Consider the following 101,389-nt stretch of genomic DNA (forward strand, 5'->3'; position numbering starts at 1 on the left):
ATGAAAATCGCTTCAAATTGCCCCGTGCTGCGCAATAGATACATGGTTGAACCATAGACTGTATAGGGTTGAACTAGCATATCTTGTTAGCACTCTGGTATACATGTTTACCTACATTTATCTATAGCATACAAACGCTTTTTAAAATGTATTCATACATTGTGTTATACGGTTTATAATGAGATGAAAAGGAAATCTGTGAAAATAGTTTAAAACAAGTAATTTATTCACGATTAAAGAAGTGTGGTTTGAACTATTGTAGCTATACCATCAGCTATGTCATTATTTCTGCAGATTTGTAAGTAGTGTTTCTTTGGCGCCACAGTAGTCGTGTAGATGGAGTGCGTACGAAAAATTCCCTTATCTGTACAACGTAAATGTAGCACTCCAATAGACACTAATTTGACAGGAATGTCTGTCTTCGTAGTTCATTAACTTCCGCTGAACCAGAAACAATTACAGTAGCAGGGTGTCTCTGCTGCAGTTGCCACATCCGCCGTTTTCATGTGAAGTGGGCAACTTTTCATAGTGTCGCGAGTGAAAATGTATTGGTCGTGAATGGCGGGGTTTTGGGCCACTTCTGAACTTCACCCGGCCGCGCCACATCTATCTGTATATGCTGTAGCGTTTGTTTCTATGCTGTTATCAGTCTTTGTCCTGAATATTTTAGCTTAAGCTGTCAACACTGTTGATACTTAAATTATTACCTTTTTGACATTTTCTTTTTTTGTCTATATAAAATCAGCGCCAAACAAGATGAAATACTACATAATTACGACTGGCAAGACTCTGGATTGTCATTATCAGTTAATAAGAAGGCTAAAAGATTCCAGAGGATGCTTTACGGAAGTTAATTCAGCAGAGGAAAGTGATGTCGTCCTGGCTTTCTGTCCCATTGTCTCTCGCGCCGGGACGGATATTGAAGCGGCACTGAACATGATTCCAAGTATAGTAATTTGACTCCCCTAGCTACTATGTTAATGTTGGATTAAAGCCTAGTTTCCTTCTATGCTTGTGTTTTGTCAATAATATTTATTACTACATGAAAGTTTGTTGTGGTGCATTTTCTGCCCCTTTTTGTCCCTTATTCTCTTGACAGGGGATTCTTGTGTCATCCTGGTGGTGCTGCATTACATCTTCAACCCTGACTCTGTTGTACCTGAGAGCAGATTCATAGTCAGCAGAAGTGATATCCTTACAGTGGACTGTCTGTTCCATGAGAGCCAGGGAGGACTCCTTCGGTGTCCTCACAATGATGCAGCTGTCAGCATGATTCTGAAGAGATTACATGTACAGGTGATGGTAGTTATCCCTAATTACATGTTCCACCACTGCAACCATTTATTGGAGCCATTGATTCCAATAAACAGCACAACATGCTTTAATAATGTAATAGGAAATGCATATTTGGGGTGACGCAAAGTCATTGCCTTGAGGTACAGCTGCATCTATGCAGCAAGATGTCAGTATTCCAGCAGATACCCACAGTGCTTGGCGCTCCAGCAGAGGGCAGCGCAGTGATGCCGGGGTGAAACTGAAAATGTTCGGCAAGGATGCCTTGTCTTGACCCAATGTAGCAAATCCTTGGTCATAGCAAAACTTCCCGTTTGAGAGAGCAGAGTGATGAGAAGCAGGACAGTTTATCAACATGTCTTGATCTTTGCATCTGGTGTGGAGTGGCTGTGATGTGGCATGGCCATAACGGCAAATTGAAAAAGAGTGGGGAAGAATAATGGCAGGGCAGAATAATTGGTACCAAAAATTGAAGTATCTGATTTATTAATTATGAAAGTATTACTATTTATAATTAACATATTTTCATAGGGGGGAGCTGAAGAACATACCCCGATGCATCGGAATTGGCTGGTAAGAATATGAAAAAATATTCAAAACTCACAGGTGAAATAATTGTAGATGTCAGACATACACTCACCTAAAGGATTATTAGGAACACCATACTAATACTGTGTTTGACCCCCTTTCGCCTTCAGAACTGCCTTAATTCTACGTGGCATTGATTCAACAAGGTGCTGAAAGCATTCTTTAGAAATGTTGGCCCATATTGATTGGATAGCATCTTGCAGTTGATGGAGATTTGTGGGATGCACATCCAGGGCACAAAGCTCCCGTTCCACAACATCCCAAAGATGCTCTATTGCAGTGGTTCCCAACCAGGGGTACTAGGACCCCTGGGGGTACTTGGCCTCTCCACAGGGGGTACTTGAAAACACTCATGACACCATAGACTTACTAGTGAAATTAACATGAGTGGGTACTTCAGGGATACTGAAAGCAGTGCAAAAAGATTTTGGGGGTACAGTAACTGAAAAAGGTTGGGAGACACTGCTCTATTGGGTTGAGATCTGGTGACTGTGGGGTCCATTTCAGTACAGTGAACTCATTGTCATGTTCAAGAAACCAATTTGAAATGATTCGAGCTTTGTGACATGGTGCATTATCCTGCTGGAAGTAGCCATCAGAGGATGGGTACATGGTGGTCATAAAGGGATGGACATGGTCAGAAACAATGCTCAGGTAGGCCGTGGCATTTAAACGATGCCCAATTCGCACTAAGGGGCCTAAAGTGTGCCAAGAAAACATCCCCCACACCATTACACCACCACCAGCCTGCACAGTGGTAACAAGGCATGATGAATCCATGTTCTCATTCTGTTTACGCCAAATTCTGACTCTACCATCTGAATGTCTCAACAGATGTCGAGACTCATCAGACCAGGCAACATTCTTCCAGTCTTCAACTGTCCAATTTTGGTGAGCTCGTGCAAATTGTAGCCTCTTTTTCCTATTTGTAGTGGAGATGAGTGGTACCCGGTGGGGTCTTCTGCTGTTGTAGCCCATCCGCCTCAAGGTTGTGCGTTTTGTGGCTTCACAAATGCTTTGCTGCATACCTCGGTTGTAACGAGTGGTTATTTCAGTCAAAGTTGCTCTTCTATCAGCTTGAATCAGTCGGCCCATTCTCCTCTGACCTCTAGCATCAACAAGGCATTTTTCGCCCACAGGACTGCCGCATACTGGATGTTTTTCCCTTTTCACACCATTCTTTGTAAACCCTAGAAATGGTTGCGTGTGAAAATCCCAGTAACTGAGCAGATTGTGAAATACTCAGACCGGCCCTTCTGGCACCAACAACCATGCCACGCTCAAAATTGCTTAAATCACCTTTCTTTCCCATTCTGACATTCAGTTTGGAGTTCAGGAGATTGTCTTGACCAGGACCACACCCCTAAATGCATTGAAGCAACTGCCATGTGATTGGTTGATTAGATAATTGCATTAATGAGAAATTGAACAGGTGTACCTAATAATCCTTTAGGTGAGTGTATATCCTCAGGTACTGTGACAATTATTCATCCTTCTGAATGTGGAATCTACATACTTCATGTATTAATTTTTCTCTTTGTTTTTAAAGACAAGAACTCTTAACTTACCACCTCTGATAACGAGGATGTTCAAGGGCACAATGGGTAAAACCACTGTAAGTGATCTCAAGGCAACAGTAAACATTTTATCAACCTATGAATGATGCATGGGTTCCCCTTGGACATCAATCTACTCACATATTTCCTCTGCGAGGCACCTACTTCCAAGTAAACTAAGATAAAGAGTAGGTCCTTCTTGGCTTCTGTTCCTATATTCTCAAGGGCTGGCGCCCCCCAAGATCTTAGACCAACTTTAGTGTTGACATAATTCTGAAAACATGTAAGCACAATAGAATCCTTTCCTCAGTCAGGCACTTTGTGGTTGAGCGTGCTGTAATTAAACCACTTGAAAATGGAACAGTGTTTGCACTGTGCTGTGATAGGTAGAATTGCATCACGGATGCTTATCAAGACAGGTGTTTTCTTCAGGGATGTGCATGCGGCTCGGCAAGGGAAAGATAGTATGTATTACTTGGAACACCAAACGATCTTCCTTTGGGTTCTGGTACAGGACACATGGTGGAGGCTTCATTTATTATTATGTTCCCTTTATGAACATACATATAAGCAAGTACGACACACACAAAATACTAAACAGCAGTGTCCCATTTATGGATAGCATTTTCAAATGAAGCCATTTTAAGATGCATTTTGAGATGTTTAGCCACTTATTTTCAAAGTGGAGCTGTTGTGCCAAAATGGTTCCTGTAAGATTGTGTACTATGTCATGTACAGGTGCATCTAAAAAAAAAATCGAATATCATGGAGAAGTAAATTATTTTCTGTAATTCAAATCAGAAAATGACACCTACATATATTCCAGAATCATTATACATTAAGTGAAACATTTCAAGCATTTTTTGTTTCAATCTTTATGATTATGGCTTAAACTCTTGAAATATTAGAATAGAAATGTATAATACAGAATTGTCGACCCGAGAAGAGCTCTAATCAGCTAATTAACTATCTGGACCTTCAATCTCTCAGTCTGGTTCAGTCCACACAACCACAATCATGGGGAAGACTGCCGACTTGACAGTTGTCCAGAAGACACTCATTGACACCCTCCACGAGGAGGACATGACACAGAAGGTCATTGCTGAATGGGCTGGCTTTTCAAAGAGTGCTGTATCATAGCATATTCATGGAAAGTTAACTGGAAAAGAAAAGTGTGTTAGGAAAAGGTGCACAAACAATAGGGATGACTGCAGCCATGACAGGATTGTCAAGCGAAGCCGATTCAAGAACTTGGGAGAGCTTCACAAGGAGTGGACTGGCTGGAGAGGCTGGAGTCAGTGAATCAAGAGCCACAATTATTTGTCATTCACATATGTCTCAGAATGCATCTATAATCTTAAAGTTATTCATGAAAAAGGGTTTTCATGTATTTCTTTTTCTTAATTTTTACAGATTAGAATATGTCAGGCTTCCGTGCAGGTATGTCAAATAATTCCAAACAATAAAACTTTATATCATTAACTATACAGTATATTAAAGGATAATTTTGCAATTGTACATCTTGATGTTGGATGGTTCCTCAATATTCACCTCAAAAGTAGTCCTTTGGCCATGATTAATTCTAATCCCTGGTTCAGTTTTATTTAAACAGCCACTACAAACCTGAACTAATTTGAACCCCTCCTAGCTAAAACTCAGTGGAAGTGAGCACATTATACAGTGTTCACCATGAAGTCTTTATTTAATCCCAACCAGTCTTTTAATCTGACATAACAGGTTTATAATGACTGATTCCATATGTTGTTTTAGTAAGTAAGTGATCTGGACATTTGTAGAAAAACATACTTGAATGCCTGCATTACTTCCATTTATTTAAGTTAGTGGAAGTTTGTAAAGGCTTTTTGAAGGAAGATGGATAGGTTTGTCTATTTTAATTCAGGTACCATCTAAAGTCAAGTTGGAAATTATAAAAACATCTGTGAAGGTAAAATCCTGTCTATCTCTGATGTACAAGTGAAGTCAAATGTATGTATTGCAATTTCATCCATATGCCAATAATGGTAAACCCTTTCTTTTCAGGTTATTCTGCGTGCGTGGTGCTGCCTCCGCAACATTTTTTCAAATTTTTTGTGGCTTTTCTGGAGATAAAAAAAGGCTCTGAAGAAGGTGGTGTTAATTAATTAATGTTGTCATCATAATTACAGTAATCCTAATGAATCAAATCCAAAACTTAACATTGTGTTTCATCTTTCCTAATATTTTCAAGATCTCAGATCTCTCTGAAACATCTTATTTCAGTGATGGAAGCAGTTCACTTTTGGAACCACAATGAACACGTTAATATTTGCCTTGATTTCTATGAATGTGACAATCAGTTACTTGAGATAAAATCTTAGGAATTATATATTTTATATTATGTAATTTAGGCCTAGATTACAGAATGTGTGGATAATTTGCAATAATACTGTAAAGATTTTTATCAAAATGTATATAAACTGATCTGTGGAACATCTTGCCTCTTCAGACCCAGTTCCACACAGCATGAGAATAATCCTGCAGCAGCAGGAAATGTTTATCTCTCCGCGAATTATAAACAAATGTTTTTGTAAGGGGTGATTTGTTTTTGTTAGGAGACTAAAGTCTGCCATTTTAAAATGGAAATTACAAACTTAAGAAGCCTTTGCAAACCTTGAATTTCAAACAGGTTTATCTTCCTTGCATCACAGGAAAAGGGCTGCTACAGCAAGATGATAATATTCAGGCACAGCATCTGGACATCATTGGCAGTTTATATTCTACGCATGTATAACAATTCTGACAACAGTGTAGTGAACATTGGGAGGACCATGAGATGCCTGCTAGCCATAAATGCAATATGAAATGCATAGTATGTGACAGTGTGCAGACCTCAAAATGATGGGACAATGGGTTTGAAGTGGTTTACAAACCACAGCTAGCCTTAGCCACCACTAACTAAAATAAATGGAAGTAATCAGGGCGTTTGAGCATGTTTTTTCTTTCTTCATGGTTCAGTAACATAAAATAAATATGTAATTGATTTCTGAAGCTGATATTTAAAGAAAATGAAATCATGGTCTGTGTTTGGAAGGGATAACTAACGAGATAACCTGAGAGAGGATATGGTTTGAAAGTGAGAATGCTTAAAATGTGCTACAATTTACAAAATTATATTTTTGCTTCTGAACCGGAAATGTTATCAAAATCATCAATAGGAGGTGCGAGTGCAGTATTTGGTACATTAAATAGCTTGAAAATGTATTGAATGACAACAATAACATACAGGATTTTTAGTTGATAGTGCCTGTGTTGTGTGCAGAGGAAATATACTGTGAATTAAATATTTCCTAGACACTGAAATTCAACACTACTGTTGTTTACTCCTTGGGGTTTAAGGCCGGGTGTCTCTGTAAAGCACTTTGTGACAACTGCTGTTGTAAAAAGGGCTTTATAAATAGATTTGATTGAAATTTGATTGAATTCTATTTCGAATTTGAAATACATTGAGTAAATTTTCAGTGTACTAAATGCTAATTCCAATCATGTGTTATAAGTATACTTAATTAGGAAATGAGTGGGTCCATTGTAACACACTGAAGTATACTTATTACTATTTACATTGTACATAAATAATAATGTAGTGCTATTTAGTGTACTATAGTACAACAACTGGTTCCAAAATGCTAAACTTTAAATATACTGCTTTTTGGCTTGTGGTGGATTAGCTTTTCTCTTGGCCAATTCATTTTAAATTATCAATTTAAAAATAGTTGGAAAACGTGAATTTCTCCCTTAAATGTATAGTTAAAAAAAACAAAGATTGTGCATTATTTAAGATATTCTACTCAGGCCGATTACCTTCTTTTGTTTTTACGAGTTCTGGCCTAACTGGTGGCTGGGCACTTCTGCCGTGTTAACCAGCAAATGGAGCAAGTGGGATGTCTCGCTGTCTCTTCCTTCTCTGGTCAAGATGGCTGTAAACATTAAACGGAGGATAGAGAATGAAATAGGCCTTAAATTAAGTTCCTAATAATAAAAACCGTCCACCATCGCCCAGTGTGTTTACTTGTGACATTACGAATAGCTGAAGTTGTGTCCAGCTTGGGGAGGAAGTATACGTTGGTACAGTTATACCCAAGATCACCAACAACTGAGGGATAAAGTCTCGTATGAATTCCGACGAGAAAGAGGACTGTGAGTGTGCGCCACCACAGGCCGAAACATCCCCTGTAGGAGGATACGACAGGTCGGCTTGGAGATAAATGTAGTGTCGGGATTTGGGGAATGGTGCATGTGTTGGTTCGGGCTACTAATGAAATGTTTCCCAAATTGTGATTCCTGGTAAATTATCTATCAAATGAAATTGTGCAACTGTTTTGCACGCTAACAAGCTAGGCCTGAAAAGTGAATGTAACTGCAGGCTGAAGCTACCTAATGCGTTAGCTAGTTAGCGACCCTACTTTGCTAGTAAGATGGCTACTTAGAGCTAGCTAAATATTACAGATTGTTAGTTAGCTAACTTCTGATTAACTATTATAATCTGCTTATTACTTAATTTAAAATGTATTATCGAGTAGCTAGCTATGTTCGTTAACAAATGGGATATTAAATGTTAGCATTTTAGCAAGCTGCACTGTCATCTGTGGACTGCGTTCGGTAACGGTACTACTGAAGCTAAATCATTTTACGTTTGTGACTGTCTTTGGCTTTTCTAGATTAATATTCATTCTTGCTGTGACGTTAGCGATTTAATATAGGCAGGGGTTTATTTACATCAAGAATAGCAATTGTTCGAATGTTGTTAATTGTTTTGGCTATTTTAGCTAACGTTAGCTAGCTAGTAACCTAGGTTGGTAAATTGGTTTCACTGGTACTGATAGTTGATAAACTTCAGTGGTTAACTGGCTAATCACTCCGGGTAGGGTAACTAACTATTAAATACAATATTCCTGACGTATGTTTCTTGTTTAGAATACACGAGGAGTCTGACATAGAAAACACCGAAGCAAGCCGAATGTAAGTCTTTTTTCTAATTTGTCAGATATTTTTTTAAATTTTAAATTCGACTGGTTTATTCAAAATCTAATTGATGATTGGCCGAAATAGTTGGTATATGAGATCAATTACTGGGATGACAAGTACTGTGTCCACTCATTCCGCGTAGCGACGTGCATAAGAACAGCTCTTAGTTATGGAATATTAGCTGTATAACTCACCCCCTTGTGCAATACGTGCATATTGGCTGATTGTGTAGCTGGCTGACAGCAGATGCTGAATCCACTATTTCCCGCTGGATACTGACGTCTATATACTTAAAACTCTAGGCCACTTTTCCAAGGAAAAACACAATTATTTTAATTCCTGTTTAGTTGACCTTCTACATTTTTCACTTTGTGGAGATTGATGAGTGATTTTAGTGCCGTTTTGATTTAGACTCTCAGGTCAGCCATGTGTATCGTAACACTTTATTCTTCGCCTCTGTACGTCTTTATGAATGCAGGAAGCGAGCAGCTGCCAAACATCTAATAGAGCGCTACTACCACCAGTTAACAGAGGGCTGTGGAAATGACTCCTGCTCAAATGCGTGGTGTGCCTCGTCCCAAGGCTTCCACCGCTTGGACAACAACGCAGCCGCTGTCAAGGCCCTGGAGTTGTACAAGATCAATGCCAAACTGTGCGATCCACACCCCTCCAAGAAAGGCACCACAATGAACCACAAGGACATGCATTCTGTAAGGGATGACTTCAAAGGTGAGCTGGCCTTGGGGACTTGTTCGGGTGTCGCTACTTTCCTGAGGATTTCAATTGTGGAGCTGAATTTCAGGCTGGATCTCAACTGAAGCCTGTTTTCGAAATTTACACCGTGGTAACTTACAGCTGTATTTTATGTCATGTTAATTAACTGTGTCTTTGGTTCTAGATGTAAATTACTTAACTGAAGAGAAAGTGTATGAGATCCTGGACATCTGTGGTGAAAAGAAGGACTACTCCCCTCTGATACGGGTTATAGGACGGGTGTTCTCTAGTGCAGAGGGTCTGGTGCAGAGCTTCCGCCGGTCCAAACCACATACCAAGGAAGAGCTGAAGTCCCTTCAGGGCAAGGACGAGGACAAAGACGAGGACGAGAAGGAGGCTGCCACCTCCTCCGCCTCGGCGATGGAGGAGGACTCTCCTGGCTCCTCGTCCCGGTTAGATGGCGCCTCCTCCGGGGACAACGACGTGGGCAAGTTGGGCCCCGACGAGGTATCCGTGGACATCGACGCCGTCAGAAGGGTCTACCGGAGACTGCTGTCCAACGAGAACATTGAAGCTGCCTTCCTCAACGCGCTGGTTTACCTGTCGCCCAACGTGGAATGTGACCTGACGTACCACAATGTCTACTCCCGGGACCCCAACTACCTGAACTTGTTTGTGGTGGTGATGGAGAACAGTAACCTCCACAGCCCAGAGTACCTGGAGATCGCCCTTCCCCAATTCTGCAAAGCCATGAGCAAGTTGCCCCTCTCTGCGCTCGCTAAGCTGGCCCGCCTCTGGTCGCACTACAGTGCTGAGCAGATCCGGCGCATGATGGAGACCTTCCAGCAGCTTATCACCTACAAGGTAGCTACATTCTTAGTGTATTTCAGGTCTATATTGCTCTTTTTCACCTGCATAAAACTAAGGCTCCGTTGTACCGTGATAATACATTTAACTTGTATGCTGCTGTTGATTACATTCTTCAAAAGTTATTTATTTTTTGCCGTCGTTAGGTGATCAGCAACGAGTTCAACAGCCGCAACCTGGTGAATGATGACGACGCAGTGGTTGCTGCTACCAAGTGCTTGAAGATTGTCTACTATGCAAATGTGCTGGGAGGGGACGTGGACAAAGAGCACAATGAGGAGGAGGACGAGGAGCCCATCCCCGAGTCCAGCGAGCTCACCCTGCAGGAGCTGCTGGGGGAGGAGAGGAGAAACAAAAAAGGCCCCCGCGTGGACCCCCTGGAGACGGAGCTGACCGTCCGGACGTCTGACTGCCGCCGGCCCCTCATCCCCTTTGAGGAGTTTGTCAACGAGCCCCTGAACGAGGTCCTAGAGATGGATAAGGATTATACGTTCTTCAAAGTGGAGACCGAGAACAAGTTCTCCTTCATGACGTGTCCGTTCATACTGAACGCCGTGACGAAGAACCTGGGCCTGTACTACGACAATCGCATCCGTATGTACAGCGAGCGACGCATCACCGTGCTCTACAGCCTGGTGCAGGGTCAGCAGCTGAACCCGTACCTGCGGCTCAAAGTACGCCGGGACCACATCATCGACGACGCCCTCGTCAGGGTATGTCCCAGGCCCGGTTTAGTTTCTCCCATCCGCCCCATGCCTCTGGGCGCCCCCTAAGAATCATTGGGTTTTTACCGCTGGCGCTAGCCCTTTCCTTCAATCCCACTGTTTGTGTTTGTGTAGCTTGAGATGATCGCCATGGAGAATCCAGCGGACTTAAAGAAGCAGCTGTATGTGGAGTTTGAAGGAGAGCAAGGCGTGGACGAAGGCGGAGTTTCCAAGGAGTTCTTTCAGCTCGTTGTGGAAGAGATCTTCAACCCAGATATTGGTGAGGACACAATTGTTGTTTTGCGCTTTTGGTTGCACTTTGTATTTTAGTATTTTATTTATAACACTATTTGCTGTCAGCTTCTTCATTGAGTACTTAGTATTACTGGGCTGTGTGATGTCCCATCTATGTAGCCTTTTTTGAGATTATTGTTCTGTATAAGAGCACCCACTAAACTTTCAATTATCATCATTGCAACAGCTGATGTGATTGCCTTGTTTTTAAGAACACAACATTTATGTTTTGCATTTTAATTTCAGGAAATGTCCATGATATATCTACTGTGCTAAAGGAATTGTGTTTTTTCGCAGTGTTACTTACCCGTAAATGTTGTGATTAACTGTGACATCGGCCTATTGCTTTTCTATCTGGCATCGTTGCTGTAGATTAGAATGTGTTCTCAGTCAACTGATCTGGTAAAATAAGGGTTGGAAATAAATCATGGGAGTTGAAATGGAAACGCTGGTTGGGTTTGGTTTGGTTACCTGTGTAGAAATTATAGTAATTTCCTGATTTGTCTCAATCTACATGGTTTAATATATTAGTATTTTACTAATTTGCAGAGAAAAATATTGTATAAGAAATGCAACCGTTTTTACATCTGGTGGAGGAAACCGAAAGTTTAAAAACTCAGTGCATGAAGGGGGAGAATAGTTTAGTTTAGATATATTTTTTTTAAAGGTATTTTCTCCCCTGCTTTCTTCCCCCCGATTTAGGAATGTTTGCGTACGACGAGCACACCAAGATGTTCTGGTTTAACCCATCCTCGTTTGAGAATGAAGGTCAGTTCACACTGATCGGGATTGTCCTGGGCCTAGCTATCTACAACAACTGCATTCTGGACATTCACTTTCCCATGGTGGTCTACAGAAAGCTCATGGGCAAGAAAGGAACCTTCCGGGATCTTGCAGACTCCAATCCGGTTAGTATTTCAGTTTATAAATAAAGATAGCTTCATGCTGTTGGTATTTAGACCTTGTCCATGCGACAGGGCTTTAGAGCGTTGGTCAGCGGCTTCGGATAGTATTCAGGCCCTTTTACTTTTTCCACATTTGTTATAATTGCTTAGATGCATGTTCTGACGTCAATCTAAACACAATACCCCATAATGACAAAGCGATAACTTGTTTTTAGACATTTGTGTTGTTTTATGGAAAAACTGAACTCATTAAATTATTATCCCGACCATTTGCCATGAAGCTCAGATGCATCCTGTGTTCCTGTGGCTTGGGGGAAAATGTGTGAATGTCCTTGAGGGCCTCTGTCAAAGCCCTGTGGGGAAATCTGAAGATCACAGTTCAGAGACACTCCCTAGCCTATCTGGAGGAGCTTGAGAGGATATTCACAGAGAAATAGGAGAAACCAGGTTTGCCCAAATCCAGGTTTGCAAAGCTGGTAGAGGCATATCCAAAAAGACTCAAAGCTGTGATTACTGCCAAACATGCTTCTACAAAGTACTGAATAAAGGGTCTGAATACTTATGTATGTGAGAGATTCACATTTATATTTTCAATAAATAGACACTAACATATACAACTTTTTTGTTTTTCAATATGGGATGTGTATGTTTGATGGCTAAATAAATAAATGTTATCAACAAAATCTATAACCCCAAAAAAAGGAAAAAGTGAAGGGATCTGAACACTGTCTGAGGGCACAGTATGTTGCGACTCACACAGCAATTTATTTTAGGCCTATAAAGACCTTCACAGATAGAACTCTTTTAGAAAGGCACCTATTGATTGTGTTTCTGCAGGTTCTATACCAGAGTCTGAAAGAGCTGCTAGAGTATGAGGGCAGTGTGGAGGAGGACATGATGATCACGTTCCAGATCTCCCAGACAGACCTTTTCGGAAACCCTCTAATGTACGACTTGAGGGAAAATGGGGATACAATTCCAGTTACCAACGAGAACAGAAAAGTGAGTATCAAGAGTTTATGTGAAAAGATACTCTAACTTTATATCTTGGTTTTAGCTGGGGGTTATTTATGTATTTAAGTTGATGAATGCGCTTATTTTACCAGCAGCTTAAGTAGGATGGAACAGTCTTTCCAGCAAATGAGGCTGTTTCTGCTTGTCATTTGCAGGAGTTTGTTGCTCAGTATGCAGACTACATGCTAAATAAGAGCGTGGAGAAGCAGTTCAAAGCATTCAGGAGAGGTTTTCACATGGTTACCAACGAGTCACCACTGAAATATTTATTTCGGCCAGAGGAAATTGAGCTGTTAATATGTGGAAGCAGGGTAAGCTCCAAAGAATAGCATTTTATAGAGCTTTTATTTTTTCCCAAACACTTTGTAGCTGTGCTTCAACTCTCAATGTGTCTTTTACACACAGAACCTAGACTTTCAAGCACTTGAAGAAACAACAGAATATGATGGCGGCTACAGCAGAGATTCGCGAATCATAAAGTAAGGAATTGCTTTATTTTTAGCAGTGCGTGAAGGGGATGAACCATTACTTGAAACGGGACTTGAAAGGACGTTCAGCCATTTGATCTGCTGCTGACACCAGAGACAATGAGCAGAACACTGAATGTGACCCTAATGCCGATCTTGGTCTCCACCCCAAACAGGGAGTTCTGGGAGACGTTGCACTCGTTTGCTGAAGAGCAGAAGAGGCTGTTCCTGCAATTCACCACAGGCACAGACAGGGCCCCTGTCGGAGGCCTGGGCAAGCTCAAGATGATCATTGCCAAAAATGGCCCTGACACAGACAGGTTAAGGATTTCCTCCCTCTGCAGGCCCACAGAGTTCACCCTCCCCTTAGTTTGCAAACACGCAACTAGCTTATGTTAAAGAAATCCGTCATTAAGAATAAGAACGTACTTTGCTTGTGTTTTGTTTGGGGGAATTTTGAGTAAAATTCCAAAGGAAAATGTGTTCTGTACCAAATAAATTGCGTGTTGCCTGTAGCGGTTTGAATGAACTTTTGACACTTTCCTCCCTTATGCCTCTTTGTGTAGGTTACCCACATCTCACACCTGCTTCAATGTTCTGCTGCTGCCTGAGTACAACACCAAGGAGAAGCTGAGAGAGAGACTGCTCAAAGCCATCCTCTATGCCAAAGGGTTTGGCATGCTCTAGTCTGAGGCCCTGGCACTGCAAAAGGACACCTTTTCAGAATATCCACCTTCCTCGTTCCCCTGATATCAGAAAATAAACACAAGATGACCAACCAACACAACATTTTTGGAGATTTAAGATGAGGACAACTGTAAGACACCATGGTTCGTATAAAGGTTGAGCATTCTAGTAGTCCAGTTTGTCCGGTGCCTGCATCCCAATCACTTGGATCAGCTTCATGGAACTTCATGTCATCAAACTTAGGTTCCCTTCCCGGCATTTTGTGAATGTGTTCTGAACACACACCTTTTTCTTTTTTTCCCATTGTTTTTATGTACAGAGGATTTTTTCCTTACTATTTATTTTAAGGTTGAAATCAGTTATTTCAGTTATTCTTTTGGTGGGAAAGGGGGACGGCTGGGATTATTTCATATAATGGATTGGGGGAGTGAAAATAAACCCCAGCCTTTTTGCCATGTGTAAAGAAACAAAAGGCTGCATTTGTATGTGTATTGCAGTCCTCAGCTCTGTGAATTTGAAACCTTGACTGGTTTTATCCCTGTTGTCGAAGCTGGTTGTAGGTAAATGGTAAACTGTGTGCAGAACTTAAATCTTCCTGAAAATTAAGCAAATGGGTAAGATCTAAAGTCCTTCCAAAATGTTTGCCCTCTATAACCAGACTTATTTTCCTATGGTTGTGTCTCGAAATAATTCCATTCAGCCATCTTCAGAAAAATGATAAATGCATGTTTACCATTAGCATCTGCTTCCCGAATAACATCGTCCTTATACACTGTACTACTGGGCCTTGTAGGCTGCCAGTGCAGCCAGAGTTATTGTCACCAATGGTAACACAGAGTAAAGACTGAAACCTCGTCAGAGCTTTTGTAAGTGCACTTAGACATTTTCAGAATGTTTTTTTTTTTTTTGGTTCTTTTGTTGGTTGTAAGTTGACGTTGTGCTCAATCCATTTCGTCTAGTCTTCCCATGTTGCCCTTGTCTAACCAGTATTTTATTTCTCAGTTTACATGAACAGAATAGCGTTTTTATGTATATCTGGATGACTCCAGATGTAGAACAGCAATCCCAAATGTATCCCAGGTTTAGCTAGAGACCTTTTCTTTAGAACCCAGGCTTGTGCGCTAAATACATTTTTGGGGGATTTTGTCATTTACCAGGGGTTACTGAGAAAGTGTTGGCCTCTAGTGATTGATGACATTTATCTGTTTGAGAAAAATGTCAAAAGCAACTTAATGACCGATCATTTTTTCCTTATTAGTACATCAAGTCAAATGTGGAGTATCTCATCTCTGGCACGGTCAAGTTATTTCTATTTTATGTTTTGGTATTTGTCCAATTCATTAGGGATGTAATCACTGCTTAGGGAAGTTGATGAGGCCTGATGCTGTCTGTCATTCAATTAGTTGGGATGTATTCTGTCAGTCAGCTCAGCTCCTATTAATACCACTAAACCATGGTGCTCAGGGCTGCTGGTGAAGAGCCTGCCCCCACCAACACATCAGTCCTTGAGCCTCCAGCCTTCCTCCACCATTGCTTCTTCTGGGTTTTTGCAGTCCCTTGTTTCTTTGAACCTTTTATTTTGTACTGCTGAAGATGCTGCTCACGTGAACGTGTAAAAGGACTCTAGGGCCCAGTGAATGGAAAATGTGACAGTTATCCTGACGATCTTGGAAGGAAGGCAGTTTGTCGGTTGTTTGGGAATTGAAAGGTATGTTTTAAAATAATTAAATTGATAAAAGGCATAAAAGAATCAAGTGTTGTGAAAACATGCTAAATAAAAGTGACTGCTTTTTTTCCAACTTGTACATGAAGAGTTTATTGCAATCTATTGGAACAGATAGGTTTGAATAGAGGTTTTCCACAGTTTTACTCATACCCTCATATGAAGTTAATCCAAATACATGTAGTATGGAAAATGTTAAATATTCAGAAACCCACATTATGTATGAGTTGGTCAACCTCTGGGGAAAAACTTACAGAAATGTTACTTGGGAAAGGTGGTAAACCAGAAACATACTATTTCATTGCAACTTTATTTTTTAAGTGCAACCACTTGCCACCAGCAAGTATCACAGTATGATTAACTTCTGAATGTTTTTACTGCATTATTTACATTTCACTCTGTAAATGTACTATTGAATAGTTCCAACAATGCATCTGGGATTATTATAACCCCCCTCGATGGAATACCCTTTCCTAACAGATCTAAAGGGTTAGTATAGGCAATAGATTGACACATTTAATGTATGTCAAGTGTACTGAGTGAACTACTGCACAAGTCTGCAGATTTTTCCTTCATCAGCTCCTCTATCCTACTCCCTGAGGGTTTTGACCCTGGCCTCTATGTTGCTGATGCGCTGCTTGACCTTGGCCTGGTATGTTTCGTACTCTGCAATCATTCGAGTGAACTTGAGTGTCATGACTTCCATGTTAGTCTCCATCGTAATCACTTTATTCTCCATTTCTTTGGGGTCAATTACGTCTCCCGCGGCCTCGTCGATGAGGTTGTCCTTCATCAAGATGGCTCTGCCTTTCTCCTCCAAAGCACCCTTGGCGTCGGGGTACTCGATGAGAGCATCCATCAGGTCGTCTTTAGACAGGGCGAAGAGGTCCGAGTAGCCCACGCTCCTGATGTTGGCCGTTCTCCGGTTGCCGGCCTTACTGCCCTTAATACCCAGGATACTGAGATCTCCGAAGTATGCGCCGTCGCTCAGAACACACCACTGTGTGACCCCATCATCCGCCACCACAGCCAGCTTCCCCTCTTTGATAATGTACATCTCTCTGCCGATGTCGCCCTTCTTGCAGATGTAGTCTCCGGGACTGAAGACCTGAGGCTGTAGCTTGAGGACCAGCTCGATCAGAAGGCCTGCTTCACAATCCTGGAAGATGCGCACTTTGCTCAGTGTTTCCATGTGGACGTTGATGGCGATCTCCGCCTTCAGCTTGTCTGGCAGGTTCTTCAGGACCTCCTTCTCATCGCAGGTCTTTTTCTCTGTCCAGAGGTAATCAAACCACTTGACCACCCTAGCCTCCAGGACCTTGGAAACCTTACGAAATTCCATGTACTGTTTGATGGAGTCAATCTTGGCTTGAAACTCGGCACGTGCAGCATTCATGTTGGAGATCATGGCACCCACATTGCCGACGATGGTGGCGAAAATCAGAACGCCTGTCAGGAAATCGCAGACCACAAACAGGTACTCAATATCGTTGACCGGTGGTGGTGTCTCTCCAATTGTGGTCAGAGTCAGGGTGGACCAGTAGAGACAGTATACGTACTTCCTGCTCAGGCGGCCAAACTCGGGGTGAGTGAGGTTTGGGTACACCCAGGTGTCTGAACCAAAGCCCAGTAGTTTGGAGAGAGCATAGAAGACGCAGGCGTTCCAGTGGATGATGATCAGGATGTAAAGCACAAGGTTCCCGATTCGGAAAATGTTGGGGTAGTTCGTCCTGGTTTCTGTTCGGTCAAAGAACTCAAAGAGCCGTGCCATCTTGCCAAGGCGGTTGAATCTGAACTCCGGATTGTCGAAACCATATACAATATAAGCGAGATCTGTAGGTATCATCGATATGATGTCCCATTTAAACTGTGAATGGGCCCTGTAGTTTTCTTTTAGTTTCACTGGGTCCTTGACAAGCAATCCTTGTTCCAGGAAGCCTGTTGATGAGATTTGGAAGATTTTTATGACGTTGCATAAGAAGAGACAATGTAGATAATGTTATGTATAGAATTCAACAACTTCAACCCCACACAATAAAGATTTACCTGTTCTAGATCTCACAAAAGTGTCAATATAATAAATGACATCCGAAGTGTAATCAAGGACCACCCACAAATATGTGTAGTTGAACTGCAGGTCATTGAAACTGGCCCTTGGAGACAAGCAGAAATGGGAGTATCCATAATTCACAATGACTCATCAGTATTGTGGTAAGCCCTAAAACTGTAAGACAACCGCACACATACCTTGTCACCAGAAGCATCAGGTTGTAAAACGTTGGTACAGCCATTACTGTCAGCCAGTTGTAGTACATGTCTGTAGCGGGGTCAATGATCCATACCTCTTTCCTGAAAAAGACAAAACACAGTTCTCTTGTTCACTTGGTTCCATTTTTCATTTATAAGTATAAAACATCTACATAACTGAATATTCTTACGGCGGTTCTGGTTTCTTATCATCTGGCTTTTTATCAGGAGGCTTTGGGGGATCCGGCTTCTTCTCATCCTTCTTCTCATCCTTTTTTCCATCTTCCTTCTTGTCATCTTTTTTGCTAAATACAAAATGTTTATTTGTATGCCAACTCAATGTACTAACAACAGCACATCACTCTACTGATCAAGTAAGAAAAGAGCAGGACATAATTGAGGTGTAAATAGCTACCCTTCCTCCACCACTCTGATTTCATCAGCTTACATGCTGTTTCTTTAAATTAAGTGAAATGAAGCAAGAGAGCAATAGCTGGATGGTCACTCCAACAGATTCCTGGGATCATAGTTGGATGGTGTTATTTGGTTTCAGTAAAAATGTTCATTGCACAACATTTTGTGCAATAATAACTTACAACCAGAGGGAGGCAACATGGTACAGTAAGATCAGTAGTACTCCACCAGTATAAAAAGATGGATATTTGATCACAATTACCTAATGTAAAAATACTTTTAATAGTCACAGGGGGACTGTAAATAAACAGCTTTTTATTTAGTAACTTATCACTGGACTTGGTTCACTTACTCATTGTTGTTGCAGTTGTTCATATTGTACACCGCCAAGGGCCACTGTCCATTGCTTCAAAAAGATTAAAAAATATGCGTTAATGTCAAAGATTCTAGTTCATTTTGAAGACATAATAATTGCAACAAGAGAGAGATTGTGGGACACACACACAAACACACTACTCACGTTCTCCTGTTGACCTGGTCAGAGAGTCTTGTGTTAGACAGCCTCTCTGCCCTCCAGGCCTGTCTGAACTCTGTGTGTGACTCAATGGTTGAGTCTGAAGGCCTGCCAATATGAGATGACCAGCCCTTCACCAACCCTTCAAAGCGAGACAGCCTGAGAGAAATGTATACATTAAGCGTGACCCCATAGTATACTTGTTAGAATTCTAAAACATGCGTGTGGTTTGGAATGCTAAGTGAAGGTGTATAATTCCTAAATGAAACCCTGGCTGTTAAATCTGTCTTACCTGCTGCCACTCTTAATCTGGCCTTGGTTGTCCGCTGTATTTACAGACCTGCAGCCATGGTTAGGATAAGATTGCTCCGTGCAGATCTCAGGCATCTTGGCTCGCTCTCAGGTCACCACTGCATGAGGATGGTGGATGACTGAATAGGTCAGAATAGTGAGTGAATACACTGCAGGGTCAGAGAATGTACTAAGATACATTTTTGAGAATGTTCAGAGTCATGTTTCTCAGATTTTACACGTACCTACAACTAAAAAAGTAAATGTTTACCACTGTCTCCAAAGTCAACAGCTAATCCTTTTTGATGTAATGTGAATTGTTTATTATTTTATTCATTAGAAATCGAAAAAACTGGTTATATAAAACTGACCTATTTATGTATAATAAATTCATTATATCTGTACCGGAACATTGTATTTTTCTGCTACACGTAAAATACAGTAGTGGTGTAAAGTGACTATGCAGTTAATATGCAGACTGTCAGCTTAAATTTGAAGGTAATTTCATCCATATTGGTTAACTATTTAGAAATTACCTCACATTTATGCATAGTCCCCCAAATTTAGGGTCCCAAAAGAATTTGGATAGTTGGCTTCACAGCTGTTTCGGGCAATGTGAGAAATTACTCTAGAGTTAGAAAAATGCAAAAATGTTGACACCTATGCTGTTTAAAATGTAACAGATTTGGGAATAGATCTTTGATACATCAAGATTATGGAATCGTGTCAATGAGCTGATATATAAAACAACAATTAAGACATCAATCTGTGCATTATCATTTAAGATAATATATAGAATACTCATTGCAAAAAGATTGCTCAGTTTTGGAGAATAGACTGACTGCAAATTGCCAGGATTTTTTTTTTAATTTAATTCTCTCTTGTACAACCCATCGGTGGCGTATTTCTATAATCAGGTCAAATAATGGCTTTCAAATCCATAATATCAGGTGCAATTGAAATTTTTGATTATATTTTTCGGCGACCCGGGGTCCACAGTCAGGCATTGGGAAGCTTTAGGAGCAGCAAAACAGTGTTACATGTACATGATAGAATATTGAACATTGGAGGGTGGAAGATTGGGCTACCTCTGGACACAATACTAGAGAACAGTGGATGTCTATAGAAGAGGTGTTTTGGTTCAATGGGGTGCGATGGGATGAGTGGGCCACCGTGGAAGAAATATAAAATGTCCAATACATTGAAATAGAAAATCCATGTCCGCCATCGGATTAACTCATTAAATTCATTACATTACATCGCTCACCAACTGTTTAGGATTACAAGAGATTTTCATCGGATTTAAATCCAAGTCACCTAACCATTCTTCTGTCAGAATGTTTGATGCTTACACTCTGACTAATGTAGAATCTTAACATGTCTTTATAATTTAATTCTAAATAATTTAATGAGATGACAATAATACAACCTCTGTTAAAAAAAGTTAACATGACATCCTACTAAATATTATTTTCTAAATTACTTAAACATTGAGAAGTCAGTGAACGGGTTAGTCAATAGGCTAGTTGTTAAATTGATTCATGTAGTTCAATTGTTATTATTCAGAGCTAAAACTAAAGCTAGGCCCACTATTAACTTGAATTTCTCAAATTTCTAGGTTTTTCATAGAATTCCATACTTAAAGCCGACTAGAAATATTATGCCGTCCTACCAACTTAATGATAGAAGAAAATCCGCAGCTTTGTTAATGCTCCAAAACATTTATTTAATAAGATAAAACGCACAAATTGACAACGTTTCGATCACAAACGGAATGATGACCTGGTGAACATCCGATTGTGATCGAAACGTTGCCAATTTGCGCGTTTTATCTTATTACATTTCTTTGTTGGAGCATATAAGTGTTGCGGACATTCTTGTATCATTACCACCATGTTTTGTCCTGCACCTGAGGAGTCGGAACTGCTCGTTTACATCTTCCCACGTCCTACCAACGTAAACATTTGTGATAGTTGATTTGTGATGGTTTATTGAGTTCATTCTATTTTTAAAAGGCCTAGTCCGCTTAGTTGGATCCAACCAGATTGTCTTCGCAAATTGTCTTAGGAGCAGCCTGGTCTGGATTGTTGGTCAATACGAAGTTCACCATATTCTTTTATTTAGCTTTAACAGTCGATGAATCCTACGATTTGTGTTTCAATAACCTACGGATAAATCAGCAGGTTTCATAGGCCACAGCACAATCTGTATTCTTATATGTAAAGTTAGCATAGGCCTACCTGAATTAAGTGTAGGATCGTCCTCAACCAAACGTCTTCGGCAAAATAAATTGTGATATAATCCCATATTTGATTCGCTTCATAGGCTACACAAACTTTTTTTAAATAATGAATTAATCGGTAGACACGACCCTACATTACTTTCAAATTGCCAGCAAGCCTACGGAAAACAACCTGGAAAATCTATTTCAGCACCCAAACCGAAGGACAGCTCCTCTGTCCTATATTAGCCAAACAGTCTGTCCGCCACGCAGTCCGAGGTTGCAGATCCACAAGTAACCGCCCTGCTACTCCACCTTCATGAGTAGGGTTTCTTAGCTGAGACTGCTGATTTGTATGTTAACTGCACCTCCCCGTCCCGCCCCCCTGGATCTCTCTTGCCCAGAGCTGAAATACCAAAAAACGTTCTGCGCATGTATTTCTTTTTTACTTTAGGCCTTTCAAGCACACATTGTTGTGGGTTTACTCCACACTTCATACCGTTGCGTTACAAAATATAAAAAGTGTTGGACCCACTGGTGAAAAGTCCATGCAGTTAACATCTGCATACCAACCACTGATATGCATTTAGTTATCCAAAAGTTTTATATTATTGTTCAGAAATATTCTTTAATGCATAATAATAATAATGAATAACTGTATTTTAAACTATATAGAGTTAGCTTACTTTAGAGCAGCAAGTGTACTAGGCTATGGACTATAACATTTCAAAGTGAATATGACATGGGCAGTATTCCTTTTGTTTCTCTTGTTTTTTGTCATTAGCTTACAGTTAGAATATAACTGTTTTTTTTTTTAACAAATGGGAGTAGTCTCATTGTAATCCATACAATGAGAAATGTATGTCAAGTCACACCTGGACCAGTTGACCAGCTCTTTGACAAGCGACAATGCAGGGTTCAAAACCATACCTGCTCATGGTCACATGAGCAAAATATAAAGGCAGCTGGATTACTCTTTATCTCCAGTTATTTATGAAGCAGTAGACAAGTGGGAAGGCTCAACGGGGCCCAGAAGCTTGTAAGTCATTAGAAATGTAATGCATAGCTCATCCCTTCACCCTGACTAATCTTCAGACTCCCACTTTGCTAAAACATACGTCCTTATGGATTGGATTAGTGTGGAAGTGTGGAATAAGATTAAATAAGATGATCATTCTAACCTGTCGTGTCACATTTCACAATATTTCAGAAATTGTTTTAGACCTACAATAAACTCTGAATGGATTTGGACACTGGTGCCTTTTTGTGGCTGTATTCCAGCTTTCGAGTGAAATTAGGGGGAGTGCTGTAATTTCTAAATGATTAATCCAATATACATCTGCATTTTAAACACAGTCATTGCATCATTTCAAATCCTAAAATAATAATGTATCTCTTTCTAAATACTTGGAGTTAACTGTATAAATTACAAAAAAATAAAATAATTTAAGATTCTCCAGAAGGTGAAAGGTGGGATAAGTTAAAAGAATTCACAGACAGTTTACATATACTGGACAGCCAAGTCAAGTACCCATACAGCTAATGGAATACAATTGGCATTTTCTTTCCCTCAGTGCAGCCTTACTGACTGACCATAGACTCAAATGATGGCCTGCTGTGAGATGTCGCAGATATTTTCAGAACGTCCCACCCACTAGGCTACTCTGGCCACAGAAGCCCCACCCTCCTTGAAAAAGACAAGAACATCCTCTGTCCTCCATCTGCAGAATAGGAGCTCTATTCTTAGAGTTAAGACTCCGGCGCATCCCCACATCCACTGATGCGTTCTCCTGTTAAGTTAATGTCTGTCATGAGGGATTTAAGGAATCGTAGAAATGTTCACATGAGCATAAGAGAAAGGAAATATAATAGGTTGTTCAGTATTATTCCTCCACTACCACTGCTAGTAATACATATTAGTGGTTCAGAAATAGACATTGTATTAATGGTCAGGTGTGAACAAAGGTAAATTCAGTCCAACAACTATACCAAAGAACAGCATGGGTAGTCCTGCTGGTTGTTATCTCGCTATATAATAAGACAAAAGTACTTGTGTGACTGTGAGAAAAGCATTTGTACAATGTGCCCTCATAGAGTTGTGTGCTTTATATAGGCAGCACTGTATTACAGTTTTAGGGGGGGGGGTGGAGGTTGAGTGTCCATAGACTGTAATTGTCTTGAAAACCTTTCCTTGGTTTTTATTTGCTCTCAGTTTAGTTTAAAACTTGTTTAATCCTAAAAAAGCCTCCTTGAGGCCAGACTGTAGCCCCTATCGCTGTGGGATTTGTACCTTCAAATAAGATTCCCTTTAATCTTTTGATGGCATTTGGATGATGACGTTCACAAGAGAGGCAATTATACCTGCATTTGACTGGACAGATGTTAAATAGAAGAGTCAATGCAAGAAAACAAGAAAACATTTACTTCTAGTGTTCTTCAGGGTTTCCCCACAATAAAGCTGATGGAATTATCCAAATGTGTTCTAATTGCTTCTCTGTCATTGTGAGTGTATGTAACCATGCTTCCAGCTACGCCCTTTCTCAACAGTCAGCAGCGCTAGCTTGTACTTTCTGCATATCGACTTGGCACTGGACCTTAAATGAGCCATGGTATTGTTCTTCATATCACAGTGTACGTGTTCCAGGTGGGCATGTTTAAAAAAAAAAAATAAAAAAAACTTTAAAATACTTGGCAGTATTTAAGTAAATATCCTCACTGCGTCAAGGAACAAAATCTACCTGAATATGGGTTATAGTCCCTGTAGCTACTTGTTTTAGTATGGGTGTATTCACGTTCCCAGACACTTTGGACCCAATAGCCTGGGGATGAGGTTAGTATGGCCGTGACTCACCACAAAGCCTTTCAAAATGGTTCACTCTCTTCGAGTTGCTTTGTCAGTGTGCTCTGGGACCAATTAAACATCTCTCTGCGTTGAAATAAACAGATTAACACAAGTCATATGCTGGGCTGTGATTAACAAATGTAGGACTATGACCCATTCTTATTGTTTTCCCAAGACAGTTATGTGCCTATATTTGCTATACATACAGTATGACCAGTATATGTGAAGCAAACTACACATTCAAAGACTCATCAACAGGACACACATCCGGACACAGACTTTCATAGTAAGTACTTGTACAGCCGAACACTCCAGTCCTTGGCCAGATCTTATCAAGACAAGTAACATCAGAGAGTGGGTGTTGGGATTGGTGAAGAGGGTAGAGCTTTACCGGTAGGTCTGTATATATCATCTCCATGTCTCAGTCCACCCTACATGTCAACATCAATGTTACTTAGACATTAAACTGTAATTCTGGCAGACAAATGTTCACATATGTCATACAGTCAGTTTGTCATACAGTGGTGTAATACTCCTTGTTATTGAGAACAACAAATGTTACCTTTTAGTTATTGAATATGTACCTACATCAGCAGTCATCTGTTATCTACTGGTTTGTATCTATTTTCATTCTGCGCTGTAAGCCCTAACCCCTCATCCTGTATGTCTCCAGGCACAGGTTGTGGGTAAGCCCAGTACTAATTACTGAACCCATGTGCATTTCTAATTGCTTAACCACCTTTTACTTTACTCGATTCCATTCACACCATGGGTCCCTGATTTCCCCTACTTACGCTGCAGTTGTCAAGGTAGAGGAACACTGTTGTGTCCTAGAGGGCCTATGTTATATCCCCTAGCTCCCAGCACTAGGACGGGTGGACCTTCCCAAGAAAACAATTGGCGTATCAACAAAACTAATTTATTGTCTTCTCTGTGGTTGCTGCTTAGTGCCACAGAGATCGGAGTGACTATGATCAGAATGATCTGTCTGCTGCTACCTTCATAGGAGGGGCATCCATATAGTGTACATTATTATTTGTTTGTTTTAATCTCATTAACAACATTTGGTATTTCTTGCATAATTTGTTCTCACTTCGTTTTCAGCTTTTGAAATGAGTGGAAAATTATTTAGCAGGACTGCCCTCTGCAGTTCACTTATTTGTGTGTACAACAAACTGTAAAAAATAATATATTGAACACGGAAATGCTAAAACGTCAATGAACACAAAATGAAAAAAAGGTCTTGAAATACTGATATTACGTATAAACCTATAATTTATATATATATATATATATATATATATATATATATATATTTAAATATATTTTGTTTAGTAGAAATTCGATGTTTAACAATAAAATGTATAAATACAAAATAGCGATATAAAAGCAACATTTTCGAGAATGTTGGTGAGGGTAAAGATACAAGGTCTTCTGTTGTTGCCCTTCCAAATGCAATTGCGAGGTCCAGTGTGTCCACAACGTTTCTTTCCTCGTGTTACCGCTTGCCAGTTCTTGAGCTCAATGTTTATTGGAGACACAACCGTAGTGATGCAGTCAGGGCAGAAGAATGGCGCAAGCAGAAAGAGCACCGAGTTTTCTCCACTTACCAGTGAAAGCGAAAACATCATGTTTCGGATATCTTCGGGTTTTATTTTTTGCACTTTTTCATATAGCTCAGGCAAACAAACAAGGTTGGTATTATTTTGCATGGTTATGTTAATTTGTTCGCTACAGTTGGCCAGCAAGTACCTAACATAAATGTTACTGTTGCTAGCTGACTGGTTAGCCAGCAAGCTAATAATGAGCGACCCTGTGTTCATGACATGAGCCAGGTGGTCAGTGAATTTCATGATTCGGGTTTGTCAACTTGTTTTTGGACTCGTAGTATGTGAAACGACTCAAATAGCATTATGATTAAACAAATATTAGCTTGGCTAACGTTTCTAGCGACTCGAGTCGCTTCGTGTCAGTAGTAGCCAAGCTAGCTATGGCGCTTGCTGGATGTAGAATTCAAGCGAATTCAGCAAAAAGGTAACCCAGCTAGCTAGCTCTGTTTTGCTAACTAAATAGTGAGCTGTTGTAGGTCATATCATGTTTTTTTAGATTATTGTAAAGTTGGATAGCTACCTAGTTATATAATTATTAATGAGTAAGTTGTATGTAGCTTCCCACTACAGAATGGCTAAGTTGGCTAAAGTTGATTATTTTACTGCAGCACTGTTATTTTGAACCAGGAAATTATACTTTGTCTTACTCATTGACACACCTCATTACAGGTATGTTCATTTAAGAGGTTAGATTTACTACCAAACCAGCTAGCCTTTCTTAAAATAGTGCTGGAGCCTTCTATTACTGTATTATGGTGAAAATGAGAACTGTTTCCACCAGCAGTTTTAAGTTCTAAGACTTTTTTGGGCTGAACGTAATGGCCATAACACTCTACCTCCTGAGTGTAGTGAGGTGCCGGTTTCTGAATTAAAGCATTGCTTTTTTTTTTTTTTAAACAAATGCACAGACAAGATTGATTTACATGTTAATTTAACACATTTGTTGCCAATAGTAGAGACATGGGTAATCTGAGCTGTCATCTGCTCTGTTTACTGTTTCACCTTTAGTTTAGTTGCCATACCACTTCCTTCTGAAAATGATCATGGGCGGCCTTTAATAACTGTTGGCAAATGTCTCCACAGCTTTCATCCAATCAGACACAATCTTAGAGGTACTTCACTTTGGTGAGGGAGGCCTACTGCAGGTAAGACTCACCACACATTGGTGTCCTTTATCTCCCCATCTTGTAAGCCCCCCCCCCCCACACACCCACACCCCTCTCAGTACATTAATATATGAACATGCTATCATGTTACTAAGTAAACTAAGTCGAATAGTGGTGTTGTTTTATTATTAGTTTATACTAGCAATAAGTGACCTTAGGGGTTTGTGGTATATAGTTGATGTACCATAGCTCAGGGTTGTGTCCTAGCACTTCTAAGAATTTCCCTTGTTGTAGTATATTTGCCATATAACACGCAACCTCTGGTCTTGCTTAGTCTTTGTTTCAAATTTTTTTTAAACACCACAAATAGGCAAGTTTTTCCCTTACTCCCGTTTCTATTAATGCGAAGGCGTAGAATATAATCTGAAAAGGTTAGGCAATAAAGATTTGTGGTTAGCTTTTATCAGAGCTCCTGTTGTTTTCAAGTGGGATGTTCAGCAGGCAGATGTTCAGCCAGCAGGATACTAGCCAGTATCACAGTTTTCGAACATGCTATTGCCACAGAGACTATGCTAACATCTGTACATCCACTGTCCATCCCTGATGTCACTCTGTTCTGAAGTTCAATCACCCATCCTCTATCAATCATTATTAATCTGAGCCACACACCCACCTCAGTTAATTAGATCTTATTTGATCTGGGGAGGGCTTGACTAATTTGAGGCCACTTTGGACTGTTTGGACTCTCCAAAGATAAATTTTTCTGTTAGTTAGTTATGCTAGCCCATGCTAGTCCACTGTACCAAAACTCAGGTATTTCTGAACCTATAACCTGTTTTTAAATGGTGTGCCAACATGTTTTTTAAGCCCTTCTCCAAAACGGGTTTTCTCATGGCTCGCTCATTCTTCTACAGCACTCATACAGTATATGGAGCAGTAAATAAACAGAATCACAATCAAATCCAATAGCATACACATATGGTATCAGTCCCTGGCAATTTGTTGACCTAGAATTGTAATACAAATCAGCAGGTAGGCTTCCCCAGGTTCAGATTGAATGTCCCTAGTTGACTGAATGTGTGGACACGGGCAGTATTTGTAAATTGAGATAATGGATGGGCTAGGGCTGCTTTGTTTCCAGTCCATAACTTCGTAAAGGTCCAGCTTATGCTTGTTCCAATGCTTGAATCAACATAGTACAAATATACCGACTGTTCAATTAGCATTCAGGTAAATGTTGAGTTCATATAGAAAATTTGAATACTAGGCAAATTGGGCAGCACTGTTGGGTTGAATGGGCATCAGACTATGGCTAATATGTCCACGTGATTGCTGTTGTAAAGTAAAACAAAACGACATATTCATGTTTCATCACTGCTACAGTTTGCATGCACCATCATGCATTTTATTATTTGCCTATTACCATCTTCTTCTAGGCCTATTGTGAAGACAACAAGCTGCTCATCTGTTTCGTTACCTAACATGGGTTGTATTTGTTTTACAGACAGAGCCTGACCTTCACCTGGGTTCATATCATCAAAAAAGGTAGGCCTTTTTGGTTACTTGTTATTATCCGCACCCTGCTGCTAGCACCTCTGCATGGTCCCTCACAAGCGGAATATCTGGTTTTCAGGCTACACGGATAGAGAGCCAGTGGTGCGGCTAACACCTTTTAACGTTAACAAGGCAACAGTCTATGTCAGGTTTTTTTTTTTTTGCAGGTTGGTCATGCATGAGTAGCCTTAGAAACAATTGCACATGCTGTTTTTACTTGGTCCGCTTTGAGCTTTCCCTAATGTCTTCTCCATACAGCGAAATTCATTGAAATGGCAATTGTTACGTATGATACATACGGGTGTGCCGCGTCCTCGCAGAGAAGTGTAACTAAATAAAGTAAAAATGAAAAAGTAGACATTTCTCCTCCACCCCTTCCCGTATATAGTATTATATAGTATTGGCTATATTAATGGGATTAGGATGGCTTGGTAGTACTGTGAGTGCCTAAAGCAAGCATGAGTTTGACTGACTGGCTAGAAAGTTTATATGGCTAATATCTAAGGCGCTTAGGAACATTTTATTGAACAAGAAAGCAGGCTCGCCTAGTTCAGCCGGCCCGCAATAGTGACCCTTGCGAGAATCGAACCCGGGTCGCCCTTGTGATAGGCCGTGTCATTAACCACTATACCACAGAGCTATATATTTGGCAGTATAGCTACTGGCTGTTTTAAAGGGCAACGTGCAGGTTGAATTCATAATTGAATTAATACATAATGTTGTCTGAAGAGGTCTTTTAAAAACACATATGTAGAAATTACTATGTTATACAAACCCTAAAGCAGAAATTTTGATGAAAGAGTGCCCATTTTAAGATGGGCTCTGAAATACGCCTTTTTCGCTAGCAACGCGTCATATGACGTAGGCAGAGGCAAACAATAGGTTGTGCTCCCGCTCCGCTTCTCACAATACAGAGAGCGAGATATAGAGAATGTTTTATAGAAGTCAAGTCATAATGGTAAATTATTGTTTTTGTGCTGGTTGCATAAATTTCAACCTGTCTGGAAATCGTGTACATCATTTTCCTTCTAGGAAAAGCAAGGGCATTCGTTTTTGGGTGCGTTTTGTGCAGGTGAAGAGAGCAGACTTCACTGCCGCGTCTGTCACCACACACTCGGTCGTTTGTGGCGCTCATTTCACTCCGGAGAGTTATAGACCTGGAGATTTGTTGGAGTCTCGGATGGGATTTCGGAATAAGGACCATGTGAGGCTTATTACCGATGTTGTTCCCTCTGTGCACTCGATGGAATCAAGTCCACCACCATCAAAGCTTTCACCTGAACCTGGCGCGGGCAGGACTGGAGGACCAAGTGCTAGCACTTGCAGAAATTCCATGCACTGAAAAAGAGCTCTTAGCAGAGTAAGTCTTACTTTTAATAATTTTAACTCTTAATTTGGCTGATTTCGTAATGTTTTAGTCTAATAATTTCAGAATAAAGAAGTGATTTGAGCGTGTATGTATTGGGCAATCCACCAACTAACTAGTAAGATAGCTACATGTTAGCTTGACTATTGCATTAGCAAACATTTGGTAGCTGTTGATTGGATGACAGGAGTAGCTAAAATTGTGTCTGAAAACATTCCCTCATCTGGATTAAAAATGCGCTGACTGCAAGTTCCTAGCATCAGAGCTTCAGTATACACAGAGAGGGAGAGACTGAGCTTTAGAACATTGACATCAATGCAGTTTGCACAAAGTTATAACTATGAGCTGTGTTACGTCACTTCCGGTCAGTGATCGATAGATGCGGAAGTTATTTTATCACAATTCTATCTCAAAATATTGTTTATGGCGGTTATATATTCCTCCAGTTTTTTTAAATATAGTTTTTTATCATTAATATACACTTTGCTGTATAGGGGTGTCCAACCTGCAAGTTGCTCTTTAACAGTTAATTGTCCATTAGTGAATGACATTGATACAGTTAAAGTAACTAACGTTTCTTACTAAGTTAATCTCCGCCGTTTTAACAGCGTATTAGCTAGTAATAGGCATTACCGGTATCTACTAACTTACTGGAATAGTCATAAGAATTCAGGAATTGCTAGCGAGTCTTCCAACGCTATTTCATGTCATGGCATAAGAATGTATTTTTTTCTTTCACGGCATAGCAACATACTTTTTTCTTTCATTCGTGAATGACATTAATACTATAACCATCAATAAAAGAGATGATAACTAACCTTTTCATCAAGTGAAAAGATGAGAGAATCGTAGAATCCACCAGAAATAATAAATAAATTACGTTTCTCTCAATTGATTCGAACTGAGGTCTTCCCCATGAGAGGCACTGCCCTTAACCACTACGCTATGGCATTACACATTTGAGCAGTCGCTAGACTCCTTTGAGGATTGTGTTAAACTGACTAAGGTTTCTTATTAGGTTCACCTCCACCATAGCGTCTATGGACTGTAGCGAGACTGAAAATGAAATTTTTCATGCAAGAAACAGTCGCAATATAATTGTATACAGTTTCAGTTAAGGCTAACGTAGCTACTGTATGTTGTAGTAAGCAAATATGTTTGTCTCTCCCGACCCAAAACGCATGCACGGGTGGTGCGTACCTCGAAAATCTACCAGAAACAGTAGAAATATAACCGTTAACTTCCAACAAAGTTTTCGTGTATACAGAACAATTCATAATGCGTACTTGGCTTCACCTGCGAGGAGATACGAACTTGGGACCTATAGTTTGTAGGTCCGCTTCTCTAATCACTACGCTATTTAACAAGGTATGCTCAGTCAGTCACTTAGTAAGAGACAATCGCTCTTCTTGGCTTGCTCTGCTTACGCGATCCGGCAAAAAGCAGGATTTGAGACATTGATTCAAAACATTCCCTGTAGATGTCTGCTGGTCAATAATGCTAGTACTACAGTAGAATTCTTAAAATGTCCCTTTTTAAGTAGCTCTGGAAAAGAGACTCCTGTGCCCTTTTAACTCCTTCCCCACATTTACTGGATTGGTTGAACGTGCAGAATAGAACCTTTGTTGACACTTTCCAGTCACAACCATGCATGTCGGAAAAGCCCCTTTGGTGTATATTTGATTGTCTGCAAAGTGAGGTTAATGTCTCTGTGAAAGAGCTTTCTGTTGTTGTAGGCCACAGTGACTGTCACCAGTTCATTTATTAATGATGACTACGTAATGAGTCATACCTCAAACCTCCAAATGGGGAGGAAACACTGGCTTCAGAATCACAACTACTCATCTCATTTATGCCTGCGGAATATGGCTTTGATGGCGTCTAGCCAATTTAATTATCATTTTACCAAGGGCTTGTTTACATTACAAGAGAGAGAATAACGCAAGAGAGTTTTTGTTAGCAAACTAACCTCCATAGCGTTTGAATTTACTCCGGCATGTTCGAGACATACCACGCCGGATTGTGGCTGTCAGTCGCATGAGCATTGCATGGGAACTTAATACAGTTCCAATAGAATTGTCTTCACATTTGCAAAACTCTGGAGGGGTTCTTGTGAGAATGTGGCACAGGCTTCCTTGGAAGTTGCCGTGTCTGTCTGCAAGTTTGCCCAACAAAATAATCGGGCATCTTGAGTCTTCTTCGATATGTCTCAGAAAATGTAGCGTAATGTAAACAAGCCCCAAGTTGAGTGTCTTTGAGATTACAAATATTTTCAGGAAGGACCGGTCCAAAAGTTGCAGTACATAAGTAACTGAAAATAAGGGCATCAAATATAAATAACTCTAACTCCAAACCATACCTACAGCAGGTATGGGAAGTACAGTGTGAGCTATAGGTCAAAATGTTTGCTGCCCCCCTCTTCATTATCCACCATAGGTTTTATCATGGTTTTAAAATCGTTCAGTGTGTCATATGTTGTAACTTGGCCTTGTTGTAGACCGTTTGTCGGTGTGCCACGCCCTGTTCTCCTTTCCAACAACACTGTCCTGCTCCAAAGTTGTGGCTGGCTGGCTGTCGTCCAGAGTCTTTGGGGATGCAGTAGAGAGGTGCGGGTCTGTGTGTAACTTTGGCCCACACCTGAAATCTGTCCCGCCTGTTTGCTGAAACTGTATACTGTAAAATAATCATCATGTATTCTATTTAGAATGTGCTGTTTAGTAAGAATGGATGTAACACTCACGTAACACACTCTGGAGGCATTTGTACTGAGTTCCTCATCTAGGCTGATGTGTAAATTCATGGTTTCCCATTAGGGTACACTGTGTCACTCATAGCTACTCCTTACCAACTGACTATCAGCTGGTGTCACGCATGGATATGAACATCAATAGTATGCTGCATGTATTCTAGATCAAGGGGTGCTCAAACCTTTGGGCTTGGTGGGCCAAACTATATGTATGTTGAAATGTATGTCAAAATGTAAAGCTTCTTAAATAATAAGAATCACTGTATTTTTAATAACACTGCTTGCTTTAAAAATGCCACTTTTTTGTTACAACTGTATTCAGGAGTTATGCAGGTCCGCTTATCGCAGGTTTTTTAGAAAATGAACACCGGTGTTATGAACAATCTCTTCAGCTTGTAGCATGTGGGCTTGTGCTTATCTCCAGCAAACTTTGAACTGTTGGCTAGTTAACACGGTAGAACAGTTAAATTATTATGAACAGACCTTTCTTTCTGGTTTAAACAGCGTTATTGCCAGTCCACATTCTTTAGATCTTGAAATGAAGTAACCAACCTGGAAAGGTTGATTTTTTTTCTCAGCATGAGAACAAGTTGCCAGTTCCTTCTTGGTGTCATCCTCCTTTACAAAAACACAGCTAGTATATCATGATGTGGGTGCTGAGTAAAATGATTCTAGCGTTCGGTTATAGGCTACCAAACTGTGACACACTGATTTCATTAGTACTCCTGTATTTAATACGTCTATGTACAATTGAATGAGAAGACACCTTTTACAAATAATGTCCCAATGTCTTTTGGTGGCCATATTTTTTATTTTTTTGTTGTGGCCAGCCTAAGGCACACCTGTGCAATAATCATGCTGTCTAATCAGCATCTAGATTTGCCACACCTGTGAGGTGGATGGAGTATCTCGGCAAAGGAGAAGTGCTCACTAACACAGATTTGTGAACCGTATTTGAGAGAAATAGGCCTTTTGTGGACATAGAAGAAGTCTTAGATCTTTGAGTTCAGCTCATGATAAATGGGGTCAAAAACAAAAGTGTTATATAATGTCTATATGGTATACTGACACACTGCAAGTGTTCGGCTCTGTGGTGTTGTTGTTAAAGACACAGCCTTTCACGTGGGCGACCTAGGTTAGAACCTTGAGAGGGCAGCCATGATTAACACTTTCTATTGCAGGCCGGCTGAACTAGGCTTGCCTGGTTTCTTGTTTAAATATGTATTTGTTCATGCACCAAACCATTCAGGCAGCAGGGTCCTTGATCTAGGAGAGGATTGACTGTCTCTGCTGTACCCTAGAAGATAGACACTTCACAATCCATATGCCAAGCTGACACCCTGACCTGGATACTGTAGATGTTATGCTGCACAAGACTAATGCAATGTACCAGTGGTATTCAACTATTTCCCTATAAGGTCCAAAGCCTGCTGTTTCTGTTGTTTGACATCATCATTAATTGCCTGGTGTCAAAGGTCTAAATAATGCCCTGATTAGAGAGTTGCAATGAACCGGAGTGGAATGGCTGTCGAGGCCCTGAGTTTAGTTTGAGATTAATAGACATTTATTTGAGCCTTGTGGAGAAATGTAGAACCCTCATACATACATACTCTCCTGGTTGGCATTCAGTATGCTCAAAGTTAGAAAACCTCTAATATATACATAAGTGACTTTTTCAGTTGCAAGCTGGAACAGGAAGTGGCTTTTTAGTCATGATGCTGATTGGTGATCTTTTCTTTTTAGATGCTAAACTTTACACCTTCAACCTCAAGCTATATAACAACTCCAAACTTCTATCTACCACTTCGTCTGCCCCTTTTGAATACTTCCTGTCAAAAAGAAAACAAACTCTTTTGAATTTTCTCATCCACCATTTCTTGGAAAAATAAAATGGCCAAGTAATTTGTAATATTGGGTGAGGATTTTTTGCAAAACATTTTTTTTTTTTTCAGGGATTAAATGTTTTCTTTTTTGTTGTAATACATTTTCAGAATTAATCAAAGGGGGCTATATCGGGCATGTTGACCACCAGTTGAATAGGCACATTTTGAAAGCTGCTGAAAGATTTACACTGATTGATTTGATTGGCCATTTATGTTATCTCAACCTTGGGATTAACATGTTATCTCATTTTTGTAGAAATAAAATAAATGCACCTCATTTAGTTGCTATTAAAGTAAGATGTTTTAAGAGGAAGAAAAACTGTAATTTCCTTTAAAGAAAAGGTGAGGGCCTTATTGGACTCTAGAATATAAAAGAATTAACTGCAGAAATAGTTTGATAATCTGGGATGACAACAATAAGTGTTTAATTCAGCAGCCATTCAGAATGACTTACAGTCACTGCATTTATCCTAAGGAAGGCTTTATAAGAAAGCCACGTCTCAAAACAACTCTTGGTTCATGTTGAACCTTCTAGTCCCAAGGGGTTAGAATTAGGGGTGTCGTGATATACCGGTATTGACGATAACCGTGGTATTTAAAAAATGAAATTGATATCATGTTAATAATACACATGATAATATCGTATTTACTTGGCGACACTGAAGTTGTATTTTTCCAAAAAACCCTCTTGGTTTTTCAATACCTTATTTATGTCTTATAGACAAACGATGCATGTGCTTAAACAAGGAGACTGGACGCTGGTTTTGAAATCAACTTGTTAGCCCCACTATAACCCTCAGGAGAGATCTGCAAAGATGCGCCGTTTTAATAGCCCATTCGCATGGAAAAAAGGATGTTGTTTTCTTCCAGAAACTCCTCTTGGTTTTTCCAAAGCTTATTCATGGACAAACGATGCATTTGCCTAAACTACGAGTCTGGACCTATACACTGGACATATAGACTAGTGTTTGAATTTTCGCTCTTTCGACACTTATTCACTAGGCAATAAAAAATAAAATAATAATCCACACACAACAAATCTTGGATTTAGGCCTTGTGGATCTTTTCAGTTCATCTGGTTGCCTTTTCACAATCCATTAAGTGTAATTGTACTTTTTGTATGCTTTTTTTTGTGTGTACAGTTAGTTACAGACTCTCTCCACCTCCATACACTCAAGTTGAGTGTGATTCATTTGCCCCAAAAAATTTAAACATTAAACGAAGTTGAATATGACTGACAGCATTTCTTTCGTAATATTTTCTATAGATACCGCAATAAAATCGTTACCGTGAATTATTTTGCCCACGATAATTGTGTTGTGAAAATCTGATATTGTGACAGCCCTAGTTAGAATGTAGACTTTTCAGTCAGAGTCAGTGATCCATTAGGCTTTTAAACAGAGCAAGATGAGACCTTCTTTGTACTGTCGAGCCATAGATTCCTTGTAGTTTTACTCTTATACTTTAGTTTATGATGTGAACTACAATCCATATACGCTAACCACAGTTTGATATCTAGGTATCAATGTGCAGGTGTGGAGGGTTCTGGGGGCAGTAGTTCTGTAACAGGCCTGAATGGTTATAGAGCATCTCTGTAAACCTATGCACAGAGTGGTGTGTATAATTGACCCTGCTGATGGTCAGTCTCACCTAGCCTTGTAAAAAGCATGCAGTTGTTTTCCGCTTCACTGTCTTAGAACACGCTAGTCGATAGTAGCAATGTTAGGTTTTAATGTAGAACTATGACTTCATCCAAAGAATTTGTATAAAAGTCTTAGGCCTTGCAAGTGCTTAGAAGCAAATGATCCCCTAACAATGCAAAACATTGGGTCATCGATCCACTTTGGGACTTGACTGTGTGCTGTCGGTATATATATGCAAAGTGTGTTTTTCAGTGAGGTCATACTGAGTAAAGAGAGCTAGGCCTGTCTTTCCCTTTTGGTTGACCTGTTCACTAGGTTCAGGTGTTGTTAGTTAAAATTGAACATAATTCATATGCAATGCCATATCTATAAAATGTTTAAATATGACATTTGAGGGTACTTAAATACGTGATGGTCAGTGATGTGTAGGGAAGCAATTTTGTAGTAGATCACCTGTTTTTGCAGCATGTTGGTTGCATCGGATTTCGATCACTTTTCGACCATAGTTGCCCATTGTCCTCTAGAATGTTTGAAATGCCAAAACATTCAGGAGATTAAGATGGGAAATATTTAGCCCCATATAAAACCTGTGATGTGGAGAATGCGGACACAGTCAAGTCATTTTGAAATGGGCTTGTGGATGTCTGTAATTTGCACATTAATATTAGTACGGTATTTTAAAGTTGTGGAATTTTGTGTCCAATATTTTGCATAACTGTAAGCAATGAAGCTAACTATAATGATTTCTAGTGAATGAAAAGTTATTTTTTATTTTAAATATAGCCTACCTGCTAGAATGGTTATTTGCATCAATACAGTGGAATTGTGTTTAGCAAAGTCAGCAATCCTATGCCCAATCTAGAAACACTGCTAAGCAAACAGTTATTTTGCTAGTACACACTTTAATTCAAGAGAATCTTTACCAAAAACATTTTAAAGGACATAGATGTTAGATGTGTTTAAATTGATCCTAGTGGGTTTTATGCCTTGTTGTGGAATGTGTTTTTTTTTTTTGAATAAAGATTTTATATTTTTAAAACCTGCAAAATCAAAAAGATTGCCCTGTTAATCTCAAGGGCTTCACAGCGAAAGTCTGACATAGCTACCAGGCAAAATAAACTCATTGTAAAATCCCTCATCGTAAGGACCTGGTCCAGCTGAGCCTATCGTAGAAGTTGGCTGGATCCCAGCATGAGGATGTTGGTGCTGGACTTCCTGCTGGACCACTGGGGCCAGTATGAACCACCCAACCCTTCCTTTGTGTATGTCTACTGACTTCCCCAAAGGACCTGCAGTATCCCCAGGGCCATTCTCCATACGTCAATGACCCGGGAGGCCCCTGTGAGCACTGCCTTGCACTGAAATACGCTGTTGACACCAGTCTGGTCCATCTCTCAGACGACTCTGTGTTTCCTAAGGGAAGTTAACAGGGTTTATGACTGGTGCAATAACCATTGCCTCCCACTACATTGTTTTGCTCTCTTCTATTTGCACTTCTGGTTAGACGTGAACTGCATTTCCTTGTACTCTACTTTTCAGTGACAATAAAGTTGAATCTAACTCATGTACATGTGCATTAAAAAAAACTCAACAAACAAATGATTCTTTCTACTTAACCAATCAACTCAAGCGCTAACAAGTTTAAATGACTTCACGGTGGCCAAATAATGAAAGTTAAAGACAAGGTGTGGAACTTAGTTTGATTGTTGAAGAAATTGAAATAAGGGTTAAGGGTCAACTTTAAGTTCCTTTCTCTTGATTGTTTTGGCATTTGTGTCCAAAATAATAATTTTCAGTTCTACCATGGGATAATGTGTATGGAAGGTTTGGTTCAAATCAAATTGGGTGCGGTTGAAAAGGGATTGAAATCAACAACTCAACACGCTTTACCGGTTCCCTCCCCTGGGTTGGCGGTAGCCCTGAGTGTTTCCTTTTTAGCTTGACTCGGCGCATACAGCACAGTCTCGCATGCAAACATTTTGTAAGATGTGCTGAAGAAGTGAGTTTCTTTGGAACCCCACTGTTGGGCAACAAGACGGAATTAAGACTGCAGCATGGACACACTGTCCTTGTTTCTCCTGTCTCCCTCACTGCTCTGGTTCCTTTTGTCTGCCCTCTGCCACAGCTCACCCTTACAGCGAGGGAACGGAAGGCCCATTGGCTTTGAGCCATCCATGCTGGACTTCCACGAACAGTGAGTTAATGTCCTCTGTCTTCTGGGTCTCACCCTCCAGGTTGGGGGTCTTCTCTGACTTGGTATCGCATCAGCTGTTCTGTTCACTAGCTTTCAGCGCTTCGACGAGATTGCGTTTATGTGCCTCCCCCAATAAGATGACTACACTGGTTTTTAGACCTGCATGTATTTGGTTGGTATTTCCACTGTATAGATAAGAGGGCCCCTGGAACATTGTCATCTCCCTAGTTTTATCAAGATGTTGGTAGTTCTAAGCAACTGGATATGAAACCATATTCTTTCAGAGAATGTATCCTTGTGACAGGTTTTACAACATTTTTTTTTCACCAGGCCGGTTGGGATGCCAAAAATGGAGAAGGTGTACTTGCACAATCCTAGTGCAGAGGAAATAAGTTTGATATCTATATCAGCGACAACTGCACATTTTCATGCGTCATTTTTTCAAAACAGGGTAAGTAGCAAATAAGTATAGATCCTATGGCCCCTGTCTTGACCTTACCTCCTTTACATGCATTTAGTCATTCGAACCCTGGAAGAATAAGCCCTGTGTTTGTCGTGGCACAGAGGCACATTTCTCTTGCATTTCCAGTTTCTCCTGTCTGTCAGCGTGGCCATGTGACCTGACCTGCCTCTGTGTGGGTCTTTAGTGCTTATTGCAGTATGCGCGTGTTTACTTCTGTTCTACAAACACAAGTGACATGTACATACATGTATATTGCCAATATACCAACTCAATCTTGAGGAACTGGGCACTTTTTATTGAATAGCTGACAACATTGAGACCTGTGCCCTCTTGAGGGGCGGAGAGTGAACGGCTGTACTGATCAACATGTTTGAGTATTTGGGAGGACACTGGAGTAAAGCTGGAGTAAAAGGAAGTTAAATGTGGATAGGGTGGTGTGTCTAAAAAATATACTTTCTTCAGTTGGCCTAATCCCATTCCTATTTTTTTCCCCCTGTAGATAATCCCGCCTGGCGGGAACACATCGTTTGATGTGGTCTTCCTTGCTCGAGTAGTAGGGAATGTAGAGAATACTTTATTTATTAATACTTCACATCATGGCGTGTTTACATATCAGGTGTGTATGAATACCTACTATCTTAACCTGTATCTTATCAATACTAATATTTCTGTTATATGGTATGTCTGTATACTGGTAATGTGTTCTGATATTATCTATCTGTGCTAATAATTATATATTGAAATGTACATACAGCAATCAAAGGTCTTTTCGTGGATCATAGTGTGTGATGGTTTTCCCTCCAGCCTGGCACTTGAAAACCAACATACACTGTGCTGCTCAAGGGTCTAAATCCTGGGCATAGGATGGGGTGGGGGACTGGGGACGCGTTTCTTTGTAATTATCACATCCAATGGCGACAGCATGTCCCGCTGTAGGAGTTTAAAGCAGAGAGGAAAATGAGTTTCCCACAAATGTACTCATTTTGCCATGTGGTGGGGAGAGATGATTTGCCAGTGGCTTTCCCTGCCGTGGGCGCGCCTGCCATGTTGAATGTTAGGTCTAGCGTTTTAATGACTGATACCCCTGCAGGTGTTCGGGGTGGGCGTCCCTAACCCCTACAGGCTGCGGCCGTTCATTGGGGCCAGGGTCCCGGTCAACAGCAGCTTCTCTCCGCTCATAAACATCCACAACCCCCACAGTGAGCCGCTGCAGGTGGTGGAGATGTACTCCAGTGGAGGGGACCTTCATCTGGAGCTCCCCACGGGGCAGCAGGGGGGAGCCCACAACCTGTGGGTGTGTATTGATCCGGGCGGACACCTTCAGTCCATATGCCGATTTATTATCCCCCTGGAGGGATGACTTAATTTGGATTTTCTTTCTTTCTGGTTCTCAGGAGATCCCCCCATTTGAGACAAAGGGGGTGATGAGGGCCAGTTTCTCGTCACGAGACGCAGACAACCACACAGCCTTCATCCGGATCAAAACTAACGCCTCCAACCAGGACGAGTTCATCATCCTGCCTGTGGAGGTGGAGGTCACGTCCGGTACATATCCTGGGGGCGACCTCTATCTTAAACTCTATCTGAAACTGTTTCTAATGGCAGTGATGTTTCAAAGAGACGCTAGTATCTGAGTACTAATATCAAAGTAATTTGTAATAGCAACCCCTCACGACCACCAAAGGGGATTGAGCCTAATCCTGATTCTCCCTCTTTGTCCTCAGCCCCGGGTATATACTCGTCCATAGAAATGCTGGACTTTGGGACTCTACGCTCCCAAGGTATATTCTGTTCCCATTGAAATGGGTTGATATTTTGTCAGATATTTGGTCATTGCAAATTTGCACCTGGGTGATAAGGACTATTCTCTGTTCAAATGTTTCACAGATCGACCAAAGCAGTTGAATTTGCACCTTCTTAATTCTGGGGGGAAAGATGTGCAAATAACCAGCGTTCGAACAACACCGTCAAACGATGCTCTCACAATAGACTTCAAAGCAGTCACGCTGAAATCCGGGGAACATCGATACAACAAAGTCGCTAGTATTAGTTTTGATGGTAAGTCGACATTATTTGTCACTGCTCCCCATAGCTTCTACTGTCTTCTGTCTTGCATGTTGCGATGCACCTCTTCCTTTTTGTTCCACATTGTTTTGACAGTGATATTCATTTTGGTTTACAGCGTCAAAAGTTCAAAAAGCATCCCAGTCCTACGGTAAAATAACAGTAAAAGCGAAAGAGAAAAGTTACTCCAAACTTGAAATCCCATACCAAGCTGAAGTTTTAGACGGGTATGTGTTTTTAGTTCCATGACTTATGTACTACTGAAAAGCTCTTTATTAATCTATTTTTTTGACTTTGACTAAAAAAAGATTACGATTAAAGACTTTGGGTCCCTTTTAAAAGCTCTATACAAATCTATTATTATAATTACACAATTGAAATGTTTCTAACGTGTCCACTATTTTCTCCTTATTGCTCAGTTATTTGGGGTTCGACCATACAGTCACGTTGTTCCACATCCGGGACAGCGTTATAGAGCCAGTGGTCAAGCCCATCCACCTCACCAACACCTTCAACTTTGCCATTCACATTCATCACGTGTCCCTACCAGATGAAGCCAAGACCATGTTCTTAGTAAGTTTGCCGCTATGCTCTGGACTGTGTTTTGCTCTCGGCCAGCTTATTGCTTCTAGGCTTTTGTTTCAGACCTGCATTAACACAGCCAACAGAAATAATGAACCCAATGTTCATTAAGTATTTTTTTCTTACTTTCTCAAATTTTTTCACACTGTAATATTTTTCTCTCTAGGAGTGAAACAACTGAGTTGGTGACCGTTAAGATAATTTCCCTTTTTGTATAAGAGCTGTTTCATGGAAGAATGCCTGGAATTTCAGCCTGTGTGTGGTACTTTCAGCCATCTGTATGATGTCAAAAGGCTGATGTGATTCTAACAGACCAGTGACTTCATCTGGGGTCAAGAGGTTGATAATTGGATTGCAATGTGAGCTTGTTGACACTATTGATCAATAGTTTGAGTACAGTAATGTGGAATAATTGACAATGAAGGGGGAATGTGTAACAGCTCCAATTATGGTCTTCATTGATCCCTGTGGGTATAGTGTTTGTCAGTCAGGTCTTTAACCTGTTGAACTGTCCTCTTTAAGTGTCCTGAGGCTGAACCAGGCCCTTGTGTTGTCCTCCTCTTTAAGTGTCCTGAGGCTGAACCAGGCCCTTGTGTTGTCCTCCTCTTTAAGTGTCCTGAGGCTGAACCAGGCCGTTGTGTTGTCCTCCTCTTTAAGTGTCCTGAGGCTGAACCAGGCCCTTGGTTTGTCCTCCTCTTTAAGTGTCCTGAGGCTGAACCAGGCCCTTGTGTTGTCCTCCTCAGGTGCAGAACTTCAGTGAGCCAGTGTTGATCCCCCCCCAGGAGTCTCACTACATCTTCTCCCTCCACTTCCGCCTGTACGCCCAGTCCGAATCACATCGACAGCAACATCCTGCTGGTCACCAATGCTTCCAAGTTCCACCTCCCCGTCCGCGCCTACACTGGCTTTTTGGAGGTACTGCAACACACATACATACATACATACATACTCAATGTCTGAATCATACACGTGCACATACTCAAAGATAAATCTTGTTAGAGAAAACACCTGCAAGTCACTTGCAAGTCACTCATTAGATGGTATTTTCTCTCCCTTCTCTAAACAGCCCTTTGCCCTGCCCCCCAGTCTGCACGAGGACTTCCTAGACTTCGGTGTTCTCAGTGCCACAGAAACCAGCAGCATTATATTTGTGGTCATCAACAGCAACCCCATTGAGGTAGACCCATCCCCCACAACACGCCCCCCCCACACTCTCTAGCAAGTTCAAAGTTTCACTGAAGATGCTACCTAGTACCTCTCCTTGCCTCAAACAATTAGAAAGCAGATTTGATTTTTGCAGTGGGAAAGGAGACAAGGATTTATCCCATCTTTTGCTTACTCTCACTCTCATATTCTTCCTCTCTCTCTGTCACGCTCTCACCCTCATACACACACGGGGCACCCAGCTGGTGATATGCGTCCTGGCTAATGACGGGGGAGAGTCTGAGCATGGAGCTCTTGAGAATCGAGAGAGGCCAGCCGTACCGACAGTGCTGACCAAGGTCCATGGAGCTCCAAGATGCCCCCGTCTCCCCGCACAGAACGGTAATGGTTTCGCCGCCAGTGTCCCCAGACTGACTGAGTCTAGCTCATTACGTGGGTGGGAGAGCATGAGGGTCTTTTAGGCCTGCTGGGATATTTAAAGGACCCCTCTGGTGACTTGATCAGTCCATTCAAATGACCCAGCACCTTTAGATTTTATTACAGCGCTCAGTCTTTTTGGGTAGGATGGCACATCTTGACATGGCAATATTTGCCCACTCTTCTTTGCAAAAGTGCTCCAAATCTGTCAGATTGCGAGGACATCTGTGCACAGCACTCTTCAGATCACCCCACAGATGTTCAATTGGATTCAGGTCTGGGCTCAGGCTGGGCCATTCCAAAATGTTCATCTTCATCTGGTGAAGCCATGCTTTTGTGGATTTGGATGTGTGCTTTAGGTCGTTGTCGTGCTGAAAGGTGAACTTCCTCTTCATTTTCAGCTTTCTAACGGACGCCTGAAAGTTTTGTGCCGAAATTGCCTGGTATTTGGAACTGCTCATAATTCCCTCCACCTTGACTAAGGCCCCGGTTCCAGCTAAAGAAAAACTGTCCCAAAGCATGATGCTGCCACCACTATGCTTCACTGTGGGTATGGTGTTATTGGGTGATGTGCAGTGTTGTTTTTGCGCCAAACATACCTTTTGGAATTATGTCCAAAAACCTTGGTTTCATCAGACCATAACATTTTCTTCTCGTGTTTTCATCAATTTTGGAGGGACGTCCAGTTCTTGGTAATGTCTCTGTTGTGCCAAATTCTCCACTTGATGATGACTGTGTTCCATGGTATATCTAATACTTTGGAAATTCTTTTGTACCCTTCTCCTGACTGATATCTTTCAACAATGAGGTCCCTCTGGTGCTTTGGAAACTCTCTGCGGGCCATTGCTTTTGCTCTGAGATGCAACTAAGAAAATGTCAGGGAAATCCTACTAGAACAGCTGAACTTTATTTGTGATTAATCAGTCACTTTTTAAGGCAGTTCTGAAGGCGAAAGGGGGTCAAACACAGTATTAGTATGGTGTTCCTAATAATCCTTTAGGTGAGTGTATATATGTGTGGGTGTGTGCACATAGGATCCAGGGCCCAAACTACTCTTCTTACAATATGAAAAATCCCTCTTTCTCCATCCACTGCTGACATCAACAGTACCTTATGCAATAACTAAATGGTATTTTAATTCTTGGTGGTTTGCAGTCACGATCATCTTCTGATGGAGGGGGAAGGCAGCCTTGTACAGATTAATATAGAACGCTCCATTCATCTGCCAGGCAGAGAAAACAAATGGGTCTTTTGTGTGAGGAGCAGGGAAAGTAGATGGAAAACACCAGGATGACTGTGGTTTCATCCGCAGGTGATCCTAGCCTCGGGCTACTACGCTGCGTTCCGGGTCACCCTGGTGACCCAGTACCTGGAGGGAGCCTATGACGGAGCTATTCACATCACCACTGATTACCAGGTACATCCGCTTAATCACGGCAACTACATATTAAGAGTTGTGGCTAGGGCCCTCTTGAAAAGGATGTACATTTTAATGTGCCTTCTCTGATTAAATCTAGAGACATGTTGAATTTGAATTGTGTGCGTGTGTGTTTCCTCTTCTGTAAACAGATACTAACGATACCAGTGAAAGCAGTTATTGCAGTGGGCACGTTGACCAGCTATCCCAAACACATTGTCCTCCCTCCATCCTTTCCTGTGGGTCTTACCATATCGTTCATAGATATTGCTATGTTGTTTTGACTGTGTCAAGCCTCTGTGTTTGACTCCTTTTTTTTTTTTTATTATTATTTTTTTTTTTCACTTGTTCTTTCTCACACCACCAGGGTAAAATAGTGCAGCAGAGTTTGAGCATTGTGAGCTCATTCTCTCAAAAGGTGACCCTGTTGAAAATCCGCTCCTTGACGGAGGACTCGCGTTTCTACTACAGGAAAATAAAAAGTAACCGGGATGAGCTGGAACCTAAACGCAAGTCGAAGGTGGCCAAGATTTACTTCGACTCCAGCTTGCTTTGTGGCGACCACTGTTATGTGGGGGTACCGTTTGTTCTGAAATGTGAGTTTTCCTGGTCATTAAAGAATTTTGTTAATAGTTTCCGGCTGGTTCGTGTCTTCATCTTTGTCTCCTTTCAGCTGAGAACAAACCGCCGGCGCTCTCGATGCAGGAGGATATGTGGGATCTTGATGTCGATTTGTATCAAGTCCTCCGTAAGAGATGGAAAGAGCTGAAAGAGAGTTCAGGACATGTGGTGGAGGCTGTGTTTGAAGCCAACGCCGATCTTCAGAAGAATGTTAAAACCAGAGTGTCTGCTCAGCTGCAGTGGCCTTCTGTAATCAACTCCTCCCATCGGGTCCTGTTCCCTCTTACTAGCGTCAACAGCTCATCGGTGGGTTGGATCCATTGCCTCACCAGATTGTCCTGCGCTCTGGGTTTCTGTGGGATCAGGAAAAACTCACTGTAGTTGCATAGAAACTACTCTGGAACATATAAACACTCTTCTATGAGCCTTCTGTTCTGACCAGCATTCTTCGTTTGGCAGGAGGTAGAAGTAGTCCTGGAGAACCCATCCAACTTCCCTGTCTATGTTCAGGTCCTGCCCATAGCGCTGTACCCCAACGTTTCCGCTGTCACTGACCAACTTGCCCAAATGTGAGTAGCTTTCAATGTGCACCTGAACTTTTCTCATAACCATTTTAGCATCATCTCTTTTCTCTTTTTCCCCACTTCTCTTTGCTATCAGTAAAAAAAAAAATATTCAAAAAGAATAAAAAAATAAATAATGAGTTGCCAATCATTCTTGAGGTAATTCTAATACTAATTTACCCTTCCACGCCAGGTTTCCCCTAGAGAGGCTCCCACATTTCACCAGCAACACATTCGAGTTCCAGATACAAAAAAAACATGTGGGTTTACTCATGCTGTACTTTTCTCCTATCTTTTCATTCCTGTGTGGTTAAACTGTATCAAACAGTCATTTGGCCAGGACAGTTTGAGCCCTGATGCTTTCTCCTTCCCTTAAGCAGATGTCCACGGGCAAAGGCAGTGCCAGCTTTTCTGCGGGCTCCACAGCACAGCCCCATGTTTACAACCTGATACTACAGCCAGAGGAAGTGAGGTCGCTGCGTGTCAGATTCTCCCCGGTCAGCAACCACACCGTCACCTCGCTGCTCATACTGAGGTACATTCCCCCCCCCGAAATCCAGCAGGACTTCACAAAATGTTCCCTTGCATTAGTCTCTGGCCTTCCGAATTGTACCACATTCCTTATATAGAAGTTCCTCTTATTTCCTTATATAGAGGTTAGGTTGTCTTTGATTTGAGATATATGGAGTTCTGAATATCTCTGACTGAGGAGGACAGGGCTGGAGACTGTCCACACCCTCCTGGTCCAGCCATTTCAGGCTTAAAGAAAGACATCAGAATGTTCAGAAATCTGTGAATCTCTTCATGTGAACCGGGAATCCCAGAACCCTTGTAGTGAATTACATTTGCAACGATGCGACATTCTCGATAAGCTCGTTCAGCAATCGGTGTGGCGTCGGCGGTCAGGCACTGAATCAAATTCTGCCCTGGATCGGTTTGTTACGTCAAGTGCTAATCCCTATGTAGATTTGTATCTGACCAATCGTGGTGCGCCTGTCTGTCTGTCTGCAGGAACAACCTGACAGCGCTGGAGTTCCTGGTGGTGCAGGGTCAGGGAAGCTATGAGAGGTTAAAGATGGGTGGCAAGGCCCCGGGTCCAGGAGGCTTCCTCCGGTTCAAGATGACCGAGTCGCTGCTGAAGGACTGCATAGACAGTGAGTAGTGGGGAGGCTCCTGTTAGATATGTCACCCTGAACGCGCAGACACCAAACTACTGCTAATGTGGTATGAACACAGGAAACCCTCCTGGCGTCCGCTGTTCATTGTTTCTTGATAAAGCATCACTAAACACAACCATCTGCGGTTCATAGTAGAAGCTGAGGATGAGTTTTGTGGCGTGACGTTGTGAACCTTGTTTCAGAAATTAAGTTGAAGGAGCCGAACTTCACTCTGAGAAGGTCCTTTAAGTTAGAGAACACAGGGCAGCTGGAGATCAACATTGTATCCACGGAAATCAACGGACGTCTCTGTGAGGGATTCGGCTTTAAAGTCCTCAATTGTCAAGAGTTTGCAATTAAACCCAACACTTCAAGGGAGATTGTGATATTGTAAGTAAAACTATAACTGCTGGCCAGGTATAGCTTTTACAATTGTTTTAGGCTGTCTGTTTAATCACTGCCACCTCCAATGTGTAAACATAGTGGCAAACCTGGTGTACCGGTCTCCGTTCCATTCCAGGTTCACCCCGGACTTCACAGCCTCCAGGGTGATCCGTGAGTTGAAGTTCATCACCAGCGGAGGGTCCCACTTTGTGTTCTCCCTCAACGCCTCCCTGCCCTACCACATGCTGGCCTCCTGTGCCGCCGTCCTCCCCAGGCCCAGCTGGGAGCTGGAGCTCTACGTCATCATCTCCGTCATCATGAGGTGAGAGCAAGAGCTACAGAAATGCCAGGGAATCGTATTCACGGCGATTCTATGGGGCGACGTGTGACGTTGTTCCTCTGGATTGTCCCCAGTTCCATGTTTCTGCTGGTGATCGTAACAGCCTATCTTGAGGCGCTGGGGATCTGGGAGCCCTTCAAGAGACGCATGTGCTTTGAATCGTCCAACACCTCCATGGAGACCGGGAGGCCCTTTGACCTCAGGGAGATAGTACGACTTCAGAACGATGCACAGTACGTTATGTCGCGAGTCCGTTCATATGCTGTCGTTAGCATCGGAAATTGGCTTCATGAGTAGATTTGAGGGTTTATGTAATTATTAACTTGTCAGCATTTTGTGTGCCAGTATAAATGGTTTCGTTGGAGAAGCCAACCACAACTCCCTCCGAGGGTTGCCAGGCTCTGCCTCCAGGGCCGGTATCAGGAACACCAGAGGAGGCCACAGCCGAGGCCCCACACAACCCTCTGCCCCCTCCAACCAGCCAGGCTCCAAAGCCTCCGACAGTACCATCTCCCCAGGCCAGCAAGCCGGCCGCAAGGCCCGGAGCCCCAAGCAGCCCCAGCAGCCACCTCCAGAAAACCAGCAACCACCCTCACAGACCGATAACTCAGCCCCAGGGAGAGGTCCGCTAGATGGGCCACGCCTGCACAGCTCGGAGGACTCTGACTACGTCAGCCTGGTGGAGGCCATGGATAAAGACCTGGACAGGCCAGAGTCAGCTGAAGAGGGCAGCATTTTAGGCAAAGGTACCTATTGCTAGCCAGGCTTTTTCGGCGACCGTTTTGGTTTGGCTGGGCCACTTTTACCCATGGTAAAAAATTGCGTTATGCGTCTTTAACCCAGTGTATATCCAGTGCTTTGAAATGTCAGCTAGGGCTCCAAATGATTTTGATGTGAGTTTATGCGGCAACTAACCGAGGCAGTTTCACCTGGGAGATCCATCATTTTCCTGCTGTGTCACTCGTGACAGATTTAAAGCTTTCATTTGGTCTGCGTGTTTGGAAAGAAACTCCTGTCACGATGTGTTTTGCAGCCACAGCACACTGGCCAGCAGGATAAGTGTAGGGGCAAATTTAAACTGTTGTTTTGTCTTCAGGAGATTTGATCTGTAAGTTATTTAAGTTATTTGGCCTTTCGCTAGTTAGTTTTGTCTTTTGGTATTGTGCTCAAACAGTAGACTGTATTGAAAAGTTATGGCCAATGTGTTTTTTTTTTCACGAGAGCTACCTCTGAGCAGCGCTTTCTACAGTCTTTTTTAAGAAGACCAAATGAATGACACATTTACTGGTTGTTTTTTTTATGGGCAAGAATATGGCAATCTAACCTATAATTAAACCTTCCCACAAACTGTTAATATTAGCTTTTTTGAACCAACAACCAATGCCATTTAATGTTTCCCAGTCCTGCCGTGGTCTGTGTACCAGTCTTTTTAGGAAACATTCCAATCCTTGTCATTGCCAAAAAAACGGTCCGTAAAGGAATTTCAACTTTCTAAATGCAGCTTGACTCACGGTGCTGTTGTTTACTGGTTGTTGGGAATAGCACTAATATTTTCCATGCAGACCAGTGAAGCCCCAAATGGAATTACACACAGTCCAAAACAAAATTTCAGCTGTCAGCTGGGAAACCTATTGTATATTGAGGTTTAAAATAAAAGCCAAAAGCTTTGTGGATGGAATTGCAGTTTTTATTTAGTTTTAGAATTTGGATGTCTGGACAAATGATTGCTTTGCAACAGAATACCAGTGTCCCTTGGAAGGGAAAAAAAGTTTGCTTTATTATTGTGATTGGAGACTAGCTGCCAGGATTAGTCAATGAGATAAATTGTCATTAATAAGAAAAGGTATCTTTCATATTCATAGACTGAAGAAAGGCCTGGACTTCTTTGTACATGACATGGAATACAGGGACTGGAATGTATGATGACCTGGCTGACACTCTGGCTGACACTCTGGCTGACACTCTGGCTGACACTCTGGCTGACACTCTGGCTGACACTCTGGCTGACCTGACTGACACTCTGGCTGACACTCTGGCTGACCTGACTGATACTCTGGCTGACCTGACTGACACTCTGGCTGACACTCTGGCTGACCTGACTGACACTCTGGCTGACACTCTGGCTGACCTGACTGATACTCTGGCTGACTTCCCAGGGCATTATTTATAACCAAGACTCTGTTTCCTCCACTTCCTTTTTTCCAGCCAGTGTAGCCAAAACAAAAGTACAGCAGCCCAAAGCCAAGGCCCAAAAGAAGAAAGAGAAAGAGAAGGAGAGGGGGAACAGGGGAAAGGCCCAGGGAGGAGAAGAGCTGAGGGAGGACAACGATGAGAACTCCTCCACCACCACAGAGACCTCCAACCCAGACATAGTGGAGGACAAGAAAGGCAGAGCACTCACACTGGAGAAGGAGAATGATGAAACCCCTGAAGCTTACTTAAAGTCCAAGAACAAGCAGCCATCAGGCATTTCTAAGGATAAGAGCCAAACAGATACAAAGTCTAGGTGGGTTTTTAGTTTGTTTACCCTGTTGGTTATTGCAGTGTTATTCTTTTATTTCAATATTATATTTAAAAATTCTTAGCAAATTTTTTACTTCATTAGTTGCTGTAATCTTGCCTAAATAATACATCCAGCAACTATGAAAAGCGTAGTTTTATTGATGGTCACTCATCAGTGAAAGAGCTTCCAGTCCTTTAGCTCCTTCCATGTTACTTTGCCACAGTTCCCTGGAGCTTCCATATGTCACCCCATTGGAAATCAAACGCAAGACCTTCAATTCCAAGACCATTGTGGCGGTGCAGCAGGCCTTGGCCGGCAGCTCAACCACAACTGCAACAACTAGACCAATACCTCCTAAACCAAAAGGTCACTTCCTGCCCCCCCCCCCCTCCCCTTCACACACACACACACACACACACACGGACACACACACACACGGACACTTGACCTCTATGTACACATTTTCATTGTAAAAAAATTTGGTTTTGTTTGGGTATAAAAATGGTGGTCTTGTTAGTAAGTTAACGTTTAACCCCCCCCACTTCAAAACCCAGTGCCTCGTGGGAAGCTGGAGGACCTCCATTCCTCTTCCCTGGCTACGTTCATGTCTAGCAGCTCCGCAGGGAATGAGTTCGGGAACAGCAGCGGCTCTGAGAGTGAGAAAGACGTCTCCCCTCCCCCAGAGTGGGACTGTGTACCCCTCCACAATACCCACAACGGTAAGTCATCCGCTGCACCTCTAAAATCCCCACGTTTTGAGGGGGGGACTCTGTTTGTGGTGACAGGGTTACGTGTTGGTTTTTCAAATGACAAGTACATTTCCTTTTTTTCTATGAAAAGCCCCCTTCACCGGCCTGTAGTTGCTGCGGTTCGTGCTCTTCCTCTTTCTGCCTAAATGTTGTGGCAGAGTGCCAAATAGCCCAGCACTGCCGTCATGCTGTCGCTCGGCTGGGTCAGGTTGACCATCCAACAGGTTCCTGGTAGTGCGAGACGAGAACTGCAGCATAGCTTGTTTGGCTACCGCAAAAAAATAGAATATAAAATAAAAAGGTTTCTCAGCTGGTTAGAGTTGGACATTCCTCCTTCTCCGTCTCTGTCATAAACATAAAGGCCACTACAATTTCACAAGGTGGTCGTTAGGGCTGTCAACGAATATTCTAAATTCGAAAATATATTGGAATAGTTAAAAAAATAATAATATTATTAATAATATTAATATTATAATATTTTTTTTAAATGTGGAAAAAAACATTCGCGGTAGCAGAGGTTGTCTGGCTGTCTGCTTTGCGAGTGGGCGCGCTAGCGCGCCTGACAGTACAGATCCATATGTCTGACACAACTGAAGCGTGGTGTCGCGACGGCATACAGCCATGGTTGATGCTCCACGCCCCTGACCAGCAGCTGATTGGATGAACGCGTGATGTGGGTCTGCCTACTCAAGAATTTCAAAAGTGTCATGGCGGCTCATTGAGAATACAATCTCGTATTTTACAAAAATAGTTCACTGAAACGTGTTTCTGAAAATATTTTAAGCGAGAAATAGGCCATGCAGTTGCTGAATCTGTCTTCATTTCAGTTCAACAAAGGTTAGTTTGAAAGATATTCGTCTACTTCTACTGGATACTCTACAACTGTGAAACTTCAATTAATGTTAATATTTGTTTCAATCACTGAATGAAGCCTGCTATATTTGGGACAATAGTCGCAACCTTATATTGCTTGCACAAAACTCTTGATCAGCATTCAAAATGTGTTTTTTGTTGTTCATTTTAAACCGTTATTGCGCGTGAGGGCGAGAGAGAGAAAGTGCTTGGGCGAGCGTAAGGTCTGCGGTCTTGGTCATCATTTGATTGACTTGTTTTTGTGTAGGTAATACGTTGTCAAATATGTTTAAACTTAACTACTTGTATAGGTATTCTATTTATGTCTCTTTGTATTAATTTGTCCTGTTATTGAAGTAATGTGCGTCATTGACAAAATGCGCATGCGCAACCAGATGTTCGAATAGTTAGAATATTATGTGTTTTTAGAGGGAATTTTCTAACGTCATTTTTGAGGAATTTTGACCTAGTGGTCGTATAGTTCCATCTTCTCCTTGTGCATTGGTGGCTTTAAGGTATATTTTGCTGTAGTGAATGGTTTTGTGTGCTGTATTGAAACATTTAACAGTACATTCCTTTCAAGTGTTTCCAAAGGAGCCACCGAGTCTGTTGTCATTTGTGTATTGATTCAGTTGGTACAGCTGAAGGTTAAGATCAGGCTGTAAGCTAGACAAGCCAATCAATGGTAGTGTTTGCCCTCTACTGGACATAAGAATAACTTCACATGTGGATTGCATTTTCAAAAAGCCTTCTGGCAAATGTATTGAGCTACTACCCATAGTAAGTAACATCAAGTACAATTTTTCACTTGTATTCTTCTACCAAAAAAAGCTTATAGTTGCTCCAAACCTGCTTTCCCCCTTTCGTACATATTTATACTGGTTTTTAACTCTTATGTGAGTGTTAGTCAGCTCTGTGAGAGGGAACGGGAATTGAGCACTGTGATTAAAGGCAGCCGTGTCACCTGTCTTCCCTCAGCTGTGGACAGTCTCCAGCAGATCTCTCGGCAGACCATGAATGCCGATCCCTTCCTGAAGAGCCCCATCAGTACCCCTCCCCCTCCCTCGCCTTGCTTCTCTCTGAGTGGTTCCTACACCAGCATGACCAACACTGCTACCAGGTAAACCCACCCACAACAGACGCCCGCAGAGCTTTTCATTTTACACAGATCTAGGGTTCATGGAACTGTGTCTGCCTGTGCTGGAAAGAGGAGGAACACAGCTTTAAGGGCTAATGAAAATAATCATGTGATGTGTTTATATTTGCTCTAGTCAATCTAAATATGGTTCTTTCTAATACTGTTTTCCAGTGAGGTGAGTCAGATGTCTGCAGCACCAGGCTGTAAGAACAAGCTGACCAAGTCCAACTCGCTGCCTGGTCAGAACGGGAACCCTACTTTTGCCGCTGTGGCGGCCGGATATGACAAGAGCCCAGGTATGTCACACGACCCCCTGAAAGCGGTTTGGCTACTGTTTCACATAGTAGTGAACAAAGAAGCCTTTTCAACATGTTCCCTCAAGTTTTCTAACCTGCTGCTATTCTCTCCTCCGACCTGCAGGTGGCAGCAGCGGCAATTCAGGGAAGTCGGCTGTGGGCAGCAGGGCGGACGTACCGGGGAAGAGCTGCATCCAGCACGTCTCCTCCGTGGAGAGCGACGGCTCCGACAGCTCGGGGCTGTGGACCCCTTTGGGGAACGGAAGGAGCCCCAGTCTCAGCTCCGTCAACTCCTTCTCGGCCTTCGGACCCAACAACACCTTCAACCTGTCTGGAGGTAAGCTTCCAGGAAAGCAGACCGTATGGACATGTGACCTGCCTGGGAAAACGTGGGTTGACTGAACGCCGGTTGACTGTACGCCAGTTGATGTTTGACTGGGCTTTGCTGTGTAGTGTTCAGTGGGATGACCTCTGGTCGGAGTGCAGTGGAGCCCCATCACAGCTGGCCCGAGTTCAGCCGCACCTCTCAATCTGTGTGGCCCAGTGAGGCCCTGCAGCCCGTTCACCCTCTACAGCCCTGGTCCCTGCAGCCCACCTCCAGCTCCCCCACCACCCCCACCACGGTAAGACTCCCCTCCAGCTCCCCCTACATCCCCTAACAGCCCCGCTTTAGACGGAGGGCCTAGGTTAGATGGTTTATTTGTTTTATAATAATTAGGGTTTTTCCTCAAAGGTCATTGGCTGCCCAGCAAGGCAATGACCCCAAACACCGTTCGAAAAGCACCCAGGGATGGTTCAAGGAAAAACTTAGGAATGTTCAGAAGTGGACGGCATTGAGTCCACATGTGATTTCCATTGAGAACCTGTGGGGAGCAGTTGGGAGACACCCTTCAAATCTGGAGAACTGGAGCAATTGTTTTACAGTGAAATAAATAGTTGTGGACATCAAATTCTTTGGTCAATTTCCTCTTCTGTAGACAGTGAGTATTCTAGTGAAAGGTGCAAATACTTTCAACCACAACTGCAGCCTAGCAGTTCCAGCATCTGGCCAGCAGACAAGTTGAGGCAGTAAACCCATTAAAAGGTGTGTTGGGGGTAATGCGTTACAGTAGTCAGACTACTTTTTAATGGTAGCGAGTAACGTAGCGCGTAATTTAATTAATCCCCTTTTCAATTTTTCAAATAAATTATATGCTACTCAATTTCCCTCAGTGCAACCAAGGCAGCTTTACGTAGCGTTTATTTTCTCCAGTATCAAGTGGAAACAAAAGGATGCAAAGATGGCAGCACCAGCACCTTCTGCTAAAAGTTCATGATACGTCTGCCAGTGCCACGGACCCAGCTCCCATTAATGTCAAGTCGATATGTAGCGTCGACAAGCGATTTGTGCAGTGGAAGGCTGAGCTGTGTGATTCAGGGTTGGGAAGCACTTTACTATTTCAACTATGTCATTTAGTTTATCACAGGGTTGCTGTTCTGTTTTGCTGGAATTTCTTGCCTGTTGGACAAAGTTCAATCCCAAATCATCCTCTGTTGGACAACCAAAGTTGACCACAAATGAACATCTAAATACATGTTCTGTTTCTAAATACGATAATTGTGAATCAATTCAAAACAGAATTAGTAATTATTCACCTCTGAATAAAGTAATGAAACGTTTATGGATTATGCACATTATTGCAAAGAGATTTGAAATTGCAATGTGCTTAATGTTTCTTTTAGAGGTGTGCTTTTTTTGTTCTTCATTTTTCACTGCAATGGATCTATCTAGATTTGAGGTTGGTACATATAGGCTGTTGAATAAGCCTGGCTTGAAAATGTGGGAGCACTTGCAAAACAAAATAATTCATTGATTTAAGAGATTCTTGATCTAAGAACTAAACCCAAATATTGTTTCTCATCATGGTATATGACCGCTTGAGATAATAGGATTGGTCACTCTTCAGTAAGAAAGACCTTCAGTATCAAAGAAGTCGCCTTGTTGATTTAACTAACCTCTGTTCCACAGAGACATCCAGGCCTTGGTCCTAGGTTCTAACACTCTCTCTCCCCCTCTGTCATCCAGTCCATCCTGGGAAGCAGCAGCCTGTGGGGGTCCAGCCCTCCGTTCAGCCCCTCCATCTGGTCCACCAGCGCCCCGTCTGACTCCCCGCTGCACTCCTTCTCGCCCTCCTCCACCTCCCCCACCATGCACTCCTTCTCCCCGACCTCCACCTCTCCGCTGGCCAATCTGATGGGTGGCACCGACGGTGGAACCGCGCCCCAAGCCCATTCGAACCCCTCCCCAACGGAGCTGAGCCCCACCTACAACCCCTGGAGCATGTGGAGGCCCACCCTTGGTAGGCGTAGCTCGGAGCCATGGCCCAACCAATCAGACAGCAACACCGGCTGAAGGGGTTTCCCGGTGTCCCCTCACACTCTGAAAGACTGTGGAAAAAAAGAAAAGGCAAATTCCCATCATGAAGTTCAATTTGGTTCTTTAAGCAAAGAATTGCTCTTAGTCTGTGACCCTATCCAAATGTGTATTATTATAAAAAAAACTATATCAGAAGAATGACTGGTCCTTAAGGACAAGTCGTTTAGGTTTTGATAAATGCAATCTGGAAAACCCTAAGAAATACTATTTTTATTTCATTGTTTAATACTAAGACTGCACTATTTTGGTATTACAGTGTCGTTTTGGAGCCAAGCACCTTGGTTAAGTCGTATTCCTCCTTTGTTAATGAAGATTTTCATTGAAGGGTTGCAATGGGTTTGTGTTAAATACTGACCATTAGTGGGAAACCTATTTGTGTTATGGAAATAGTCATTTTCATGACTGATGTATTAAGGCAATGCCAGTGGGATTAGTGGGATAATTTTCTATGCCCTTCCTATCTTCAACACATTTTATTTGTTAAACAACTCAACGTTCATGGCCAGTATTGTTGAGAGGTGCTTTTTAAGTTATTTTAAAAACCATGGTTGATTTTTAAGAGTTGCGTTTGGGTTTCAGTGACCTCACATTTAACATATTCTCAGTGGATACAAAGCTTCCCCTATGTCTGACATGTTGGAAATTAGCAATTTGTCACAATGTCCATATAAAACACATGAGACAGCTGTCGTGGTGTTACGCTGGCTTTTTTTTGGTATTGTGCATACGTTGCGTGTTTCTTTCTAACTCCCATTGTCTTATCAATGCTCTGTCCTGAGCGGGGAGCGGAGGTGGTACCTCCATTCCAATGCTCCTTCCCCTCCTTTTAGTGTCTGGCCTTTTTTGGTGACTGAAGTGTTGTTTTGAGTGTCCTCCACTAGATGGCAGCACAGCATCCGGCTCCTGATATTTTTTGCCCATGTATATCAGATCTAGTGTGTGGAGTCGGTGGATATAACAAGTTCACCAGGATGGTTGGATATAACAAGTTCACCAGAATGGTTGTAGCCTAATTCACAAGACGTCCTCAGTGTGCCTTACAACAGGGAGGCAGATCAATTGGCTGTGTGGCAAAACAAATGAATGTCGACAAAATGTTTGTTGTTCTACAATTATGGGCTACGACATTTTCGTTTTTTTGCTTGGAGAATACTTTGGACACCAGAGACTGTGAAATACCAGGCCCCATCTCCACTGGATCATATCACATCTGTATTAGTGTACATCCATTCTGTACATCAGCACACTTATTCCCCTGCAAATGTATCCTGATAGTCTTGTGTAGAGCACTGAAAATGTGTTTTATCTGCTTATACAGACTTCAAAGATGTCCTGACAGGAACGATCTAAGTAGACTTGTCAAGGCTTTTCTTGAACACAGCCCTGAATCCTTAACCTAGGCTATTTTCGAAGACAACCATACTTAATACAACCTTGTTTTGGCTCCCTCACGAGAGCAACGGATGCTGAAAATGTTTCCTCCCTGGGATCGTGTCTGTATGTAGTAGAAATGGCGATGAGACGGGGGGGGGCAAACTGAACATTTGTCATGTCTAAAGTGGTTCTAGGTGTTCAGGATGGTTCTGCTGGTGTCAATAATACGCTCTATCCTATCAAGCATCATCCATCTCACTGTGTTATGGAGTGTGTTGGAGACTGCCTTCGTCCCAATGGAACCTTATTTCCTACACAGTGCACTCCTTTTGACCTGAGCCATGTACACGAAATATCCCGCTGCCATTTGGGACTCACAGGGAACGTTAATTATTGCAGAGTCCAGCAGAAGGTGACCTCTACCGTGCTGTAATGAACCAGGCTCGCGATACAGTGAGCATGATTGTCTCGGCGTTATCAATCACCCGTCCCGTTAGCCGTGAAGGTCGCGAGCGTCAGACAGTAAAGGAGGGCGCGGTGGCGGCGGCTGCTGCATTCTGCTGGTGCTCCCTGCGATTACCCGTTCTGCTTTGTGCTCCCGCGCACTGTCAGATTTGAGCTATAATCCTCCGGGCGAGTTACACGTGTGCGTGTGCGCGCGTTTGCGTGCGTGCAAGCCTGTGTGCGCGGCCGTACCTTGGATATTCCAAGATTTGCTATGAAGTCGTGACGGCCTTGGAAGGCGTCGTGCAGTGCTATTAATTGTGCTGGGAGAGGGGCTGTGTGTCTGGGATGCACTGGCGCGTTTGATCTAGATGAGTCAGGCGGGGAGGCACGTGGTTTTTTTCTACAGCGATGTGAATACTAAACACTCCCGCTAGCACTGTGCACCCATCTCACTGGCTGTACACTGTATTAGGATTGTGTGTGGGGAGCGACTTTCTTTTCCTGATCCTTTCAGAGATTCAGCATGTGTAGGGTCTGTCCGTTATAAAATAACAAGTGAGTTCGAGGGGTCGAAGAAAGGCCTTCAGTCTTGTTCAGTGAGGTGTAAAAAGGCTTTTGAACTCTCTTGGTATGACGGCTGCTCATGTTTAATGTCACAAACAATTTATATAATAACGCAATCTGTTGACATTAGGCTACTTTTACTGTCTTATTATATGGACAGGATACAATTTTTATGGGTATGGATAAGCTCTTGTTTTTAGACATGGCGCACTCATGTTTAGTTGTAGTTCCATAGTTGAAAACTTTCTGCATTATGCCGAATTCAATTCATCAGCACTATTTACTCATACAAACATAACATAGAAATTGCTGATTGTAGTTGTAACTTGGAAGTCCTTTTACCTGTCAGGATCTGAGTAGGCTACAATAGATAGTGTAATTGAGAAAGTACACATCTACACAATCTCTCTAGAAAAGTCTGAGGTCATGGGGTAATATAAAGGTGCCATTCATCAAATTGTCTTTTTAAAAAAATCAGTTCTGATCATTACAACTCATGTCACAAAGGGTTCTCTCTTGCTGGCTCCCACACCCACATCTGTTACCCTGCTGGGGAAGGGTTCTTAATCTGACACCTATGATAGTGGTGGTGGAATTTTGTGTAGGCCTATTTCTACTACAACAAACAAAAAGCATATTTCCATGGAATCTGCTGAGACGGACCCAGAGCTGGAAAAGCCAGGAAGTGTCATCCCAGGTTCCCCATATCCCTGTTCTTTCATTTCCTGCACTGAATGAACAATAGGAATGTACTTTTTTTTTCTCAGGGCTTTTGTTTTCAGCACATTATTCGGTATAGATGACCTGGGACAGATACTGCCTCTCTGTGAACTCATCACACTGTCGTTATATCGCAGGGTTACACCCCCCCCCTAATGACTGACGGTTGAGTTCAGCCCCGGAGGTTGTGGGTTTCAGGAATTCTGCGAGGGAGATGGAGAGAGGAAGCAAGGGCCGGCTTCTGGCATCAGCGTTTTCCTCTGACATTGCTGTGACTTTGCAGTACGGTCACACTATACTAGCCGTGTGCCCCTCCGTCTTTGCTATGAAATCCGTGCGATTATGTACCGTTAGGAGGATATTTAAAGGAAGTACTGAGTCATCACTTTGCGTTTGAGACAATGCGTTTGTCGTGTTTGTGTGTGGGTGTGTACTAGCTGTTAACGTGTGTGTGTGCTTGTTCTAATTATACTGGGAATATACTGTAGAAGAGGAATTTGAATGTACCACACAGTTATTTTTCTGTTTTCTTCTAGTATTATGTTTCTTGGTCTGTCGGAATGTGTTGATTTTCACAGCAATGCTTCCATACAAGATGCAAGAGATTTGTCTGGTCTTCTATCGTGCAGTGTTCCTAACTTGCCGTCTTTTTTGACCCCGCGATATCCAATTGTTGTGTGCTTGCCCCGACGTGCGTCACTCGTGCGCTAATGCAGTAGCGGTTGTGTGACCCATGTCCTCTTCGGATTGTTCCAAATCCACGTGCTTTGATCCCCCAGTCTTGGAGCATACCACGAGACCGGCGACCTGTGAAATTCCAAATCCAGTGTATAGCTGTGGCCGTGAGACACTGAGGAGACACGACAGTGTGTGTGGAGTGTGCTCGCTAAACACACACGATCCCCTTCCGCGGTGGCACATCGCTCTGTTGCAGTCTGATTAAGTCTGGCCTAGGAACGGTTAAGCTACATCTGATGGCTAATGTTTGTGATGCGCACACGCTTAGAGTCACTGGGTCACCGGGTTTGTTGGGGGAAAATGTGAAGGTTATTGGCTACAATTATGCTGTCGGAAATGGGTGTTCCATGTGACTGTTATACATCAAACGTTACTTTATGACCGAGATCGCTTTAGTTCAATACAGAGGTTTCCAGTCTATGCATGTTTTTTCCACTGGTTCGCTGTTCTTGCGTCAACAGCGGAGGTCGATCGGCACGTCAGTCGACGAGGTTTTTGGTTGAGAAATCGAAGGTACAAGAAATAATTTGCTTCGGCACCACAGGTTTTATTTGCCTCACGCAGCCCTTGAGCGGTTTATTTATACTTGGCCTCAGTGGTCGGGTACCTTGTCTGTCTGGCGCGTTCCCCTACGGGCCTAGTCCTCCCTTATATCCAGCGTGACCCGCGGAGGTGTTCGCTGGTACACACTGTGAGAGTGTGTGTGTGTGTGCGTCTGTGTGAAGTGCTTTCATATTCTGTGGGAAGGACAGGTCTGTTTGTTGAAGGGCTTTTCACTTTTAATGGGCTGTGTTCCGCATGCCGGGCTCCTATGACTCAACAGGCCACTACATCTACACAGCTCATTTTATGTGCCTACACACACACTTTTTGTTCTTGTCCATGTAATATGTCAAAATACATGTTTTACTATAAACCGGAATCCTCTTTACGACTGAGAGCTTGGCTCCCTTTAGATTTCGCGTTGGATGTAAATTAATTTGATTGTAATCATTCTGAATGATCAAAATGGTTATGTTTATGTAGGGTTGCTTCAGGTTCACTGGTTCCTGTGGCTGGGTTGCCACATTGAGTGGCCTACCTAAAAGCAGGTTTTAAAGGAGTCCATCGTCCATCCACCCGAAGAGGACATTAATGGTAACACAGCAGTGCTTGACTTGACTTTTGACTTGACAAATTTTAGGGCAAACGGCATTCCGGTTCCATTTTTAGGCAAAAGAGACGTGTGGGACAGGCTTATTGAAACAATACATACATAAATTTTGATGAACGTAGTCTAATGTGCGATTTGTTAGGTCCTGCACTTACAGTATCTCACAAAAGTGAGTAAACTCCTTACATTTTTGCAAATATTTGATTATATCTGGCAACAAAAGTGATTACACCTCTAAGTGAAAATGTCCAAATTGGGCCCAAAGTGTCAATATTTTGTGTGGCCACCATCATTTTCCAGCACTGCCTTAACCCTCATGGGCATGGAGTTCACCAGAGCTTCACAGGTTGCTACTGAAGTCCTCTTCCACTCCTCCATGACGACATCACAGAGCTGGTGGATGTTAGAGACCTTGTGCTCCTCCACCTTCCGTTTGTGGATTCCTCACAGATGCTCAATAGGGTTTAGGTCTGGAGACATGCCTGGCCAGTCCATTACCTTTACCCTCAACTTCTTTAGCAAGGCAGTGGTCATCTTGGATTTGTGTTTGTGGTCATTATCATGTTGGAATACTGCCCTGTGGCCCAGTCTCCAAAGGGAGGGGATCATGCTCTGCTTCAGTATGTCACAGTACTTTTTGGCATTCATGGTTTCCTCAGTGAACTGTAGCTCCCCAGTGACGGCAGCACTCATGCAGCCCCAGACCATGACACTCCCACCACCATGCTTGACTGTAGGCAAGACACACTTGTCTTTGTACTCCTCACCTGGTTGCCGCCACACATGTTTGACACCATCTGAACCAAATAAGTTTATCTTGGTCTTATCAGACCACAGGACATGTGGACCAATTTGATGGAGAGGCTTGTTCTGAGTGGAACCTGTCCTGTTAAACCGCTGTATGGTCTTGGCCACTGTGCAGCAGTTCAGTTTCAGGGTCTTGGCAAATTTTCTTATAGCCTAGGCCATCTTTATGTAGAGCAACCATTATTTTTTTCAGATCCTCAGAGAGTTCTTTTCCGTGAGGTGCCATGTTGAACTTCCACTGACCAGTATGAGAGAGTGTGAGAGCGATAAAACCACATTTAACACACCTGCTCCTCATTCACACCTGAGACCTTGTTACACTGAGTCACATGACACCGGGGAGGGAAAATGGCTAATTGGGTCCGATCTGGATGTTTTCATTTAGGGGTGTACTCACTTTTGTTGCCAGGGGTTTAGACATTAATGGCTGTGTGTTGTTATTTTGAGGGGACAGCAAATTTACACTGTTATACAAGCTGTACACTTACTTCTTTACATTGTAGCCAAGTGTCATTTCTTCAGAGTTGTCCCATGAAAAGGTATCCTCAAATATTTACAAAAATGTGAGGGGTGCACTCCTGTGAGATACTGTATTATATCCCAAGTCAAGCGCTGTAAACGCGGTATAATCAGGAAAAGCATTTCCTGGCAGCCGGAGCTACCCACTGCGAGGGGAGATGGATGACATGGTGGCGAGGCCCATGTGACCACTGCTGTTGCGCTAGGATTTGACTGGAGCAGGGAGTGATTACATCACCGCAATGAGGAGGCTGCATGGGATAGGAGGAGGAGGAGGAAGGACACCTGAAGGAGTACTAGTCTTTCTGGAGGAAAGATGCTGTTGGCTGGGAAGTCGCGGGGGTTCTGGCCGAAGCCGGAAGAGTTGTTTTGTTAATCAGGTTTAGCAGCGGATGAGCTTCCAGGGAAGACTATGGTAAGAATACCTCTGTCCTCATGCCTGATCCGCATAATTCAATGCACAGAGGGCTTTACTCTGTCCTGTGTCTTAGATCTTCGATTCAAAGGATACCATTTCATGTGAGTGGGAATGCAGAGGGGCTTAGGCCCAGCCGGTCTGAAGTGAAGCGCGTGAGCTGGTGTTAGCTTTGGCCTACTTCGTCTGTCAGTTGTGTATCTGTTTCAATGGATTACTCAAGAGGATAGGCAGGATTCTTTTATCTTGCTTGCACTTTCTTCCGTGTTAATCAAGGACAATGCAGCATTGCCACAAATAGAATGTGATATCACTGGATGTCAGTTCAGTATATGTATGAGCTGCAGCCGCTATAGGGTTCAACTCCCTGCGCCATTGAAATGAAATTTGGATGAATGCAAAGCCTCATTAGCCCCTGTTCTTTTGTTTAACTTTCTGACTGAGGAAAGAAGAGGAACTACACTTATTGAATATCCTCTGTTGTGCTGGGAAACCTAAATCTTGAACCACTTCTAAATCCTAAAGATCCCCTGTCCTCTTCACATTGCCTAATGATTCTATAAAATGTGTTTGGGATGGAATGATTCTCCAGTGAGGGTTTTCCCCCACACCACTGTATCTCTAAAACAGTACACCCCTAAGAGTCTGGCCAAGATCACTTCAATGTGCTGTGAATATTAGACAAAATATTAGTGAGTAATGCTAGTACCCTAACTGTAGAGAGAACTACAATATTGAGAGAGGTCTGCTGCAATGATCACAACTCCCAGTCTTGTCCATCCACCATACCCAATGACCAAGATCTCCCAAACTCACTATAAATAACTATTTTATTCATAAAGCTGGCTATCAGTTTGCTTTCTAAACAACCTACCGTAGTAAGGTTATAAATGAACAGCATAAGAGCAGTGTCATTGAGACACTGACCACCAACTGTATTTACACCCCTCTTTCTTCCACCAATAATGAATTTATTACAGGCCATACATCATGGCAGGTAATCTGCCAGGTACAGGATATGGCCTTTGCCTCACTCTGAGTAATACTGGTCAGATCATGGCTTGATTAACACATCCTGTACCTCCAGTGAAGCTCTGGGCTTCTACATTCACATCTCAAATACTATAAATATGCAAGTTTTCCAGGGTGAAGTGGTTCCCAGAATGATGTGTCTGTAGTTTCTGGTCTGGTGGCTACTTTGGCTCTTGTGTTACAATGATGCAGTTGTCTAGCGGGAACTATAAAAAAAAAAAGTTTGTGGCCAAAGCTATGATCTGGTTGGTGAAATTACCAATTTCTGGCAAAACATCTGAATGTCTGCCTGTGTAAATTCAGCGTTTATTGAATACACTAGGTATCAAACCCACAATAGTCCATGTTTCTAGTGTAACCCAGGTGAAATGGCTAGCCACTTAACAGTGTGCGCTTGCAGCATTTAAATTGGTGACAGCATTTGCTGTGAGACCTTTAAGTAATCATTCTCCCGGCTTTTTCAAGGGCCTTTCCTTTTGTCGTGCTTCATGGGTGACTTGTCAGTGTGCTCCGAGGACTGCTGGTTCGATAACAGCAGGGGATAATTGGACACCACCTTGCCATTCAAACAAGCCTAATGCCCGTTACCTGGAATACTATGTTTGTATTGCTTTTATGACATCAATGCAACATTTGTTTTTGTCTTCAACTCATCTTTTTCAAAAACATAGTTGTGTTAATTACACAGTGCCAAGTACTGTAGTTACGTAACAAGTTAGTTACATAACAACCCCATTTCCCAAAAATTCTGATGCTGTGTAAAATGGAAATAAATACACCATCCAAAGATGTGCAAATCATTTAAACTATATATTCAATAGAAAATAGTACATAGAAAATAGTACAATAGTACAAATGTTATTGTTCCTTGAAAAATATATGCCCACTTTTAATTTGATGCCAGCAAAAAAGCTGGGACAGGGGCAACAAAAGACTGGAAAAGTTGTGTAATACAAAAAAAGAACCTGGTGGAAAATCTCACAACTAATGAGGTTAATTGGCAACAGGTCAGTAACATGATTGGGTATAAAAAGATCATCCCAGAGAGTATGTGTCTTATAGAAGTAAAGATCAGGGCTACGTGGGCAAATAGTGTAACAATAACGTTTCTCAATGTGAAATTGCAAAGAGTTCCGGTACAGAATCTGGAGAAATCTCAGTACGCAAGGGATAAGGCCAAAAACCAATATTGGATGGCCCTGATCTTCGGGCCTCAGATGGCACTGCATTAAAAACAGACATGATTTTGTAGTGGAAAACACTGCATGGGCTCAGGAACACTTCCGAAAACCACTGTCTGTGAACACAGTTTGTCACTGCATTCAAAAATGCAAGTTAAGACTCTACCATGCAAAGAAGAAACCATATATAAACAAGATCCTGAAAGTCGCTGTCTTCTCTGGGCCCAAGCTCATTTAAAATGGACTGAGGTTAAGTGGAAAACTCTCCTGTGGTCAAATCACAAATATTTTGGGGAATCATGGACACAACGTCCTCCGGAATAAAGAGGAGAGGGACCATCCGGCTTCTTATCAGTGCACAGTTCAAAAGCCAGCATCTGTGATGGTATGGGGGTGCATTAGTGCACGGGTGACTTTCACATCTGTGAAGGCACCATTAATGCTGAACAATATATACAGGTTGTGAAGCAACATATGCTGCTATCCAGACAAAGCCTTTTTCAGGGGAGGCCTTGCTTATTTCCGCAAGACAATGTCAAACCACATTCTGCACATATTACAAGATAAACCGGCCTGCCTGCAGTCCAGACCTGTCACCCACTGAAAACATTTGGTGCATTATGAAATGATAAATGAGACAAAGAAGACTCCGAACTGTTGAGCAGCTGAAATCCTATATCAAGCAAGAATGGAAAAATATTTCACTTTCTAAAGCAATTGGTCTTCTCATTCCCAAATGCTTACAGAGTGTTGTTAAAAGAAAAGGAGATGCAACACAGTAATAAACATGCCTCTGTCCCAACTTTTTTGAACTGTGTTGCTGGCATCAAATTCAAAATGAGCATATATTTTTCCAAAAACAATAACATTTCTCTGATTCAACATTTGATGTGGTCTTTGTACTATTTACAATTAAATGTAGGGATTTGCACGTCGTTGCATTCTGTTTTTATTTGCATTTTATGCAGCATCCCAACTTTTTTGGAAACGGGGTTGTACAATATAAGGTAGTAATTGCAGTTTGTGATTTCAGAAGTTTAATAAAAATTGTTGTTACCGTGCTTGTAACAGATGGGCAGGTTTCCACTATATTCACCAACGTAGTTGGCTTTTTCTAAAATGTTATCTGATTCATTTTTGTATGTGACATCTGTTATACCTAGTTGATGTACAACTTGTCTTAGAGGTCATGGCCTATGTTTAACAAGCTCTAATTAATTACCCATAGTATTTATCTCCGGTTAATCTAACATAGCAGATGTTCAAAGCAACGCATTGTATATGACATTGGGATGTGTTTCTTTAACAAACAATGTTGTCTATCAATTGGTGACTGAGATGTTTGTCTTCAATTGTTCCCTCCATCCTCTGAAGAAATCATCTCTTTTGTTATAAACCTAGAAGGACGTCTAAATGCACGTACGCCTGGAAAATGAACCAGTCAGTCATTGATGGAAAACAACACATAAACATCAACTGAACAAAAGACCCCATCCTAGATGGTAACAATTCCTCATCTAACCCCTTATAGCACACATTATTATGACATTCTAATACTAACATAAACCCTTTAGAATCAAGTCTACATTTTTCTTTTCAAATTAACCTGCTGGTAGTTTCTAAGACCTAATCAATGGTGGGTAGTTCAGTTCCTCTCGATCACAGGGGCTGTGTTGATTTCCTAATTCTTGCATTTGTGTGTAAGAGAATGGGCTGGCTATGGGCCATTGAAGATTGACCTCATGCTTCTTAAAGGGCACAACAGGAGCTTTAGCCCCACAGCCTCCAGGCAAGAGCGATGGCCTCAACATTGGCAAGAGGGAATTTTCCAGCCAGTCCCACTGTTCCAGGCCATAGGGAGACTGGCTGGAAAACTCCCTCTGTTAAATCGAATCGAATGGTGAATTCGTTAGAAAGTGTTAGAAAAAAAGAAAAAGTAATTTAAAGTTTGAGTCACAACGAACGAAGCGTGTAGAAGGCCAGTGGTGAGGAAAATAGGTTGGCTGATGTTTAGAAGAACCAAAAAACTTAAATGGATAACTTCTAAACAAGCCAAATCCATTTAAGATGACCTTCAGACACAAGACAGTTTCAAATCGCACCATCCTTCACCAATTCAGTGAAATGAGGTTGTGCAGTAGCAGATGCTGTGAGAGAAAGAGCCAGACTGCAGTTTGCCAAATACATCTGAAAATGCCACAATTCTCCGGGACAATCTCAAGTGGACAGATGAGACCCAATTAAGGCTATTTGATAAAGCACACCGTCTATATGTTTAGAGAAAACACCTTCCCCACAGTCATACACGAAGGATGTCCTGTCATGTTTCATGGTTGTTTTACTGCTTCTAGCACAGTGTTTCTTGAATGAGTGCAAGGCATCAGGAGTAACTGAAATGGTGTCACATTCTCTTTCTATTTCTATATGAAAACCAGATCTTTTAGGGACACCGCAGATGGTGTTGGTGTTGTAACAGACTTTACATTTCCCACTTTGCGTTCCCCTGGCCAACCCACAGCAGATGAGTTATCTTCATGCTTGCAAGTCACATGATAACCTCTAATCACCAGAGATGGCCTTGTTGCGGTTAGCTGTTTCTTATAGATACTGTGTGTCCTAATTCACTCAGAGGCCACAGTGCTCCAATCCACCATGCACCTCACAATATAGCTCCCACCTCAAGTTCCCTGGTCATGATACCATAAAATTATACACAGACATCAGTGGCCATGTAGGCTTCTCTGTTATTGCATGTCGTTTTAGTCCACCTGATGGATTTGTCAAATCTCACACTGGGATATTATTGATGTGGGAGTTCTTTGGTACAGTTAAGCTTCGTTTTGCAAAATGTATTCAAACCCTTGACCAATTCTCTAATTTTATTCTCTAATTAAAAATGGCATATTGAAATTTTGTTTGGTATTTTAAGACACTAATTCTCCAAATAAATTATTGTAAGGTGACATTAATTCATTAATTAACGTTTTTTAAACTGAAATATTTTGCCTGTATAAGAAACCCCTTACACGTTAATATTCGGTAGAGCTACCTTTCCCTGCAAAAACAGTATTTCGTTAAGTACCAGCTATGCGCACACTTTTGAGGTGATTTTTGCCCATTTTTATTGGCATATTGTCTCTTGGTTGTTCTGGTTGGTTAGACAATGCTAGTAGACTGCAATTTTTAAATACTGATACAAATTCTGAATTGGAGATGGAGACCGAGACTGGGCCACTGTATGTCATTAAAAAAGAATACTTGGCTTCTCCCAAGCTTCAGTATTGTAGCAGCAGGTTATTATGAAGTATTTCCCTGCATTTTGCTCCATCCATTCTTCCTTCAGTTTTAACAAGATGCCCAGTCCCTGTTGAATGAGAAGCATCACCACAACATGATGCCGCCGCCACAAGCCTCTTCTTGGTTGTGCCTGGTATTATGCAACTTCCACTCCCGGGTTATTTATCAATGTGCTCACAACATGGTTATTATTTTGTACCCTTTTCCTAATCTCTACATCTGTATTACTTTATCTCTAACCTCTGTACAATGCCCATTGTTTTTCATTTTCCTTCAGATTCACAGCCTGACAAATGATCCTTTTATCCAGACAACATCTTTAATAATTCACAGGTGGATGCAGAAGCTGTATCTTCATTAGGGCACAGAGGTTGAATACTTACGCAACATATTTCAATGTTTTTATATTTCCTAAAAAAAATCCAAACATAAAATAAAACGCAATATCAAACAGCATGACATTTCAATGAACCATTTAAAAAAAGTGAGATTCGAGAATTGGTTAGAATACATTTACAAGGCACTGTACATAAAGTGCCTTTGGCGCAGCAATGGTTAACATGTCATATTTTGCGTCGCAGTTCTCTAGGCCCAGTAAGTCTCCCTTCAACTGTAGGCAGATGAGTGATTCACAAGGACAGTTACTATTTCCCCTAATTAACTTCAGGCTCAAGGTCAGAGCTGTTGTTGCTTCCATCCCACACTCTGCCTTCTCCACATATAACCTCTGGAATTATGCCAGGTTCTGTTATTGCACTTAATAATTAAATGTGTAATTAATGTGATGTTCCCCTAGAATGGTCTATTGTTGAGAGTCAGACACAGGTGTCCAATATACATTTTTGCTTCAGCTATGGGAACATTGTGATATGGTTCCTATCTCTTGTGGGGCCTTGGAAATCAAAGAACCAATGCTTAAGTTTTCACAATAACACAATTTCCAGGCACTGGACATCTGATGCCCTGGGGCTTTGATGGATGAATCTTAGAGATATAATGTATTAGGTCTGTGAAAGACAGTCATTTTAAGGTCTGTGATGATGTCATTTAGTTTATAAATGTTTCTAATGTATTTGGCCAAGTGATTGCTGTGAGGTCTTCTATCTGGGTATCCAAATTTATCCAAAAAATGCTTTATTAAAAACTATATAAAATTGTCTTACTAAATAGTTAAACTAAATAGTTCATTTTTGCACCATCTAAGGAAACAAACAAGATAGACAGAATATAGACGCAGAACACTCCAACCCCTGCCACCTGTCCCCCCCCCCCAAAAAAACTAAACCCCACCAGCTCCTCCAACAGTCCTGTCCAACCTCCCATATCTACACATACACTCTTCCCTGCTACCTGAGTTATAGTACAGCAAACGCAACTGAAACATTATATATTGTGTGAAATGTTATGGCAAGGGTTGTGAGGTGTTTTCTAATGTGCATAGTTTGCTGCTGAGATTCTATTGAAATATTTTTTAAACAAAGGACATTTTTAGATATGCTGAGCTATCATTTCGTGGATGGAATCTGGATGTCTTTTTCCAAAATATCAAGTTTTATTATGTAGCATAAATGTAACTATAAGACATTAATTGTTGTTGGACTTCGGTAAGTCTTCTAATAGAATCTAAGACTGAAAAGCCTTTCTGGGCCAAAGAGAGGATCCCAAAGATTCCAGACCAAAAGCTAAGCAGGTTAGGTGTGTAAATAAATACAATTTCACTCTGAAAATCCAATGTATGACTTTTGATATCAACTGAAAAACATCCTCAACCTTTTTCTCGGAACAGAGAAATGCCGAGTTGACCCTGAGCAGTCTCCAGTCCTTCCACTGCCTGTCAGCATGACTGACAAGCCCAAGTCCCGATGCTACCAGGAATCCAAGTGACTGCTGCATCTGTCAGGGGATAAAAGAGTAGCTATATCCCTGATGGAAGTTACCAGTAGTGTCAGTTCAGCTAAACCTAAGGTAGTGTGTGCATGTATGTCTGTGCGTGTGTGTGGTGTCACCTTAGCTCAGTTGCTCCCAAACTGTGGAATGGATACATGTATCCCAGTTTTTACATACAGTTTAGGAGATCACCATTGATGAATACCACATGTTCATAGCCACGGTCTACAACCTTATTTTTTTTTTCTCTCGACAGTCAGAGGCAACAGAATGTTTGGTAACCAGCTGATTGCAGTTGTAGGTTGATTCAAATAACTGATGGGCCCTAGCTTTACACAGGAATTGAAACTACTTTCATGGCAAGTCAAACCAGTAATTGCCTACCTAATTGCCTGCCCATGTGCAGCTTGCACTATTTTGAGGCAGAAGTTATGCTGTTCACCCAGGAAATCCATGCTACCTACAACTGGTTAACTATGGCTGTCCATTTTAAGCCAGTCACAAGGTGCCAAATCAATACAATTATATTGTTTTTTTTCTTTTTAATTTGGATTGGAATGAGTTTAGTAGCCTGTTTTATTTGTTGGAGTTAAGTTTCCATACCCATTTGATGTTCCTGGAACCTGTCCACAGGCACAGGTCTGAAATCAGTTTAGTCACCCCCAGTCCTGACCTTAATCATTTCTTGCTGTCACATCTCTGCAGTCTTCACTCTCAAAGCTCAAAGCCCTCCTGAGTACCACTCTAAAACTGAAATTGTCTGTCGCAACAGAGAGCTGCCTCCTATTTCAAACAGTCCATCACCTAGCCCCTCCATGTTGTCTCATGACAATAAACCAACCTGGTCTCAGTGGAATACGTAACATATTATATGTTAGATTGTTAGAATACATTACAATTCTCTACCAAAACATATATGCTCCAAAAAGTTACTATCTTACAAGTCTACAAAATGTATTTTTATGAATTACATTAAACGTTAGGCACAAGAAAAAAAAAAAAAAACATTTGAATTTGCACCGGAGTTAAGGTCTTACCCTAACGTAACAGCTTAGAAACTCATGTGTCAAAGGCTTTCCGGCACTGACACGTAATGAACAGAAGCATCCATGCTTTTATCACACTCAGATGGGTGTTGTTAGCCCATCCCGGATATGATAAAAGCCGACGGAACCAGTCTGGTGGAGATCCCCCCCCACCGTGATGAAATCCCGGGACCACCGGTGTCTTCCGTTGCTAGCCCGTGTACGTCACTCTACCGGTGATGCTGAAGACCCGTCCAAGTCGGTGGCCTGAATACTAAATAAGGACACAGTGGGATGAGGCGTTGTTGGATGACAGGGGAGCCGAGGGGTTGGGATGTGGGCTGTGTGTGTGGTTAGGGAGGGTTTAGGAGGGGAACCGGTGTGTGCTGCCAGGCTGTCCTGTTGCCATGGCACCTGTCTAGCTGGTCTTTGACAGGTCTGTGGGGAACCAGGATGCTCTTCTCTCGTTGGCTTCAGGCTTCACTCAGGAAGAGGACACGAGGACACACTCTCCTACCTCGGAGAAAGCTCATGTTTGAGCTAGCCAGTACAAACCTGTGTGCTTATTGTGTGAAACTCCTCACACGGTCTGCTCTCTTTGCAAGGATGTGGTTCATATGATTTGCTTGTAGTTTATTACTTGTCGATAAATGTGGGTTTGTCTGTCTTTTATTGATGTCAAAGAAAATTAAATAGTCTCCAAATGCCTCAGATCATGATGGCCTGAAGGATGTATAGGGAGATAATTACATTCATCATATCTCCCCGGGACAGATCACAGGATTTAAAACTAATTTGCTGGAACGGTTCCAAGCCTTTCCATACAGAAAGTGTTCTCTGTCTCAATAATACTTTGGTTGTATAGTAGTTACGATTACTTGTCTATCACTTATTCCAGTTGGTTGCTTAACAGTTGCACAATTGTATCAGCATGTGCAATTTACAGTGTAAAGTCTGTGCGCCAGTAGCCTGAAAACAAGGAGTAAAGCTCCCAGGTGGGAAAGCGAATAGAGTGCATGTCTGCAGTGCACAGATCTCTCTGGTGATTGGGTTTCAGAGGACAGTGTACTATTTGTGCGGTGCAGTCAATGAATTAGTCATGATGTGAGCATGTTGTTTTTTGGTGGAATAAAAAAAAATCTGATAAGTTTACTAACAACCTCTGGGCCCTCCGCTCTACTCCCATGGTCCTCCCCGCTTGTCCGCAACAGCTTCCCTGCCCTCACCTCGCACACGCTCTCATTAAGCCACCAGCCGGCCGCTCATCGCCCAGTTGGCTGACACCACGCCAAGGACCTCCGTCTGCCAGGCCCCCGAGCCTGTCGGCCGCTCCTACCACTGGTCACAAGATATGCCTGTGTCTTGCGACGAATCTCAAATACAGGAGCCTGAAACACAACCCCACTGTGGGGCTGTCGGCGCTCCCATCCAGGCCGCCCTGTCTCCTGAATGTAATTACACCCAGAGACTGCTAGACAGATTCCAGGTACATCCGGAGCGGTTCCCTACTTAGTATATTACTATTGACATGGTGTGGTTAAGTACATGGGTTTTAGAACACTATTTTGGACGCGTCAAGTCAGTCCCAGCTGCCTGGCCAGCAGGCCATCTAATGGCACTACTGAGGAAAACTACACTTTTTCAGGAAAGTCCTTGACTGAAAAACCCACTACAACAGCTTGATTAAGTTGTAGCTGTATTGTATGTTGGAAGAGACAGAATCTACAAGGGGACACCCTTCGAGTGGTTGAGTACCAGGACCGGCTGCAAGATAAAATGACTGAGGGGAACATTTTTATAAATGAGGGGGCATATCTAATTCATATATCATTTTCAGTGTTTATGGGGAAACAAAATTGGATTCTATCTGGAGAGGCAATGCCCGCCGTGGTGCTAGGCCAGTTGAGTACCTGACAAATGGCACAAGAAGGATAAAAGACAGCTACTCAATGTAGCTACAATCCCATGCATCTCTCCATTGTGGTGTACTCGACTGGAATTCTGCTTATGCTAACATTAATGTTATGCTATACAAGAGTAGGCCCGATATATATTTTATACCAGTTAGATGAAATCTACCACTTCTGATGAAATAAACTCTTCCGCGGCTGCATTTATGCATATAAAAATTATGCTTTGAAAGCCAAGTGGAGAATAGCTGAGGTAACCATGGCAGTAATCCCTTGGGAGGAGAGTTGAGCCCTGAGGCTAGTAGCTAAAAACTGACATCTTACTTAGCATGTTAGCAGTGACAACTCTCTGAAAAAAACCCTGGATTTCCAGTTCAATAATTCAAGCAAACTATGTACAAAAAAAAGGTTTCTAGTATAATAAAATCTGTAAAATGCCATTGAGCTGACCTTGACTTTCACTTATTTCTTATGGTATCTGGTTAGAGTGGGTGATAAGTCACAAATGGCCAATCTTTCCAACAGTAACAGAAACACACTAGAAAAGACACTAGACACTAGCAGACTGTCATCAGGAGGCCAGGGGTGGCTCCACTAGAGTTGTGTTTAACTAAACGGACCCAGACTACCTAGTGTAGGACCAGATCAGCAGTCTGACACGTTTCTCTTTGCATCACTGATCTAAAAAGATAGGGAAGGTGGCTCATACAACGTTTTCTGGTGCGCTCAGATCGGTGCTCATGGGAAATAAGAGCTGCAGAGTATCTTTCAAAATACACTGGATTGAAGACAGAAAATGACTCGTGTGTTTTCTTAATTTTATTTTGTTCGTTTCTTACTAGGATTAAATAAATGACAAGAGCGGATGACTCCTGATAGTAAGTTGACTGATGTTAGACATTGACTTTTAGCACTTAACATCAATAAGGATTTCTAAAAGACAGGGTACTGTACTGCTTCTGATAAGATTCTCCTCAACTTGGACCAGTGACTTTGGTATTTATACATTACACCTTTCTGCAGAAACAAAAATGTACAACTGCATAAATATAAAACTCTTACTTCCGCCATGTAAAATGGCTAAGACATTCATCCGAAAGTTACACCACATTGTGAGACAGAGTGATGCAATTCAGCAAAAACAATCTTCTTTAAAAGGAGAGTTAGCACCGTTACCCTACAAAAGGCAATAGTCTAACAATCTGGAGACAACCATAAAACCCTAAGCCCACAATTTAAGTCATTCTAAAACAAAAAGACAACAAGTGATGTCAAAATGTTTCTCCCACAACCATCTGAATCAACAAATGCCTTTTGATTCCTAAAAGTAGATTCATCATATTCCAGCTTTTGACCTTCAAGGTTTTTTGTTTTTTTTTAATCATTGCATGTTATTTTTGTACTTACATCCTCCACATGGCCACAATCTATTGGTTGGTAATTTAACATCTGATTAAACCAATCACATCTTTAGCTTAGAAATTGTGATTAGTCCAATGAAATGTATTTACATTACAAAACATTCATTTTTGATTTACAGCATCAATCTCACTCTGTAAAGACCGGTTTCATTTCTGTAAAGACCTTGAGGGAGGCCAAAAGCCGAAACATGTTTGTTCAGGTATTGGCAAAATATAAGCTTTTCAAATGTCATTCCACTGTGTTGAAGGTGTTGTCATGTCTCTACCTCAGTTGGCTCTTCAAAATGCACCGTGGTTGGAAAGCGAGGTAGCGGCAGTGATCCCTTCCCACAACCAATCGGACGTAAAAGACAAAAACAAGGATCGAGTAGGCCTAGTTCTCTGGAATGCAGCCTTTCGTCTCACACGGACCACGAGAGATCAGAGCGTACCATGTCAATATTTTCTCAATAATATAGTACACATATAGCATACGCACGTCTTGGACTGCTGAAGCTTGCTCACATAAGAAAACGCGTTACATCATGGCTTGGAAATGTATGCGACTACAGCACTGTACACTCCGAAAATATATCTATCGAAAAAACACTAAAAGGCAGCAATATGGAGGGGGACAAAACACTGCTCGCTACACATCAGTAGTGGATTTACAATAATAAATGAAACATGTCCCATGGCTCAAGGAATATTCTTCATTTACAGTAGAATAAATACTTTGTGCTATTGCTACTCCTCCTGTGATTTACATTCTAACCCTAGACAGAAGTAGAGAAGCGAGTGTGATGCAGACAGATTACGTGTCGGTCCCGTATGTTCGAAGATTTTTTTTTTTCCTCTTTCAAGACTAGCGGTGATATTTTTTTTATTTATTACTGAACTTCATACACCCCCCCCCCCCCCCCCCCCCCGTCCCTAAATTACTTAGTTACCTTTGAGAAATGTTTCAGAAGGGAGAGGGATACTGAAGAAAGGGGAAATTGCTATGAACCTGAGTGCGGTCATAAGTTGGTGACTTGTAATTTAAGTTCAAAGCGTCCCTGGAACTTGTCCTTCTCGCTGTAGCCGATGTTCTCGCCAAAGACTTTGCACTCAATGCGCAGCTCGGTGTTCATGGTGACGTTGACGAACTGGATGGCCACCAGTGGCTGGAGGTACTGTGGGTGCAGCACCTTGCTGTAGTATGGGTAGTACTGGAGCGGGAAACCTTCACCAATACCATAGTACTTCACCTCACCGATCTTCCCCGCATCCTCCTCTCTCTGAAAAGACAAAAAGGGCGACGGTGAAAAATTGCCACAGTTTTGTTTCAATCAGAGGACTAACCTTAACCCAGGAACACATCAGCTGGTTCAGGAATCGAACGGAAGACTTATCCTTGAGAGCAGTTCTAGAATGAACATCCTGAACATTTCAGCACAAGTCGACAATCCCTTAGACTTCAACGTCATAGTCAACTGATGTTGGGAATGTTCTGATTCTTGTGGTTTCATGAACTTACCCGGTTGGTGCAGAAGATTGGTATGACGTTGGGCCGGACCTTGTACTGGGCTGCCTCAGGGATGCTATCATTGGAGCTGGGAGGCTGAATGAATGAAGATAGGTATATAGTGAGACAGGTTAGGTAAAACTGTAAAACACTTTTACAGATGAAAGTAGATGTCTGTATTTTATTTTGTACAACCAAAGGCTACTGGAAATATTAAAGAGTTTGTACAAGGGGTTAACGTTGCATGTTCTGGTTGACGAGGGCTGAAATCTCTGCCTTAAGGATAGTTACCCTTGGTACGAAGTTAACAATCCTGTTGAGCTTGACGATAAGGCAGGGTTTTCCTTCCTTGAAGCCGAATTCTCTGTCCTCGATGCCAGAGCAGGGCCCGAGCAAGCTCCTCTGGAAGCGACAGGCCTTCCTGACCCCCACGTCACTATTCAGGTCTCCACGGTATTTATACTCCGTGGGCTCATCTGAAGGGAGATGAGAAATTGCCCACTAACTTGGGAGCTCAGGATGCCACAGAAAGTGCACCTCTCTGAAGAAGCTAATGCATCATAGTTCCTATCTGAAGCGATTGAAACAGGATTGCTGTAAGCTGAGGGCACCACCTGACTAAGTGGACAATCTGCAACACTGAGCCAAGGACCACCATCTTTCCGGGTTGGGCCTTGGAGTTTGGTGTTGACATGAAACGGGGGGGGGGGGGGGGGGGGGGGGGGGATGCCTAAAAGTGTCCCATTTCACCTACCTCCGCAGTCCTCATATTTCATCTGGTCCCGCTGTTTGTCCTCATCGTACATGCTCAGGAAATCTCTCATGGCCTTAGTGTAAGGCAAGTAGGTCTCCAGATCATTCAGGTTGAAGGCGAGCTCTGACTTGTCGGAGCGCGGTGTGTGCGACAAGCCTGTTTCCAATGGTACAGGAGGGACAGATTAGAGATATCATCTTACATTTGGACTGGTAATCATTCCATTCATGCTAATAGACAATAGCACTGCAGCAAAGCAGATATGCTATAGCCCTGCTACAGAGCATGGAACCAATAAAGAACAGTTCTGTTTCTTTTCTACGGAAGGCAAACACAAATGAAATTTAAAGCACACACTTTAATATCCATTTCAGGTAAAAGGCATATCCCAAAGTGTTCTTAGCAAAAAAAACAAGTCAGTAAATTGGAAATGTCCATTTCCAACAATGACAATAGTCTTAACCCCACAGTAAAAAAAATAAATAAAAATAAATAAACCCATCTTATTTATAACCAGGTCATTCCAGCTCCAACCTCCTGCACTCTCAGCTTCCCTTCAGGTTCACACAGAGTTCAGGCCCATTATTCATGACCAACAAAATAAGGGTTTTACTTTACAAACCTCCCGCTTTATTATTTATCCATGTCACTCCAATAATACGGAGGACAATGAAACATCTCATTTAGGATATCAGTGTACCTTAAATACATTTAAAACGGCCCTTATTGTTAAACAATATATTGAAGTTGACAAGCCTATAATTTCAGTGCTCCAGGCTGCGTGTCCGGCCCAAATCAGTTAAACATCAGTACGGCATGTCCTCTCTGTCACCGCGGAAACGGGGGGGCGGGGCTAAAGGGGCCCACAGTGACGGTGCAGTGACGATCTGTCCCAGTTATCATGCCTCCAGTGGCAATAAACTCTCATTAATGTCTAGCTACCCTCTCTCACTTCTCCTCGGTGGGTCCCTTAGCAGATCTGTACCTGGACATACAAAAGATGGTGCTGGGACCCGTTTTCCAAGAAGCCTACTGGCTTTAGACTTAGTTTAAATGCAGCTTACTAGACTTAAGAAAAAACGTAATGGTTCCAAACCAACTTGGTCTCATAGGCCAGATGTAGTATACGTGAATCTGTGGCTGTGGGTTCGGTATGGATATGTGAAGAAAATGTAGCACAACATTTATTTTGTTTATGTCTCCCCATTAAGCTCACAAATCAAGAAATTACTACTAGAACCTCTCGTTTCCATTTAAAGTCAAAAGACATTCGGGGCATTGGATTACCTAACCACTCTAGAGGGAGGAGACCTTCATTTAATGGATCACAACAAAGTACACATTATTAGCGTTTTGTCTAGTCCTCACTCCTTTAACACCCTAACCCTTGTGATCAGAACAGACCTCAGCAAAACTGAATAATGAAAGACAGCTGTCATGCTCAATACATGTGCCACGACCAAAACAAGGAGAGGAATAGTTCTCATTCTCATCATGGCACTAACAAAATAGGAAGCAAGATTCACAGATGTAGGAGGCCTTTTGAATAAATAATTGTAATACTGTCAAGTATTGGCTGACAATGACCTATACCAAAATGTACCTAACTGGAATAACCCTTCAACGATTCTGTTGACTTTCAGACCACAGTTAATTTTGACAAACAAAGCACTTATCATTGACAAAAACACAATTTCCCCTCTTATGTTTGTTAATTGACAAAAGATACCAGCTAGACTAAATAAGCCAGCCCTATAGACCAACAGTAAAAAATAAAATAAAATAAAAAAAGTGGTAAATGCTGCATGCATGAATGACACCCGCGTTTTACTCAAAAGCTGACTAGACACAAAAGCCATGTGCAACTGACCTCAAAAAAGATGTTGATTCTGCTCTCAGGGCCCTTTGCAATGCTTAAGTAAATTCAGCTGATGCCTCACTGTGGAACTACTTAAAGGGAGTCCAAGTGTGAAATTCAATAAGATGGATGTTTGAAGGACCTTCTCTTTCTCTCAGATACATGCATGTTAGACTGCAGACAGAATGGCATTGTATTGTTTCCTCCTATTTTTATTGTAAACATGCATCACGTGCAGTGGCAGTGTGTTGTTTTAGTGTTTCCTTACCTGGGGGTGCAACTCTGTCCTGCCAGGTGGGTTTGTAGTCACTCAAGGTGAGAAGCAAGCACTGGATGGTGCCAACAAATAACCCAGCCAGAAAACTATAGAAGATTAGGTAGAACCCAAGGATTTTAACTGTAAGAGAACAAAGAGAGAACATGTCATCAACACATACAGGAGAGGGGGAAGAAAATGTCACATACACAGACATCAGTCAGGCCATAGTTAAACACAGTGGTTAATATGCTGCTGACACACCACATTCAAATCGGGCGATGCCAAAGACCAAGAATTATGCAACAGTAGAATGACAAATCTGCTTTGATCAACAATGAGCACTCCCCAACGCTACGCTAAACATGTCTCTCATGTAGAAATCAGACACAGGTGTGGATTCCCTGTCCTCACCTTTACTTTGGAAAATACATGTTTTTAAAGATTAAAAACATGGACTGTTTGGGGGAGCAATGAATTTGGAGTAGACAGGCAAGTTACTAAAATCCCAAACTCGGCTCATCCCTTTAAGGAAGATCAAAAAGACAGTCAAAAAGCAAGTGTCTCTTTTCTGACTAGTCTTCATGCAGTCGTTCAAATTCCAAATGGATAAGTTTAATCTAAAGCACATGTAGGGGTCTCTTTCATCAAACCTGACTATGCTAACCCAGTTGGTGGCCATTTGGCCAGAGAACACGACAGTAGCACACCAGAAGCATAAACAGACTTGCTCCACTGATCCAAGCGCACCAGGTTTGTACTTTGTGGTCCCTGCTCCTGGACACAGACCATCTATAACCCGGATGTGTCTCAAATGACACCCTGAACCATACACAGCACCCTGGGTCAGACCAGGGAGCACAGAAGTGCCTTTGGGCCACACACAAGGGATCACTTTACAGGTTGAATGCATGCAGTCAGGGAGGCATGCGTCTCCTATGGACGGAGGGTAAAGGTAACATAACCACCAATCTACAATTCTAATCCACCTCTAACAGTAGCAGACAATCGCTGTTCAGTCGTCACGGTAGAAACAGGGCAAAATGGGTTTCCCTTCGTCGCTGCGCCCCAAACCAGGTTTCTTATACGCCGACAAGGTACTCGTTAAAAATTGTTAAAGGGGATTAACAAAGAGAATCTCAGATGTGTCTAAGTTCATCAGTTGTTTGAAGTCATTGTTGGACTGCCTCTCTATGAACGCAACTCTCTCACCCAGGGACAGCAGGGTGGAGCTACCCTGAGTGCAGCGTCACAGTGTTACGTCGCTCTCCCGTTACTAGAGCTTCGTTACATAGCGATTATCTACATGAAAAACTAAATGGTCCTTCACAGCCAAAACACACAATTGATTGTGCAACATACCATATACATTTTGTGATGAATGTCAGGGTTTTAAAGTTGACATTTTCTACCATCTCCATAGATGGCTTGTGGGTTTACGGTCTGAAATTTCCTTCAATGGATGCAAGTTTGAATCCATGGAGTACATCTTAGTGTTGTTCTTGTTTGCAAACCCATTTATTAATAACTTAATAAAGAATCTGCTCTCCCGGAGTAAGAGTTGCATGCAGAGACATTCAAATAATTACTTAAAGCAATTTATAAACAAACCTTATATATTCGTTGTTATTTCCTTTGAACCTAGTAATGTAATACCTAACCTTAAATCAAACCTCTAACATCTGATTTTGTAAATTCACAGCATATATTTTAGTAGGGCATTGTAATGAACAGAACAAAAAAAAAAATAGTATTTACTTATACCAAGTTAGGTATTCCCCTGAGAACAGGTTGATGTGTATCACAGTACAGGTACTGTAGTATTTTAGGCCCAGTGTAGCAAAAAGCAATGTCAAAGGGTCATATCCTACAGGAGACTACAGCTCTCTATCAATCGTTCCACTTGATGGAAGATGTGCCTCTTCCAGGAGAGCATCACCGGGAGGATAAATACATAAACCAACCTGCAGGTTTTATTTAGATATGATTTATCCGCTATCAAAATCCTAAAAGGTCTACAAGGGTGCATTAATTATTTAAAGAGTTCAATGTCGATCCTTAATTTCCCCCTTGCATCACACTATACAAACCCCCATGTTCTTGCAATTAATACATATGAAAGTAAACACGTAAATAACAGAATAGGGATGATTCGTCTTAAATCTCTGTTCGAAACGACGCGCCACTTAATTGGATGCATGGAAACACGCTCGTTCGCAGCAATTGCGCATGACAATCTTTTTCGAATGAATAAGCAAATGTCGATGAGCCGCGACAGGCGGGTTGTAAAGCCAAACAAGTTGTCCTCAAGATATTACTCACATGAAACAAGGTTCAAGTCAGTGGCAAAACTAATCAACTTCAGGACGTGAGTGAAATAAGTCAAATTCAAATGTCCCTTGTCCGTCGTTTCCTAAGTAGTCTACCGAAGATTTAAATGTGACACAGAGACGAGGGAAGACATGGCTGCTGATGGAAACAACAGGAAAGATAACCCTAGAAACGAGGTAATCAATGTGCATTGTTAATTGCACTGACACTGGATCCTCTTCGAATCGTAGCCTAACTCTAGGTGGAATGTCCTGTCCAAGTAGGCCACGTCACCTTGACTCACCTTGGACTATGATGCATTTTTAACCCTTTGTGTAATTTTTCATCGGAAATGGTAAATGTTCGTACAGTATATAAATACGATGCATTTACATCCCCATAGCTATAGGTCATGTTATACTGGTGGGAAATTCTAGTATCCTTCCAGGCAAAAACTGCTGCGTCCCTGTGCCTCGAGCTATTGTCCGAATTAGGTACGGACCTTTCGAATATCATTTTCTAATCCAAATGTCTCGTATATCCACACGCGCAATTTAACTGTTTAACTCATTCCATAGATTAATATGTACGATTAACAGGAACCCCTTATTCGCGTATGAGAAAGGCTGCTGATTCTAGTAGACTCCCGTGTGACAGGGAAATGAGAATCAGGACGTATGTTCACCGGCTTGGACACTCAAGACATGGGTAGGAATGTTATGGACTCGTCGACGCCGAACCGCTGTAACATACATTGCTGCAAAGTCAAATCTAACAGGTGCGGATGCACCACGACGAAAGGAAGGCTCTGAGCGCGCTCCATACCGCCAGCACACGCGCTTGTTCGCGCTATAGTAGGAACATGAATTTGGAATAAAACCCCTGGCCGAAATGGCCAATTAACGTGATAATATCAGCAGGTCATACTTACACCAACTGCCCCCTGTACGTCCACAAAATTCCCCCTTTTCCGAATTCCATACAAACTTCTTCCATCCACCATCCTCTTTATTCGAAGACATTTTCGATTATGTTTCAATTCCTTTTTTGTGTTTGGTGCTCTTTCTTGGTTCCTTTCCCTTTTCTCTCTGCCTGCAGGTCCCTCACCGGAGTACCCAATTGAAAAAACCCACGAAGTTGTACCCGGCTTTTTCTGCGTATTGCACACAAATATATCCCCCTTGGCATTCGACTCCGCCCCAAAACTCCGAGAACAAGTTACCTACTTGGAGGGAGGCACTGTTCTGGCGAATCACAAACGACTGTCCCTACTGCGCAATGTTATCGTTTGTGTAGATGCGGGAGAACAAGGTTTTGCTCCACCTTTGTGCTCAGCCTTAATATATTTGGAATGCCCAGACCGGTAGGATGCGATTTTCAACCGAGGAATACTCACGTGAATAAAGATTGTATAGTAAACTTGTAGACGTGTAGATTAATTAAACCTCTGTACAGCGCCAGCTACTATGCAGTATGTGTAGTCATTTTCTTTATTAGTTGGAGACCAGGTCTGGTTCCGGGCACTAGACCTCAAGATGTGGGAATACCTGGAATAAAAGTGTTCGCCTGCCTCTCCGGACCATTAACATGTTTGTTTTAACTCTAAACTGGCTCACCTAGCTCACTTGGTCAAAGGCTCCATGATTCGATTACTTAAATCAAGTGAGTCAGTTTAGGGTTAAGACAGTTTTAGGACTAGATAAATGATTCATTCAGCAATAACTCAGCATGAATAAAAACCAAGTCAGACACAATCTGAACAGCAGTGCTATGATCTTAGCATTATTTTTTTGGACATTTTAACAAGAAGGACACTGTCTATGGACCAGCACATTTGTTAAGAATTACGTGCCAATCTAAAACTGGTACCAAACTTGAATAAAACCAGGTTTATGTTGTTCACTGGGTTTCATGGTATTGCTCCGTAAAGATATGCACATCTGCACCTTGAAGGGAACACTAACAAAGCAAAATTGTGGGTATTTGTAATACTTAAATATCAAGTACTTTGGCATTTGCATTGAACAAATGCCTGCTTAAACTTACATTGAAAGGGCTGTGCAGCAATGGGGAGAATCATAATTGAATTGTTGAATTAAGAATAAATTCCTTTATAGAAATAAATCCCGCCTCACTTCTGAAAGCAGGAGAAAGATTTTTTTAAGCGCCTCTCCTTCCTCTATTTGACTATGGTAATATAGCCCACATGTATGTACAAGTACCTTTACATTCAGTCTGTCACTTGACCCTGTGTTTTGTTGTCTCCACTGGAGTTCATTGTCATACACCTGAACGCCTTTGAAAAAGTGCCGTTGCTAGGGAGACTCTGACCACCAATGGTTGCTATTTTTCACCAAAATAGTTATTCAGAAACTGCCATATTACATCCTTTCACTACTTAATTGCGACTCCAGTACTTGTCAGATTAGGGGGTGGGCAAATTGTTAGGCTTATGGGCCATATCTGTATTTTTAAATGTAAACAAGGACAGCCCATGTTTTTTAATGTACGATTTATTTGTCAAAGTCAATTGGAAAACTGCATTTAGCAGTTTATGCAATTCAAACATCTGATCTATTTCAGTGTCCTCAAAATGGACATGAAGCAGGATTGAGTCCTCCATATCTGCCCTAAACATTTAGATATCCGCTCTGGTTTTAAAGTCGGTGGAAATCCTGTTGTCTACATACACTGAACAACATTTTAAATGCAACACTTTTGTTTTTGCCCCCATTTATCATGAGCTGAACTCAAGGATCTAAGACTTTCTCTATGTACACAAAAGGCCTATTTCTCTCAAATATTGTTCACATTAATTAATGTTCATTTCTCTACCATAAGCCGTCTCCAAAGGCGTCTCAGAGAATTTGGCAGTACATCCAACCGGCCTCACAACCACAGACCACGTGTAACCACACCAGCCTAGGACCTCCACATCCAGCATCTTTACCTCCAAGATCGTCTGAGACCAGCCACCCAGACAGCTGCTGCGACAATAAGTTTGCATAACCAAAGAATTTCTGCACAAACCGTCTCAGGGAAGCTCATCTGCATGCTAGTCATCCTCATCGGGGTCTCAACCTGACTGCAGTCGTCATCATAACTGACTTGAGTGGGCAAATGCTCATATTCGATGGCGTCTGGCACTTTGGACCGGTGTTCTCTTCATGGATTAATCCCGGTTTTCACTGTACAGGTCAGATGGCAGACAGCATGTATGGCGTCATGTGGGTGAGTGGTTTGCTGATGTCAATGTTGTGGATCGAATGGCCCATGGTGGCGGCGGGGGCATGGTAGGGGCAGACATGTGTTATGGACAACGAACAAAGGTGCATTTTATTGATGGCATTTTGAATGCACCGAGATACCGTATTGAGATCCTGAGGCCCATTGTTGTGCCATTCATCCACGACCATCACCTCATGTTGCAACATGATAATGCACAGCCCCATGTTGCAAGGATCTGTACACAATTCCTGGAAGTGGTCACAAATAGTGACCATACCAGATACTGACTGGTTTTTCGGACCACCCCGGACCCCCCGAATACAGGGAAACTACACATTTTAGTGGCCTTTTATTGTGGCCAGCCTAAGGCACACCTGTGCAATAATCATGCTGTCTAATCAGCATCTTGATATGCCACACCTGTGAGGTGGATGGATTATCTCGGCAAAGGAGAAGTGCTCACTAACACAGATTTAGACAGATTTGTGAACAATATTTGAGAGAAATAGGCCTTTAGTGTACATAGAGAAAGTCTTAGATCTTTGAGTTCAGTTCATGATCAATGGGGGCAAAAACAAAAGTGTTGCATTTATAATTTTGTTCAGTGTATGTGTGGCGAGGACCACCCCTGGTAGCTTTGCCATTCCTCTCACAGTAGTAGTAGTTACAACCCACAAACAAGAGCACATACAGCGTTGTTTCGCTCCCAACACCTGGTCTGAAAGGGCAAAAGTGATTTAGTAGCACCTCTATTTCATCTTCTGCCAATGAGGTTGAATATATTTACTATACGTGCTTGAGTACTGTACCAGACCTGTGTGGGTGTGTGTGTGTGTGTGTGTGTGCGCGCCCACATCCACATGTGTCCATGTTTGTTTGTGCATTCCATTAATCACTCGCTCTCAAGCAGCTATGGACGTTCAAGACCCATTAACGATAATTCCCCTGGCCCAGTAAATTATCTCAGTTTACCACCGCCATAACCTGACCATAAAGGGCTGTATTGTGTTCTCGAAGCACAAAACAAGATTTAGTTTTTAAAGCTTTTAAATAGCCACAGCACATTAGCTACAGAGTAATGGTCAGCTGGCCATGCTGTCTAATTGGGAGATTAGACCTTGAACCTTGTCAAGTATTACATCTATTTTAGACCACATCCCACACAAAGTACACGCAAACTTAAAATCCAGGTGAAAATCACCATGGTAGCTGATTTGTGATCGTTCACTTCAATGACTCCTGTCAAGGTAGTTTATAAAGATATATATATAACCCTAACCCTTATTTTGTGAATTTGCTGACTAGTGCTTTAAGCCAAAGCTGATATGAAGCGTTTATGTAACACAACACGGTGTGTGAGTGGGAGAGAGATACAGATCTCATCAGGATCTAGAGAGAAGCCCTCCCTGTTCTTTCTCTTGGTGTGTGTGTGTGTGTGTGTGTCTGTGTGTGTGTGTGTGTGCCTCCTGTATCTGTAGCAGTGGCCACAGATTATTATAATACCTGTCAGGCAGTGTCAGCTGTCAGTTTCACTACTGTTTTTCTCTCCTGGTCTATCAGCCATCGTCATACTCTGCTCTTCTACACTGTCATGACTTAATAGGGGACCTTTCAATTATGGAGCTATTTGAGGATGAACGTTTCCCCGTCTATATGTTTTGTCATGTTTATGTGTGTTTTGTAAAATGGGCTTGAAGGTTTCGTGTGTATGTATCGTTTGTTTGTGTGTGTGTTTTTGTGTTAGATCCTATGTACGGCGTACGTGTGTGTGCATGTGCGTGATTCAACACTGCCAATATCACCTGGGTGTGTGAGTTGTGGAGTGTTGTCAGGCTGAGGTGAATTGGAAACAGGTCCTGGTGAGCTGTTCTGGTCACCTGTCTTGGTGTAAAATGTCATTGGAAGTCAACATCGAGATCATGCTGTTGGTGGACAACGCCGATGAAGAATCACAAGAATAACAACTCTCAGGGTGCCATCTTGCACCGTTTGTAGAGCATGATACTTGAAAGGCCGGGGTTGGGGGTTTGATTCCTGTTGGGGACCAGTACGATAAAGCTATACAATGTATAAGCACTCACCATTTGTACATCACCCTGGATTATAGCATCTGCTAAATTACTTTAATGTTCAAATATTTTAGGATTATATATTTTAGGATGAGTTTTTCCCCTTTCCCTGGATCCTACCTGGATTGATGAGACACAGTTGTTTTTTATTTCCCCAATAGCTTTGGGCCATGACCTCTCAGGACTTGATTTCATTAATTGCCCATAATTTATTTGAAGGAATAGTGGAATTTTGGGGCAGTAAATGTTTCTTTGCTAAAACACAAGAAATTTGAAAAAATACAAATAAACGTGAATAAAATAAAAAATAACAAGAAATTCTCGTGTTGTCTAATATATTGAGAGGTGTTTAGAAGAAATGTGAAAGAAATATCTTGAAACTGAGCAGTGGATGATCCAAAAATCTGTTTGGATCCAATGGACAGTACTTAAAGGTAGGACTAAAAAAACATTCTTGCAATCTCTTCTTGCCTCAATCGTTGTTGCCTTTCTGCAAGAATGGTTTCTTTGCTGCAATACCCCTTATGTTACAGTTCCCAGGTGATGAGGCCTCAGTGACTCATTATAATTCCTGAAACACAGGAGGAATTATAATATTTACAAGAAAGGACATTCCTTGTAAACATCTTCCTGTAACAGTCAACATGTGTACTTTAGTACCAGATAACTCCGCCAGATGCTGAACAGCAACTGGTTTTGCTTTCGCCTCAAGGAAGTGACAATTAAGTGCTGACAAAACAGATGCAGACAACTTTTTGGACCTGCCAATGTGTTTTATGTTTTGACAATTCTTCTAGCCATCTCACATTATCAATTAATATTAGCATAATACTTTACATTCTAGTAAATGTTTATTGTATTCATGTAATTTTTTTCTAATGTTGTGTAGTGTTGTTATTATTATCCCAAAAATTGTGACACTGCGTAAAATGTGAATAAAAAGAAAATGCAATATGCAAATTATTTTAACCCTATATTCAGTATAAAAAATGACTACATATCAGAGGTTGAAACAGAGAAATGTTATTGTTTCTTGAAATATATATGCCACTTTGAATCTGATACCAGCAACACATTTCAAAAAAGTTGGGACAGAGGCAACAAAAGACTGGAAACGTTGTATAATGCTAAAAAACTCAACCTGGTGAAATATCACACAACTAATGAGGTTATTTGGCCACATGATGAGTTCAGTAACGTGATTAGGTATTAAAAGATCGTTCCAGAGAGGATGGGTCTTTCAGAAGTGAGGATGGGAAGGGTTCACCACTGTGAAACATTGCACAGGCAAATAGTCCAACAGTTTAAGTATAACGTTTCTCAATGTAAAATTGCAAAGACTTTGGGGAACTCATCATCATTGGTACATAATATCATTAAACGATTCACAGAATCCTGAGAAATCTCGGTATGCAAGGGACAATGCCAAAAACCAATATTGGATGGCCCTGATCTTTGGGCCCTCAGGGGGCATTGCATTAAAACCAGACACGATTCTGTAGTTGAGATCACTGCATGGGCTCGGAAACACATCCAAAAACCACTGTCTGTAAACACAATACGTCGCTGCATCTAAAAATGCAAGTTAAAACTCTACCGTGCAAAGAAGAAACCAGATATAAACAAGATCCGGAAATGCCGCTTCCTTCTCTGGGCCTGAGCTAATTTAAGATGGACTGAGGCGAAGTGGAAAACTGTCCTGTGGTCTGACAAATCAAAATTAGAAATTATTTTTGGGAATCATGGACGTCATGTTCTCTGGACAAAAGAGGAGAGGGACCATCCAGCTTATTAACAGCACACAGTTCAAAAGCCAGCATCTGTGATTTTTGGGGGTGCATTAGTACACATGGCATGGGTGACTTGCACATCTGTGAAGGCACCATTCATGAAAATACGACAAATATGACAGAGGAGACCCCAAACATCTGAGCAGCTGAAATCCTTTATTAAGCAAGAATGGGAAAACTTTTCACTTTCAAAACTACAGCAATTGGTCTCCTCAGATCCCAAATGCTTACAGAGTGTTGTTGAAAGAAGAGGTGATGCAACACAGTGGTAAACATGCCCCTGTCCCAACATTTTTGAAACATGTTGCTTGCATGAAATTCTAAATGTGATATAATTTCTCAGTTTCCACATTTGACATGTTGTCTTTGTACTATTATGTATCAAATTACAGGGATAAAGTTGCATTTTATGCGGCGTCCCAACGTTTCTGGAAACAGGGTTGTACTATTGGACAAAACCCAAACACAGCCTGCCTATCTTCTGTCAACGTCCCTAAAAGCCATGGCGATCTTTATCTAAAGCACACTGATGAAGAAGGGCAGATGTTTGCAATCAAAATCCCTGAAATCATTGTCGTCTAAGTCTCTAAAATATATTAAAAAAACATCATCTTTTGTTACGGCAATTCACTCAGAATGGAGAATATATTCTTCACATACTGCAGCTCCTCAAATATAGTTTGCTTGGGTTGTAGAAATTGATCTAAAAATGGTTTAGATCTTATAGGTTATAATGTATAAAATATTACATATTATAGGTTAGATATATAGATGATATCCTAACCAAAATCGTCAAAGTCTGTCTACTTTATTTTTGGATCACATGTAGCTCATATATTACCAGTTATTAGTTTGTCATAAAGCAAAGATAATGTGGGTAGGCTATTGTCATTTTCCACAAACACCCCTCTGGAGAGTGAATAATTCATTTGAAAGACTTTGATGATAGATTTACTAAGGGTAATTAATCCAGTGCATCCATTTTTAATGACTTTCTGTTTTACTGCTTTGTCATTGCTGATTGGAGAATCATTATTTTGGGAAAATGTATACTGTACATTATACAGTGAAAGGACACCTATGTTCCATTTTGTGGGGGAATTATCCCTTCAGTGTCCCATCTGAAAGATGTTACCTTCCTCAGGGCAATGTCACTCTACTGGCCCTCTAACACCACTTCCAGCAGCATCTGGTCTCCCATCCTGGGACCAACCAGGATCGATCCTGCTTGTACTCATTTTCTAATATTTTGCCTGTGCATTTAAATAAAGGCATTCATTACTTTCACTGACGAAAGTACTTTAAGCACTAAAGAGCTTTATGAACTCAATATATTATTTTTATTCTTTACTCCATCAAATGCGGTCTACAGAATGAAGGAGGTACTCAGCACAGCGAAGGCTAGGAACAGCTGCCCTAAGCCACCAATGCTGGTTGGTTGTCAACATATGGCTTGTATACAAACCCTATGTCTTTTATTAAATATTCATGAAGTTAATCATTGAGGAAATGCACCTATTGTAGTACCTAAGTAAACATTCAAAGACCCCATTGTAAAAATAGAAGTTACGTGTCTTTGACCCCTTAGAAAACCTGATAAAAGACCCTGATTGTTTTGATCAGAGAGGGTGAGTTCTAATAACAATGCACAAATGACTGATGTCAATGCTAGATGCCGTTTATACAAACATGTAAAAGAAAAAGTTTTACTAAAGATTTTATGTCGATGTTTAACATGAAGGGACAGATTTGTCCTTACTTGTGATGGGATCTGGAAAAATCAGCAGGATAAGGGAAAAACCCTTGGACCAACTCATGTGCGCTCTTCACTCTAACTAGCAGATTAGTTCCCAACTGTGATCCCTGACCCCCAGCAGAGTTTTACCAGATTAACAGATGGTGGTTACAATAAATATTACATGAGGACATTTTCAGTTTCACAAAAGACAGAATCAAGCATCCTCTGAATCACACTGTGGATTGGTTAGTAAAATAGGATGGAATGTGAGAGAATGATGGAGGAGAGGATGGAAAATGCTGCATAATTTAATTCTGTTCTCATGGGTTTATTCCATAATTCTTCAATCTTCTGTCAGGTCTGGTCTCACACATACCATCTAAAGCAACCATGATGCGATGCTCCGACCAGAGTAAAACTATTTAATTGTCACACAAAGCTGCCAGACAGCCTTGTCCCAGATCTGTATGTAATTCATCCAACTCCTCTCACCAACATTATTTTTGTGCTGTACTTTTAGGCTGTGGCACATAAACTGAACGTAATCTTGCATGTCACATCTGTTATGGCAAACATTCTGCATTGGGAAGATATGTGTGCCTGGGAAGCAAAACACGCAGAGGTTTTACAGGCTTGCCAGGAAAAGGGAACCTATATTTACATGATGCCTATGAGTATATTTCACACAAATGTTAAATTATAATTGGATTTCAAGGCTTGTATGAAAATCCAGTTTAATATAAAGTTTGTCATCGTCATCCCATTCCACCTAAAAGAAAGGATCTGCATACAAAGTGAGTACATCTGTGTTTGGCGTCAATGCATCAATTACTGAAATCTGTAATCAATGGCTTCCTGTGTGTTTTTGCTAGCAACAGAAGGCATGAATCTGCCTATTTAAGGCATTCATGTATTGCATTGCAGAGAAAAAGCCTGAGGACCACTGGTGTTTGGGGTTTCCGGAGTACACAGCACATACAAGTTTATTTTCTAAAACAGTCACAGACAGTCACAGAAACAAACTCCATGACCTAATGGTTGGAGTTAGAAACTCCTACGTACACTATTTAAGGAAGGATGATTGGTTTTGTTGTACATCACTCAGAAGCATATCTATTGATGGAAAAGGCAAGGTTATTTATAGTTCTCTACTGTTACGAAAAAGTAAAACAAAAATGTGTATCTGTTTAGCAAAGTGAATATACATTTTTTAAATTTTGTTTTCTATTCTAAGTAACAGTAAAAAGCCCACTTCACTGTAATCTCAAATATGTCTTTCTTGGTTCTTTTTTGTCATCTCTTCATAAAAATAAAATAATGTAACGCTTTAAATTGTTTCATGACCTATACTATAGTCCCTTACCACTTAGTAACTATTGTAATTAAAGGGAAAAAGAAAGGTGTAGAACTGTAAGTCACAGGCTCATGCAGCTGCAGTGCAGATAGTGACAATAACTAGAAGGTCTATAGAGTAATGGAATGTCTATAGAGTAATGGAATGTCTATAGAGTAATGGAAATGTCTATAGAGTAATGGAATGGCTGAGAGAAATGGAGCAGCTGCGTTCACTGAAAGCGTGTCTACTGTGTGAAGATCTGTCACTCCATTTAACTAGGCTGTAGCAGACAATATGAGTAAGGAAACATTCAGAGGGAGTGATAGAAAAACAGAAGTGTGCTTTACTCTGGAGTAATAATTTTCACTGGTGAAAAATGCAGTATTAGTCCACTCTGGGAAGTAGGAATAGGCAGAGCGATATGTCACGATATGTCACTAGCTATTCCATATTTGATAATCTTTCTGTGTACTATTTATAGCATTACTACAAACGCATGAAGTTGTCAAGAAACGTAGGTATATTAATGTAACGTTCCCTAATAGACAACAAATACTTCTACCTGTGCCATTATACTGCCACTAAACTGGAACTTATACTGAACGTCATCTTATGGTTACAACAATAGCATATTCAAATGTTTCTAGAACATTCTCAGAACATCCCTGGGATGACGCCTTGCTGGCATCTTTAACGCCTTAAACTAAGGACTGTATCACAATTCTTTTACAACGTAGCCCAAATGTGCTGTCTTCTCAAAAATTTGAATAACAGTCAATGTGACAGTCAGCGGGTTCTCAATAAATCTAAGTCATTGTTTACTCTATCAATTTAAAATTCCAGAGACATGCAATAACAATGTTATTCATCTACTACCAGAGGTTGTAGTGAGACCCGTATCAGGGATTTTGACAGATCATCTGCAGAGATATGGCAAGAAGAGAATTATTGAATGGACTGTAGAGTAGACAGGAATAACCACTGGTGTGCGTAAACAAGGCCTGTTATTTCACCTGTAAACAGAGATTGGCATCAGGCTGGTGTAGATGTGTTGGTCCGAACCTGCTGTCTCCACCTCTGCAAGGAGCACTCCATTAGGGAGGGGTAATGTCAGTGTCCCCTTCACTTGAAACGCAGACAGATCAGCATACCAGATTTGCATACCAGATTTTCATACCAGATTTCCATACCAGATCAGCGTACCAGATCAGTGTATGACAAATGCAGATCTATAGGAACAGAACTTCCATGTGGGTCAATAGTCACCGCCATGTCAAATGCAGTCATATGATCACTGACTAAAAACGCTTATCACCCACATGCTTTTAAATAAATACTCATAATGGTTTGGGACACATACAGTTCATTACAATTTCAGGGATTTTTATTGCTCTATTTACTACTGTCCGCCTCCTATTTGTGTCCTGGAATTGGGGACTGGAAAGACGACTCTGGGGGCATCTGTGCTACTGTATTGGTGGGTGTCTGAGATGTGTTTTTAACTGGACAGCCAATTCGGTACATTTAACACATCAACATTTCCTATGATATCCTATTGTGATGCAGTCAATCGCTCTTCTACTCAAAGCCAGGAGAGGCTGACATGTATGACATTGAAATTTGATGTAGTTATAATTTTGAAGGATGTACATGTGTCCTTATTCATGGCTCTTGACCATAAAAAAGACATTAGTCCAGGTGTGACATTAATAGGGTCTGCAAGAATTCCTGGGTTGATTGTGTTGTGAAGAAAGCAGAGTAACATCTACAATCAAGGGTGAAACCCAACAGTTTAGTCAACTTAATAATTACATTACTTAGTACTAGATCTACAAATGGTTTAAGGGTGAGTACATTATTTGTTCCAAATACTAGTTTATTGGTTTTGTTTTATTATATTTAGGACCAGCTTATTGCTAATCATCTTTTCCAAGTGACAAGTTCAAGGTTTTAGTTATGTCCTTTATTGTTTTAGCTGATATGTACAATGGTGTGTCATCAACATGTATAGACTCTAGAAGATTTGTTTAAGGTCAGTGGAAGGTCATTTGTGAAAACAGAAACCCCTAAAGGCCAAAGGTAGCTGCCCAGCGGTATTCGATACTCATGCTTCTCAATTAAGTTCCGGTAACTTGGTAACGTCCTGATGTAAAGGGAACTATACATACTGTATATCCTACTAATGAGGTTCCCTGAATGTATCAAAACCAAATAAGAAATAATTTGTAACGTTCTCTAAGGGACATCCAAATACTATAATTCTGAAAACAGGACCTGTACTGAACTTTCTCTTACGATCAGGAGGTTAACATTGTCAATGTGACTAGAACATTCACAGAACATCAATGGGATAATGTCTTAAAAGGACTTAAAATGAAAATGCATTATGTCCTTAAGACTTTCCCAGTTTGCTGGGCAACAGCCCTTACCAGCGAAATGCAAGGAGGTACTGACTGAATTGATCGTAGAGTAGATAGAAATAGCTACGAGTTTAAGTCAACATTCAACTAATATAGGAAAAGAAGAAGGGGTGATATTCCACAATGACAGTAAGAAAATAGTTTCACAAAGAAAAATGTAACTTCCACTGTCTTCATCTGAGGCAGAAAGTAGCATGAGTTCGCTAGTTTTCAAAACGTCGGTCATCCGTAACCTGCTCAACCAAACCATTCAAGCTGAGAAAATTAGAAGTTATTTGTTGAGTGATCCAAACATTTCCTCACTCGCATGAGTCCATCTTTTTCCTGGTAAGCGGTCTTCACAGAAATAGCTATTGATGTGAGTAAACAAGGCTTGTTATTTCACCTGTAAACAGAGATTGGCATCAGACTGGTGTAGATGTGTAGGTCCGACCCTGCTCCCCCAGCAGATGCAGGGAAGACTCAATGTGGGAGGGGTAAATGCCAGTAGTCTCTATAAGGGTGTTTACAATGTTTCTTGGGGGGGGTTCTGATAAAGCATTAGCAAGCTAACAAAAAAATATTGAACAACTCCTTATCTGATGAGTCCACCTCTAAATCCATTTTGGTCCCAACGTCACTGGTTGCTACTTTGCTTTTTGTTTTGTTATTAAAAGTATGAATTATTACACTTTTGTCTCTGCGCCTGTGTCCTGCCTCCAGGACACAGGCGTGACAGAATGATCCACCAAACAGAGACACAGCAGAGATGGATGGTAGGGGAACTCCTCTGTTGGCCTGACAGTGACACCGAAGAGGAGGAGAACCCCTACTGTCCCCCGCTGCACACCTGGCCAGCCCAGCAGCGACCCCGGAGGAGATGATGACAGAGGCTACGTCACCAACCTGCCGTGAGTCAGGGTGGGAGCTACGTTTGGAATATTTAAGATGAAGCAAGGGTCAGCTGAGCAATGGCAGACCTGCAAAACCAAAGAATAGTTCTAAGGTGGATGAATAAAGAACTTGGACTGCACGCTGGGACTGCAATGTGGGACTGGGACTGCACGCTGGGACTGCAATGTGGGACTGGGACTGCACCTGTGGGACTGGGACTGCACGGTGGGACTGGGACTGCACCTGTGGGACTGGGACTGCACCTGTGGGAGCATCTTTTCATTTAAGTTTACTTTGGTTAATATTTAACAAAAGCCTGCCCACAACACACAGACCAAATAAATAATCACCAATTGCATGGTTGATGTTTTAATGCAGTTTACTCTAAGTGAGCAAGAGCAAATGGTGAGCAAGAGCAAATGGTGAGCAGGAGCAAATGGTGAGCAGGAGCAAATGGTGAGCAGGAGCAAATGGTGAGCAGGAGCAAATGGTGAGCAAGAGCAAATGGTGAGCAGGTGCAAATGGTGAGCAAGAACAAATGGTGAGCAGGAGCAAATGGTGAGCAGGAGCAAATGGTGAACATTTGTTTCAGTAGCGTGAGTCTCTGAGGCAGCAAAGCCTATAAAGAAGCTAAAACATTAATATAACATTGTAACTCAGCAAAATTCATATCAGGCAAATACACACCAAATTGCTTTGAATATATTTTGGGAACCACCCAGTAGTGACTTAATTAAACAAATGTAATTTCTAATGTACATAAGTATTCAGAACATTTATTCAGTACTTTGTAGAAATCTTGGGCAGCAAGCATCACTTCATACTCCTATCAAGCTCTGTCAGATAGCATAGGGAGCATAGGAGAAATGTGATCTTCACATCTGCCCACAGATCAATGGGGTTGAAGCCCGAGGGCCACTAAAGGACATTACCAGCCTTGTCCTGAAGCCAATCTTGCGCTCTATGCTTCCAGTTATTGTTGTGCTGAAAGATTCATCTTTGCCCCAGTCTGAGGTTCTGTGTGCTCTGGATCAGGTTTTCTTCCTGGAATATCAATTTGTGTCATTCATCCTTTCCTCAATCCTGACTTGTCTACCAGTCTTTACCACTGAGAAGCATCCCCATAGCATGATGCTGTCACTACCATGTTTCTTTGTACAGATGGTATTAGCCAGGGGATGAGTGGTGCTTTATTGTCATTGTCATCAGATGAGTGCTAGGTATTCATGCCAAATAATTATATTTTGTTCTCATCAGATCAGAATCTTTTCCTTCATGCTCTCAGGTGGACTGTCGTGTGTCTTTTACTTAGGAGTATCTTCAGTCTTTAATTTCCTTCCACTCTACTGTTAACGCTTGATTGATAGAGTACTGCAGAGATGGTTGTCCTTCAGGCAGGTTCTCCTATCTTTGTAGAAAATGTCTGAACCTCTCTTAGTAGCTATTAGGATCTTAGTCACCTCGCAGACAAATAACCTTCTTGTCGGATTACTTAGTTTGGCCAGACAGCCAGCCCCTGGAAGAGTATTGGTGGTTCCAAACATCTTCCATTCCCCAATGATGGATTTCTACTGGGAAATGTTTTTTATCTTCATACTGTACCATATTTGAATCAGCCTTTCCATTCCTTAACATTTCTCACATAATGTCAACAAGGGGCAAATCACATTTTCAGAGTTGTTATATTTAATAACGAAATTAAATATAGAGTATAACAACATTGGAGAATGAGGACCCACAGCAGATAGCAATAATGTCACGATAAACAAAACAAAAAGCCTGCTACTGTGCCTTTCTAGACAGAATCTGTCAAGAGCAGGCCCACAACTCACCCAAGTGGAATACATTTAATGAAACATTGAAATAACAGGGTTTATTATAGCCATATTCAAATGCAGTTTACTCTTACCGCCTAGACTAGAACTCCACTCACCGGAGGACAGTTATATCATTCATCATTTGATTGTCAAGTTGAGAGCTAGTTAGCATCATTGTATTGTATCTAAATAAGCAACCAGAGCAATAGAAGAATGTTTTGAGCTGCAAACCTCATGTCTTTATTGTTCTGTTGAAGATATACAGTGTGTGGTAATTGGTAATTAAAACTAAATACAAATTGTACAAAGGATCCACCCACTGTTCACTACATGGATGCAGGGCAGGAAAGACATTTGACTGCAAGACTACATTTTATTGGCCTGGTAGTATAGTTAGCGCTTGTAGAAACACAGCATATAAGGGAAATATGACAAACCTAATAGGTGAGTCTCATGCAAGGAGATGTGAAAATGTGTCCAGGATGGAATTAATGATGCATTAAAATTAACATACTCAACCCCCAACCCTTGAAAAAAAAAAAAATCCCCCATTTTGGATCAGCCACTGAACTTTCATTTAACACAAAATATACTTTTGAGTAAAAGGTCTGAGAAAAGCCAGACAAGCAGCCTTGGCCTTACCTGATTTACAGACTCGCATCCGTTTAACATTTTTCTTTCTGAAAATTCATGTTTAAGGTTTTTCATATCCATTATAACCAAAGGTCAAACATAACACAAAGGTCGATGTTTGACAGAAGCTCATTATAGTCTTAATCTTAAAGTCATTTTAAATAGTAAGGATATCCCCTGGAAAGTTCAGTTTTTTACATATTTCGACATTTGAGCTAAATGCCAACCACATTCATTGATAATGGTAATCCAATTTAACAATTCACACAAAAAAATTACATTGAAACCATCTATGTAATGTAAATAAACAGAATGCATTTTCCTTTGTCACATCAATTGGCTAAAATGTATCGGTTGCACCAAAACAGGTGAATTAACTTCCTTTATCCAGTGCAGTAAATCCACATTATTACAGTAGCATTAACTTTGTTCAGTGTATCCTTCCTCAGCCAAAAACCACGATTAAGTTTTACAGGCGCCCAACTTTCCACAAGATGTCTTTGGTATATGAAGTGACCACACAGCCCAGTCCCTTATTCTGCCTGTCCACCCCCAGGCACTGCATAGATCTATCCACTCTACACCAATCAGTCATAACATTATGACCACTGACAGGTGAAGTGAATAACACTGATCATCTCGTCATCATGGCACCTGTCAGGGAACCAGGCGCAGTTCATTTTTGGAGGAAACCAGGGGCAGGCCGAGTACGTACGCTCATGTATGTTAATCAACAAACGAACGGTAGACTAGAAAACTGAAACAAAAACGCCAATCAACGGCGGAACGTGCAGCGGCAAACCAGCACGTAACACGACCAGCAACAATGATCGACAAGTGAAGGGAGCAGAGGAGAAACATTTAAACACATAGTGATGACATAATTGGGACCTGGTGTGAGTGACGATGGGAGACAAGACCATGAATGAGTCCGGGGGGAGTTCGTGGAGTGACGGGAACTGGGAGTGCACGACACGATCCTCACCGTACCGTGACATGTCCTGATATTCATGTGGATGTTACTTTGACATGTACCACCTACTTAAGCATTGTTGTAGACCATGTGCACACTTTCATGGCAACGTTATTCCCTGATGGCATTGGCTTCTTTCAGCAGGATAATACATCCTGCCACAAAGCAAAAATGGTTCAGGAATGGTTTGAGGAACACAACGAGTTCATGTTGTTGATTTGGCCTCCAAAATCCCCAGGTCTCAATCTAATCGAGCATCTGTGGGATGTGCTGGACAAACAGGTCCGATCCATGGAGGCCCCACCTCACAACTTACAGGACTTGCTGCTAACATCTTGTTTAACATTTAGTTTCTCACTTTGGGACAACAGAAAAATCCAATGCTACAAAATCTTCCGGACCGACCACTCACTAAGAATCATGTGAGGAATGTTTTTGGGTGCCAGGTCATAAAGGGCTTTTAAAGTTAATAAAGCATTTTTGTAATTAATTATATAACTAACAGGAAATGTAGACCTTTAAAATTAGTGTAATGGTACATTTGGATTAGTGGCCCTTTTGGATGCCAGCTATCCACTGGCCTCCAGGCTGTATTCTGCATGTATAACCTCTCAGCCTCTCAGACTCATGAGAAGTTTGGCTCAATTGATTACCTTGTGATTCTGTTTAATTAAATGCTGGTGTGATTGATTGCAACCATTACAAGTAGGCAGTGACATTTCAGCTGGTCGAGATTCAGTGAAAGTCTATGCATGATATGCCCATTAAGAAACAAACCCCGTTAAGAGACCCTGTCCTCCCCTCCACAGAAGCATTGTTAGAGTAGGACCACCACACCCCCGGAGAAAAGGAATTGTCCCTCTTGGCACCACTTATTTCCATTGGGCCAGGGCTCTGTCATTTTAGATAAGAAAAGAATGTCTGCAAATAGCGCAAAATCTAACTATTTCTTCCCAACCTTTTGAACACATTTGTGGGATAAACAATTTCCTGGCACACTTAAAATCATATTAACTTATTTACTGTTAATTACCTTGATGTGTTCTGATCCATGCAACAAACCATCTATCTCCTGTGACAAACCATTTTCCTTCTCCTTTTTTAGGTTGAAGATGCATTCTGAGATTTCTGGATGCTGGTTGTAAAAGTGGTGCTGTTTAGCCAAAATATGCCTATATTTGCCCCATGTCATCAAAACAACTCCCTTTCAAACATTCGTAGCTATCTGAGGACATTTTCAAAGAACAACATTACCCATCCATGCCGAAATGGACGGTTTAAAGAAGACTTTCACACACAAAAGTCCCAGACTTAATATGAGAGTAGGAAATTGTTGTTAAATAGTTCCTTATGTAATGTGTTTGAAATGGTTAGTCAACAAGCGCCACAGTCTGTGCAAATAGCATTTCAAAGGGTTACATCAGTTGCTTTGAGACCTTAAAGTATTTTTTCCCCCTTGTGAATCTGCACAAGAAAGAAGTATACTATACAGTAGTTCTGGTAAAATAAATGTTATTTTGAACAGTTTGGGCTAGAGCTATGGTTTCCTGTATAGAAAAGGTGCAACCACAACAACAAACCCATACTCTGTTTCAATGCAGGGGATGGGGTGTAGCAATGCAGACTTGCATGTGTTCATTATTTTCACAAAGTAAAATGATACAAATAACTTTGCTTGGGATGCCCCTCAAATTATACAGCCTAAGCGAATTGGACATTACGAATGTAGCCTCATCAAGATTCAGAGTTGTATATCGGCCTCACAGGCAGATTAATTTGCTTGTGTGACTCACAGAAATACATATGATTGTATTTCTTTAAGTTTTCTTAATTTCTTATGAGCCATCTCTAGTACTACTTTCAAGGTCTAATACAAAAAATGACTGACTTTTCTTCCTCTCATTAAAACCAGCGTGTTTATTCAGGGTAAGTAGTATGACAAATCAGTGTAACACGGTTAACTACGTCCTCCATAAGTGGATGATATTTGAGGTTAATCAAAGGGGATTGTAACAGTAAAAACATATGGTGTTGGTGACGGTGAGGTGACGGACAGCTCCGCCATCTCCCGCTTTTCCCGGTTTCGTTTCATCCTCGAACACATCCCAGACTTGTTTTGTGTCTTGTCTCCAATCATCACGCACACCAGGTCCCAGTTCAGTCACCAGTATGTGTTTAAATGATTCTCCTCTGCTCCCCTCACTTGTCGGTTATTGTTGCTTGTCCCTGTATGTTGCACGGCAGTGGTGTGTTGTTTTAAAGCCTTTGTTTTCTTTCAGTTTGTTTAATGTACTCAGTGTTTATTTCTATTAAATATCACATTGAATGCCGCTCTGCCTGTGCCTGGTTCCTCCTCTCCACTGCCACATTATCGTGACAGTATTTCCCTTTCATATGGTATGATATTCCACAAATGTTTGAGATTGATGGTGGATATTGATATGTCCTATCTTAATTTGAGAAGCTTAAGCATTCACATTTTGTGTGCCAGTCCTGGGATGTTTTATAATCTTCAGAACTTTATTGAAGCAGTTGCTGAATCTCAGAAGGTGATCTGTTCTAGCAAAGATTCTCTTGGAAAATAAGCTGACATGGCAGTACTGTTTTTAGATAAGAAATAAGAATGTTTATCGACAATCTGTGTACATACTGTTGTTCTTCAGTGTGTTTTCAATTAAATCCGACCCAAAAAAGAACTTCAACCAGTATAAATAAAATAAGATATAGGAAATGTGCTTAATTATGTCCAATTTGCATATTTTGTTACAATCAGACTCTGCCGGATTGTAAGGTGCTGGGGTTTTCCAAAGCTTCTGTATAACCCTTGGATGAATGCAGTCTGCCAAAGGGTTATACAATTCATATGCCCAGAGAAAAGGCTAAAGATACGTGTCTCATAAAATCACACAGATCTAAGCTGAATCGATGACTGCAAGATCAGAATGTTTACAGGAGATGAAATCAAATGTAACAGTGTGGTGTAGTGTTCCCGTGACACTAAAATATTATGTGGCCAAAATTGAACAGTGCTCCAGCTGTCAAAATACACAGGTAGGCCAGGCTATTGTTTGTTAGCGCCATCTGCTCTAACATTTGTTCACTGGGCCTCATTCAAAAGAACACTACAAAAACAACCATGTATAACTGCCTATCCCCATGAACCTGAATGAGATCAAATGGCTGTGATAATGATGCATGAATATTTCATCTTTAAAACTTGGAAGAATTATTTGCATTTTATATTCATGTAATTTAGCAAATGCACAAATGTATGTAATTCAGCAAATGGTAATGGTGTATACGTTTTCATTCTTTTTTGCACTGGCACCTTGTGGGAATCAAACCCACAGCCCTAGCATTGCACAGATAATGCTCTGTCAACTGAGCTGCACAAGGCTACTATTCAAGATTGATAATGTTCTACTGTGTTGTTATTGTGAGGTCTGCATGTGGAATATTGTGATCATTACATGATCTTGCAGACAGTGGTTCTGTTGTCATCCATCTCATTAACTTGCTAATCATTCGCCAGAGTAGCTGGTTCTCTACGAGTACAGGTGAGATGAGACTTTGCCCAAAATATAGTATAACCACACAGGCAGAATGTGATCTGCACACGTGCAGAAGCTTCAGGAAGCACCGCACCTTTGATCCGGCCAACTTCAGATTGCTAAAAAGTTGGATCCGCAGCTACAGCTCAAGGCTGTATTGAAACGGACAGGAAGCACTTAACACGCTCCTGCAGGGACATTTTTTAAAACAATACTAACAAGAGATGACGCTTCAGT

General features: G+C 41.6%; 4 protein-coding genes across 6 annotated transcripts; 2 read left to right on the forward strand and 2 right to left on the reverse strand.

Annotated features, from left to right (window-relative positions):
- Nucleotides 1-7,256: 7,256 nt before the first annotated feature.
- On the forward strand, nucleotides 7,257-15,886 carry LOC105019708 (ubiquitin-protein ligase E3A). Of its 3 annotated transcripts, none has more exons than XM_010886082.3 (12): nucleotides 7,257-7,662; nucleotides 8,388-8,432; nucleotides 8,917-9,167; nucleotides 9,337-10,016; nucleotides 10,166-10,732; nucleotides 10,859-11,003; nucleotides 11,720-11,925; nucleotides 12,760-12,924; nucleotides 13,092-13,247; nucleotides 13,342-13,415; nucleotides 13,580-13,723; nucleotides 13,970-15,886. In XM_010886082.3, the coding sequence occupies exons 1-12, from the start codon at nucleotides 7,586-7,588 to the stop codon at nucleotides 14,088-14,090; spliced, it is 2,631 nt and encodes an 876-aa protein (XP_010884384.1). In that variant the 5' UTR covers nucleotides 7,257-7,585; the 3' UTR covers nucleotides 14,091-15,886. The 3 variants fall into 3 exon arrangements, with proteins under 3 accessions (XP_010884384.1, XP_010884386.1, XP_010884385.1); XM_010886084.3 differs by having other exon boundaries at nucleotides 7,501-7,610; XM_010886083.4 differs by lacking the exon at nucleotides 7,257-7,662 and adding an exon at nucleotides 7,677-7,757.
- Nucleotides 15,887-15,892: 6 nt separating this feature from the next.
- On the reverse strand, nucleotides 15,893-21,839 carry LOC105019709 (cyclic nucleotide-gated channel cone photoreceptor subunit alpha-like). The gene is made up of 8 exons (XM_010886085.3): nucleotides 21,520-21,839; nucleotides 19,281-19,419; nucleotides 18,995-19,147; nucleotides 18,827-18,880; nucleotides 18,252-18,365; nucleotides 18,061-18,162; nucleotides 17,860-17,966; nucleotides 15,893-17,751 (listed from the first exon to the last, which is right to left on the reverse strand). The coding sequence occupies exons 2-8, from the start codon at nucleotides 19,373-19,375 to the stop codon at nucleotides 16,403-16,405; spliced, it is 1,974 nt and encodes a 657-aa protein (XP_010884387.1). The 5' UTR covers nucleotides 19,376-19,419; nucleotides 21,520-21,839; the 3' UTR covers nucleotides 15,893-16,402.
- A 3,986-nt stretch (nucleotides 21,840-25,825) lies between these two features.
- Nucleotides 25,826-56,259, forward strand: LOC105019707 (transmembrane protein 131). Its single transcript, XM_034289912.1, is given in 36 exon segments — nucleotides 25,826-26,036; nucleotides 27,036-27,097; nucleotides 28,563-28,603; nucleotides 38,376-38,444; nucleotides 38,775-38,895; nucleotides 39,407-39,523; nucleotides 39,998-40,201; nucleotides 40,302-40,452; nucleotides 40,632-40,688; nucleotides 40,795-40,965; nucleotides 41,090-41,198; nucleotides 41,391-41,544; nucleotides 42,297-42,365; nucleotides 42,367-42,468; nucleotides 42,620-42,730; nucleotides 42,960-43,169; nucleotides 44,447-44,551; nucleotides 44,704-44,790; nucleotides 44,919-45,147; nucleotides 45,225-45,478; nucleotides 45,632-45,741; nucleotides 45,929-45,995; nucleotides 46,116-46,270; nucleotides 46,747-46,889; nucleotides 47,096-47,282; nucleotides 47,413-47,598; nucleotides 47,691-47,849; nucleotides 47,962-48,362; nucleotides 49,822-50,122; nucleotides 50,343-50,485; nucleotides 50,674-50,838; nucleotides 52,699-52,840; nucleotides 53,030-53,154; nucleotides 53,279-53,491; nucleotides 53,608-53,777; nucleotides 55,220-56,259. Coding segments are annotated over 36 exon segments (5,541 nt in total). The 5' UTR covers nucleotides 25,826-25,912; the 3' UTR covers nucleotides 55,547-56,259.
- Nucleotides 56,260-74,946: 18,687 nt separating this feature from the next.
- LOC105019706 (sodium/potassium-transporting ATPase subunit beta-233-like) lies at nucleotides 74,947-81,902 on the reverse strand. Its single transcript, XM_010886079.5, has 6 exons — nucleotides 81,656-81,902; nucleotides 78,427-78,555; nucleotides 76,301-76,456; nucleotides 75,838-76,022; nucleotides 75,559-75,642; nucleotides 74,947-75,319 (listed from the first exon to the last, which is right to left on the reverse strand). Exons 1-6 carry the CDS (start codon nucleotides 81,744-81,746, stop codon nucleotides 75,059-75,061), a joined length of 906 nt encoding a protein of 301 aa, XP_010884381.1. The 5' UTR covers nucleotides 81,747-81,902; the 3' UTR covers nucleotides 74,947-75,058.
- Nucleotides 81,903-101,389: the final 19,487 nt, after the last annotated feature.

Source organism: Esox lucius, chromosome 22, assembly GCF_011004845.1.
Source record: "Esox lucius isolate fEsoLuc1 chromosome 22, fEsoLuc1.pri, whole genome shotgun sequence".
Lineage (NCBI taxonomy): Eukaryota > Metazoa > Chordata > Actinopteri > Esociformes > Esocidae > Esox > Esox lucius.

Bases quoted from the DNA above. Each gene is read 5' to 3' on its own strand.
- LOC105019708 (XM_010886082.3), top strand. From the start codon at position 7,586: ATGAATTCCGACGAGAAAGAGGACTGTGAGTGTGCGCCACCACAGGCC. The intron at 13,248-13,341 runs GTAAGCTCCAAA...TTTTACACACAG, and splicing joins TGTTAATATGTGGAAGCAGG to AACCTAGACTTTCAAGCACT. The intron at 13,416-13,579 runs GTAAGGAATTGC...CACCCCAAACAG, and splicing joins AGAGATTCGCGAATCATAAA to GGAGTTCTGGGAGACGTTGC.
- LOC105019706 (XM_010886079.5), bottom strand. From the start codon at position 81,746: ATGTCTTCGAATAAAGAGGATGGTGGATGGAAGAAGTTTGTATGGAAT. The intron at 76,457-78,426 runs GTAAGGAAACAC...CATTGGAAACAG, and splicing joins GGACAGAGTTGCACCCCCAG to GCTTGTCGCACACACCGCGC. The intron at 75,643-75,837 runs GTAACTATCCTT...TCATTCATTCAG, and splicing joins TTGTTAACTTCGTACCAAGG to CCTCCCAGCTCCAATGATAG.
- LOC105019709 (XM_010886085.3), bottom strand. From the start codon at position 19,375: ATGCCTGAGATCTGCACGGAGCAATCTTATCCTAACCATGGCTGCAGG. The intron at 18,163-18,251 runs GTAAGAATATTC...TGTCTTTTTCAG, and splicing joins GATAAGAAACCAGAACCGCC to GAAAGAGGTATGGATCATTG. The intron at 17,752-17,859 runs GTAAATCTTTAT...TCTCATCAACAG, and splicing joins TTTTGTGAGATCTAGAACAG to GCTTCCTGGAACAAGGATTG.